The 102,555-nt window shown below is 39.5% G+C and overlaps 4 protein-coding genes across 5 annotated transcripts; all 4 read left to right on the top strand.

Moving 5' to 3' along the window:
- The first annotated feature begins 6,719 nt into the window (after nt 1-6,719).
- mob3c (MOB kinase activator 3C) lies at nt 6,720-18,815 on the top strand. The gene is made up of 4 exons (XM_066692235.1): nt 6,720-6,984; nt 11,252-11,894; nt 13,510-13,712; nt 17,635-18,815. Exons 2-4 carry the CDS (start codon nt 11,477-11,479, stop codon nt 17,662-17,664), a joined length of 651 nt encoding a protein of 216 aa, XP_066548332.1. The 5' UTR covers nt 6,720-6,984; nt 11,252-11,476; the 3' UTR covers nt 17,665-18,815.
- A 3,906-nt stretch (nt 18,816-22,721) lies between these two features.
- On the top strand, nt 22,722-34,018 carry mknk1 (MAPK interacting serine/threonine kinase 1). 2 transcript variants are annotated; one of them, XM_066691915.1, is made up of 14 exons: nt 22,722-22,821; nt 23,781-23,843; nt 24,717-24,819; nt 25,293-25,394; nt 25,647-25,744; nt 25,937-26,016; nt 26,539-26,612; nt 26,913-27,017; nt 27,307-27,362; nt 27,787-27,882; nt 28,117-28,311; nt 28,464-28,628; nt 29,170-29,213; nt 30,761-34,018. In XM_066691915.1, the coding sequence occupies exons 1-14, from the start codon at nt 22,771-22,773 to the stop codon at nt 30,990-30,992; spliced, it is 1,464 nt and encodes a 487-aa protein (XP_066548012.1). In that variant the 5' UTR covers nt 22,722-22,770; the 3' UTR covers nt 30,993-34,018. The 2 variants fall into 2 exon arrangements, with proteins under 2 accessions (XP_066548012.1, XP_066548011.1); XM_066691914.1 differs by having other exon boundaries at nt 25,272-25,394.
- A 4,175-nt stretch (nt 34,019-38,193) lies between these two features.
- Nucleotides 38,194-54,305, top strand: kncn (kinocilin). The gene is made up of 4 exons (XM_066692701.1): nt 38,194-38,353; nt 40,866-40,934; nt 47,004-47,069; nt 54,199-54,305. The coding sequence occupies exons 1-4, from the start codon at nt 38,206-38,208 to the stop codon at nt 54,303-54,305; spliced, it is 390 nt and encodes a 129-aa protein (XP_066548798.1). The 5' UTR covers nt 38,194-38,205.
- Nucleotides 54,306-65,142: 10,837 nt separating this feature from the next.
- On the top strand, nt 65,143-69,067 carry tmem275a (transmembrane protein 275a). The gene has a single exon (XM_066692489.1). It carries the CDS (start codon nt 65,215-65,217, stop codon nt 65,764-65,766), a length of 552 nt encoding a protein of 183 aa, XP_066548586.1. The 5' UTR covers nt 65,143-65,214; the 3' UTR covers nt 65,767-69,067.
- Nucleotides 69,068-102,555: the final 33,488 nt, after the last annotated feature.

The following is a 102,555-nucleotide window of genomic DNA, read 5'->3' as shown; positions in this document are numbered from 1 at the left end:
AGAAGCGCTAAGCATTGACTGCACACCGTTATACCAGACATCCTCTATGGAAACAAGATTACGGAGGCTAGTCGTGACATGCGAATGGTGTTGCGACATGCTGATGATGCTATTGATCTTTTTATTTTCTTGTTCAATATGTCGGTTCCAATTTTGTCAAACTGTGCATGCATGTGTAAAACAACACTAGCCACATACTCCATTATTATGGATGGCTCAGTGGGTAGCTTTGAGAAATAATGTATATCTTCAAAATCAATAAGAATGTCTTGGAAATAAAACCCTCGCTTGTGTAATGTTTGTTGACAGCCTACATTGCAATAGTCTTTGAGGGGATTGAGGGATAAAGTCAATCAGCAACATATCATCGATCTGAGCGTCTAGACTCTGCAACATAAGATGCATGATTGTTCAATATTATTATTACCTGTAGCCTACATATATACCGAATACTTTAATCTTAATCTTCCAATATCCATGGCATGCAATACAATCATATTAAGACTTGAATGATTAGAAAACAATCATAAAAACATAAAATAGATGTTAATAGGGATTGAAGCATGTTATTCTTCGGAACATAACTTTTTGTCTATTTGGGAATAAAACGTATACGACATTGATTTTGTGACACTGTTATTGGATGGATTATGTTCTATAATACTTAGATGGGGGGTTATATAAAGTGCTACACCTCTATATATACGCTCAGGACTGGGGACTCCAAATACATTATTAAATTAAAACATAGAAATTCATTTCAGCTCGTTTAATATTTGACTGTTCTTAAAAATAACTGACCCGGGATACTTTGCTACAACATTTGTAATGACTAGGTTTGAATCACAAATCACCTGGACATTCATTGAATGGGTGTGTTTTCCATGCCTGTGAATATGCTCAGAATAAACGCTGGGGAAACCTGAACATTTTAAAGCATGTTTAAGGCACAAGCTTTTAGGGGAAAAGTATGCATTCTCAAAACCGCATTACTCGCATTAATTACGTTTGCTTGGAAAGGACTGCTGATGGCGACAGTTTGAAACATCCGTTGCCAAGTTAATAACTAATTGATGCAATTAAGTCTGGCAGCTATATTACATCCCGTATTAATAAATGGTGCAACACATTTACACAATCTCCACCCTGCTGTATTGGTGTCTTTTTGCAGAAACGCCCCAAATTATATATTCATCAACGACTTAACTGCAAAGACAAATCATTTCCACAAAATGCCATTTACACCACTGAGAAGTCAATGCTCTTAATTAGTATAGGTTACCTGACATTTGCGACTCGTTTGTTCGGCTCGGCTCGGCTCGGCTCGGCTCGGTTACTGGGCTCTAAACATGCGCAGTCCTTTAGTACAGGCTGGCCTTTGCATGGAAACGTTTATTCACAGACACCCAATGAGGGATGGTTGTAAGTCAAAATTTCCACACCCAACATACCAACAATGGTCTGTGATGGAAATATCTGGCTAAGAATAGGAATTATATGGAAAAATGCATTAAAGAAAGTAGGAAAGTCGTGTTTTATTGTTTTAACACATAGTAATAACTTTCCTATGCTTGATCATAACAACATTGCTGAAAGGTCAATTTAGAAACTGATATTCTTGTGTGTATGTAGATTGTCAGATAAATAAAGTTATTTTTCATTTTGATATAGCAGTAGTGCATGTGAATGGAGTTTATTGTAATGATTGTTTTAATTCTGGTGTTATCTTGTACGCCTATAAATTGATTTATTTTTTTATGAGCTAAATAAGCTGATAACTTTGTCCATGGTGACTAACAAGGTTTACAACCATTACATATAAGTATTTTGCAATGCATACCCTAATATAGAACAATTCATTATAAAGTGCTTTAAATTCTCAGGGAATACCAAAGATAAAGTGGCACAGATGGAACAATAATCTGAGGTGTAGAAATTCGATTCACTATTCGATGTAAGTGAATGAAATCAGTCAATCCAGAGCAGTGGAATACTGTAGTTGTAGATTACGTACATGCTGTTCATTGGCACAGGTGTGAGTCAGAGAGCATACCGAGATAAGAGTGCAACAGCCATGGGGAGCAATTACATCCTGGAGTAAACTGCACCAGCCTTGCCATTGAGTATGAGGAACTGATTGTGACTCTCGGATATGTGTTCTGAATCATACATCTTATTGTGGAGCAGCAGGGCCTGAAGGTTGGGTTCATCAAAATGGGAGGGGTTAGGATGATACTGACAGAGGTGATTTAGCCTTTAAAAAATGTGGAAGATCTGCATGGGTTTCCCCCAGTGTCTCTCTCTTTGTGTGTGTGTCTGTGTGTGTCCAGGGGGGCTGTCCTTCACCACCCCCACCACTATCACTGGAGCCCGAGGGTGCGCCGCTCCACAGCCTCCACTAACCTGCTGCACAAGCCCCCACCTGACGTCTGACGTCCCCGACTACAGTGCACCCCCTCCCCCACCCTCTCAGGTACACGGCAAACTGCTGCTCAAAACCAATCAATCAGTCCGTCGATCATACAGGTGTAGATACATACAAACACACACATATAGATACACACAAACATGGTTGTGCCTGCATGTATGCATGCACACATACACGCACAGATGCATACACACTTGCAATACATATAGTGGGCAGTAGTGTGGAGTAGTGGTTAGGGCTCTGGACTCTGGAGCACAGGGCCCTGGGCTTGATCCCAGGTGGGGGCACTGCTGTTGTACCCCTGAGCAAGGTACCTTACCTCGATTGCTCCAGTAAATGCACAGCTGTATAAATGGGTAAAATGTAAAAAATAATATGATATATTGTAACAATTATAAGTCACCCTGGTTAAGGGTCAAGGATGATAATAAATGTGTATATACAGTTAGATCCATAAATATTTGGACAGAGACACAATTGTCATCCTTTTGGCTCTGTACCCCACCTCAATGGATTTTAAAGGAAATAATCAAGATGTGCTTTAAGTGTAGACCCTTTAATTTGAGGGTAGTTACATCCAAATTGGGTGAATGGTGTAGGAATTACACCCATTTTTATAGGTGGTCCCCCCAAAGTTTAGGGTCTCAAAAGTATTTGGACAAACTAACATAATCAATAATTAAATTGTGAGTTTCAATACTTGAGATAATTAATAATAATGAAGACAATAATTACATAGTGAACTACATTAAAAGTATTTATATCTGCAAAGGGTTTCAATGTTTGAATTAATAAAATACATCTGATGACAGTGATCTATTTGCCCAGCAAATGTGAGACCAGAAAACCATAATCCAGTCCATTCAAGAATGTGGTTGTGTGTTCTTGTGTGAGAACCTGCTTTACAAACATACTCAGGACAATGACTTTGAAAAGAAGAACACTGAAACATATATTTTTTGTTAAACAAGATTAAATACCAGGTGCAGAAATCTGGGCCGCCAGTTGGTCCCTCAGGCACACTTGGGTTAATTAAGGGAGAGTATCATGAATGTCTGTCACATACCACACACTTTGTTTGTGTCATATTATTATTGTCATCATTATCATTATTATCATTTGCAGTATTAAATGCATTTTCTTATAGAACACATTCTGTTTTTGCAGCCACACACTCCCCGCTCCTCTCCCCTCCTCTGAAGCTGGTTAGTATTGATAGGGGTCAGTGCTGTGATGGAGGGGGCTCTTCTCTGGGCTGCACCTCTCCTTCGCGATCTCAGCTGCTCCAGCACAGCCCTGGGGAGAGAGGGAGAGGGAGAGGGAGAGAGAGAGATAGGGAGAGATAGTGGGGTGGGCGGGTACAGATAAGAGGAAGGGCAGATAAGGATAGAGGGAGAGGAAGAGAGGAGGGTGTAAGATAGACAGACAGACAGGTCTGATAGAAACCCATATATATATAGACAGACAGACAAACTGCAATAGATAGCTACAGATATCTCAGACAAGGGCTAGGATGGACAGACAGAAAAAGACTGAAGGATGGAGAGACAGACACAGGGGCATAACATATGTCAAAATAGATAAGAGACAGAAGGAAAGAATCACAGACAGACACAGAGACAAAGCACACGCTTAAGATCAGCCATGGCATGGTAGGTGGCTTCCCTATATCTGCAGCTCTGGGCACAGGGTGGTGGGGGAACCCCTGGGGAGGAAATGCCAACTAAAGCTCCAACTAAATTCCAACTAATAATGCAGAAGAAATGAAACTCCCATATTTTGATACTCAGCCAACATCATCTGAAAAATAGCCAATTTTCTTTCCCCCCGAACATAGCAACACTAGTCGAAAATCAATCAATCGAGTAAACAGGAACAGGGAATAGCTCAACACAAACACGTCCAACTGCCATGACCAGAAGCAGGGCCGACGGGTAATTGGTAAAAGGCCAATGATAATTAACCTGCTGTAATACTAATACAGATACTGATATTGAAAGATACCCTTAAAGATATGATATGTTTGTAAAACGTTAAATGTGAAATATTGTGAAGTAGCAACGACAGACGAAGTGGAATCCTGTGGGGGCTTCAGTGTCAGGGTTTCCAGTACTATAATTGTGTAAATCTCAATCTCAGAGCTGATCCAGATCCACAGAGCCTTGCAGTGTAGGATTAGTGAGATTGTAATACCTTGTCTCACCTGCTAGTGTCAGTGCTTACCACACCAATTGTCCACATGGGCTTATTTTTCATTGAAATGAATGAATGGAGTTTCACTGAGTATAACAGACAGGAGCTCACCTAGTACAAAGCGCCCCTGTCTGATTCTTTCAGCAGCTCTTGCAAAACGGTTCTTTCAGAAATCAGCAAGTCATCTATTTATAGAATGAATTAACATCATGCTTTAGATAAACTGTACAGGTTTGTCAACAGAAGTGTTACTATCTCTTGTGAACATATTTGCTGTGGAATTGAACTGATTGAAATAATTGTTCTAAATGACACCAATTGAACGGATAAGGAAGCAACTTTAGCCCTAATTGACTTCCCTGAATTTGATAATAAAATGATCTGTGCACAGAGCGTCACAGTTATTTGTGTTTAACTGCAAAATAGCAAAACTGTATTACCACAGGGTTAATTGAATTGTTCTTCCAAAATGCCATCTAATTGGATGCATTTAAATTGTCCTCACAATTAGCAAGTTCACACATAATTTGAATGCAGTTTGGATGTAAATATAGCTTTAATGTTTTATAGCTGCACATTGTTTTAACTAAAACTGTTGTTGGGGCTTCTTGCACAGCGTGTTAAATCACGTTCAAAAGCAAAATAAATCAAATGAATTAAATACATGTGTGGGTGTGGGTGTAAAGTATATCCAATGCTTGTGGGGTAAATAGAAATAGTAAAAGAAAGAAAGTGGTCCAGAGCCAATCCTGATTATTGAGCGCCCCCTCGTGGCATTGTGTAAAATATTAACTAACCTGGAGTACTAATTTACAGTTGCTGTTTCTTGTGTTGGTTTGATGGTTTTGTTGTTGTTTACAAGCACTTAGGTTGGCGGTGGTTGCCAGTTCAGATGTCATTTCAGGGCATCGGGGTCATCAAACCTCTATCCGATTGCATCCAGAGCCAGTGGCCAGTGCAGTTTGTGGCAGAAATAACTTATTAAAAAAGAGAGAAAGTGAGGGATGGAACAAACCAATGAAATGAACAACAGAAACAATAGCAACATAGTTCTGGATTATTAAGCAGGCTGTTTGGTTATGTTCTTCACTATTCCATAGCAGGGGCTTAATGCACTTTGCAGCCTGTAACTGATACTGTGCAACATGAAGAACTGCATCCCGCACCTGGAACAGAGGAAAATAAAAGGTGGCAGAAAGTATGTGCTGTGAACTCTGATTGGTCTCCGTGGGTGAAAAAAGCACAATCTGTTTATATAAGAGTAACTTTCTGCAATCCAGTAATTCATGTTGCTCTAGCACTTGTGCTCGAATGACGGCTGGTGTATCAAATGGCAATAATTGGGATTTTGTACTAGGTGTGTGTTGATTTGGAAAATATTTGCAAAAATGTGGGAATTTGAATCTATAAACAGGGCAAATATCAAAACACAAGTTGTTGCTGACCCTCACTATCGGGAGTCTATGTATTTGATTCTCCAGGGATGCCATTTTTACAGCTATTTCTAGATGATCAATAGCTCAAGACCTTGAAGCAATGTTTGAAATTGTTGTGTTAGGGGAATAATTAGTTCAGTTTGCTAACAGGAGCTCAAGTGGGACAAAAAGCTGAAGATTGGTGGAGATAGACTAAATTATACTAGTATTGTAAGAAGATGAATGTGTATCAGAATATTCAAAAGTTTAGGAAACATGTTAATATATTCAGACTTGAATTAAGTAAAGACAACACTAGCAGTTTGTTGATTAACATTTTTTTCCTTTCTGGATACTTATAAATACTTGAGACAGTGATCTTTGTTTCTCAGACATTTTTTATGTCTTGCCTCCTCCGAGCCCCTAGAGCCTTAGGGTTTCTTGGTTGGGGGGGCGGGGGGTTATTTTTGTTCTAACCACACTTTTTATGTATTGCGTGACTGACACGGGTCACAGAAGAGACAGCCTGACTCCTGAAAGCGAGAAGCCGAGAGTTTCTTGGCATGGAAAACCGAAAGCAGAGAGATCGCAAAGAGGTTTTGGAGAAGGGCGGAGGAGAATGGGACTCCCCCCACCCCTATGCTAGTGTGGCCTCCTGTATCAGCTTACAGTACTTGCAAACACACACACAGCTGGGGCTGCAAGACAAAATCAGGATGTGACATCATTGACAGGAAAAAGGGCCAAACTTTTTTTTTTCTTCAGTTTCTCCTGCGAAGTGGAGTTGGTGACTCCTGCTTGCTTGTGTGGAGGGAGATTCCATTGCAGTTAGACAGCCCTAACACGTCCAGATCGTCTCAGTCTCAGGAGGACACAAACAGAGGGACAGTGGAAGTCTCTCAAGCCGCTCCCTGCATTCCGATCTGTCTCCTCTGGGATACTGGCCAGGTACAGCATGCAAGTTATCAAACAGTTTCATTTGAATTAGTTTATCTGTGTGTGACTTATACGTGATCTAGTTACTCACACTTACTAACCCTGCTTGATGTTTTGCTTTAGTTTCCAGATGCTGTGTCTCAGTATAGGGTTTAAATGGCAGTTTGTGTTTGTCAGACGTTTTTACAGGGGCTTCCACAGATATTTCTAGCTACGCTCACCCTGCAGAAACAAGCCTCCACCTTAAAGTGTTAAACCCCCTCACCTCAGAAAATGTAGAAGGTGCGCTCTGAGTAACAGAATTCTTGTGAGTCTTTCACCTCAATTTGTGCCTATTTTGGCTTGTTATTCCCAGGGTTTCAGAAATAAATATCTGAGATATTTTGGGCCGTGAAGTGCTTGTGGAGTCTTGAACCGTGAAAACAATACAGAAAGAAGTGTCATGGCATTGAGTAATAGAGGCCCTGAGTGGCTTAACCTCCACAGTCTGGCCAGTTTTATGACTCATTTGTTGCACAGTGAGATGGTCCCTGCGCCTGTCTGAGCACAATAGCTGCTGTGGCTATACAGGCATGCAAAACTACACGTCTGTAGGGAGGGACACACAGGTGGGAGACATTTGGATGGGGGACAGTTGCACAGACGTGAGTCGTGACAGTCTAGATCACAGAGGAGGACCAGTTTGATAAAATAATGTCATAAATACCAAGCGGCTTCCAGGATGATCATCCATTTCCTTGAACTGAGCTGCCTTTAAGAGGAAATGTTTTGCTTTCGTTTTGCTTTTCGCAGCTTCTGTTCAAGGAGTTATACATTAAAAGCAAAAGATTGTGAGTGGTGTTATTAACTGATTTTGGTGGCATGGGGGCTAATATGTCTATTCTGTAGAAATGAAGAATGCAAGATAAACACAGGAAGCAGTTCTGTGTGAAACAGGACATGGACCACATAGATGTGTATATATAGACGTGCCACTGTACAGGGCTCCTGAGTGGCTTGAAACACTGGTTTAGCCCTATAATCCAAACAGCTGTTGCATCTGGACTTCGTCATACCTGACTCTGACTGGGATTCCTGACCGAATGGTGTGGGCTGAGACCCACTGTGACTGGGAGGGCACAGATGACGAACAGTTCATGATTCTGAATGGGGGCGAGCTGAAAGATAAGCTGCAAGTAGACACCTGCCAACGCATATCAGATATCGCCTGTTCCTCCACAATGTGCTTAGCGTTCTTTAGCTCTGTGATAGTCCCTTATCTGTGCAACAGGTCTCTGCATTCTTGGTTATTGAATCAATGAATGCTGCGGCATGCCGTGCTCGAGCAGATTCAGCGTCCGGATAATCAATCCTGGGAAAGGTTCATCCACTTGAGAACAGGTCACTGCCGACTGATCTGCTTTTCAAATCTCAGCAGACGTGTTATTTTAAGTAAGAAAATCCCAATTCTCAGTGCCGAATCTTGTATCTAATCGCTGTTTGTGCTCTTCTGTGCACGTAGTTAGTTTTCCTTACGGACTCAGTGGCTCCCAAAGGTGTGTGACCGGTTTTAGGAAAATGTTTACAACAGGTTTATTATAATTGGAGCACATGATTCATCCCCTGTTTGGACGTTTGCATATTGTGTCCCTTAGTGTTAGGTTTATTCTAATTTGGGTGTACATGAGGTTTGGGTGTGTTTAATTGCTTGCGCTTTGAAAAGCTTAAAGTATGTTATTTGCAAACCATTTTCATAAGGTTACAATTACACACAACATATCCATATTTTGTGTCCTCTTTAGGGAGGCAGTTTTTTCATATTCAAAAGACACATGTGGTGACACTTTGTAGAAGCTAATTTAATAAACCAGCCCTACTGGATCTGTGAGCATGTAAAATATTATCTCAAAACCTTTTGAAATGCAAATTTAGAAACAAATCAGGCCAAGATTAATGTCTATGCACCACATAGACACCTTTTTCAAATTCTGAACCATTTTTAATATATATATATATATAATATATATATATATTTATATTTATACGCCTCAAAATTGGCTCTTTAAAACCACCCATCACTAACGCAGGAGGCTGGCACACATTGATGAATGAGGTTTTGTTTTTCTTGCTACACTGACACATTGCTATGGACTAACGTGTCTCTAAACGTGGGCATGTGGGTATAAAGCTGCTATAATTTTGATTTAATTTCAAGTCAGCATCAAAAACAGCAGGTTTTAATTTCCCCAGGGTTAGGTATGTTGTGTGGAATAGCAGGCTATATAGTGAGCTGTAGGGCCGCGTTATACTGATCATTTGATTCAGGGGCTGAAGTCTCGGGTTCAAGTGCCGGATGACTTTGAGAAACTCCACTGCTTTTGCTGTTGGCTGAGGATGTCCTCGGAAAGAGTTGAGAGGAGCTGAGTTTCCTACAGTATTTTCTCTGTTTGCTCCAAGTACATTTATCAATCTTGATGAGATTTTTTGGGGAAGTCACATTAGCTGTATTTTTAGTTGTTGGTTTTCACAACAACCCTTGTTACACTCACTATATAACGTGAAGCAGGCGTTAATGAAGTATCGATTTGCTTTGTTTTTTCACATCACCTTCCCTGGTAATGCTCACGGCCAGTGTACTGTCTATATAATATGTTTTATAGTAATATGTGTTTCCTGTTTGTCCATTATTTACCTTTTTATGTTTTAACTTTTACTACATCTTTGCTTTACTGTCATTTTACTTGACACGGACAGATCCCGGCTTTCAGATCCAAAGGTCGATCCCTGTTCAGAGCAGTTTTCAGTGCCATTGGACTATAGTTCAGCACTCTGTTTTACTGGTGCTTGACCTGGCCTGACATCATGATTTTTCATGATTAGCAGGTGAATCATCTTCAAAAGCTGGTGACTCACCTCTGAAGTGCAGTAGACACAAGACCCTTATTATTGAGACACACACTGTTATCAGTTATTAGTGGATTTGTCTAAGAGTTGACCTGAGATCAGAACATTTTATTAGTCTATGCAAAGTTAGGGACAAGACTTTAATTACAAGGGCAGCACCGTCAGTTTCTGAATCCGATCGAGTCTGTAACATTTTGTACATTTTTCAGAAAAAACATTCTATTCTCCTACCGTCTCTGAATTAGAGATGAACTACCGTCGAGTATTTTCTATAAGGCCCAATCCTGTGTAATGGAAGGAAGTGCGTACTCGGCTATAACTTATCTCGGGGCAGCAGATGTGCGCTGCTGTGACAAAAGTCTTTACACTGGGATCCTATCTGATGTGTTGGAATGAGAAAGAATGTAATTTGTTCCAGACTCCATCTGACATCTGAACCACATTGTGTAAACAAATATAATAACATATTTCACATCTTAAAGGAAAAGGCGCTGAAGAAAAGCAAAATAAACAACAACCTAAAGTCTGTGGGTGACAGGAAATGAGACGGGGCTTTACGTCAGGGTTGCAAAGACTGAAGTCCAAGATGTGTCTTCACTAGTTAATCTACTTCCTCTGTCCTCTGCACACTACCAAACAATCATCTTGGGGGAGGAAAGATTGCACAAAGCCATTGTTCTCCAGAGACTAATAATGAACATATAATCTAAATAGGAGGAAGAGCAGAGGGTCACACAGAATAGGACTGGCAACACAAGTAGATAAAATAACAATGCGGGCAGCAGGAGTGACTCTCCTGAGTACAGGGAAGTGTTGTCATGTTGTCAGATGGTTTCTTATATTAACACGGGGAATCCCGAAGGGGTACTACAACACTCATCACAGTTCTCATCGCAATTTGCTCCTCTGTTTGTACAGAAACATGTCCCCAGACCAGTTTTCTGCAGAATGATTAATATGCTTTTGTGCATCTGGGGGATGTGTAGTTCAAGCAGATTAGGAATGTGCCAATCAGCTGTTGTAAGAGAAAGCGGTCAATCAGCTGTTTTCGGACTGGAAACTGTCCTGAAACTGCCAGGGATACAAAAATGATTGTTTAAAAAGCATCCCTTTTAATCAATTATGTAAATATATTTTATTGTTGTATATATAATATATAACTGAGACCATACAATGAAACCATCTTAAGAATCAGCTGTGAAAATGCTTCCCTGGTTATTCTGAGCTTCCGAAAACAAATTATACTGATTGGCTGGTTTGGTTTCCCTGGTTTTAACCTGCAAACGTCATTTAGATGTTTGTGGAAGATGAAAAAGATACAAATATAACAACTTTTCTTTTTTAAATATATACTTGCCCTTGAATCACTACTTACTGTTCCTTTCCATTCCAACAGCAAAAGGCCACCCGATCCCACCTTCTGCTCCCAAACTGAGCTCTGCCTCTTGAGGAGAAACCGAGTCCTTCAGTGGTGCCTCCACAGAGGACTGCATTGTCCTGCACAACCTCAACAACCTTGTTTTGCTAAAGACAACCCCGCCATTCACAGGATCCTAAAGGTTTCCCTAACATCCACGAGAGCTCCCATCACCCCCTTCCCTCCCGGTTACAGGAAAACAAAATGGCCCTGTGTCTGGGACAAGTCTTCAGCAAAGACAAAACATTCCGGCCTCGGAAGCGCTTTGAGCCGGGGACCCAGCGGTTCGAGCTGTACAAGAAGGCCCAAGCCTCACTGAAGTCTGGGCTGGACCTGAGGAAGGTGGTCCAGCTGCCCGAGGGGGAGAACATCAATGACTGGATCGCGGTGCACGTGGTGGACTTCTTCAACCGCATCAACCTCATCTACGGCACGGTCAGTGAGTTCTGCACCGAGCGCTCCTGCCCCATCATGTCCGGTGGCCTGCGCTACGAGTACCGCTGGCAGGACGGCAACCTGTACAAGAAGCCCACCAAGCTGCCCGCCCTGCAGTACATGAACCTGATGATGGACTGGATCGAGACCCTCATCAACAACGAGAACATCTTCCCCACTCGAATAGGTGGGTGAGGAGCACAAAAATTTTGCTCGACACTTCTGTTGTGTATCAGGGTAGGGATGGGGGGGTTTTGTGGAGGTGGGGCAGCCTTGTATGTGCCTTTCACTTTGAGCTAGGTCTGGCAGTTAGGAAGCAAGTTAGAGGCGCCCTCTGCTGGGGATAAGCAGCGGTGCAGGTGAATTATACATTTCAAGAAAAAAGCACCAATACTCACCTAACAAGTGAGCATGTATTGAGTCTATTTTAAATGCTGGCAGCCTGAATTTGAATGCAAGTTCCCCTATCTCTTGGGTTCATATTATACTCCCAACATAATCACACAAATAAGAAGTGCCAGATAACACGCCAGAAGTAAATTGCTTTTAAAAGTCTCTTGCGTCAACAATACAAAATCATCAGTGACAGTCAAACAGTGTGACTTCTCTCACTCCACTGCAAAAACGGCAGACCGGAAAGTGAATTTGTGTGTATTTTCATTTTCAAGTGTCATTTTGCAAATATGTAATTCATATTTCTTTGCAGTTGCTTCCCTTCAATTATTGACTGTGTTTAAGAACATGTGTAGCTCCAGACAGAACATTATTTTATTCAAAGTGCTGTTCAGTGTTTGCATCCTCCTCACAGCCAGAGGAAACCAACGGGACGCTTGTAAACTGTAAACAGCGGGATTGAATGGCGCCGTCAGGGTAATGGTGTCAGAGATAACTCACTATGCTGTAACGCTAAGTTTGCAGTTTCATATTGGGTCCAAAAAAAAGGAAAAAAGAGCGCAAGAAAAGTTTGCCACAGTAAACGTATTCAGGCTAAAGAACAGAGGAGAGAAATACAGATGTATTGCAAAGCTGTTGGGCGGTGGGGAGTCTGTCTTGGCTAGCTGTGTCTCTTCCTGGCAGTAGAAAGTCCTGCTGCAGCCAGGATTACCCGGCACGGTTCACCCAGGGGTTAATTACACCATGACGCTGACATTTCAAACAAATCGTCTGGATGACAGGAGATGAAACCTTAATGCCAAACCATGGCGCTGCCTGTCACCTGGATTTCCCACACCCCAGCGCAGAGGCCGGAGACAGGCGATGGCTGGCATTTCGGGAGATAAAAACAATCGTGTATAAGCAACCTTGTGTGGAGAATGTATTTCCCAGTTGACCTCAGTGTTGGCTTATGGAGGATAAGGGATAGGGGGACAATGTGTCTAAAAAATTCAAACACAGGTCTTGATGAACCAGTGCAGAACTCCTAATCCAGTTTGTCCAAAAATGCCCTACTGAGAACACAGGCAGATCTCAGTGTATACCATTTGGGAGATTGCTGTAGGGTGTTTGTGAAGCTGTACAGGACACACCATGAAAGTACAGCTATAAGTAGAATGAAACCAGTTAAATTCATACAGGACTCAGATTCCTCATCCCTGCTTGCCTGTGTTTAATCAGCTGAGAGGTACTGTTTGCAAACTGTGATTATGTATGATTATGCATTTCAATTATCTCAAAAAAATGTATCAGACAATCTTCATGGGCGAGTTTTTGAATGAACTTCCTTTTATTTATTGATTTCAATACTTTGCTGAGGGTTTAGTGAATTTGAGTATATGCTGACAGGATGTCGTTCAATCCTTCAGGAGTCCCCTTCCCCAAGAACTTCCAGCAGGTGTGCAAGAAGATCCTGAGCCGACTCTTCCGCGTGTTCGTCCACGTCTACATCCACCACTTCGACCGCATCTGCAGCATGGGGGCCGAGGCGCACATCAACACCTGCTACAAACACTACTACTACTTCATCGTAGAGTTCAGCCTCATCGAGCACTCGGAACTCGAGCCCCTGGTGAGTGGGAATGGCGGGCGCACGGGCAGGGCAGTCTGGGCCCGTGGCTCTGAAACAACCTACGTTGAGAGATACACCGACTCAGTATGATATAACAAGCCGTTGCGATGCTCCTTATGCTCAGCAGCTCGGTTATGCTGATGAGGGCCGATGGGTGAAAGTAGGACATGGGTACGGGTGAGGTCATGTGCTGAACTGATCAAGAAAATAGGCTGTCTGAGATGCGATGATTTGAAATCTGACATGTGGGATTGAGGAGAGCGTTGAGAGCAGCGAGGCGTGCCGTACTGCACGCTTTGTTCACAGCAACGTGATTGTTGGGGTCAGGAGGGCACAAGGGCTTTGTCGGCGCAAGGGCTTTGATTTCCGCACTGTAACGAGCTCCTGGCCCATTTGTCCTGGAACGAGGGGCATTCGGGGGGTTTTGAGCAGAGGTGGGTGATCCCTCCTGTGATCGTGAGCTCAGGGAGAAATATTCAACATAAGGAAGGCAAAGAGAAGGTGCCTGATGAATTATTCAAAAACCTCTCTCCGGGGCTGATGATGCAATCCCAGTGTGATGCGGCTCTCTCGGACTCAGGCCAGTAGATTGTGCTGCTTTATTTACAAATTCAGATCAGGTGAACGTATATTGTGTTATTTTGCAATCATCAATATTGCATTATTACACCATAATTATTGTTCTGTATCATGTTTTACAGTTGTTGGGTATATCTTAAGACACTGGGGTTACATTTAGCTGCTTTTAGTAGTTATTCAGCCAAAACACTTTGACTGAACAACAGTCTTTCTATTATTTATTAATATTAATTTGTATGAGAAATACCATGCCCCAGAAATATTCAATAATTGAAATTAAATACTGTTATTAAATACTGTTCTGCACATCTGTATTTACTGCTGTTGTCAGTAACGTACATTTCTGGGGTAAGCCGTTCTTATATATTTTGAACAATGGGATGATGTTGTGTACAGTCTATTGAAACAGCAGCGAATACTACACAGCGCTATTTCATTTCATTATTATTGAAATATTTCTGGAGCGAGGCACCTTCATTGGCAAAACCCTTAGCACAGTCAGGGTGCTTCATTCTGAGAAAACCGTTTGCCCCAGAAATATACCATACAGACAATAAAATAAAAGTATTTATTTCAGGGGCACTGCGTTTTTGATTTCGATAACTCCTGTAAGCAACTGGAACTCACTTTAAAGCTGACGGTTCAATGTTCTGTCTTTTAATGTTAGTTCTCCACTTCCTGATCTCAAGTGTAAAACATGCAATGATACAAAACACTGATAATTATTGTGAAAAAATGCAGCGTTATCTCTGTGGTGCTTCCGTAGTTTAGCCTAAACATCTTGCATGTCAGGTGATAATATAATCTATGAGCAGTACAACTAAACAGTTTATGGTTTACAGATAACAACTTAGACATTGAACTTGTAATCGGCGTCTTCACACATTCTGCTCTGAAGGACCTTATTTGCATGTTTATGGCTTATATTTCTTTTGCATATAACTAAAAAACTAAATAAAAAAATCAGACTATTTTTAGTCTTGTCATGAGACCAGTCTCAAGTAAAATGAAAACGAGGCTTGGATGGCTGTTTCATTTATTTCAGTCAAAGCTGCGCTCACACACATCAAGACCACGGCCATTAGTGTGACAAAGCAGCTTGGAGATTGTCTTTCTCACAGGAAGATCAAGCGTGTAATTAGCCGGCACTGGCTGATGAATACTACTGCTCTGAAGGGTTTTATCAGACTTGTCACTGACGCATGGGTATGTAAAATGAAATGCTTCACAGCGTGTACCCTGTGTGTGCTGTACAATTTAAACTGCACAGTTGGGACTGCAATGTCAGAAGGTCAGGCTGGGGATTGCTGCATCTGCTCAACACTGTGATCTCTCTGTGGGTCTTTCCAGAGCTTTCTCAGTGTTCAGTGGGAGTTATATTTTAGATAACTGACAAGTGACTGTACCTGGAAACCATTGACACGAAACTACATAAGCATCTGGATTTCAACGTTTTCCCTCTTTCTTCATTGCTTAGTCCATATAAAGTCTTGCTTGTTCTCAGTGATTTTTTAGTGAGACAGTCTTCTCACACTGTTCCACACTTCTTAAGTCACTTTCCCAGACCTGTTCTCCTCTTTTGTTACGTTCTGGGAAGCTTTTGGAAGTCAATCAAACGGCAGAGTGACATCAGCGACTAAGCTGCTTAAATTGTCGGCAACATGTTGTAGATTGTAGGACACATAACAAACCATCTGGAAAGCCTTTTTTGCTATTAACGTGATATTTCTGTAGCACCTGTAGTACAGTGTACTATAGATAGCAAACAGCAGAACTGGACATTTTCTGGCCATAATCATATCCTGCATATTTCATGCCCTAGGCTGTCGTCATTATTATTAGAGGTCAGTGTCTCGTGTTTGGTGCATGGAGAAACTGTGCCGCCAAACAGACAGCTGGCCTTTTCTGCGGAGACTGTTTTAATTAAAGGAGTCTTTCGATAAAACCTTCCTGTAGATAAGGCCCCTTAACGCCTGTCCCTCACTCATTAATATTGGAGCCGCGTTCATTAACATGGAATTAATGTATTACTTCCTTGTCTCTCCCGCCCCCAGACAAAGAGCCGATTAAGCCATCGACTGAGTGAATCGGTGATTTGTAACGTGCGGGATTTTCTATTGTTAACCTTCATTCAACCAGGAGGTTCCTATTTAGATTACAGTTCTGTTCATTCAAAGTGACGTTTGTTACAAGCTTATTCTCGCAAAGTTGTTAAACACAAGTAATTGTAAAAGTGGGATAAAACAGACAGAGAAGGATGTACTTCTGAAGATTGAATGATATCACCTGGAGTGAGATTTGTTTTCCTGGTGGTCATTAGGAGGCTGTATTCATTTGTACAGTTAACCGTTTGTGGGTAAGAGGAGACATGGTTGATCAAACAGGTGATTTCAGTCTTCGTTTCAGACACGTATTGTAGACAATTGAACATGATGAAACTCCTCTGTACTGAAAATCCTCATCTGTCGCAAAGCCATGTATACAATGCCTATTATAACTTTATTATGTTTAGTTTAATCATCTTTTATAATTGCAATGTTGCCCACGCTGTAATAATCATCGTCTGCTCCAGCATTTTCGGCAATAAAGTCGCATCTTAGCGTCCTGCCAGCGTTATCAGAAGAGCTCTCTTGATTCAAGCATGTACACATCCCCGAGGACGGCGAAGCTGTATCGGAAACGATGCACCGTCACAAACTCCTCATTATTCCTCTAATCATGCAATTACAGTCACCCACATCATTAAATACTTCTTCTCAGTTTGATAATAATAGCAAACAATCTTGTCCGAGATCTCCAGGGATAATTGAACTCAAAATAAGATAAAAGAACACAGTCGAGAGGACTGTACGTTGGGGCTTGTTTGGAGATAATCAGTGGAGGAACAAAGACATCCTCTTGTAACAAAGCCTTTCATGCCAAAAGAGAGTGTTCGGAGGGTCAGTGAACTGCCCCATTGATGACAGGCTAGATTTGCTGTTTGTCTCTGATATGAGCAAGGATTATTGATTTATGCGTCTCGCACCAAGTCTAGTGTCACAGAGGAACTGAACTCAGGCTTGTTAAAGGTATCTCTACATTCTCTCAGTCTAAACTGATGACCCAACACTTCATAAACAACCACACTGATAAAAATAGGGAACACCTGCAATTCCTCTCCTCCCTGTCATTCAAATGTACATGATCATTTAAAATGTGGATGATTATTTGAACATTTTATTGTAAATATGGCCTAGCAAAGCGTACATGAAGTGGTATGATACAAATTATCTGATATATAGCAATGTGTGTATTATCAGTTATCAGACATATCTCACTGTATCTCCCTTTTTATTCTTTACAGAAAGACATGACTGAAAAAATCTGCAACTAACGCTCAGCAGGAAGCGCACTGCTCGCCCTCACATTTCAAATGGAGCATATTTGTTCTGCTGGAGATGATGGAACAACCGTCAGAATCCTGAGTTTATACTCCGGGACTGTGGGGGACTGATTTGTCGCCTGAAGAGATACTTGACTCTTGCATGGCTCCAGATCTTCCTGTGACAACCTTTCCAGACATATATTTGCTTACAGAGAAGGGACTTGCTCTGGAACCTCTGGTATTGCACCAATAGCCAGGGCTCTTGCATGCTCACTTACTTCCTCATCCGCCGAGATAGTCTAGTTGTCTGTACATCAGCCCTACTTCGTCTGAGCATGTTTTTTTATTTATTCACTTTTATCTTTGCATGGGTTTGATCTCTTCCTGGGATAAGTAGTGTTTTGTACATGTAGCTCCCTTTAGGGACCATTTGAGCCAGTTATAAAGGAACAATACAGGACAAACCAGGGTGATGACGTTGTCCTTCCTCTACGTGTCACAGAGCCACAGCTGGAACACAATTCACTGATGCAAATGCAATGAAATAAAATGCCTCCAAACCCGTAGCTTTTAATAACTACCTCAGGTAGAGAAGACTTGTAACCAGGCCCCTCTGTGACAATGAAGCCTGTACCACTTTGACGCAGGAACTGAAGTTTCTATTGGCAGCTGTGCTTATTATAATGTCCTCCCCTTGTGTTTCAGGGCAAACATATATAGAACTGACTTCAGTTTGGCAATAATGTCACTGGGCCACCTTACACACACAAACAATTCAACCAATGGATGACTTTCAATACTACCCTCTCTCTCTCGTATAAATTACACCAGCACATGTTTTCTGTAATTTATTAATGTTCTTCTGGGAACTTATATTACCCTCTAAGGGACTTGGTTATACAAAGATACAAATCCTAGTCTACATATCGGTAGTCTTTGTGGTCTGTTTCACATGTGGCACATTAAAAAAGCCCCCTCCAGTCAGTGTCTTCCAGCACCAAAGAGAGACACTTTTGAAACAACAGAAAGCTAACTGTAAATAGTTTGTTCTGATTTAAAACATAAAACACTTTAACGTTTTGCATTTGTTATCAGAAAATGTATTTTAAAAGATGTTTTTTTTTCCAATCAATAAAATTCATTTATGATATAAAAACAAACATTTGGTTGCAGGTTTCTGATTTGTGGGTGATTTACCCTGTTCATGTTTGCATTTCTCACTGTATTATGCCTTCAGTGAATATTGTGTTTACAGTTAATGTTAACCAGGTTGTATTTCCTTTGCTGTTGCTGACCCTCAAAGCACACTGAAACAGCCACTTTTCCTTTTAGTGTGGTTGGTGCAGAAGGCTTCACAGATTACTTTTCTTCTATTGTGATGTTTGTAGGTATATCATAAGGTTTTCTATGAACCATATTTCCTAGGACTGAACCTTGTCTAATTCCATCTCTGGCTGACTGTAGAGCATTTTATCTCATGTGTTCAAGCGTGTAAGCCTCGAAACCCATTTCCCAGGTCCACTGCACAAAGCTCTATTGAACTATTGCACTGCCAAAGTTTCATTCCTCTACTTCCACTGACATCTTTGTAAATATAACTGCAGTGGGTGAGTGAACAGAGTGATTCGTACAGTGTGGATCTACACAACTCCATAGGCTGCAAAAATATTGAATCTGCGACTGAATATAAAGGCCTTTTGTCTTTACATGTTTGCTGTAAGAAAACATCCACAAACAGAATTTTGACAAAAATTGTGATGGAAAAAAAAGAAAAGTGAAGAAGACAATGTTCCGGTCAAGTAAATAAATGAATTATTAGGTCACAGATATTTGGCACATTGCTTGATTTATTGTGCACAAGTGAGTTAGCAAACTGGATATCAGTGTAATATATAGATCTGTCATTGACAGTACTTTCAATCAGGACAATTAATGCAATAACGTGGCATTTATTAGTAGTAACAAGCATTTACATAGACATTGACATTGGTCTCACATTCAAGGGGGCCCTGCCCGCCATTACTTTTAGCAGCACTTGCATGCCTGACCAACTTCAGCTTTGGGCAGGGGACTGTGCAGCTGCCACTCCCCCTTGACACGGGAGCCAGGACGCAGGTGGATCCTGGGGAGGTGGTGGGGATTTCAAAAACACGACAGGGGACGCTGTTTTGTGTGAGTTTATGTACCATTTGTTCCTACTCATTTTCTGAAGCAGCCAATAGGCTTTTGCCCACTGAGTTCAATTAAGTGAGTTTCCTGCCTGAACCATTGCTTTGCTTAATTTATGGTCTACTCACTGTGGAGTGAGGAAAATTGATTATTTTGTATTTTCAAACTGCATTTGAAATGAAGCCTTTATTGACATGAAGCCATTGGTGACTGCTGCCCAGCTGTGTGGGATCACTGCAGTTTCCTCATCGCCTGTGACCTCACCTCTCTCCTCCAGACACCACATTATCCTACCCACATCACAGCTGCATTACAGTAACAAGTAACAAGTCAGGCTTCTCTGCTGAAGACATTGTAGAAATCTTTCTACTGCATGGGACTTAATATAATCACTGTGTCTCGCCAATGGGTAATAACATGAATTTTAACAGCCCATGTACTAAAGCAAAGTCTGCATTTTAAACCTATTCCTGACAAAAATGCATATGATATTCCATATAAAAGTGTATTTCAATGCACTGAATGTACCGGATTATAGTTTGCAATATCCCTTCGTCTTTTATGTGGTTAGATTCACCTAAATGTAGCTATTGTAAGATTTTAATTTTAATCTGCTCTCATTTTATATGATCCCTATTATACAGCATTGTGATTTGTTTGCATTCTGCATCTTAAACATATATGTTTTTTTCTTATTTTAAAATTTATTTTTCTGAACTAAAGCAAGAGTTGATCTCTGCATGCATGTAGGAAACAGAGGGTGTCAATTAGAGGAGTCACCTCTAACTGGAGTGAGGTTGTTAGTGGAGTTCCACAGGGATCAGTACTAGGGCCTTTGCTTTTTCTAATCTATATTAATGATCTGGACTCTGGGATAGTTAGCAAACTTGTCAAATTTGCAGATGATACTAAAATAGGTGGCTCAGCAGATACAATCTTGGCAGCACAGGCTATTCAGAGGGACTTAGATAATATTCAGTTGTGGGCCGACACCTGGCAAATGAAATTCAATGTGGACAAGTGCAAGGTAATACATGCAGGTAACAAAAATATCCACTATAATTACACTATGGGAGGTACAGATCTAGATGAAGTAACGCATGAGAAAGACCTAGGAGTCTATGTGGACTCTTCACTTTCTCCAAACAATGTGGGGAAGCAATAAAAAAGGCAAACAATATTACAATATTAGGGTATATTGTCAAAAGTGTAAAAGTGTAGTGTGCTTTGTCATTTCCTACAAAAGTGTAGTGCAGTAATGTTAAGACTGTACAATGCACTAGTTAGAGCTCATCTGGATACTGTGTACAGTTCTGGGCTCCACACTTCAAGAAGGATATGCTTTAGAGGCAGTTCAGAGGAGAGCAACCAGACTTATTCCAGGTCTGAAGGGAATGTCCTACTGAGAGACTGAGGAACTGAACCTTTTCACCCTGGAACAGAGGAGACTACGTGGGGACTTGATCCAAGTCTTCAAAATCATGAAAGGCATCGACCACATCAAACCAGAGGAGCTTTTCCAGATCAGCAGGGACACACGCACCCGGGGACACAAATGGAAATTGGGGTTCAAGGCATTCAAAACGGAAAACAGGAGACACTTCTTTACACACAGAGAGGCGTCACAATCTAGAATAAACTACCCAGCGATGTGGTTGAAGCTGAAAGTTTGGGAACATTTAAAAATAGTCTGGATAGGATCCTTGGATCACTTAGATATTAATGAACACCAAACGAGCACGATGGGTTGAATGGCCCCCTCTTGTTTGTAAACTTTCTTATGTTCTTATGTTCTTATGCAGCACAACTGAATAATCCCTCTATACATTTCTAATGTTATACATCATCAAAAGGAGAGCTTCCTCCTGAAACATTCCCTTTCGATGTTAGTACAGACTGTAGGAAATAATTCCCTCTGGAAATTGCTTAGAATTCTCAGTTTTCAACATTCTTTAAGTGGGACGTCTGTGCAGTCTTGAAAATGCATTAGATGTCTAACTTTAACATTAAGTACTTTTCCTTCTTCTTCTTTTTCCTTGGAAAATCATTTTGTGGATATGCCACAGTCCTGTGAACTGTTCCACAGAAGGTGAACACCCAGCCAACTTTACATACTTTACATAGTTTCTCATGGTGATGTGGGATCCATAGCGTTCCTGGACAAGAATAGACAAGCCAGTGAGCTTGTGTACAAAGTAGCTGATTTTTGCGGAGCTTATATATTCATACGGTTACGTCTGATCTGTCTTTCCCACCCTGTGGTTACTTACTTAATGGAAATACAAATCTCTATGATTTTGGAGGTTGTTAATAGATATTTGTTCACAACACAACAACACACACACACACACCCTAATGTCTCACCATGTGTATGTAGTGTGTGGGAGTATGTGTAAATGTATTTGTGTAAACGTACATATTAATTCAATCATTTCGTAAATAACCTCACCTGCTTTAATGACTAATTTTTCCCTGATTCATTACTCAGGAAGCAGACTGATGCGTACATTCTTGGTTGCATGTGGGAGGACACGTCTACAGGTTTGTTTGCATTTCTGCCCGTGAGATCTGTGAATAGGTCAGAGAATGTGGCAAGTGGTGTGGTCAGGTGTGTACCATTTGTAAAATAACACAAATAACACAATATCTCTATCACATCCCAAATTCCTATAATGTTGAATAAATAGTATATGTACCACCTGAACTTCCCTACAATATAATATTGGTTATAGTTTGTATTTATAAGCTCTTTAACAGGTCTATGACTAAACAACTCCTTCCTGTTCAATAGCTACTGCCCAGCTTCCAGGGTGTGTCGGCTGCCCTTCCCAATATGGCGGCGCACAATGGTCACGTCGTTTTCTGCGCATGCGAAGATGGCGTCCCAGTGCCAACGGGAGCGGGGACTGTGGAGTGGACTCGTATGTTGTTGATGTGGATTGGAAGATGGCGGAGGGACTGAAGGCGGAGTTAGGCTCATACGGACGCAGTTTTCAGGTTTGCGTAAAATTGAATTATGCAAATGAATTAGAAAAGTTCAAAAAGGACGATATGTTGTTTATATAGTCAACCATTTTTCATCATCCAGCGTCTAGCTATGCCTGTGCTTTCTAGTTGAGTTCATCAGTGTTGTGCCGCAATACATCACTATTCATATATAGTTGTATTCATTGTTCATGATATATATATATATATATATATATATATATATATATATATATATATATAATTACAACTAGTTTTATTCGTGTTATTTAAACTTTTTAGAGAGTCTTTGGATATCATCATTATTAATAATCATAATAATACAACTATGAAGGATCGCTCAGTAATACTCCTGGAGATAATATTAACATATGATGATGATGATGATGATGATGATGTATGGCTGTAACTACAATGCAACAGGCAGACTTCAAATGAATAACTGGGTCACTGATTCAACTCATCTAATAAAGGCCAGAACCGTGCATAAGCTTCCTCAGCACAAATATCGAACTCATTATAATAGTTGAATCATGCATTATGACTGAAGCAGCGGTGTGTGCTCATGTATGAATTGTGTGTATGTTTTATTCCGTGTTTTGTGCGTTGTATAGACTTGATCATTGGCTTCTCGGGACTTAATCCGAAGTCATGCAATCGTGGTTGCATCAGACCAATACTTCACATTTTCTTTTTTAGCTGTGTCTGTATTTTTCCTTTTCTGGGACCTACACAAATATAAACACCCCATATAAAAAGGGGTGTTGAGTGTATCCGAAAATGCAAGTGTCTGATCTTCTTTTCAAAGACAAATATATGAGATTGCACCATTCCTGCTGAACAGGGCGAGGTGACACGTTTGACTTGTTGCTCTGCTTCCACATGCGACCACAGAGGACCTGGACGCTGCATTTTTTACTTCCTCCCCGCAGCGTTTTTGATCTGCTGACGTCATGCTTTGTCATTTCCAGCTGGCAGAGATGGTGAGACAAAGTCAGATTGCAGAGCTGCAGGTGATCCAGTGCTCCTTCCAGGTAGACACCCTTCCTCTCTTCATGTCATGTAACAGCAGTTAGGAGCAGAAAAAAGATCCCACCCATATTGTAATATTCATTGTAGTTCTATGTTTGACACTATTATGTATCTGTCAGTCATTGACCCTTTCTCAATATCTGAAATTGGCAAACTGCTACCAAAGTATGCTAAAAGAAGCACTATGAATGGTGGGGAATTGAAATAATGCCATGTTAACCACACGCCTAAACCACTGTGAAGGGGTGGGCCCGCCCGCCCCGATTTGAATACACAAGAAAACGTTTGAAAAACCTCAAAACCACAGGCCTCTGTGAAGTGCGATCAGACAGAAACCGGTTTCCTTGAAATCTGTCGTTTAAAAAAGCATCGAAGACAAGACAGTCGAGAAGGAACGCATTTGAAGTTCAGAAATTGTAATTCGAATCTGAGGACAGTATTTATTTTGTAATGTAAGTATTTCTGATTTCATTAAAAAAAAAAAGTGTTTTTAATTTACATTTTTTGGATGCTATGGACAATAAAATCTTTAGAGTTCAAATTCAATTATTTATTTCAGGGCACTGTTAAATTACAAACTCTGTAGCTTGAGTACAAATTAAAATGAATGTATGTTACAAGTGTAGTAGGGAGATACTTGGTTTAAGATTTTGATATTTATTATAACTTTAAGTTCTGGAGTATCCCATTGTGACCTGTCTGAAAGTAATTAATCATTTTGAAAGTGGAAGTGAATCTGTCTCTGGGATTTTACCAAGCGCACTTCTGATGTTCCTCTTTCCCATGAATGTATTTCGGGACCACGTATGTGTGTGTCTCTTAGTATAACTTGCTATCTGCAGTGTCCTGATATTCAATGTGCTTCCCTCTTCTAGCTGCAGAGCAATTCCTTGGCCTCAGTCCCAGGGGGGGACAGCTGCATGGGGCAAACGCCCCCCACCCCAGAGGACCTGTCCTCTGGGACTCGCACTACATCAGGTAAACACAGTATCCCTTTTCCAAATTAGAAGTGTGTTTCAATGTGCACGTGCCGATTTCCTTTGATATGATTTGGAATAGTTTTTGATTTAAGGAAAGATTGAGGATTTTGTAGTCTATTACATTGTGATGATGTTGACACTAGAAAGTGTTGAATGTTACTCTTTTTTGATTTTTTTCCCCCTTGAAATATTAGACACTGCTCTGGTAAGGGAAGGTAAACTTTGGCGGTACACTAGGTAGGTTTTCTCTTGGATCAAATAGTTTTGATTCAGTGGGGATTGGCTTAGATGTATAAATCATTTGAGCAGTGATCATTCTTGTTCTTTTCTGGTTGGAGATTGGGACTTACTCTAAGTAGAAGAGCTTAGGCTTCTACACATGAAGGTATCTTGAGCTCCAGTGTACCTAAACACCACCCCATGGAGTATTTCTCATTCGCTGCTTTTCAGAACCCCTTTTTATTGTCGCAGAGATGGGAAGCAGTCAGCCGCTCAGCATTTCAGATGCAGGGAAACGAAAGAAGAAGAAGCGGAGAACGAGAGCCACGGATAGTTTCACTGGAAACTTTAATGGTATGGGAACTTAAACCTTTTATATGAAAACCACAGTGAGATTCAGAGTCACATCACATTAGTGGATCATCAGTGTTTTTTGTCAGAGCTGGGTTGTGCTTCAGCTGTGAACCTGAGTCCTTCAGAGAACCTGTGACTATACAGGCTTGACTCTTCGGATGAGTACTCTGCTATCTAAAGTACTGCAGGAGTTCAGTAATTGCGCTTTATAATGTTTCAACTTTAGGAGTCGTTCCTTCTTTGTTTTCCCAGACCTGTACAAGCTGACCGATGAGCTGCTGGGACAGGGAGCCTATGCTAAAGTGCAGGGCTGTGTCAGTCTGCAGAACGGGAGGGAGTTTGCAGCCAAAGTAAGGGTCCAGTTAAGATTATTTGCAAATTTTCTGTTAAATTTGTCTGTACTTTGTCTGTTATCTGAGAATAGCTGGAGATAAATGGGTTAACCCATATATTTGTTATTTAATAACATATCTGGAAGGCTTGCTTTGTTTTTTTTAGAATCTATATTGATATAAAACAATATTGTGTTTCCTGCCCCACAGATCATTGAGAAGAACGCAGGACACAGTCGAAGCCGGGTATTTCGGGAGGTGGAGACACTGTACCAGTGCCAGGGCACCAAGTATGGCTTAGTTTTAATTGGGGTAGAAAAAGGGTGTGGCTCTATACTTTAGCTGCAGTGCATTCTGCTTAATTGCAGATTGCATCGTCAGAATCTGTTGTTAATATCTTAATCTTCAGTCTGTTTTCATAACAGATTTAAATCTAAAAACTTAAACCCATTTTAGCATAACTGTGACTAAGCATTTATCATTCTTTGTCATGGTTAAGGGAGAGAATGGAAGATATCTACTAATTTTCAAAGTTTGTGTTCTACATGGATTTCTTCTGGTGAAAAATGATATTGCAATTGTTTCCCCCCTTATGCTTTAAAAAACATAAAAATTCTGTTTTCATTTTTCTTTATTTTTTAAATGCAATCAAACTTCCATTAATGCTACTCCATTTTGCCTCAGGCAGACTGATTTGCAGTTAAACACTAGTAAAGATGAATTACCCTGCTGTGCTTTGTGCCAGCATTACACATTTTTCACATGTTTGAAAGCCACAAAGCAATTTAAATGTATTTATTTATTTGTTTTAGGAATATTCTGGAGCTGATAGAATTTTTTGAAGATGAGACCCGGTTTTATTTGGTGTTCGAGAAGTTGAGAGGAGGTACAGAACAGCCTTTTTTTCAGAGGGACATTTTTTTATTTTGTTTTATACTTCTGGATAAAGATCTTGGGTGTTTAATTGATTACACTAGTAGAATAATATGGTAATATGTTGGTAATTGTAATTTTTGGCAGTGTGTTAATAATTTAAGAAAAATACAAATCAGTCTGTATTGAGTGATTAAGAAAACATTTCTATAAATGATTGATTTTGGGGATCCATTCTGAGTCTCTTGGAGGACATTGTGATGTAAGATGTACTGATTGGACTTAGCCTTTCTCTCTGGTTCATTGACTGTAGGCTCAATCCTGACGCACATTCAGAGTCGAAAGCACTTTGATGAAAGAGAAGCCAGCCGCGTGGTGAGGGACATCGCAACGGCCCTGGATTTTCTCCATACAAAAGGTAGGACTGGGACTAGTGTTGAGCCAGCAAAAAAACTAAAAAATAACAGATATTGAGCACTTTACAGCTGTAGATCTCTTTGTGATAAGAACCTGATGTATTTAAATTTGAGTGCATGTCCTTGTTCACAGCAATTCTTTAAGAGCTTTGGGACTTGCTGTTCTCTGTTGTCTCATTGATCTGGGTTACAGAACTGTGCAAAGGCTCGAGGGCGTGAAATATCTTTTGGGCTGTCTTGTTTTGTGTTTTAAACCTCTTTTCCACTGAAATTGAAACATTTATTTTGTAGGCATTGCCCACAGAGACCTGAAGCCTGAGAATATTCTGTGTGAATTCTCCGACCAGGTAAAAGGCTTGCTTTGCTTGGTTTTACATGGTGCTTTCCTTAGGCCATGAAATTTAATTCTGATGCCTGACAAAATGTCTGTTATGTTGACAAAACATACTCTGTCACTCCTGAATAATATATTATTTAAAACATCAGTCCCCCTGAGCCTTTTGAAAGTCCTGCTTATAATTCTGATTGCTAATATCGGATGTTATGGAAAATGCACATCAATATTATTGTTATTTAATTTAGGAGGAAGCAATCTATTTTTTATTTTATTATTGTCGATAAATATGTTCATTAATCCAGATCAAATGCAGCATCAGAGAGGAACTAGTTGTCTAGATTTAATTGAAGAAATTGTCCTTTGATATTTGAAATAAGAGTTGTTTAGAAGCTTAGTTTTGGCTAGAAATGCTTTTATCCTCTTGATGCCCCCAGGTATCTCCGGTGAAGATCTGTGACTTTGACCTGGGGAGTGGAGTAAAGCTGAGCAGCGCATGTACCCCTATAACTACCCCCGAACTGACCACCCCGGTGAGCCAGCCAACTAACAGCAGCTTTATACTGTATTATTCTGTGTCATACTTATTGTTTTTGTCAGCCTTTATTTATAGATATCAATTCACAAAAAAATATTGCATGACGGTTCCATTATTGAAACCGAACAGAGCACACTTACTTAGCATAGGAAGCTGAAATCAATGTATTCGTTTAGCAATTAAGTAATGTGTCGTCCAAAGCTAATGGTGCGACGGGTCTTTGTTTCAGTGTGGCTCGGCGGAGTACATGGCCCCCGAGGTGGTGGAGGTATTCACGGACGAGGCCTCTTTCTACGATAAGCGTTGTGACCTGTGGAGTCTGGGCGTCATCCTCTACATCCTGCTGAGCGGCTGCCCCCCCTTCACCGGCCACTGTGGCACCGACTGCGGTTGGGACCGGGGCGAGACGTGCCGCGCCTGCCAGGTCAGCCATGCGTCACAAAATCCACTACACCAGTCTGCCTTCTAAGGAGTTGTCTGTCCTTCTTTTCAATACAAATTGTGATTACAAGAGCATATTAGTTAGTGTTTTTAACATAAGAGGTGATGATGGCTTCTCTTGCTCTCTCTCTGTAGAACAACTTATTTGAGAGTATCCAGGAGGGGAAGTATGAGTTCCCGGAGAAAGACTGGGCTCACATTTCCCAGGGTGCCAAGGACCTCATTTCCAAGCTGCTTGTGCGAGATGCCAAACAGAGACTAAGTGCCACCCAGGTCTTGCAACACCCTTGGGTGCAGGGGGTGAGTGTACCTCAACTATTGCCAGATTTCTGTTGGTAAAAAGCAATGCATTGTTGGTAATTTAGGGTACAGTCAGACCTTGTTTTGTAGTATAATAGATACAATACCTTTTCTATGGATCGCTAAACTGTTGAAGTTCATTCCGTGGTTTCCAAATTGAATTGTCAATGTAATATGTTTTTTTCCGGAACATAGAAATGCTTGCTTCAGTAGGTTGCAGATATATTTAATATTATTCCTTGTGGCACCTTGGCCTTTTTAGGCAGCGACACGTTTTTAATAGCTCCATTACAGATTCTGTGATTGCTACCTGACACCCCGGTTATAAAGACCTGTTCATTGCATGTTACATAATGCACTTTCTAAAACAAGCTGCCTGGAAAATTATAGCTTTAAAATAAGTTGGACTTTTGTCAGGTCACCAATTACCCTCTTTAAGCTCCCTCTCTTCAGGTCTGCTCCCTGTTTACTTCGTTATCCACAGAGAAGGCCGTCTGTGCCCCCTGAGCTCTCTGATGGTCCGTGTCCTTTTTTCTTCCAGAATGCTCCTGAAAGAGGCCTCCCTACCCCACATGTACTGCAGAGGTGAGCTACCAAATTATCTTCTGCAATGAGATTACAAAGACCCCGGAGAGCGAGAAACAATGGCGTTTTGTATTAGCATTAAAAGGAAACATCGGCGCACAAATGCAGCCATGCAAGAATAATGTAATCGTTGAGAACATCAGTGTAATGTCATGTTTGCTTTCTGTCCCTGCACTCCAGCATGACTCATCACTTTTTAAAGCCAATTTAACACGTTTGGCTGTCTGCCGCTAATAAGCAGCTGTGTTCATTACGGTGCATCAGTGTCTGGATGTTGGAACTCGTTATGTTTTTCAGGCAAAAATGTACAGTCAAATTTGCAATATTTGGTAAACGATGCAACTATTTTTAATTGAATGCACATCAGAAATTAATTGAAAGCCCTTTGCTCTTTCAATTAACGTGTGATGTGTAGTTGATGAAAAATACAATAGTTGCACGCCATGGAGCAATAAACTAGATAAGACTTCAAGGTAAGATGTGGGAGTTCAAATTGAATGGCTGCGTTGTGTTAAGGTTTTACTTCCCAAGTAAATATTTTTTTCTTGCTCTTGCATTCAAGATGTTCAGTACAAGACGGTGTTAGACCAGTTGACACCCTTCCAGTATCAGCAGTATCTGGAAGTAAATCGCGGAAAATGAAAGGGCACAGAATAATTTGAGATAACAGTGTTAAAGATGCTGTTTAATGGCCTGCAAATGTCATTTTGACAGTTTTTGCTCTTTATATACATGGCCTTTGTCAGATGGAAGATGCTGCATTGAGGTGAACTGAGCTCTAGACTTTAATACAAAATCTAATTAACGAACAGCTGGATTTAAAAGGGCATTGCATTATATGTCTTTGTGTCATTGGTAATAAGTTTAATAGCTGTATCAAAAAGCACAGAAATATAACCTTTATTTGCAACTGCTTGATGGTGTAATAGATTATCAGGCAGATGCATTGGCAATGAACTCATGTTCCGAGAACATTCAGCCTAACTGTTCAATTAGGTTGGTTATTTAATTTCCGTTTGTAAGGAAATAATCTTATATGGTATAGAAAACTATCCCTATCATCCCTGTCATGTTTTACACCATACGAACACAAACATTAAACAAAGATCACTGCAAGGGTTTTCAAATACATTTTCCATTAAGCAAGACGCATGTTGTCAAAGACCGGCTCGTAAAATCTTTATTGATTTTAAAAGAAACTAAGAAGCATCTGTTTGACTTTTATTTGAATCTTTGTCATGATGAATGTGAAATAGAAATATACATTGCATAGTTGGCCTTTCTGTTCTTGTGCTTGTGTTTTCCTGCATAACCATTCAAACTTGATATTGGTCAGATTGTGTTTCCTACATTGACATGTGACTTGCTTTGTGATGGTTTCAGGTAACCATAAGGTAGTGAGTAATATGTCACCCTGGGTAAGGGGCGACTGCTGATCAATAAACAATACTAATCATATATACACACTTTTAAACAGTCTCGCTTAAATCTTTCACAATTAAAGACACGTGTTTGATGATGGTCTTTTTTTCCCACCTGCTCTACAGGAAAAGCAGCACCAAAGACCTCACCCAGTTTGCGGCGGATGCCATTGCCTTTAACCGCCAACTCTCCCAGCACGAAGAGGAACGCGAGGACCTGACCACCATCGTGTGCTCCATGAGGCTCTCTCCGCCCTCCAACTCCCGGCTGGCCAGACGCCGGGCCCAGACGCACGCCCTGCGAGCCGAGGACTTCCAATCGACCAGCGAGGTGTCGGGCGGAGGCGAAGCCACTTGATGCCCCTCACCGCCCCGCCTCGCCCCGCCACATCCGGGCTGGTTCTAGCCTAGCTGTTTGACGGCACTGTAACATGTTGTGCGAATGCTAGCGTTCACCTGGTTGTGCCGGCCAGTGGTAAGTCTATTGCAGGTCTTTATCTTCTCCTCACGGTATCTCTTGTGCATTTCAGCCCTGGTGATAAATGAGCTGAAACTTCCTCACCTGGGAAAATATATAAAACGTATGCTGTACGTACAGGGCAGTGAATCAACTCGGTATTGATACAAATGACTTTTAAAAGCTAAAGCAGCAGGCCAGAATCAGATTAAGTAGGCCGTCGTGCTGAAACGCAATTCAAGTTGCTGGTAACCGATCACTTACTGTATTATTATGTTTTTATTAGCAGAGTAACAGGCAGTGACAAGGCGTTCATTGTGCGTAATCTCTGGATCCCAGGAATGTCATGATCGCTTGCCTCTAACCTGCTTATTTTTATAAAACTGTGTGAATGCGATATTGTTCTGAAAACGAGCTGTGAATTGGGCAATTGTGCATTAATGGTAAGTGAGCATATAGCAATGAGAAATATGTAGCCTTGTACAGGGTTTGGGGTTTTACATTTGCAACTATTTAAAGACAATGAGACGTTTGCTGCTAATGTGGTGGAGAAGTCAGGTTTAGAATACTAGAAAATAATCAGATTGTGCTCTTAAAATCGGTTTTAGTGTTAACCACTCAGAGTTATAGCTCTTATTTTAGGAAAGTCATTTTAGGTTTTAAAAAGGAAGGTTTTCCTGTGCCCTAAAATGGTGAGTCCCAGATCTTAACTGTTTTTATTTTATTTTATAATTGTTTTATACAGGTTTATTGGATTTATTTATTTTTAACTTGACTTAAGAAAACCTTTTCAGCAGAAACATAACCAAAAACATCAAACCAAACAAACAAGCACTTTAATATTTTTATATATTCTTTGATGAGCCATTTTGCATTTTATCCTGATGTTTGAATGTAAGTAAATAAACATTCATCAGATATTTTAATGATTTCTGTTGGTATTCTTTGAAAGGGAAATGAATAAGTAAGCCAGTTGTACTTTAGGCGGCAGGCATTGTCTGTCTATTTAAAGTAATATCTTTAAACCTGCGAAGGATATTATACTGAAAGGACATATTATGTACTTTCACCAATGGACTGCAAGGTTTATTGCCAAAATCCTTTCATATCAGTGTTGGATAAATTGAGTTTCCTCCAATATATCTAGTGCTTCAGTATCCTTTGGGATAAAAACAAAACACAATGGACGTAAGTGTAAGTTGGTACAATTATGATTTGTATTCCAGTGTGCACAGAAGCCAATCATTGAAATAACATGCACAGTACCTCAGTATTGCACAAATTAAACTTTGGCTTCCTATTAAAAAGATGCTTTCCAACAGATTTGATTTTATCTACTTCAGTATTGTTTTTATATTTGCCTTATCACTTACCCAATATCGATTTTTGCATTGTTTTATATGTATGATACATGACTGCTTTCGGTGTAAAATATTAATATTTTGTTAGATATTCTTAACGTGAAATCGAATTGACTGTACATATTACTCCTGCTCTCTCTCTCAATATGTATATATTGTATGTGGGTCAAAGTTGTTCAAGACATTTTTGCAGGAAAGGAATTGTTCTTAGTTTCCAGTCTTTTATGTATATATTTTCAGGGTTTCTTTGCTATTCTTTTAAAGCACAACTCATCAGGGTTTACCATTTGCTCATAAACAATTCTCTGAAAACTGAGGCATTAAAAAGTTGTGGTGTTTTAAGTGTTTCCCCGTGTGTTAAAATATCTATTGTGTGTTCATCTGAAGCTTGTCAGTCAAGTACTGACCAAATCAGTGGCTGGTGTTGGTGAATTGTATCAGTACCTGCTGATACATTAGAAATAGAGTACATTTATCTAATGGGAAGAGGTAATGGATAACGTTGTTCTTCTTTTTTTGTTTCTTCCTTCCTTCCTTCCTTCCTTCCTTCTCAGGAAATTTGCCATTTTGTTTGAACAAATATGAAAACCTATTTGATAAGGAATTCTGACTGTTTTGCACAGTACTGGGAATATGTTTTAAGCTGAACAAATTGACTATAATAATATCTAAAATAAGCTATTTTGGAACTGTATAGTAACCTAATGTTTGCCTTTTAAAGTTAGCAATACATTTTGAGTACATAAGAGAGAATTTGTTCCTTTAGAGCAGGGATTTTCAAACTGGTCCTGGAGTATCCCCTGCCCTGCTGGTTTTTGTTCCAACCTAGGTCTTAATTATTTAATTGAATGGTATATTTATTTGTTAGGTCAATTAAGGATTCAATTAAGCAATTAAGACCTCGGTTGGAACAAAAACCAGCAGGGCAGGGGGAACTCCAGGACCGGTTTGAAAACCCCTGCTTTAGAGAGTACGTTCCTGAGTGCGTTACTATTTGTAGAGAAGCTGGGCTAAAATGTGTTTCTCATATTTCTGATTTCCTTTTTTGATGCTCTTTGTTTGAGATACAAAGAGTAAATTATCTTTCATCATATAATACACTGAACTTACATGTCCAGCGAATGAACTTGGCTGAACCTTCCCTGAACTTCAGATGTTTAAATGCATTCTGTATTGCTGGGACTTAGTGGGTGGTATTTATACGATTTGGGAGTATGATTTTCCCCTCTCAGAAGACTGTTGTGGTTTGAAGTGGCGATGTAGAATTCGATGGCTTTTATTAACGTTTTCAACTTCCATCTAGACGACGTTGTCATCATGATTTGTGAGAAAGATAAGGTTAGGCCCTTTTTTCTTTGCAAAGACTGATTTTGGTTCATGTGGATCCTTAACACAGAATACATTATGCCTAATGTGATGCATTTCTGAGATGTTTGTATGCCTCTGTGGAGCTCACATTAATGTTTCATTTGTTACGTTCTTGTGTGTAGGAATGAAAATGGATGCTCTCTTTGATTTCTGACTGATTGACCTTTTCTTTCTCTGTATTAAAACGTTTTAATGCAAGATGACTGGTATTTTTCTCATACCTTCGGTCCCATTCCTCGGCAGATTGATGTTGGTCATCTTAAGAAATTTAGTTAATGAAAAGTACTGAATTACACCAAAACACACTTCCAGAAATTATAATAAAGTATTTTTTGAAGTTTCATGTGAGATGGGTTTGCAAAGACTTACTAAATTGTTGTAAATGTTGTGTGTGTAAAGCGCCTTAAATGACTAGTTATGCAATTGACAAATGTGTGGACACAGAACACAGACTCAATTGGATAAAGAGCTGATGCTGATGATTAAAATTCAAACTAATTATAGGCAACCCTTTGTAATTGAGTAGCAATTGAGCTAGGAGTACTTCAAGGGGTTTAACATCTTCACTCTGCCAAGTGTGACATTCCACCGGTTTCAGATTAAAAAAAGATCTGATCATTGTTAGATAGGAGTAAAACCATTTATTAAATTGTTAATTTGCATGTAAATGGTCAGATTATTTCACATTATAGTTCAAAGGATGTGAATTACACTGGTCTCAGATACTACCTTTTATGTCTCACTTTTTCCTAAAGATTGTCTATGTGAAGAAGGTGTCAGGAGTGGTCCGTTATTCACTAGTGGGCGGTTCAATTCTATATGAATGCAATTACATTATAAGGTGTACAATGTCTGGTATAATGGTGTCAGCAAAATTAATAACTAGTCATAAGTGTAATGCTATGTAGTTTTATTTAACCTATTGGTGTTGTCAGTCCTGAACACAGTCTACAGAGAACAATTTGAGCATCGAGTTACAAAGGTAGCACATGTATTTCAGCCTATTGACTTCGTTTTTAGACGCCTCTGGTGTAAACGGCATTCAGCAGCATCTCCGCACAGTTGCCATGGATACTCCATCCCTATAGCAACTATGAGCTCTTCACAGCCTGCTGCAAATGCACAACTGAAGAAGCCTTCAAAAGCACTTGCTTGACCACATTCCTGTAAGTCACCTCTAGTCTTCCAGGGCCACAGGGTGCCAACGTCTCCCTTTCATCCTTGAGCTCCTTCGGGACTTTCGATACATTTTCTGTACTGAACCAATAAAGCACTGTTTCAAGATTTAAACTGGTGGTGAACAGGAGTGCATCCCTTCAATGGAACAAATTCTGAACTATACATGAAAACAAGATGAAATTCCCATTAGGTGAATGTGTTTAAATTAATCTAAATTGAATGCATTTTACATACATAATGCATATATGTAAATATATTTAAGTGTGTAGATATTTTAATATATTTGCATGTATAGATATACAGCTCTGGAAAAAATTAAGTGACCACTTAACATTGATTTCTGAATTTGGAGTGGTCTCTTAATTTTTGTCCAGAGCTCTAGATCTACATAGGTCTAATATATAAATATACATATACACACATGCATATAAATAAATATATAAATTCATATATACATGTGTAAATTTGAAAAATAACATGACTAAACATGCAGTTTTATATCAAATTGTTTTTATATATACACACACTTATACATACATGCAACTATATATAAATACATGTTTGTAATGTTTATGTTTATGTTTGCATTTATATATACACTGTATTGTTTGTTGTTTTTGTAAAATGTATATATATATATTTTTTGTAAAATATACGAGTGCAGCCGATTGTCATTGCTTGCGCCAAATTGAGCTGTTTGTAAATTTGCACAGGTGTAATTTACTGTGGACCACTGCTGTCTCTAGTCTCTCGGGTACAATTGCTAATCCGGTTCCGAGGCAACTGGAGAAGTTCCACTTAGATGAGAATGTACATATAGGATACCCCATCAAATTAGTCTGACTGGCTATGAACACGATCCCTGGTAATTCTTCCCCTCATTATATATGTGCTTTATCCTGGACTGTAATTCTATAACTCTATAGCAAAGTCTGGAACAATTAGATTGAATGGACATGTAATAGAAGGGAATAATAATGGAGGAATGTCACAATCAATCGATCAGTATCAATCAATGAATAATTAAAACAAACTTCATCATGAAATATTTTTCAAGTTGAGAGAGAAAGGTACCTTGATCTTATGAGCAGGATATTCTACTAAAAAATAAGATAAACTATATGTTATAAATGGGCTATAATATATAGCCAGTGAGTACTCGTAAAAGTTGATGTACTCCGCATATGCAGACAAAACATATTTATAATTGATATAAACATGAACTGGTATAAACAGTATTTATGGCATAACATTAACTTGGAGGCTATTGCTACATATTTCAGTCTCTGAAATCCTTAGGCATTCTTGCAGTATCTGAAGAATTAAAAATTGCTTGACAGAAAGTGGACCATCTTGCTTGAATGAGATTTGGTTTCTTGTCGAGACGTTTGGTTTCTCGATACACTCAATGCAGGAAAATATGTCAAACAGAGAGCGCTACTGTGAATTTTGAGATTAATAACTGGACAGAAAGTGATATCAAACTTAAAATGAACCTCTGGTAAGATTTATGCTTTTTGTCAACTTCTGGAAGAGGGCACGTTGCCATGGACACAGAGTCTGCAGAAGCTGGATTTGTGATGTTACACATCACCATTTCCGACAATGATCTAAATTAATTATAAGTGAAACATTTTTTATAATGTCTTTTTTCTTTTAGCTGTGTTTTTCACTGGTGACCCAGCGTGGTCACAGCTGACAGAAATAGACATTAGATGTTGACACTGATATGGGTGAAAGGTAACAGAGACAATTTTATCTATACTGACAAGCTTTCAGCAGTTTTATTACAGAAGTTTAATATTAAACGAAATATCCTTAAAGAATTAAGTCTGGGAATTTCTTTAGTGTTCCTCTTCATCAGTGTTTAAATATGAAGAGGGATTTTCAAACATGCAGGATTGTCCTGCCTCAACAAATGTCTTTAATTGAATGATTAGCCTCCAAAATATATGCAACATTGATGGTAATCTGCATTTTATTTAGATGACACTGATTTTGTGAATTCTCATTGATCTGGTAGAATATAGCAACAAAAGTTCCCAATTTATGGGGGGGAGATATGTGTTTTGTAGGTTAATGTGAGTATTGTAAAATATATTATGTTATAAATACTGTTTTCTATGGTCATTTATTCATTCCAGATCTGTATTTTAGGATAAATATTCTTGAAATGGAATGCTGAAATGATTAAACTGTGAAATGCATTGTTTAAAACACTTTTTTGAATGTTTTTAAATGGCGAACAAAGACTTATAACACAAATATAATCTGTCAAACAGAAGTGCTGAAAAAAGCTGTAGTGATCGTCTCCCCCTGAAACCATACAATTATGTTTTACGCTTTGTTTTCCCATAACCCATAACACCTGAGTAAGATACATCCTGATAAATGATCTTTCATTCTCCGCTGGCCGGAATCTGTTTCCATTAGCATATTTTCTAGTCTCTTTCAATCTCTGATCTTTGATCACTGAGAGGTGATTTTCTTAACACAGTAAATTGAAGTTGCCGTCTGCAATAATGCTCTGGCTGTTATTCCCTTGCTCTTGTTATTGAGAATTAGATTAAATGTCTCAATGAAAGCCCTTGCAGGTCAGCCTGTGCTTTGTGTTTGAACCAAGTGAGCACGGCGAAGCCTACAGGGCTGCAGAGAAGCATATGAAACATTTACTACATACTCCTTTTGACTGTCAGGTTACCACTGAGAGAGGGGGTTCTCAGCTCTGGGGTGGCTAGCACAAATCATCCCTGCCCACGGTAAAATAAAAGGATCTGCAGAAATCTTCTTTAAAGCAGATGTTCTTATACAATATTTGAGGGAGAAAACGTATTTTTCTTTCCTTTTCAACATTCAATTTGTCAAATTTAGTGCAAGGCCTTCTTTCTATCATAAACAAATAACTAATGTAACTGACGCATGGTAATGGTTGGCCAGTCCAAGATAGAATGCATTATTTTATGTTGTATGGCGGGATGGTTGGAATTTAAATAAACCTGTTAAAAAGGGGTTGAACAAATCAATAAATAAAGATGTGTCACGGAGGAGATGTGGGTAGAGATGCCAGGCTATTACACTGGCAGGGAAACACAATCCCGCTCTTTAATGTTTCACGAGCTTCCCGGAGGACCCGGTCTTATAGGCAGTGAAAGTGAGACGCAGTGGCAGAAGGCGCTTTTGCGGCGGGGCGAGCGGGGGTGTGGTGGATGAATGCGGCCAGCACTAGTGAGTTCCACTGCCTGCGGGTGGCCTGCGCCCTGGTCAGCATCGTGGCCGGCTGCATCATCATCTTGGTGTCCCGGGACTGTGGCGTCAATGCTGTCGGTGGCATCTTCGTGGGAGCGGGGGGCTTGGGTGAGTACTGAGAAGCTTTTGTGCTGAGTTATACTCTGATTTGATGAAAATAGTCCTTCTAGTAGTCGGTGACTGCTTTTTTATTTTATTATGATAACTGATTAAGATTGTCAATGCTGAAAATCCTACTGGGAGTTTTGTTTGTCTCCCCAGACTCCCCAAGAGCACAGAACGATAACAGATGTGTTTTATTACATGTCAAACAGCATAATTTCCAAGTGTTGCCCTCGAAGAAAGCTCTTGAACACGTGGCTTTGTTTTCAAGTGTTGGCTGTTTCGAAATATTGAGGGATAATTTGTTCCAGGCTCTTGGAACTGTGTGATTGAACGCTAACTGGCCTGCGTTGATTTTCCATCCAGGAACCTTAAGAGCACACCGATCATTTGATCTTGGAGTGAAATCCGAGGCCAGCGGTGACACTGAGCGCCGGTAATCTGAAGACTGGGCTCTCAGGCGTTTAGGGCTGAGAGTCAAAACATGACAGTTGACTTCTGTTCAGTGGAGAGGCCAGTCTTGTCAGAACTAAAGCCATCGTCATTCTATTAATGATTCAAGTGTATTTTTCCGCTGTCCTTAATTGGTTCATTTTAAACTGCCCCAGTGTTTTTACTAGTATCTTCCCTGTGATAATCAAACATAGTTCATAATCCAAAAAACAAAAACAGACCCTGGTCCAAACACAACATCTTTCAGCAATGTGTAAATATCTTTACACCATGGCAGATCCTAGTGAACTGCACTTTCTGATCTTCTAAACTGAGAATGCATTGATATATATGTTTACATTTGCATTGATGTTTTTTTACAAGCAGCTCAGTCACATACCGAGATCTTCAATTCTGAAGAAATCAGAAAAGGTCAACCATTCCCCATCCTTGTATGTTCTGTGCTCTTTTTAAAATTTGCAATTCAGCTGCAAACACTTTGATTACTTCAGGCCATCCTCTCGGCACCCATCTGGTGCTTGACCTGAAACCCACTCATGTATGTCATCAATGCTTCTCTCTGTAACGCCCCCCGGCCGATCTGGGAGGATGAGACCTCAGTGAACTTCTGGATGTGAGCCGTCTTAAATGCAATCTACAACCATTTAACCTCTGAAACTGTCTCAGGAGCACAAGCATCCCACAGAACCACAGACTGTTAAAACAACCAGGGAGATGGGCTTTACCATGTGGCCAACAGACATGAGAACATGTTTTCGTGTTGATCAAGGTGCTCAGCAGGAGACGAGAATTAATAAAGCTTATTTTTGCTAACATTTTATTATTACCACAGTAGTTTTCCCTCAAAGTGAATCTTGAATGTTAATATCTCATGTCGTTCAACCTGTATCTGTTTCATCACCTTGGTTTGTGGTTGCGGTGGAGTACATCTGATTATGTAGGCCCTTGTTGCCTGGCACCTGTGGTCATAGCTTCACATATTGTAACCTGGGGGGATTTGGGGAAATTGTCATTGTTACCAATGATGCTGACGCTGTGCAACCGTGACTCACTGACAATGCTGGGTCAAAGAGACTAAGCCAGAATAATCTCAGTGAGTAACATCACATCGGTGGTGGGTTATAACTCTAAAGCTCTCCATAATAACCCAGCATTAACCCTCGAGACCAGAGGGGAAGTACTTTTCACAAACAGTCTCCTCCTTTCACTCATTTTTGCCCATTTGTAAGGTCGGGTCCACGGCTTGGGTGTGTCAGAATATAAATAAATATAGGAAACAAACACTTGGCCTCAAACTAACTGAATGACCATTGCTAAAATAAGATAAAGGTTATTTAGGCATTTTGATTTGTTTAGAGGTGCATTCAGTGAAAATACAGACCAACTTGGTGAGCCACTTTATGCTGCTTTAATATTGTATGGGAGATTTTAACAGAATATGCACATCTTCCCAGTAAATCCATTATCATCTTTATCATCCATTATCAACAGACTGACTTTAATTATTGCACTTAAATAATTTTCAGTGAACTTGAACAGTTCTAGTGATAGTGTTGACAGATTCTATCAGTTAAGAAATTAATTTCATTCAATGAGTATCTGAGGCTTTGGAATTGAGTGGAAATATTTATTTGTACTCATCTTGAATAATACAATAGGTTACATTACCAATGTCAGTACTGATTAAAGAAAGGTTAGCTTGAAATTAAGAGAATATCCATTTTTCAAAGCCACTTGGAACCAGACATGTTTTAATATACATTTATTAAAGTACACTAAACGAATAGCAATTCTGTCAGGTCTTTGTGAACTATTTATATACAGTGTATGTATTTCATACTGTTAAGCAAGAATATGATTTATATCTATATATACCATGTTCAATGAGATTTTGATTTATCATTCAATTCATTATGTCATAAATCATAGGCTGTAGCCACAGTGCCCCAAAAATAGCTTTAACGATTCAATCATATGAAGTATGAAGTATATCAAGTTATGATGCATATAAAATTAGCAGAACTCTTCAGCTGCCAATAACCACATTTCTCTTTCTTTGTTCCAGGCTTAATTATCTCCTTATACCCATTCATAAAGGCTTGGCTCAACTTCAATCAAATCCTCCCCATGCTAGGTAAGACACTTGCCACAGTGTTTCTTGTGCGTATAGACTTCTCAAGGTGGATTGAGAGGTTAACGTTGTCTAAGTCTCCAGTGCCATTGATTAATCCACAAAGGAAAAGAAGAGTCCATAACAACATCTATACAGTTCAGCACACAGAGCTTATATGAGTTTCATAACCATGGTATTGTCCAATAACATGTACAACACAAAGAGCGTGAGCTTTGACCCTGGAATTCTCAGCGTCTTCAGAAAAACCGGTTGGGGGGGTGGGGGGAAATCAACTCATCAATATAATATAAAAACAGCCACATTGTAGTCTTATCTATGGAAGCGTATTGCTACCCCCTGCCATTTTTGGGGTGTATGTTGTTGCCACAAAAAACAAAAAGAATTGTAGTCCAAGACCATTTGTAGTTCTTATGGGTAACCTTGCGATACGACAAAACTGGATAGGAAGGATAGAAACTTAATAAATTGACTAACATACTACTTGTGTGAGACATTGTGAAACGCTCCTTCAGGATCCAGTGTGTGAAGAAGGCATCAGGTGGCTTGAGTTGCACCATTTTATACCCATGTAGCTTCCCGTGTTTACCTATTTCTGCCATCACAAACAATGCTACTTCAAGTAAAGCGGACATGTTTTTCTATTAAAACCCTTCTGAATGTTCTCCTACTGAGTCCGTTTATGTGGCTCAAACATTGTAATATTAGTTTATGCTGAAGACCAAGGTTAAAGTAAAGTAAAAGTGGACAATGTCTGACACACTTGCAATTCCTGTTTATCTAGTGAAATGGGGATCATATGGTATATGAGCACGTTGCAAGTGAATTAACCACTAATCAAAAATGTCAGTACAGTGTTAAGTCATGCTGTGAAACCAGGTTTTTCGGTGTAGCGGGTTTAATACTCTACTGTGCTGGAGTGGCCTAGCTGTGGTTCCTGTGGTGCGCAGTTTAAGTCCCGAGCTTTGAATTCTGGCTACACTTGCTATTAGCATTTTGTCTGGTACATGTTTCTTATTAGTATACTTTGTGGCAGCATTTGGTTTTTGTTTAATGACAACACAACACAATTAAATATATCAGGCTTTGAACTAAAGAGGCGTATTTCTAGAAAGATTCGCAGGAGCAGTATAGTTTCAGTTCCTATCCCGGTTCTGTTGTATTGCAAGGTTACCCATAAGAACTACAAATGGTCTTGGTAACCAACACGCACCCCAAAAAAAATAAAAATCCTCTGGCAGCAACACGCCCCCGAAATACTTTTTTTTTTTTTGTGTGGCAGCAATACACTTCTGTACTTATCAGATCACCAATTTATTACTTTTAAATAATTTTGAATGTTGCATTTTTTGTTTCACATCTCAGAAGAAGCTGTTGTTCTATGCCTGTTAATAATGCTTGTCCACTTCAGTAACACGCACGCACTCTCTCTCTCTCTCTCTCTCTCATCTTCTTTTGAAGGTGGTTTGATATGAGAGAGCCTCCCAGTAGGCCTTGCTGCACTAGCACATAAGAGGTCATCTTCATTTAAAAATAAATTTGCACACCTTGTGTTTCGATTAACTGAAGGTATTCCCATTTTGGATTACAGTGGCTCTCCAAAGTATTTACCACCTTGGACTTTTCAATGTTACAACATGAAATCAGAATGGAGTTAATCAGCAGTTTTTGCCACTGAGCAACACAGAAAATGTCCATAATGTAAAAGTGAAAAATATACTGTTTTATTGGTGTAGGTATTTTACATATCAGTGAAAAATATAATCTGCAAATTTTTCTAAATGAATTACAAATACAAACAGAAATTAATTGAATGCATAAGTAGCCACCCCCCTTTGCTATGACACACCTGGTTGAGCTGTGGTGAAACCAATTGTCTTTAGAAGATACGTAATTAGTCAATGTAGGTGTGTCACATGATTTCAGGTTCAATACACCTGTCTCTGGGAGGTCCCACAGTTGGTTAGTACAATTCCTAACAAAGGGAGGCCAGCAAGAGGCCTATGGCAACTCTAAAGGAGTTACAGTTTTCCACGGCTGAGCTGGGAAACACTGTGCATACTGCAGCAACAGTCCAGGTGCTTTACAAAAATGGCCTTTATGGGAGAGAAAAAATGTCAAAAAATGTCCAGTCAAAGCCCGGACCTCAATCCAATTGATAATATGTGGAAAGATTTAAAAAATGGTATTCATCAAAGGTCCCCATCCAACTTGATGGAGCTTGAGCAATTTTTCAAAGAAGAATGGGCAAACATGGCTGTGTCACTGTGTCCAGATGTGCAAAGCTGGTAGAGACTTATACACAGAGACTTATGGCTGTAATTGCTGCCAAAGGTGCCTTTACCAAATAATGACTGAAGGGGTGATTACTTATGCATTCAATTATTTTCTGTTTTGAATTTGTAATTAATTTAGAACAATTTGCAGATTATATTTTTCACTTTGACATGGACATTTTCAGTAACAAAAACTCCTGATTAAATCCATTCTGATGTCCTGTAAAATGTATTATGCCTTGAACTGCACTGTATTGTTGCACTTTGTATTGCTGTTATATTTTGTAAGTCACCCTGGACAAGGGCATCTGCTAATAAATAAATAATAATAATGTTGTAACACAATGAAATATGGAAAAGTCCAAGGGTGGCGAGTCCTTTTTAGAGCCACTGTATGTGAGAAATCTTAGCATGTTATATTGTTTATTTAATCTTAAAGCTAATATCATATTTGCTGCGTCCTATAAACCATGTACAAATAACATGAGATCGTAAAATATAAACAGTGTAGATGTCCTTGTTTTTAGTTAAGATAAAAACAACTAAATAGCATACAAGCCATAACTTACCATGTAAAAATGACTAATGTCATATAAAGTATAAGGCTAATAATGGAAGGTCTCTTATAATAATAATAATAATAATAATAATAATAATAACATCTGTCCATTCCCTCTTGTAGGCTTATGGCTTTCCAGGTTAATGGTCAGTCCAAGTGACTTTAATACTAACCGCTCCATTCCTCTAGAGTCTGAAGTGGTAAAAGACATTGCCACCATAACTTAAGGCAGGTCTAACCCAGTGTAATATAACTCGTATTACTTGTGCACTGGAGAATATTCATAAGAAGAAGAACATAAGAAAGTTTACAAACGAGAGGAGGCCATTCAACCCATTGTGCTTGTTTGGTGTCCATTAATAACTTCAACCACATCGCTGGGGAGTTGTTCAGATTGTGACAACTCTCTGTTCCAGGTCCCATCTGTCTGAAACAATTTAAGAACCCCTTTTAAAGAAATAACTGCAAAACGGCTTTGATCTATGTTATGTTCATCTCAGTAATCCATATGAGAGATCCAGCATGGCTGAAAATGTTAAATAAGTGTGTGGCTAATGACTAAGAGGAAGCTTTCTGGAAACACTAGAGGCGACAGGGCAAGACCACTCCCAGAATGGCATGGTTATAGTCGGGGGGTGATCCTTCCTGCAAACCCCAGAGAAACCCTCAGAGAAACCATCGACAAACCTGGTCCTCCCGGGAAGACTGTCCTGTCTTTCATCTGCAAATCTGAGTCAGTTTCCATAGCAACTATAATATATCTGCAGAAACATTTAATTCTGAGCATTTCTGGAGGGAGTCATTAGATATTCATCCTGGTGTTTTAGACTCTCTTCAGCATAAACCCAGAATCAGTTTATGTTCTTCCCGCACAGATACAAATGGGGATAATGAAATAGAATATGTGTACATTTATGTATGTTCATTTCATTTTGTAACTGTTGTAGATGATGTACAGTATTGTAAACCAAGGGCACTCACACAAACTCACAAAGAGAATAACAGGATAGATGAATTCACTGCACAAACTCTCCTGAGTTTTCTGGTTTCTGGCAGTCTATTAAGAAATATCAGTGATCATGCAATGTTAAAAACTGTTCAAACATCTTTGGCAAGTATATTATATTAAAAATATTAAAGTTTAGCCCTGGCATCCAAGTTATACTACAATGTCATGCCTTTAAATACAGCTCAGAAAAAGCTTAATAATATGGTTTAAAATGCTTTCCTGAAAGTTTATTTACATACCCAAGACTCCATATAAAAAGGCTCATTATTAATATGCAAACTAGCAGTGCTGAAGAGACATACATTGGGGCTTTGTAGCTTATTGTGAAGTACAATAGAACAATCAAATTTCCCTGTAATCCCCTCTGTAGAAATAATAGTAAGTATTCAGATGAAACCTGCAATGAGTGAATAAATCAATTCATTATACAATATTGGATTAACTATGTGTGCACTTTTGGCAGCCTTTTGTGTTGTTTTTATTTGCACATTGGCAAGGTTGGGGCTTTTCTTCATATATTGCCCATACAATCCACATGCTCTCTTGGTCCGCGTCATTAGAGACAGACAAATCAAAACTGCGACCCCCCAAGCAATTATGAATTCCGGTTCTTAATAGTGTTTGTCTTAGTTTAACTTAAACCAAGAAGTTTTATTAAATCCAGCATGGACAGAAGATTTGATACATCTGATTTGAAATGAAATCAAATATATATATATATATATATATATATATATATATATATATATATATATATATATATATATATATATATTTATACATAATAAACAAACAAATAAATCTACTCAATAAAGATAAGAAAAACATTGTTCTGTATGGCAGACATTACTATACATATTTGAATAATTATTACAGGGAATATAAGCAATTACTATAAGATTATATTACATTGTACCTTCCCTTTATGCCCCATCTGAGCACTTTTATCTTGACCCAGATTTGTCTTTACTTTACCCACTCAGATCCTTCAGAAATCTGCTTGATAGTGTGTTGGGATAATTTGAGTAATGGGACTCAAGTCTTCTCTAAAGATCTGAGGGGCTTGTGCTCATTGTACATGGTTCTTAAGACTCACTCAGCTGCAGTATCGCCTGAGAATACATATTTGATCCATTCTGTAGCTATTATACAACATAGACATACAACTATTGTCGGACCTTCTATTGTTTTACTGTGCTTTTCCCTTTAGCTCATACCTTGGACTTTACTATCTTATGTCTGCATGTGTTACCTCATTAAATTAGGATGTTTGCTAATTACATTTTGTATTAATTGTATTCACCTTTGTAATGCTTAAATAGTATTTTGTATTGACTGTATTACTTTTGTAATGCTTACTGTGTAAACTATAAGTTGCTCTGGATAAGGGTGCCTTGAAGAGCTTATTGCCCATAGTGCACTGATGATGATTACTCATTATTTTGACGGATACTCTCACATTTCTCTTCCCTATGCTACACAATTTTCTTGCATGCATTTTTAATCAAAAGATACACATCTTCACACTCTCTTAGCGAGGAAGCACTGAAATCCCAGGAGGTGGCTCTCATTCCCGTTTCATGTTTCAATTAATGCCGCCCGTTTGCATATCCCAGAATGACCACCGCAAGGCTAATTACAAGAGCCGGCGCTCCCCAGCGATCGCGCCTGAATTTCAATGAAGGCGTTAATGAGCCCAACGCACCACAGCAGACCAGAGGCACTCCAATTCACAGCACCAGCCGTCCCACAGGGGCTTGAACTGGACCCCTTCTCCCTGTGCACCCAGGCATCAGAACAACACAGTCCTGATACAAACATTTTTACTTTCATGCTGCAACATTTGTGTTACAATTTATTTTCCATTTATACCCCATATTTCACATTCTATAACACACAGAACAAATACCTGATTATCATTCAGTCATTCAAATATACTCGATGTATACATTTTCCTCTTCAGAAACGATAACTTTAGCTATAGAGCATCACCCCTCAAAAACTGAATACTTCCCATCCCTCCAAATAACTTATATTTGAGTTTGCTTAGGAAAACCACCCTTTTGGTAGATAAAAACACTGTATGTCATCTCTATTCATGCATCAATTTATATTCAGTCATATCGCTTTAAGGAAGTTGTCAGTTACCTGTAAAGCTCCATTTAAATTCTTGACGTGATCCCACCTAATTGCTGAGACCTACTGTATATATTTTGTTTTTCCTACAGGGAACTTCCGAATTCATCCAGCACCCAACAACATCCAGCAACCTGCCGAGACATTCCAACGAGAAGGTAAGTGGATCTGTCTGAAAGTAATGCATACCACACCAACCTGTCTCTCAGGGCCCTGTAAGTCGAAAGTCAAAGCAGTTTACTATGGTATGATCTAGTCTTTTCGCTCGTGTCACACAACCTCACGATCACTTTGTAAATCTTGTCTGAATAGCAGCGTTTTGGTCATTTTTTGTCCACTGTGTGCAACACAATTGATTGTGAATGTCAGGATCTTAGACCATGAGGTAAAATGACTGTCTGCTGTCCCAGAATATACAAGTTTGCAGTGTCAAATGAATCATTCAGCAAGGATAAGTAGAATTCAAAACCATGCTTTATTAGAATGAAATTTAATAAAGATATATTGAAACCTCCCAACTAACGCCAGGATGTTATTGAAAATCGAATCCAATTAGCATACATAGGGAGAGACGCTGCCAAATCATTACAGGACATTTCACACAATTATGCCCAACACTGCTGGGTAGCTTCAGGTAATGAAAGAGAGCCAAAGAGAGAGAGATTAATGAGCAGATAAACATTTACCATAAAAGTTATAAAGAAATCAAAGGGGAGTTGAATGTTAGTGGATGAAATGTAAGTCATTATAAAGGCCAGTTATAGAACTAGCATGCCATTCTTTCAACTGCCAAAACACCAGACTTATTTATTGGAAGGTTTTAATTATTTGAATTCTTCTGCCAAAAAAGAGAAACAAAAGAAATCACCTTGACAGATATATATTAAAAAATATTTTTTCTTTTTATGATTTATTAATTACGTATGTGAGTTCCATGACATCGTGTGCCTGAATTATTTGATGCAAACGTTGAAAATCTTATCTTGGATTATTCCTACATTCTTGATAAGAACAAACACGTATACATCTTTATGACAGCAATCTTTAGGGGTAATAAAGTCTTATCTGATGTCTGGAATATCTTAAACATGCAGTAAAATTAATGATATTGAAGTCAACTTCTGTAAGCTGAATCAAGTTTCCCTATAGAACAAAATATCGACTTTTCTCACAGAATATTAATGCTTTCCATGAGGGACTGGGAACTTTAGCTAGGCAAACTAAAAGCAGTGTATAAATGTATAGTAACGAAGCTTTTAGCACTGAATTATTAACTTAACATGTGAGAACAACTGATCTTGTGTTAATACATGTCACTTAATCATTCAAATAGGCCAATTACTGTCAGGTTATTCAAAATGTTAATACTCTGTACATATATTCATTCTCATAAATAATGTATAAATATTTGTATACACTAATCTCCAGTGTTATATCTCTTCCGGTTTCTGCTACTCTGTAACCCCAGACGTAGCTGTGTGGGAGCAGTAGTTTCTGTGCCCTGCAGCCAGTCAGACAGTTTGGTCTCCGGCTCCGGCTGATTGCGTAATTTGCTGCTTCTTGTCGCTCTCGATTCATCCCAGCTCAGTTGAAGCGCCGTAATGCTTTCTTGCTCAAGTGACAAACTTCATAATCACTGAGGGAGAGTGAACAATGAGTGATAATTAAGTCTGCGACAGACTGAGCAGATCAAATTAAAGTCCTGTAGTCAGTCAGTTGAGTTCCTCTAATATCAACTGAACTTGTTTAGAAAACTGCTTGGCAGAGGCAAAATGGAGACTTTCTAGAAGAAGACTGAAGGGTCTAGGAGCAGCTCCAGAGAGCCAAAGCGACTCTCTCGCCTTGTAATCTTCAAATTAAGTGCATGTAAATATCTCCAGCCTCCCACTGGCACGCCCTGGGAAAGACACTATGATTGAGTCTCTAATGTCTGACAGTATCCATTCAGTTGTCTTGACGTGCACCTATAATGAAACAAGTCAGCACTGACATGAATCCTTTCCTTGTGAAGTGACCGTGTTGTTTAGACGACCCTAATTGAACCATGGCTGAAACGGGAAAAACTGGCATCTACTAATATTAATCAACAAAATTAAGTATTAATGCTTGGTTATTATGTGTTTATGACTCAATTGTGTACTCTAAACTGCTTAATACACTTGCTTTCTCATAGCAGAGTTTTCACTTTATCAGCCTTTACACTTTTCTTTTCCTTTGGACACAAACTCCCAGAGGCCGACATGAAATAGGGGGAAGTGAAATGAATGCTCAAGTGTTTACTCAAGCTTATGATCAGTCAGGCTATTATTCCCCTGCAATTATTAACAGCTTTCCCATCACCCCCAACAACTGATTTCTCATCAGCCTTTACCAGCCATGTTGGCTCCAAATTACATTTGGATTATTTTGGTTTCTTTGTATTTAAATATATTTCCATATTTCCAGTCAGCTGCCTGGAGGCTCTGCTAATTAAGAATGCATCATACTTTTATATTACTAAGCTTCTGCAATTCCCAAGAGACACTTTAATGTAATTTTAATAAGTATGTGGATCTCCAGCTAAAACATCTGAAAATAGAGCCATTGCCTATTCCCACAGTGTGTCCTGTTTCACTAACAGCATATATATTTCCCATTAAAAGGAAACCGTAAGTGAGGCTGCACTAATATATATTTTAAACCTATTGGGGTTGATGCACATATTTAAAGTTACAGTGGGGGGAAAAAGTATTTGATCCCCTGCTGATTTTGTACGTTTGCCCACTGACAAAGAAATGATCAGTCTATAATTTTAATGGTAGGTGTATTTTAACAGTGAGAGACAGAATAACAACAAAACGCATTTCAAAAAAGTTATACATTGATTTGCATGTTAATGAGGGAAATAAGTATTTGACCCCTTCGACTTAGTACTTGGTGGCAAAACCCTTGTTGGCAATCACAGAGGTCAGACGTTTCTTGTAGTTGGCCACCAGGTTTGCACACATCTCAGGAGGGATTTTGTCCCACTCCTCTTTGCAGATCCTCTCCAAGTCATTAAGGCTTCGAGGCTGACGTTTGGCAACTCGAACCTTCAGCTCCCTCCACAGATTTTCTATGGGATTAAGGTCTGGACACTGGTAGGCCACTCCAGGACCTTAATGTGCTTCTTCTTGAGCCACTCCTTTGTTGCCTTGGCTGTGTGTTTTGGGTCATTGTCATGCTGGAATACCCATCCAGGACCCATTTTCAATGCCCTGGCTGAGGGAAGGAGGTTCTCACCCAAGATTTGACGGTACATGGCCCCGTCCATCGTCCCTTTGATGTGGTGCAGTTGTCCTGTCCCCTTAGCAGAAAAACACCCCCAAAGCATAATGTTTCCACCTCCATGTTTGACGGTGGGGATGGTGTTCTTGGGGTCATTCCTCCTCCTCCAAACACGGCGAGTTGAGTTGATGCCAAAGAGCTCGATTTTGGTCTCATCTGACCACAACACTTTCACCCAGTTCTCTGAATCATTCAGATGTTCATTGGCAAACTTCAGACGGGCCTGTACATGTGCTTTCTTGAGCAGGGGGACCTTGCGGGCGCTGCAGGATTTCAGTCCTTCACGGCGTAGTGTGTTACCAATTGTTTTCTTGGTGACTATGGTCCCAGCTGCCTTGAGATCATTAACAAGATCCTCCCATGTAGTTCTGGGCTGATTCCTCACCGTTCTCATGATCATTGAAACTCCACGAGGTGAGATCTTGCATGGAGCCCCAGACCGAGGGAGACTGACAGTTATTTTGTGTTTCTTCCATTTGCGAATAATCGCACCAACTGTTGTCACCTTCTCACCAAGCTGCTTGGCGATGGTCTTGTAGCCCATTCCAGCCTTGTGTAGGTCTACAATCTTGTCCCTGACATCCTTGGACAGCTCTTTGGTCTTGGCCATGGTGGAGAGTTTGGAATCTGATTGATTGATTGCTTCTGTGGACAGGTGTCTTTTATACAGGTAACGAGCTGAGATCCCTTTAAGAGAGTGCTCCTAATCTCAGCTCGTTACCTGTATAAAAGACACCTGGGAGCCAGAAATCTTGCTGATTGATAGGGGATCAAATACTTATTTCCCTCATTAACATGCAAATCAATTTATAAATTTTTTGAAATGCGTTTTTCTGGATTTTTTTGTTGTTATTCTGTCTCTCACTGTTAAAATACACCTACCATTAAAATTATAGACTGATCATTTCTTTGTCAGTGGGCAAACGTACAAAATCAGCAGGGGATCAAATACTTTTTTCCCTCACTGTATGTAACTAATCTAATGCCTTATAAGTCCCCAGTTTTTCTTTCTTGTAAATAAAAAAAGATTTGTGTTCAGCCCTATTATAGAAGTTATTCACGTGGAACAAAACACAGATCACAAAACCAAATGCCAAATAGGTATTTATCACAGTTCTCCAAAAAGCATTTGATTTTGAAGTGCACCGGCACAGAAACAAGTGCTGGGAGAACATATTGTGTGATTCCTCTGTATTATTTATTTATTTGTTGTTCTTTTTGCTAAGCAACTCAAGGCCATCTGAATCAGGAGCTTTCGAAGAGCAGGATGGGGGTGTTCCAAGACCCACAGGCTGCCGACTTATCACCAGAGGAAGGGTGAGGCTTCAGATCTTCCTAGTAGCTCCTCTCTAATCCCAGTAACCTCTGACATCCCAGGTCAACATCTCTCAGCTCTGACTTGAATTCACACCTGTCAGACCTTATGCAAGAGCTTGAAAGCCAAGAAGACAACCATTTCAAGTGCTTCTTGTTCTCAGCTATTTCTGTGCTCCTGCTAAACAGAAGACTGGGGTCACACAAATGTACATATAAGGTGCTACTGGATAAACTCTTGGTATAAAGAAATCAAACAAATATCCTAATGCTAAGACACATACTGCAGACTGTATTTCAGCACGAAAACAATCATGTGTTTTATTCACACTAACATAGGGTGGCATCAGATAAATTGCAATGGACTGTGAGGAAAACTGACAGGTTTTTTTACACCTATTTATGGCATTGGCTAAGCTGCAATGAGATCAAACAGCTGTTTCATCTTAGTCAGGTCATAATGCTTTGAAAAGGGTAACAATAATACAGACCAGCTGAAACATACCATTATTTCAAAATTATTATTCCTTAAAGGAAGATACAAATGGATTTATTCTCCAGTCATTTTTTCTGTCAATTTCATAAAACACTTTTCTCTTTTTGTGATGTTATAACCGCAGGAAATACAGAAAAACTGTGACAGAAATGGGATTCCCCACTCAGACAAGAAATAAACTCTCTGGCTCATGACAAGATGAGACCCTCGGAGACCCTTCTGCCAACCACGGCCGGTCACAGTCTCTATGAGTGGCAGATGAAAATGGGCTTTTTACACTGCAATTCATGAAATACCTAGCATACTTATTCTAAACCCAAAATGCATTTACAGTTTAAATTGAAATCAAAACCATCTATTCAGACTATAACAGCCTTGATAAACTAAAGCAGAATGTATACAGAATTAAGCTGTGGGGGGACCAAGTAAAAGCTGTCTGGCAGAGTGAAGATAATTGGATATGAGAGCAGAAAACATGATGGTCGTAATGGGTTTGGATCAGTTGTCCCAGCATTTAAAGGCCCGTGTCAACCAGGCTTTGTGGAAAGTTGACAGCAAGTGCCACACGCTTTCGGGAAACTTTCTCTCTCCAAATCACTTCCCTCATACCGACACCAACAGACGTCCCTAAATCCAGGGGGATGGATTTTGGATGGACAGTGAACAAACCGCTTACAATAGAAATCAAAATGTATTTTCACGGAAGTCACTGAGTTTGCTTAACCAGTTATATCTTGAAAGTGGAAATACATTACATACGGCAGACTAATGTATGACATGCCAGATGCACAGAACAAATCCCAGCTGTTTGCCCCTGACTGCAATAAGATCATAAAAATGTAATAAAGCACACAAAGGTTGGCCTGGTCTGATCGCCGGGCTCTTCCCTGCTCAGTCTTTTCATCTTCCCGGGAACAGCTGCTTCAGTTCACATTATCCTCCATTTCAAACATGGCTGGCAGTGCAGGACACGCAGTCCGTCTCTCATGGCATCATCCCTGTGACCTCCACTTACAGCTGAGCTCTGAGCGCACTGTTTACAAGGTCACGGGGCCCACGTTCTCTTTCTCACCATCTATCACACGGCTGACAGAAGCGATCAGTACAGTGTGCTGGTACATTAGCATATGTGCCTTCTCTTCCGCCCTGCCTGACATGTTGGATAATTCAGGCTTTTCTGGAGAGAGGCCTGGTGTGTACTGACAAGCAACAGTGTGCATAATTTCACCTCCGAAACAGAGCCGAGTACTGATCGTAAATGAGTTGTAATGGGTTCGTGCTGCCGGCGTCATCTGGGACTCATGATGCTTAAAGACTCACAGTGAAAAAAGCATTGAAGAAAAGATGAACAACAAGCCCATGCCAAAATTCACAAGGTTACTCCAAAGTAACAAATTAAAAGTAAATTCTCAAAGCTCTTGATTGATAAAGCTGAAAATAATAGATTGAAACTGCCTTTCAACAAAACAGCTGTGTGTATATATATATATATATATATATATATATATATTTTTTTTTTTTTATTATTATTATTTTTTTTAATCAAGCTTAGGCACCAATTTCCACTCTTTGAAAACAATCTGTTTATTCTGGACGTTATCTGTGCTGTGCAAAACACGTCAAAACATGTTATAATTCTCTTTGATAACAACAATCGTGAACCATATGGGTCAAACTGAATGGTACTAAAACAAGCTTGAAAAAAGGGAATTTACAACACTGAACAAAACACCATAAACAAGACGGCTGTTAATCTGGGAGCAGCTGTTAAATTGCTCCTCACACTTCATATTGAGGAGGAGGAAAAAAGAGAGAACGAAGCACTAAAGAGAAGGAAAGTGCTATCTGCAGCACATCAAGAGGAAACAATAGAGAAATAAAGGCCCGATGACTTTCACACTGCAATTTCTAGTAAAGGGAAATATTAGAGACAAATATCTAATTACCATAGCTCTTGCTCCTTTTATTAGACAATCACCGCACACTGGAAGTCTGCGAGTCATTAAAGACAAAGGTGACTTGCAAAGGGAATTGCTCTCCCCTTTAAAGCTAGTTTCAGGCTGCTTTCCTACACTGTTTGTCAAAGCTGCCCATTCAACAGCTTTCCCATTTGTTGCCGTGGTTACGAAAACTCCTCTCTCAGTCATGCCGCCATTCATTGTCCTCCCCAGAAAAAAAACGGTACAGCGCCCAGCCTGCTGCTAAAAGGAACTATACACGCTCGCTAATGCAAACACGCAGTGACTCGGCCAATGAGGATCTTTACAACAGCATGTAAACAATGTTATTGCTTTCTACACATTAATGCTTTTACGCCTAATCCATTTTTGATGGCTGAAAAAAAAGCTTTGGTTTTATTCTGAAAACATAAATACAAAATATCGGTCCTCATGAAATAAGCCTGATTTAGCATTTCAAATGAATGATAAAGATTCAAAATGTTACATGTGTTTACATTGCATGATATCTTAATATATTTTCTGTATTGTTTTTGCTTATTATATTTACACGTTTGTTTTTTTTTTGTTTTTTTTTTACTTTCAAACCATTAAATGCATATTCTGTTTCTATATTTATATTTTAAAATATATATTGATATTTATACTAGCCAGGATACATGTCTGTGTATGAACAGCATTGTATTGTATTTCAGTTGTACAAAGAATGTAAATGTTTCATAATGTTAATCCAATATGGCTTGATTTATGTTTTTCTCACAGGCCCTCATCGGACACACCAGATATCATCTCCAAAAGAAAGTTCAAGCAATCAACTTCCAATTTAGGGAACCCGTGATTCCTCGCTAAAACAGACTGCAACTCCTTAAAACAGTCGATAACTTCTTGTTAAAGATAATGACTTCTTAGAGAGCCCTAAGAGAGGAAGTGAGTTAAAGCAGATGCTTTTTTTTTTAGCCCATCAGTGAGTTCACCTATAACCCAACAAGTCCTTAAATAACTCAGTGTTTTCCCTGGCACTGCCACATTTCCACTCAGCTGGAAAACAAGCACTCTAGCGAGAGATCTGTAACCCACTTCTCAGGAGGAAGAGCTTGGCTTGTCAGCTTTCCTCCAGTCTCATTCTGGCCCTTCTCCCTATCGTCATTTTAGACAGCACTTATTGTACATCCACACATATTTCTGTGGACACAATCCCTCAAAGAAAACTATGAGTCAGTAAAAAATTTACCTTTTCAGATTAGATTAAATATTGAGTTAATAGTTGACAATGAGAGGAGAAATATAACCTCTTTTTCCACAGACTTTGTCACTGCCAGAACATTTAGGCATCCAAAGAAGGATTTGGCCAATGTTTCAGTGTATTTCCACTCACCTACTTATGTAATAATGTGAGTCATAAACAAGCAGACAAATGGCAAAGATTAAAGACCTCATTTTAAAATTACACAATTCCAGACACACCTTTGGAAGGAACTATCCGCACATCTTATGCAAATTGTTTTATTAATTTTGTCAAAATAAACTTAAGAATCTAAAAGAAGATATTAAACCATTTCTGTTCAGCCCCCCTTGATTTTGAATTTAAGAGAGAGAGAGAGGGGTGAGAGATAGTTGTGGGTAAACAGTTTGGGGTCTGGGGTTATAACAGAAACACTGGACGATGGTCAGAATGAACAAGGACAATTTTACTGAAAAGAAGTGCAACAATAATGCATTACATTGTGGCTTTAACATTGAGTTATTGCACAGCATTATACAAAGCAAACCAATCGGTGTTGATCATTTTTTTTATCAAAGCTTAGATCAAGGGTCTCGATGCCCTTCGTGAAGAAAATGGGTGCCAACAATAAAATCAGTGAGTTGCTTTGTGAATCACGCAGAATGACAGTGATTAACAGGTCTGGTTTTCCATGGTTCAATGTGCAGCCTTTGCACAAAGTGGTATTAACAATTGGAATCAGTTTTTCGTTCAAAATACTTCCTCTCCACAATATGTTGTGAAAATGAGGCTGAAGGACAGTGGCGGCTCCAGTGTACGTGTCTATGTGGAAAGTTCAAAAGCAGAAGAAACGATTCAGCCTTGCCTTGCACAGAAAATGAGTTTGTCGGGAATGTGAAGTGCCTCAGAAATCCGGCCACAAAGAAAATCTTATTTCAAGGACATTACGTCAAACTCACCTTCACCTTTGCTTTTTAGTGACAATGAATAGCAGTAAAAATTATATTTGAGTAAGAACTGACATCAGCTAATATTATACAGTCAGAGAAAATGTGTCTTTTAGAGAAGGGTTTAGGATTTATTGTGTTCTTCTTGGAGAAAAATGCCTGCAGAATGTAGTTCTGTCCATTAACTTGCTGCAAGCTTACTAGCTCTGCAAAGATGAACAGCACTGACAAGAAAAATAAGTAAATAAATGTCAGTGACTGAGCAGAAATACTTTTGCCTCCAGTTCACGAGGTCTGGAGTTTAAATCACACTTCAGTGAATATACCTCACTGATCAACCTCCCAAAACCATGAAGGTCAGAATATAGCAGGCAAGTTTTGTAGGTACATTATTTTAAACAAGTACAAACACACAACCAATCAACCAATTCATTCAATATTAATAATAATTATATAATATATATATATATATATATATATATATATATATATATATATATATATATATATATATATATATATATAGTGTGTGTGTGTGTGTGTGCAATTTTATATGGCTATTATCAGATAGATAAGCAGGTTAGTAAGTCATATATTTCCTATCTAAATTTAATTGTGAATATTTCCATTACAATTGTCAAAGAAGCTCTACAGACTAACATGCCAGGAAGTAAACAGAAATGAAGCAGCCTTACAATCAACACAAAGCCAGTGTCATCTTAACATGACCCTGAAGACACCATGCTGGCGCACCATTAGGATTATGATTTATCAGACTGCTACAGCCCACTCACTACTGAATAAGAAAGCAATGAATTACAATTCAGCAGACCACTCTGTGACAAGTTACCATAACAGAAAATTACACATCTCCACACTTGCCCATATGTTCTTAAGATCGGAGTTAAATTATACAATATATTAGGCTGTTCAATACATTGAGCAGCAGGAGGTGCTAATGTATATAATTTCCATCAGGCTTCCTTAAAACATCTTGATTCCTTTAAAAAGAAAAGACATATAACACCTTCTGTCCACCTTTAACATCTCAGTAGCGATCGTATTGAAGCTCCTGGTTAGATGGTTGGTGAATCACACTTTTCTCCGGTAAGTGTTGAGCAGAGTAATTCACCCTCCATCAGCATTTAAGAATGAAAAGAAGGAGAAAATATGAAAAAATATTAATTCCAAAAGGTGAGTTTTGTGTCTTTTTCAGGCTAAACTAGCTTGTTTACGGTCACCAACTTTGCATACATTAAATATATATTGGATAAATACATAAATAAAAAAAACATTACAATTGATAAGCAAGGGTGTTACCCTTTGCATTAAGTATATGGTATTCTGCTGTATCTTTGACAATGTGCAGTACAAGAAACCAAACCATGAGCAACTCGGCAGTCATTAAAACAATCAAGTGTGATTCCCAAGGCCAGTGTTTTCTAATGGGGCAATAAAAACAAAACCCAATAATACCAGCCAAAGAAAGAAAAAGAAAAAGAATTACAGGAGAAATATCACAAATGCATCTTCTCACATGGGCGAATTGTATTACTTGTTATCTGGCATTAACAGAATCCACCACATGAAAGGATCTCCTTTTGTCCTGAGAATGAAATGAGGACTGGGAGACAGTCTGAATATCAGCGGCCAGTCCTAGGAGGTTTGAAATAGACTCCCTCTGATTGAGGGCACTCGTGATGAATGAACTGTTGGAGCCTACAGCGGAACATCTAATAGGGTTTCTGTAACATAGTCTATCACCTCAAGTGGCTGTGCTCCACTGGGCAGGTCGGATTAGAGCGGTTTTGGTAATTGGTTGGGCATCTCTCTCTTGATTCTCACATTGGCGTCCAGAACTAATTTGTCTTATTGCAGTTTCAGTTAGATATACTCAATCACCTGCTGACAGTTTCCGGATTGAGTACAACCGTGCTTGCAAGTGAGAGATTGAACCAAGAGTCTGCTTTTTTCCAGCACCGGGAACTGTCCACTGTCTAATTGAACAGCACCGGGAGTTACGCGATATCTAATTCAGGGGTGTCAGACTGCGGTCCTGGGTCTTCTGGTTTTTGTCCCAACAAGAGATCCCCATTGCTTAAATAATGTCATTATTTACAGAGGTAGGCTTATATAAAACCTTTTTTTTATAGCCGACACCTTACAATTTGATGACACTTAACACAGACCACAGAACGTTTCAGACTCTGGAGAGAGAAGTGTTCAATTAATCCAGTTAATTGTTTAATTAGACCAATTAAGGAGCCAAGAGCTGGGCTGGAACCCAGCACTGGAGTCTGGCACCCTTGATCTAATTGAACATCACCGGGGTCTTCCCGCTATCCAATTGAACAGCACTGGGAGCTGTCCACTATCTAAATTAACTACTTGGCGCCTCCAGTGGATAGGATTAACTTCCATTCGCAAGCAGCGAAATAAGAGGTGGAGGGGAGACAGAGAGAGACTCAAGGGTCATATAAATGAATACAGTACAAAAACTGCCCGTGACGTTACAGTTAAGGGGCGTAAAGTAACACTTTTTAAAGCACAAAATCAGACCCAGAGAGACGGCGTCAGCTCACTGTTGAGGCTCCTTCTGCAGCAGCCAGGCAGGGGAGGGAGGTGATCACTGACATTAAAGGAGGGTGTCATTTTTAGCCTCCGTGTTTTGCTACATTAAATCTACTTCCATTATTGCCGAAACAGAAGTGACTGTGAACAAACTATGCGAAGAAACCCGTTTATAAAATCCACATTGCAGTCAGACCGTGAGGATTTGAAGGATTACTACCGCAGGTCCGCTGGGCTCTGTGGGTTTTTAAGGTGCCAAAGGGGCTGTGGTGAACCCTGGCATTGCCCGCACCGCCAAAACCAACCAGCAAACACACACACACACACACACACACACACACACACACACACAGCATCAAGGATTGACAGGCACAGGATCTGACCCAACGCCATGAATTCCTCTCCCGGTTTCTGCAAAGTTTACAGGACGACGTCTTGGCTTAATCTTGAGGCTGCAAAGAGTAGCACGGTTAGCTTTTCCAAGGGTTTGCTGGAAGCGCGTTTCTCCAACAAGATGGTATTTCAGTACCTTAAGATCCCTCTCTAACTCCGGGACAAGTCGGAATAAGGGAAGGAGGAGAGTCCATGTGGAAAAACACGTCTGGCGGCTCGCCTGTGCAGACTCCGCTCCCACGTTGGAAAAGGGTAAGGTGCATTTTGTGATGGGACGCGTTAACATCAGGAATCGGCATTTCAAATGATCAAAACCGTTATGATATATATGACATATAAATAAAAGCAGTTTAAGATTATATAAATACATACAAACAGACCATATTGCCGCAAAGCAACGCTATCTGCTTGCATACAACGCTAACATATGCATGCATTTGCTTCCAGCTGGAGGACGACAATCAAAACGCGACTGATAATATAGATAAAAGCAAAAAGCTAATATTTAGTAACTGAGTAATAATAAAAAATGAAAATAATTAAGAATTGGAATGTGTTCGATATCGATAATTCTGATTAATCTAGTCTATTAGTGCTTTTTCAATCCTGGAGGTATACATAGTTGCGACTTGAGTAGTTTTATGATTTATGATTGAGGACAAGAATCAAATGTCGCCTGTGTTTTTGCAGATGCTTAGTGTCAGATGTATACTGTACAATGACAGAATGCTCTCTCTTATTTATGTCTGCTAATAATTAAATGCATCATAATATCTCGGACAATTCCACGATTCCATTCAAGTGTCTTTAGCTAATCAATTTTAATTTAAAATACCCAATACACTGTATGTCATATGCTTTCAAAGAGAGCATCTTTCACCCTACAACTGTCACCATAGTGTCATTTCTAGCCCAGGAAGGAAAAGGAACAAGAATGACATTTAAAGGTTTCAAAAGTCCTAGTCCTTGAAGTCCTAGTGCCAAGGAGCCCCTTTGGATAGTGGTTTAGTGAGATTCGGAAAACCACAATACAATCAATGAAAACAGCTTGAAATGAACCAAGTTTTGATAAGCAGCAGCAGGCATTCATCAAAAGAATAAGTGAGTCTGGTAAGCCTGTTACAAATAACAGTTAAAAGACAGCCAGTCATATACTGCTGACATGTCTTGCTCTTTTTATATAACACCATATTAACTAGACTAGAACATGGTGGTGATAATAATAATAATAATAATAATAATAATAATAATAATAATAATAATAATAATAATAATTAAATCCCTCTTCAAAATTATGATTCCCTATCAAAACTGTATCAACAATCCAGCTAAACAAACAAATACAGTTGAGAGTACAGGGAAAAAATTACAATTAAATGAAATATTGGGTAGCTTAAAATGCAATGATAGATTAACAAGGTCAATTTGGTCTCAGAAAACACATTCATTAGATGATTGCCCTTCTCGGAGAGTGGGAGGCATTAGGAAATGTAAACACAGCATGAGCTGAATGACAAACAGTACTTAAGTGATATCCACATTGCTTTATCAAGTTCAATAATTACACTGTATTAATTATTTGCAGTATTTCAGGCTCCAGAGTGATTGTTCATTAGGCAAACGGTCTTGGTTGGTGTGTGGGAAATTAGATAATCTTGGCTACATGCAAGCATTTGCTTTCCCACATGCACATGATGATTGCATGAGTGTATTAGGTCGTTTTGCAAGGGTGAAGACATTAGTCGATTATAGTTTTGTGGATTTGAAAGATGGTTAAAGGAGGCCAACATTGCCATCTGAGTAAGAGGGGATGCACCTTGAGAATAATGAGTACTTTAGCAGACTGTCACCATGTGGTTTTGGAAGATTGCTGTGTGAAGGATGTTTCAATTGCGACAAGATGCACTGGCAAGTCAAGGCAATGCCAGGGACCGTCCCCTCCCCTAGACAGACAGGTCTGAGGGACACTAATGGCTCTTTATGTCTTTGGGGTATCCGTTAATGGACAGGTCGAGGTCACTGGTGTTGTGATTGACATCATCCAATTATGCACACCTTCCAGAGAACATGATCACTTATTGCTAGAGCACAATGACAGAATCTGCAGCATCAGGACATCCTTGTGTTTCTCCTGGCCAGCCTTACTACCCAACACAGCATCCTCTGAAAACATCTGAAGTAGGCTTTGATTATCATCCTCATCCGCCACCACTGACTTATTTCCTTTTCTTCCATGAGTGGATTAGGTTACCTCAGAGAATCAGACAGTGCTTAAATCAGTGAGGCGGTGCTGTACAGCCTCAATAGCTGCTGAATGGTATTAAAAAAAAACATGAAAAACAGCTTCTTATTCTTTTCGGACAATCTCCAGTGAAGAGACTTCAAAAATGATCAATATTTTCTCTGTTACACTATTTTTCTACAGTTTGAACACCCTTATTGCGTTAAAATGGTAATTTAGGTTTTATACCCCAAAATTTAAAATTCTGTATATAATTGGTCTTTTATCTGTCTGTTTCTAAGCAGGAAGAGAGGAAAAACATGCAGATTTCACACTGTCTTGCTATCTGATATGTTAAACAGTCTACAGCACAGCAAACATTGCAGGTTTTCTCATAACTTAGAACTACTGAGGCCACTTTTATTCTGGAATGGTATGGGTGTTAACTGCATAATCTATTGGATACAAATGGCAATCCGATTTGGTGCATTATTTGTGAATGGTCGTACATATTGCCAGAGAACAAATGAAAACCCCTTCAACTCATCAATCTAATTCATGTATTTCACAAAGCTATAAAGGAATGAAGCTGGTTCAGACCCTGTGCTGGATACTGAGCTGAAAACATCACTCAGTCGGCACCAAGAATTACTTATACATTCCTAATCCCAGATCCTTCATTCTCAGATGTTTTCAAGGACGGAAATGCACAATAATATCAAACAAATTTGCTGCACACATTTAGAGTCCCTCGTCATTCACTGTAATGTTTGAAGGTATTATTGCCCAATCATGGCACAACTTCATCTTCATGCATTTCATATGTTTTGTCTACGATTTGGGGATTCTCTGCAATCCGACTTAATCCTTAATGCCGAAGGGTTTCTATGTAAAGAATAAGCATAATGGAGATATACATATTTTTCACACTGTATAATATTCTACGGCTTGTGGCATCAAGAAAGTGATGACATTATCTGCCTCAAAAGGCATTCACTGGGCTAACGTGTCATGTTTAAACTCAGACAGCTACAGGGGCAGGGGAAATTACATTGGGCATTGGTATGTGCCAACAAGTGAAATTACTTGAATATGTATTATTTTGTTACAGTACTGCAATGTGCCTGACTGACAGAGCATATAATATTCAGATCTGAAAACAAGCGTCTAAAAAGCAAAATGTGTCCACTGAATGTTCAAAGTTGTATTAACTGAGGTATTGTATTAATTTCCACTTATCTCTCCTGAGCGATACCTGCTTCACTCATGGTATCCCAGCTGTGTCTTGCACAAATATCCTTTATCCTTATGTTTTCTCTCTCTCTCTCTCCATAATTCCCTCCATAATAAAAAACAAACCACTCAACCCTGTGCTTTTCAGTCCAATTCCATTCTAAGCTAAATGCATCAAACCAGATAACAGAAAAGAAGTAATGAAACACACAAACAAATCAGTACTGCACTGCTTTGTGAAACAGAAGCAAATATATCAATCAACTCCTGAAATGAGTTCGGTCTGAAAACTCTGTCGAAGACCAAACCTGAAAATGTCTCTATCTTTAATCTCTGCTGCGTTTGTTCCATTGTACTGTAAAGTATTGTTACTGCTGCATATCCCAAAGCATGTTCACATTTCTTCCACTGGTGGGGGGCTGTAAATTACCACAGCAGTTTTGCATAATGTTATCTTAGTGATCCAGCATCTGTGTACTTCTCTTCTAAAAGCCACCATACCAAAATAGCGCTGCACTGCTGGAAAAGGGCAGCTGTGATAAGCGCACAGCTCCGTAAGCATGATTAATTATCGCAAAGCACTACAAAATCACAAGTTCACGTACAAGTTCAGGAGTGATTTTGAAAATGGCAGTCATAACTGACAGCAAATCAATTAACCCCTGCCCTTCCCAGAACCCATTTACAATGATACAGCAGAGGTGCTGGGTCTTTTCGGTTTCTTCTTCTTCTCGGGGTGGGTTGATTTATGGTAGATTACTGATACTAGTTTCTGCTCATTATCCTCAGGGGTGTGGTTTTGCATTCAAGTAGTGCTGGTTGGGCAACCAATTAAGACAATTAGTTGCCCAATTAACCAATAGAGAGCTTAGGTTAAGTGTCTGGCCCTCCAAATGACTACAGCTGTGCAACGGGGTGCATCTTGATTATGATTGAGATAGAGAGATCGTGAATTAATGTGCTTTAACCCAGAGGAAGACTTGGCTTCAGATCTAGTTTGTGATTTAAAAAGCTTAACTTATAGAGGAAAAACATCTTTACAGATACAGAGGAATGCCTACACCCCTTTGAAGATCAAAATGGTCAATATTCTAAAATCACAGGGTCCAGAAAAGGGCACAGCTTTTTACTGAAGCATTTAATCGCTATGAATTTCCCATCTGTGATCCTGCCTCACCTGCGCCAGGCATCTCCGTAGGGGGCTGGGCATATTGTCTGGGTGGCTGAGCTATCAGTACTGCTGCCCAGGTAAAGCAGATTACGTCCTGGCAAAGCAGGGTGAAGAAAAAGGCAATCTCATTTCACCGACTCGAGCAATTTGTCTCCCTTCACTGGTTACCACCCAGAAGACTAAACACTTCTCTTAGGGAAACAACCAATTTAGCTACTTCTAAAAATAAATACAGGACACTGAAACTCAGAGGAACCTTAGAGGGTTATTTTTACAATAACAAATGGCAGCATATAACTTATGTATATACAGGAATATAATAGTGTCATTACCTCTGTCTAATCACAGGATGGAACTGTCACTCATGCACAGAATGCAGTTTCCGTATTATTTCAATTCAATAATAAAAAAATAAAAAAAACTTTGCTCATTATAAAGCTCGAATAAGCCTCATAAAACATGTTTATCATCTAAATATTTTTTTATAAGAAAGCAAAATCCCCAAATTCCAATAAATTCTGTATTTTCCATCTTCATTTGCCAAACACACAACACTTAAAACCTGCATTCTTCAGAGATATGGGCTCATAGTCATAAAACCTTAATATAAATTCATCAGATTTATTAAAATATGAAACACAAATACACAGTGGTATAACACTGAAAATTGAAGCATGAAATTGAATTTGCTAAGTTAAATCAACACTTCAGATTTGTTGCATCTTCCAGAGGTTTTGGGTTTTTTCATTAGGAAAGGGTATTTCTTCCATTTATCTACACAATATACTCCTCACTGTTAAAGTGATTTTTTTCATTTGTGAACAAAATGATGTACTAAAATACAAAACTGAAATAGCATTATAACTTGTTACCTCTTTGAACTAGGATGTATGTTTTGTATTTTATATTAAGTGTATTACTGCACTCTTGTAATGCTTGTGTAAACTGGATAATTCACCTCTTCATTTCGTTTTTACAAATCCATAGACTTACCTAAAGTGTGATTCAAAGCTTTAAACTCCTCAATTTGCATTCATGCACCATAAGTCTCATATCTCAGGGTCATGTTGTAAAAGTAAAATGTGATGTTGTCACTGACCTAAAGGAATCACTCTTTCTTAGCGTGTGCTCATTACATTTTGTGCATTTAAAGGACATTTCACATGTACGTTTTCTAAGATGACTGAATCGTATGTCTTTACCTGCATTGTAACAGTCCTCTGCACAACTTGAAAGATCACTAAAATAAAGTATCTGTCCTCTAATTATTTCTTAGTTCGGAAAAGAGTGATTGCATTAGGGCCATGACAACATCAGGTTTTACTGACTAATACCAGTTTTTCTACTATTGCCTTGTATTCTACCTTGTAACTCACACTGCACTTGTTCACAGATCTGCTCCTACTGTGAAGAGCTGATTTCCACCTGCATTTCCCTGAGTCAGCGATAGAGTATATACTGGAGTTGAAACATGATGTTCACTGATAAAAGTGCCACTACGGTGCCCAAGAAAGGGCAGAAGAAGAAGACGAGGCCACAGGGACTGCCCTCCCCGGCGCTGTGCTGTGCCTGCGGACTCTGCATCATGTTGGCAGGCATCAACATCACGCTCGTGGGCGCTTTTGCATTTGGGACTTTCATGCCCATGAACAACCCCCCCATCATCATTGGGCCCATCCTGCTAGTGGTGGCCTTCACCTTCTTCGGGGCCTGTTGCATCTGCAGCCGCCGGCCCCCGGCACAGGGCTCCCGCAAGCCCAAAGGGGGCAACAACCTGGGCCTCATCCGCGCTGGCAACACGGCCTTTGAGATCGAGACCAGCGAGCACACCCTGCAGGACACCACCGCGGTGCAGCTCAGCCCCACCAACTCCCCCTGCTCCTCACACAAGTCCAGCCCCACCCACGAAACCACACGCTCCTGCAAGCTCTTCACTATGGAGGCCAACGGCCCCACTGCCCGCTACTCCGCTGGAGGTGACGCCATCCAGCTCAACCTGCCCAGGGATTTGGCTACCACCTAGCACAGCGGGACACAGAACAGCACGGCAACGGGGCAGCGACCACCCAACAGGTGGCACATGTGAGCTTCAAAGGAAGGCACACCCATATCCTCAAGTAGAGCCAGACAATGTGGAGTGTCAGCAACACACAAAAACAAAAAAGGCAACAATTTTAGAGCACAATTCATTTCAATCTCAGTTCAAATGCAATGCAAGCACTTCACTTCTACCTGTGCAGAAGTAAAATGGCCAACCTAAAGAGATAATTCCTACACTTCAAAAATAAAAAAACTCCCACATGAGAAGACAATGACAATGCAGAAGCATAAACAGTTAAGGGGATTATCAGAGATTGCTATCTCATGCTCTCCTTGTGATTATTTAACCCTTAGGTGCTTCTATCCAGGCCAGCGGAGAAGCTTTGTTCATGCTGGTGTAGGCTACAGTACTCAGCACTTGATTTGTAAGGAGATTCACAACCAGAATATCACCGATCCTATGTGGGTTTGTGCCATCTCACCTTTGTAATGTCGGAGCCCTGTGAAACACTGCCATACAGACAGCATACTGGCGGCTCCAAGAAAAACAAGAAAAAAAACTGTAACAATATGGCACCCAATTAAAAGATTAAGACTGAGATTGTATAACAAAGAACTATTTTTTTACAGTGCGATAGATGATAGACCTTGAAGAACAGTATCAGTCACTTTATTTTGTTTTCCGTTTGTTTATTTATTGTTGTGTGTTCATGGTTTCAACATAATGCCTTTGGGGATCTAAGTATCATTTATTCTTCTCAAAACATAGTTAAATATATATTTGAATTGTATATATTGACCCGTATGCATTCTCCCTTTGAGTGCCTCTGAGTGCTGTCACTCAGTTCTGCATTTTCTCTTTTTTTCCTTGAGTGTACTGTGCTGATTAAGTGGAGATTAATTAGAAGGGGGAAAAAACAACCTTTGTAACCAGTGTTGGTTGTAAGGTTTTATGTGTGCCAAACCTTTGCTGTTTGTATTGCTTCTAAGGGCTGGGCATTCAGATTTCAGTGCCTATAGTATGATGTATTGTTGCAATCTGCTCTGTATAACTCCATGAAATGTAATACATTATTTTGAGCAGGCTATTGAAAAGACTATAAAGCTAAATGCTCTTGTCCCTTTAATATTCAGTGACTCCAGAGAGATATTAAAATGTCTTGTATTGAGACGGCAACAGGGCAACCATAAATTACAGATTTAAAGATGCCTATTCTCCAGAAGGATTCAGGGAGGTGTAACGTATGAAGCAGTGGTTGAACATGAAGGGGTGTAAATATACTTTTTGTTCCCTAATTTTGTATTGAATTTAGAATCATACCAAGCTACAAGGAATATTCTCACAGAAAAAAAAAATACTTTGTGACATCATCTCAGTGAGTCAGTCTTCAGAGATGCAACAAGAGCAGCAATTTGGCTTATAGGATATAACATATATTATAGAATATAACAGACTTAAACAGATCTGTCTCTAAATGCATATCTGTAGCATGAAAAAAATGTTAAAAGGGCAAGAAATATATATATTTTAAAGACATTAACAGGTAATGTTTAATGGGTAATAAAGCTGTCCAATGGTTACTCACCATAGCTGTCAGAGGAAAAGTAAACCAATAGAAGACCTTGGCTGGGATTAAATTCAAACTTTGACCCACCTGCTAATAGAAAACTACAGGACTGTACTCAGTTGCGGCTTCATTTTTAGTAAGATGCCACTTTCTTCTAATCAGAAATGTAACCGCTATGATGTACAGCTTTGTAGTTTGCTATTAGTGGGTGGGTCAGAGTTTTGATTTAATCCGGCCCCTTGTTTGTCCAATTTCAAGCCATTTTGCGCCTTGTCACTGCCACTTGAAACTGTGAACCGCAAAACAGAAATAATTGCACTGTTCAGGCAGAGTTTGAAAAAGACCTGCCTTTCAATCACATAAAGGAACGATCAAAATTCAAAATCTGATGCAAATGTAATTCCTTGTTAAAAGCTTTATCACATATACATATATATCACAAGTATCAATAGACATTAAGTTTATTTCATGTTAGTAACTATGTTGTATCAAAGGATAACAGTATTACTTTGTTCTGTGTTGCAGTGTGTTGACTGTGTAACATGATGTAGCAGACTTATCTCTGTTCATAGTTCATATAATTATACTGTAGTGTTATATGTAAATGTATAGAACAAGCCATCAAACAGATCTGCACACAAAATAAGAGTCCCAACATTAAAGATCTATGGACTACAGGATCAACATACCCATTTAATACTGCTTGTTAGATGTTTTATCATTTGGTATGCTTAAAAATACAACTTAGTAAACCAAACATGAATGTTGGTCATCCTAACAGATCATTTTGAAGGACCATTTGGCAGAACTTAATACTATTATTATTTTTCAAATTGTTCAATGATGGTAAATCTAAAATGTATTCCTGTATCAGATGCCTAATTGTACTGTAATTCAGTACTTCAAGTTGTGAAATCTTTCTCTTTACAACTTGCAATCAATGAGTCAATGAGAATACCGGACCTCCAGAGTCCTTCGGCTTGGGTTACTGCCTTACCAACGAAGGTCTCAGGACCAAACGTCTTAGGGCTATTTCAATTTTTTTGCAAGGTCTCTGCCAGTCGGAGGACCACAAATGCCTTCTTCTGACACACCTTTGAACATTCGGGCTAAAGTACACAGAATTTTTACAATATCTTTGGTATTCAAAATACGTCTTATTTTCCTGGTAAGTAACGTACTTTGTATGAGCTACGGTATGTTTTTTAAGACAATGTTATGACACAAAAATGCCTGTTTACCTTAAATGTGTGGGGAATTATTTCTGGACTTATTAACCTAAGAAATGATTGCGTCTTTACTGAATCAAGGAGTGTAAATGTTTTAGAAGAGCACTGTGGTCAAATCCTGGGCTTTTAGAATAAGAATAAAAATGTAAAATTCCCTATTTGTGTGGAATTGTGTATTGCTTGTATTCATCAGTTCAATGTATGCCTTGTTAGGCCTATTTCTGGTACTTTAATTAAGACAGGCATTCTTTTTAAATGTTATTGTACTAACCAGTTTAACATGTAATTGTTTATGAAAATATTTGTAACATTCGTGGGGACAGACACAATGGTCTGCCCCCTCATCAGCTTTGTATATAAAGTAATACACTAAGGGAGGGTCTCAATCCACCCCAAAATGGAACTGCAACTCAATATTTATTCTGCATTACTGGTATTCTTTGACGTTTTAATACTACTGTGATTCTTATTGCTTTTAAGCAAAGTGTTGTATAACAAAAAATAAAACATAAAAATGAATAATAAACGACATGTCTGTGTTGTGAACTATTAAACATGATGGCTCTGAAGTAAATGTTAGACTAATGCATTCATTTCATGTTCAGCCAATGACTCCAGTACGTCTTCCAAGCATCCAATGGTCGAGTGGAAACTGTGGGAGGTACAATGTTTCCAGAATTCAATTTGAAACATGATATAATTACATTATAGCCCATAGCCCTAATCTGGTAACTAACCCATGATGTAATGTATAGACTGAAACCTTCTTCCTTCTCTGCATATTAAGGAATTGAGCAGTACTTCCTGTATTCCAGCAGTCCCCAGTAAACAGATTATAAAAAATCTCAATAACAGTACAATAGATCTCCCGATAACAGTCCCGGGTAACTTGCAAATCACAGGGGTTGGTTTTGCCAGGCAAGCCAAGGTAATCCTGACCCACTTCTATTCCACACAGCGGAGCAATGCTTGGCCAGTTGTGGTCACAGTGGGTGAGTGACATATCCTTGGAATGAACCAAGTTCAGGATTTTTTTTGCAGGGGGAGGTACCAGTCGAGACACTGGGGAGAATTAAGTAAATCATAGTTAATGGGGATTGATATAAAATAAGGATTTTTAAAGCTATTTTCCTCCTGAGACAGCTAGGCTCTACATATAAAGCAGCAGCTTGGGTCAACAGCAAACCATTCTTGTTAAAACAAAGCAGGGAACTGGCTTTATCGCGTGATAGAGATGTTGTTGAACTGCTGGCTGTACTACAGTTTTAACCATCAAACAAAAGCTTATATTTGAGTTGGATCCGATGAATAAAGAATACATTAGTCTCAGAAAACACAAAAAACCTCTCCGGCGCTGTTTCTCGTCACACCCGTAAACAGAAAGCCCTGTTTGCTGATAAGTAGTCTTTTGTGTTGTCTGCCAAGAGGGCAAAATGCGTGACAGTGTGCTCACCTGTAAGGTGTGAAAGAAGGGCCTGAGGTAGTACAGAGAGACTCTCGCTAGCATTCACACTTTGCTCTGTCTGTATCTGTGAATATATTTGCACCTTGGGCAACTGTGGTAAGCAGACTGCTTCTGTTGAGATCTAGAAGGTGTAAGAAGGTTTAGACGCTTTTAAAAAATTGAAAAAAGCACCTAGAGCAGTCCTACGTACAAGCTGTGTTTAAAAATTACCTGATACAACCTGATAGAACAGACAAGGGAATTAAAAGTAAGATGATGTCCACAAAATCCACACCCAAACTAAAACTAATCTCAACATACCTATACTGTACATTTAGGGGTAAGTATTGACAGAGGGGACATCATAATGTTAGCTGTTAATATCATGTTTTTGTATGAAAGTAGTGAATAAGTTGATACCAAAATATATAGCTAAACCTAACTCCCAAACTTTGTTTTAGATATCCAAGTACAAACACAACAAACACACAGTAAAATGGGAATGTAACCTTAGTCCTAGCCCTAGCCAAATCCAAAGTCTGAACCAAGTCCGACCCATAAATATGAAAAATAATTCAAGCATAAGTCTAACTCTAATTGTCTAATTCCCCAAACCTATGCATGAAACAAACAAGATGCCAATAGCACAATAAAGCCAGTAACTTCTGAACAGAACTTTAGGTCACTCCTGCCAGTGCTGGAGGGCTTGGTTGAAAGGGTTACACAACATTACCATGTGGGTGGATAGTGGCTGCAAAAACAGCAGTTGTTTTTGGCTGCCTAGACTCTGTAAGTCTAGATTGGTAATTATTTTTCTCAGTTCCTTCAAGGCACCCCCTGCTTTCAGAGATCACCGTCTTAGCAGGAACAGGGAGAAGTTTGGCAACATCTAATCCGTGGCTTTATGTATGTGTCACTGCAGTCGGGTTCTGGGCCAGGCCTGCACACTTAATTCAGAGAACCTTCTAGCCTTTGAAAACGCATTTAAAGAGTTTCAGTAATACAGCACAAGCTGCTGCCATCCCAAAGGATGCCACCTGCACATTTTGAAGAAGTTATTAATGTCTCATCCAGTGGGACTCCTCTTACATTAGTATTCATGATTTCCAGTTAGACGTTTTACTCGGAAAGTTCTCTGATTATGCTTTAAAAAGACATTCACAAGTTATTCATTCTAACAATAGAACAAGGGTATATTAAAACAGACTCATCAGCTCAGGGGACGGGGAGGTGGGCACTACATTGAAGTCAAAATCTCCAGGTATTCGAAATTATGAAAAGTATGAAAAACATCAGGTGAGGACTGGATCTGGAATGGATCTCTTTTGAGGCATTAATGAAGATAAATCTAGAACGTAAATAACGTTGTTGTTGTTTTTTTTTTTTTTTTACACAACACCCACTAGTTCCTGCTTTTTTCCCCTCAACGAACATTTGACGATTAATGATATTACCCACAGTGCTTTGCATTTTATACACAACATCGAAACAGTGGTACCCCTCCATCCCCCGCTCATGCCTCGCCACTTGGTTTAAACAGAACTGTGAGTTGTGAAAGGAAATCGACAACAGAAGATTCTCTGAAAGCCTTTAAAAAGCACATATTACCCTCCTGTTAAAACTAAATAAAAAAACTACAGAATAGACCTTGATGATTTCAATGCCATATATTGCAAATGAAAGAAGGTTCGTGAAGTGAATTTTATTACTATTGAACTGTAAGCTGCTGTTCCTTGTCTGTGTTGATAGTTCACTGACAATGCTTTAAATTAAAGAATATTTTTGAAGTTGAATTAAACCGCAAGCCAAAGAATTGAAAAGGTTAATTTAACAGAAGTCCTTCATGAGATTATTTTTACTCCTTTTTGTTGAAACAGGAGCAGAATTCTTCATAGTGCTAGGTTGATTATACAAGAATATAAAATGTAAAGTAAGAGACTAATGGTTTCCACAAAGGTTATTTGATACAAATGAAAGTTTTAAGGGATTATTGATATAATTCTGGCATTTAAATGGACTATTATCTCAGTAAATGTAAGAAATGCCAAATAACCTTCATTTTTTCAAACCTAAATGCCCCAGTTTTAAGATGGTAAATCAAGACTAGATGAATAAAAAGGTTTCAAAGCAAATATATAAAAATCAGTGTACTATCTTAGGTCCACTGCCACTGCCTTCAGAAGTGCCACAAAGTGTAATGAAAAAGTCTCTGTTATCTCAAGCCTCTACTATAAAACATCTTAACTAGAAGTGTAGACCTCTAATCTTTTTAACTGAAAAAGTTCCAAGAGATCATTAATGTCCAGCAAAATGTTAGAAAAGGATCATTAAAGAAATACTTTATGCACTTCACACACACAAATCCACAGGCTTGTCATATTCAGCTTCCTAAACCTGACGCATGCTTCAATGATATACTGAACTGGTGTCACAATTGCAGGCATCCAGTCTGAGCTGATCTTTGGTATCTTTAGGTTGTAACGAAGAGTGGGCTATCAGGAACATCTTCACACCTTTATGCAATATTGTTTGTTCCTCTACGATCAGTGTCAGTCATATTTGGGATGCTGGGCATTCATTCTTATCCCATATCTGCTAAGACAGATTCAGGTTATACTCAAGAGGTCATCATTTATTTTCTCCTAGACACCCGATGTGGAAAATAAATAACGATAAAGAGTTATAATGGTTTATCATCATCATCATCTTTTTTTAATTATGATTATTATTACAGTGATTGTTAAGAAAACTCTCCAGAGCATTAGTCCTGCTGTTTACTCACCCTGTCAGAGGCGAGTTCAATTAATCAACGCTAACACCTTATCTGGAGTCCCAGAAGTTGAGTTAGTACCTAATTGCAGACAAGGAAATAAACAGGGAGCAAATTAGTGTAACCAGGCAACCTCTGGCTCTGCTACCAGAGTTTGCTTGATGTCAACACATGGCAAACTGCTAGGGAGCTCTGAGCTCTCTAAACACAGCGTCTGCTTAACGCCAATTCACCACCATGGATAAAACGCTGTGGTAAATCAGCCCATTAGCTAAAGAGTGATACTGTCATTAATGAGGTACATCACATCTTCAGTTTTATAGCTCTGGCACATCATTGCAGAGATGAGTGTTGGTAAACAACAACGATCCTACAGAGCATTAGTAAAGTTTTGATAAAGACTGAAGAAAACCCTAGAACAGAGCTGGACATTTGTATATTACTGTAGTCCAATTGTTGCAGTAAGCTATAGTACAACAGCAAAAGCACATCTATGTCATTTGGAGAACAATGCCTTCAAGATTACAGTTTAGGCTAAATATATATTGTGAACTGACACCCACGAGGCAGAAACAGAATTAAGGTGAACACAATATAAGTGTTATATAAGTAAATAAACTAAATCACCAGCACATTCGGCTGAAACAATGGATGGAGTCAACATGGGTCTGGAGGAATCTAGTACCATTCTTCCACAAGGAATTCTTCAGTTCACGCCGGTCTGATGGAGGTGGAAACTACTGTTACAGGCTCCTCTCTACACAGTCCCATGAATGTCTGTGGGGACTGAGGTCTGGTGTTTCAGAGGGCCATGGAAGATGAGTAACTTTGTCCTTGTGCTCCTCAAACCACCCCTTGACAACATGAGCCCTGTGGACTGGAGCATTGTCATCCTCAAAGACACCCCGACCAGCACAGAAGAAATGCTGCATCATGGACACAGATGATCATTTAGGACGGTAACGTATAGCACTGCATCCACTTTTTCCCAGGCTGATATCACCTTTGAGACAGTTCCTCGTGACACGCTAGCAATTTCTGCAGCCTTTCTCTGGGAAGAGATTTGCATATTTCACAAACCAGTCACGTATGTGTGGTGGCCACATACATTGCATACATGTTGTATGCCCCTTGTACCCTAGATTTTATTTATGTTTTGTCTACTATCTGTAAAAATATACTATATATAAACCCATACATACATATATACACTATCTGATTCAAGTACATTTATAACAAAAAATACACAGTGTCTCAATATTAAATGCAAATAGTGTCAAACAAATGTCAAACAATGCTATGCAAATAAAACACCTGTTGCTGTAGAGCAGCGTCCTTCAGGGCTGACGAGACAATCGTGCCAACATGCAGGCGGAAACGCTCAGCTGTAGGTCCGGTGTTATAGGAGATTTCTGTTCATTTCACTTTCTTATCAAATAGGCCTGCATGTGAAATGAAGCATGATTACAGTTACTGTACCCCTCAAGAGCTGACAGTGAGCTGTGCATTGCGTTACGGTGTCACCTAGTGGTCATTGTGGTACAATTCATGGTCAGTGAGATACAAAACATTTATTTTCAGTGTTGGAGTGCTATTTTCTACCTGTCTACCTGTCTACCTGTCTTCTCGAGCTGAAGTGGGAAAAGAATGGACCCGAGTCCATTTAAAATCTTAGGAGCATCAAGACAATTATAAAAATCAGTGTTAGTATAACCACTTTGTAAAAATACCAAGTTATTTTGATTAAAAAAGTAGCCTGTGACCCTTAAAGAACTTTGAATGTAATGGACACCATAATGAAATCAGATAACTGTTGCTCTTCACAATAATTTCACAACAGTCTGTTGTACAGAGCTATCAAGATTCAGTGCATAGAAATGGGAGCTATTGTTGATTCATTTCATTTCAAAATGTATTTACAAACTAATATAAACCGAGTCTTGTTTGTTTCCCTTTTGCCAAAGTTAACAGTATTTTTGTTTTGTTTTACCTGAAAAATGATTTATTGTTTCCCCAATCATAAACTGTTTCTAGGTTTGTATGTAAGATATGGAAATATCCTAGTTATCAGATTTCATTCCTGAAAAAAGTTATTGGGAAATTAAATGAAGCAACAATCGCCTGAATCTCATCAAATAATAGACAAATCTGAACCATTACACCTTCAAACTGTACATGCCATTGAAAATGAACACACACATGATTAAGGCAAAATAATACAACACTCAGAGCCTTTAGTTATGTTTCTAAATGACAGGCAACAGTGCATCAAGACATGCATCTGTATTGTGCTGCCAGTTAAGGAGTATTTCTTCTGAGACGTGTCTTGAGCTGCAAGAGAAATACTCACCACAAGAGGGAGATAAAGTTTTGTAATGGAGAAACCGCCGTGCCCCTGATTCGGCTCAATCTCAGCGGCCCGAGCAGAGCTGATGTTCCACTGGGACACCGCACGGGGACGGGAGTGAGACGGCACTGAGACCTGGCTGCTCCAGAGCTGCCATACTGCCTGAGAAAAGTGGGGAAGAAAGTTGGCGTTTGGCTGCAGGACATGGTACTCTAGAGATATGACTGCTATAGGTGTCACACCAGTTCAGAGATTATTAATCAATAAGGTATGAATTTAATGTATGGTTATTAACTGTCATTACCAACTCCTTTTAATGCTGCACAGATTTTCCAAGTGTCCAATTATCAAACACACACACACACACATATATATATAAATGTATGTATGCATGTATGTATATATATTTGTATGTGTGCATGGGAGTGGGCCATTTCTGGGACACAGATTCTTAAATAGCTCAGTGATGTGGTGACATGCATGAAGAACATCACTCAACAGACAGTAGTTTCTTCAGGCATTGTTGGAGCACTTTAGTCAGATGTTTGTCACTTTTTCACATTCAAAAATGAACTGCACACACCTTTCCTGTACTAGGTCATTATTAATCACTAACTCACTGACTAATGATTACTGATTAGTCATGGGAGACCACCGACCACACTATTGAGGCCCAGTAAAGCAGGACAACTGAGGGCAATATCTGGATGTGGATCACCTTGAGAAGCCTTTATCTCCAACTACAACTGTTCAAATTGAGACATCTCAGCTTTATCAATATAGTGCTAGCTATGCAAGAGCTATCCTCGGGGAATGTATTCCCATTCTCGCTGTAATGTGCTAAGACAGTCGAAAGGCAAGGTTGACTTGGTGTCTTTGATGCGCTGTACAATTAGGCTGCTTGTGTGCCGAAATAGAAGGCACGTTACCTTTCCCCAGCATATTTTCTGGGACTGAACGCCCCTGACAGCGGGACCGATGTAATTGTTTGCATAGTTTTTTCCAGGACACCGAACTGTGTGATGTCACTTTTTTCCATCTGCACCAAATGTGTGGTTATTGTCCTTTCATTACAATAGATTGTGCGTTTCCGTGGCTGAGAAATATTGTTTGCCACAATTAATATTTATTTCCAGGAGGTTTGCAGGCGGTATGCAAATGTTTATGCACACATGCACAGAGCTTACTGTAGGAGATGATGTCAAAGCCCCTCATTTACATTTTACACCACTGTAATGAACAGTCATAGTGCAGAATTAAACGATTAGAAGTATTATTCCTGCCTGAAGAGCTCGAGCACTCAGAATTGAATGTCATCATTTTTAATGCATCAGCCTATTTCCATATTTATTTTAAAGTATGTTTCTGTTTAATTCAAAAGAACAATGCCTGTGTACAGCAGGGCATTGCGATGCTATCCAACATTATTTCTAAAAACAAATCCATGTCAAGGTTTGCATCTTTTTAGAAAATGAGAAATAAATGAAAGGTGTTTCTGTCTGAGTTACGGACTTCACATCAAGGAAGCCCAGTCTTTGGACCATTTTCAGATTTCTTCCCATCATTGATAACACAAAGTTAGTAAAAGATTTTACTGGACTGGAACCGAACAGAGTTTCTTATAATCTATGAGTAGCTTTATGGACCTGTTACATAAGAAACAGAAGAAAAAGAAACACTCTTTTAATCTATTATCCAGTGTAATAAAATGCAAAAAATTGAAAAGGAAATCACTAGCTATTCTGGGACTTGGTCTTGATGAAAATGACAAGGGGTCAGGGGGTGAGATTGAAGAGCACACTCCCCCCCAGGCTACGGTCTGGTCAGACTCGCAGTATCTGGTCATCAGCTGGAACAGACAGGCAGGGGTGCTTTCCAAGAGAGGTCGAGGCCCTTTCGAACGCACGGGCCGAAGTCACACCTCCTGCACAGTTCAATACTGTCTGCTAGATAACATCTCGATGAGTATCGGACACTAAGGGGAAAATCAAAGAGAATCAGTCCCTTCTTCGAGACTATTGAGACATCAGTGGCTTCCAAAGAATAATCTGCACAGATAACTCTTTGACCAATTTTAATCTGCTTCTAAAGATTCATCACATTCTTCTAATTGTGAGAGACAATCCTTAATGACGGGCGAGCATAGGAATACTGAAAAGGAAAAGCAGCGAGCGTGGGAACTGTTTTGAGAGATGGTTTTGTTTGCTTTCTTGCCTGTACCAATTCTCCAAATGCTAACTTCTTTAGTTAGGTGGGGGTGGAGGGGTGGGAAAGAGCTTTGGTTGCACTTTAGAGCAATGACAGTTAAGATATATACAGTGGGCACTGACACCGCTATTGAAAAGACAAAAGACGCCTCTGTCTTGTCACAATAATCCTAATCTGTTTTATGACGAGAACTACATTAAAAAGAAGAGGGATGAAAAAAAAACTATGCCTGGGTATGATAAATGTAGAAACGGCTGACAAAGCCTGCTCCGACATTCATTTCTAATGGCCTGATTGCTCAATTAATTCCACGTCTCGTTTTTAGCCCCCCTTTTTAATGTGAAAATAGTCATATTTCGTCCCAGATTAGTATAGATACAGACTGACAGTATGCGCTGCTCAAGGTATTTGGGAGACATAATTCATTCATAAAGCCGCAATGCACTCATCTATCATCAGATTTTTTTTTTGCCACTTCTCGCTCTCCCCTCTCTCAGCTCCTGGCTCTTGGGGGGGGGGGGGTTGCTGGGTTGGGAGGGTTGGGGGGGGGGGTCAGTCTCTCGGTTGCTGATGTATTAGCTGGCATATGCAAGCTATGAATTATCAAGTGAAAGGAGTCAATTATCCACTCTAAAAATGAGTGCCTGGGTTCCTGTAGCCTGGGGGGCCATTCTCGTATTTACGAAATGATTTCCCGGGAAGTGGAAAAGAAGGAGCAAGGGAGAACAGGAGGGAACGAAAGAGAAAAAAAGAAAAAAAAGCCCCCACCTCCCCTTCCCTAAACACTAGCATTGCTGCCACACACTCCTTCTCTCCTGTCTCCCTGCTAACCAGAGCAAAAGGAACATTTTGAACTTTTAATGCAATAATCCATTTTTATACACACCTACTTTTATGACTGATTCGGCTGAGCTAGAATAGCGTTGCCTTGACTGGCAGCCATTTTGCCTCGTCCCGAGTCTCTCCTTGGCCTTCCATCAAATCAAAATGGGCCCCCGATTGACTGCAGCCCTTAATAGAGTGGAAGGCAAATGGAATATTGGAATAGGTTTTCACTTTTTTTTTTTCTGCTCGAGTCCCTAGCCACCTTGCCTTGTCATTTTCTTTAGCCATTGATTTTTTTTTTAACCTTTTTTTTCTCCAAGAGAGAGAGAAGGGGTGGGGGAAGGAGAGCGAAAGAGAGAGGGCAGCCAACCAATAGTTCTGGCCTATAAGCAGGCAAGACCCCTAGATGCACATCACCAGAGCCCAGCACTGACTGACATAACTGACACTTAGGGAAATGAGGTCATTAGATGGAATTACAGGGGGTTTTGATAGCTCAGTAATGGGTTTTAATGATGGAATTTAACATACAGCCCCACCAGGGACAAGCTTGATACACAGTCCGACAGGTCGTTTAATAAAAAAAAAAAGAGTCCTTCTCCTCTGTGCTGGAGAAAAGGGGACTTTGCAGGAAGCGCTAAAAATAAAATACACTTTCCACTGATCCTGTATTACATATGAAATGAAATAATGTTTTTGGAGTGGATGAATGACCTGATTTTATTTTTTATCCTCCATCCTCTTAACATTAGGAAGGCTTTTCTTGAAAATAAAATAATAACGGTAAAAAAAAAGTTTGCATATGTGTTTGTGCACATCTACAGTATATATATATATATATATATATGTATATATATATATATATATGTATATATTTATATATATATATACGCTGGAAACTATTTAAACCTCGAAACTGTGCTGATTGTAAGTATACACTCTTGGAGGTTGCTTTGCAATAAATAAATTCAAACACAGTTAGTTACTGGAGTGAATGTCTAAACCAGCATATTTTAGGGGCGTATTCTCTACCTACTAGCTTAGGCAATGTTCAAATCAACATATTCTTCATATTTTAACTAGGTTTTAACCCGTGTAATATTTCCAAGGCATAAACAAAAGCCTTTTGTAGTTCGGGTAGCCATCCTTGATCAATCTACAAGCCTCAAAGAGCCAGTGCATTGATGTTTGTAAGCTGTCTGATCTTCACAGAAATGATGCTAAGCTGGTTTAGGTTCAGGGGATATTGTGGGTGCAAGTTCTAGTGGTACTGGAGCCCATGCATATTCGCACATGTGAGATATGACACCCTGAACTGTAACAGAGACACAACAGCCCAGTTTAAGGATATGTTTCCAGTATTCCTCATAAATGGGAAGCAAAGTTAGTGATTATTTAACCATGTAAAATGGTTAGAAGTAGAAAATGGGGTGAGATGTCATATCAGCAGTACATTAGGCAAGTATTTTTTCTTAATGAGGGACTACTGTTGCATTTGGCACTCAAAACACTTTTGGTGTGGTTGATCGTGAAATCATATGATTCATCTTGGTTGTTTTGTTTAAAAGCAAACTTGATATTTTTATTGTCAGATTTAGAGCAGGAAAAAAGCTACAGCTGATTTACAAAGGAAGAAAGTTGGTGGCAAAGCAGAGGGCAGCTATTGTCTACCTTCACCAGGATATGTGACTGTATCTTGCTTGCGCTACCAATCACATGCATTATCATTCATATACTGAGAAAATCTCTCTGTAAAATATGAAGGAGATTTTCCCCCTTCTGTGTTTTGGAGACTGAATTATGGCTCCTGCACCCAGCAGCTTAGAAAGACGAAATCCTCACGAGCGACCACATTCTGGCTCTGTGATGTGGAGGATTTATTACACCGTAGATGAGAAAGGCTAACAATACAAATCAAGTCATAAAAACCATAAAGATAGTCTTTCTCTGACTTTTTCCACCGCAAGGCAACTAAAACTCTGCAATGTGGAAAATTACTCTAGAGGATAGGAGGGAAATGTAGCTAACCACTGGCTTGCATTGCAGGACAACGTAGCGCTCAATTTAATTTATTCACCTCGGACATTCGGGGGCTTGTTCCGTCCTTGTTCGGAAATAGCTGGGGAGATGGAGCCGGCTGGCTTGTGGAAACTGTTCTTCTTCAGGTGGGATTGAGAATGATGACCCATGGCCTTCAAGCTGTTTGAGGTCAACGGCTGTTAATGAGAAAGGAAAGGGCTGACTGTCACATTGAATATGACTATTTCATATTACAGAAACAAACACACACACACACACACACACACACACCTGTCTGGAGAAGATATCAAAACAAAACAATAATTTGTAACTTTAGCACTTTTTGTTTTGCTATGCAAGGAACGTTTAGATTAGATAAGGGGATAAGGAAAATGTTTGTATTTTAACTTAATTGTTCATCGATTTCTTTCATGTTCAAGTTCTAACAAAAACATCTTCTTGTACATGAATCTGTTTATATATATATATAGCTATATGATCTCAAAGTATATATACGGTTGAATATATGGTTTACATTTGGGTTCTGCGCTGACTGTCTACATATTGTCTGCTGAAATGCTCAGGGATTTATTATCTGATCTTATTTAAAAACTGAGAATACGGCAGCCTGAAGCCATGGTTTAAAGAACGAATATGAATATGCAAAAAGCCTCTTTATTTTTTGTTTTGTTATTGCATTACCGCCTTCCTCTGTCAGGTACTAACCACTGATCTCTGACCTTGTCCTTCCTTCAGTGCTCTTCCCTTGGGGATTGGGATGGTTAACAAACACAATGGTCAATTATCTGTCAGGTAAGATACACTGCATTAGACATTTATTGCTTAAAACACTACAGGGCAAATCCAGCGTTGATCTTAGATAATGATCATGCAGCCGTTGAACACGATGATAAAGTAATTCTTGGGAAACATTGAACTCTAGCATCCTGATGCCTGATTATCTTCTCTTCTACAATGCAAACTATCTGTCTCATGTACAAATGTAAAAGCGAGTAAATATGAAGTTGATATAAACGTGAGCCAGTTGAATTATTTTGCATTTCAGAGATCAATGTAAATTCAGCATTTTTAACACAGACAAGTTTTAATTTGGGTTAAGCTAACCTACAGTGTGGCTAAAACAAGGACAAACACAAACAACATTCTACTTTAGTTTGCTCTAAAAAAAACACAGGACCAGACATGTGAAACGAAGCGAATTCTGACCTACAATAATTTCAAACATATGTGATCAGGTGGCTTGTCATCTGATCCACTAGGCCCATAGCTAACAATGATTCCCAGTTATTAAACTTTAGGAAGCAGCCAGGCAGCAGGGTTTATCCAGGTGTATAGTGATCACTACAGCAGCTGCAGTGGTAGCAACCCATCTCCCTGGAAATACAGTATTATTAAAGACTATGGCCAGAGACCGAATCTGCAGACTTTGTATTGTAGCCCAGACTTGAGTCTCTAGCAGAAGCACCAGTTCGCACAGTCACAGATGTATTGTGAGCTTTGGACACACATGTTCTGATTTTGCATGTACATACACTGATTGATCTTTCATCATTGATGTAGATAATTATGAGATAATTAAGGAAATGTACACAACAAAGTCCAGAGCTTGGATGAATTGAAGGAATTGCATTTTGAGGAGTCCTGTGCCACTGTATTAACCAATCTCAGAATTCTCCTGGATCCATTCTCACAGAAAAAAAAAATGCTATTCTTATAGAGAGGGGAGGAGAAAAATGCCCCCACCCCCTTCAATATACATGTGGAATAACAGATTGGATTTATTTGTGATTATATTCCCCCCCTCTGTTTTTGTCTAAACATAAAGCCATCATTCAGCTAAGCGGCCGACTGTGGGAGAGTTTTTGTACAGGCCCTCCTATTCAGTAGGTGTACACGATTGTGGTGTGTGTTTAAATGACAGGTAAATTGCAGGTTAAGTGGAGAACGCAGTCTTTTAACAAGAGACTACAGGCTTCCGCAAATCCCTCCTAGTCTCTAATCTGAATACAAAAGCGGAGGAGGATTAAATTTGACCCCTGAATACAGTGTTTGTTCGAATCGAGGGCCTGATTAGCCGAGATGAGAGGAGAAGGTTTACATTTCCTATTGTGCTCGAATGCTGCAGGTAAAACAACAGCCAACAAAAGAGGCTGTTTAGCACTAATTTCTTCAGGACAAAAGACCCCAGCACCACAGGCTTTCTTTAGCTGCGTGGGCTCAGGAAGACGGGAACAGTGCAGGCATAAAAAACAAAAAAAATGGACTGTTTATTTAATTGCAGATGAAATACCATAACACAGCGCTATTAGCTCCAGCTGCTGATGCAAACAAATCCTCCTTTATTTAGCAGCAGAAGAAAGAAAGCCGAGCTATGTACCGGCTGCAACGTGAGGAGAAGGGGTTTAGCTGTCAACATTTAGAGGCTTAAAGTCAAACCTATCCTCGCTAAGGAGGTAGACTCAGGGTGTTAGGCAGCCGAGTGACTTTCATGTAGTGTGTGTGCAGCTAAAGATGAGGGGAAATTGTCTATCTTTATGGGATAATAAAAAAAATGTACTAATTGATTTTTAGAAGTTTCCATTACATCTTCTGGTGCCAGCAGATTTTGTACAAAGACCAGACATTAAATCCAGTGGCTACCATGCAGTCCACATTGTAATATCAAGAAGATACCTACCCATCAAAGCCATCATTAGCCCTAACAATAAACAAGGGCCACCAAATAATACCAAAATGTTTCACCATTTCCAATCAGCAGCATCCTCTGAGTCTAAACACCACCCTCCATTCACCCAAACAGAAATCTCTGTTTACTAGGGATCCTCCTAACCCTGTCCAGGCCCAACTGGAAGCCTAACAAGTGCAAACACTAAATAACAGCCGTCTGGTCAATGAGGAGAAGCATACATTGATTTTACAATTTCCAAAACCTGTTTTTGAACCTACTGGGAAACCAATAGCAGGATAAATCGATATATTTTTTAAATAAAAAGTTTCACAATGTTCCTTCAAAGTATTATTCTCCTGGGTTTCTCCAAGTAGAGTCCTGGACTATTTATCTTGTCCTCTTATTACCGCAGAGTCCTGGACAGTCCGAGAGCTTACAATAATTATGGCTGCTTTCCAAGTGTAGGTGGCAGTCGAAAGGGGGGACATTAGATGACCAAACAGGACTTTGTGGCCTTTACCTGTTGTGTGTTTTATGGTGCGGAGTACACTACCACCCAGCCCTCATCACCAAATCATTACAGCGTCTCCCAGCTTGTAAAGAACAGGGCTAGGGGCGGCAGGTGGCCGGCTCTTTCTATCAAAGAGAAGAGGAAGATTGAGTGTTGGGGGGGGGGGCAGCCGTGAGCTGTAGACCCACACACAATAACCCACTGTGGGGCTCCCAGCTAAAAGGGACTGGGACTGTGAGGCTTATCGCACAGATCCACTGCTAAGCTGTCAACCGCGCTGCTGTAATGGCTTGTTTAGCAGTAAAGCTGGGGCTGGGGCCGCTGAGAGCCATATTTCAGTGGGTATCGATCAGCCCTGGCCGCCAGTCCTCACTCCCTGTCCCTGATCCTGTTTGCAGCCCTGTAAAGTAATAACTGTACTCGTGTCAGGGAGGTAATTATCATTGATCTAGCGCACGGTGACAAATTTTTCAGTCACGCCGCTTGATTCATACCCGGTGTTCGGCTCAAAGTGCTGCCGAGGTAACGAAGCCCAATTTTGTAGCAACCCTGTAGGCAATACCTCAGTGTTAACCCTTTTGGCAGCCAGCACTAAAGAGTGTCGACCGGAGGATCTTCACTCGCACCCGGCCTTGAAACCCTCTGCCAAATATAACCACGGAGAAAAGTATATAGATCATCCGTTATAGATCATCTTCTATTGGCCCCACTCACAACGACTAGTTTTCCACTAGTTCCACCGAAAAGAAAAAAAACTATTGGTGCGAATAGATGTTTCATTATAATGAAGAACCTGTTCTAGGGCACACATGGAAATGAACGGCTTCTCATGATAAATCCCTTGTTTAGCGGTTTTGTATGTGCAGCTGTGAAATGAGGCATGTACAGTAATTAAAAAAAAAAAAAACTCAATTTTGTTATATTTGTGACAGTTATTAGTACAAAGTGATAGAGATTAGGCAGCACTTTACCATATATATTCCAATATTGTTCTGCATTACAGACACGGCTGTGCGGTTCATATGTTATTGTCTTGCCAACCATAAAACACTTGGAGCTTTTATTCCTGGAAATGTACAAATAAACTGGCACAGATCTGAGGTTTAAGTCGAATTTTTATATAGCACAAGACATGAAACTCATGTATAAATCCCTGTTTGTGAAGTATACATACATGGCCTTCAGGTTTGCTCCTGCACACGTTAAACGTTCTACCTAGTCATTTACACGGATAAAAAGAAAATCATTCTCATTGACTACAAATAACTTGGGTTACCTTTAACGCTGATTCAAGTTAGTTGTCCGGGACCTCGATACATCAACAAAACCTTCAGCCCAATGCCATTTTCAGATGTATTAATTAATATGTATAATTTAATTTAAGTGTATAATAAATAATTTGTGCTTATTGAATGTATGCGGCCAAAGTGGCAATAGAAACTGTCTTCTCTGTGGAGGCAACCTGCAGGTTTCTGTTTTTTTAAATCTCAACAACTGAGTTTTATACTACCTAATAAAGCCTGCAATAACAACCAAAAAAACATGGCAGGTCAAAACTAATTAGAATGACTGGGAAAGCGAGCAGCAGATTGTAACATTTATCAAGAGGAGAATAGACCACCTCTGCAACGGATGTAGCCATGTCTGCAGGTTCTACAGGTAGAACAACACCAGCAGTGATTTCCTCAGGAGAGAGAGGGCGCTCAAAAAGGACCTGCTAAAGATGACAAAACACTGTGGTGAATCCCAGTCATAACCAGTAACAGCATTTTGCAATCATTTGCAAAAGTAATTACTAAAATTACAAAATTGGGGTTGTAATTTAATCATGCATGCTACTAAAAATAACCCTTTCAAAGCCAATGTTTCAGAAGAGTCAAGTTAAATAGTTAAATCAGTTCGTGTAACTAATCAATCACTCACAAGATTATGCTGATCTTAATCAGGTTCACTGAGCACTGATCGGGGGTAACAGTTATTTAATATACAATTACAATAGATAAAAGAGTATATTGTGCTCTAACTTATTTCCTTTTTCATTTCTAAATATCTATGCAAAGTACTCAGTATACATGTGGGAAACACTTTTATCAGTGGATTTACTAGTAAATAATATTAACACGAAAATTGAAAATGTATACAAATTGCGGATTGAATTGTGAGATTTAGATTTGCATTGCATTATATTTTTGTGCCATGTGGTAGGACATGAAAAACCACAGTGAAGAACCTTTGTATGTACAGTTCTGATCTTTATCAAACAATTGCCCCTTCAATTACAATGACCCTAGGTTCCTCCGAATCCCTAGTTTCCTCCAAAAAGGTGCCCAGGTTAAATCTTTAGTCCCTGGGGACTGTTACCTCACATCTACCACATCCACTGGAAGAGCAGGAGAGTTTTTAGCTACTTCCTCTCTCGCTTGATCTTCCTCTCTGCTCTCTGGCTCTGTACCCCTCCACCCTCCACTCCGCCGGCCACCCCCCTCTCTCTCCGAGGCCGTTGTCTGAGCACTGATAGATGACTGATTGCAAGAGCAGGCAGGAAGATTTATTACTGTTTATCCAGCACTCGGCGGTCACCTGCGGCTGAGTCCAATCTGAGCTGCCTGGGCCCAGCATGCCGTGAACCAAGGGGGGGGAGTATTTCATCCCCTCCTCCCTTCAGCACTCTGCAGATATCAATATATAGCACACCCTGCCTCATCTACACATGGTCTGTTAACACACTGAACCCTTATCTGATATGCGCTGCTCTCATGTAGCAAGCCCACTTAGTCTTGAACCGGACACCTTGATCCTCTTGACATATTAAAACCCACACTGCTTATAGTCGCATCGTACAGATTAATGATGCCGTGTGCAAGAGCTCTTTAAAAGGGGCTTTCTAGTTATGCAGCATCAGATACAGACGACTCCTGATGCCGGGCAACACAGCAGCCGTCGCAAATAGAGGGCAAAGGATTAAAATGCCTGTATCTGCAATCCAGGAGAATAAAAAAAAAGTTGTATAGTGGGTAAATAGAAAAAGGGTTCATAAACATTATCTACATATAGTCTGAATGTAATGGTTATGGACAGCATCTCCTCCAGTAATTGAGTCAATGCAATCTTTATTATGTACACCTCATAGAAATAAAGTTACTGTGAGACAGATTCAACCGGGTATCTTTTTCTGGACTCTAGTTGTCTATTGAGATTCTGTTTTATGTATATTCATTTCTACAGCAATGTGTGATTGGGGGTCTCATGAAAGGTGGAAGTATAATCTGATTAATACAGGAGAAGAAAAAAACAAGACTTCCATTTTGATAGAATTTCTCAATATTGGAGATTGTCTTTAACTTGGTTAGAATCAGCAGTGGTAAGCGACATAGGTCTGCAATTACAATTGCATTTCATTCATTTTGGACAGCTGTAATCAACAACAATTGCATGCCATACCTTTTTATTCAGTTCAACCTGATTTAATTTAATGCTGCAAACCACTTAAATATGTTTTGGTTCTCAATCAAGCAAGCTACTGGATCTCCATATTTTTTTCTGTCACTCAGGATATTTTGAACTAATGTTTACAATTATACTGGGAGTGTCAGCTTTTTTTTGAAGGAATCACTTGTGCAGTACATGGTGATTTATTTTAAGTCAATGAGTATTCATTGTAAGTTTCAGAAACCTGCTTCAGCAAATAAAACAGCAGGAAATAAGAATTAATTACTTCTCTAATACAGTTTTACATTTATTGGAGGAACAGAAATGTAATTTTAGCTTTAGCAGATAATTATCACCCAGTCAGGTAAAATTAACTAAGTGGTAGGGTATTACAGGCATACTGCCTTATAGCTACAGCAGGAGGCTTTATTATTGGGATTACAGCGTAACATTTTAAACAAATAATTGAAAGCTAAGCATCTACATACCCCTCTTACTTAACTGGCACTATCTAGAGCTTTGCAAACCTCTCTTGCACTCTGTCAAACTTAAACGATTACTGTTGATCTGGAAGGACATTTCCCCTACCAAGAAGTGTAATGTTTGGATTTGAGAATATTAATACTTTAACTTTTTTATGGTGTCATATGAAAGTGTTTTTTTTTTTTAATGATTGCCTATGAACATTGAAAAATGTGGGACAAATGGCCTGGACAAAAGTTAGCAAGTTTGTCCTCTCTCTACATTTTAATATATAAACAAAATGTGTAAAAAGCCAATTATGAACAAATATTGTAATTTAATGATGAATGTTATATATATATATATATATTTATTAGCATTTATATCTCACTCCATAATATTTGATTTTAATAAAAAATGTAAATATCTGTTCTTAATGCAACAGAAAAATTTAGGCACTGACAGAAATTAATACACCCTCATTTCCTCAGGGGATTTTGATTACAGAGAGAGCAGGGTGTGCAAACCAGCAGGCAGCAGGGACATGCGCTGGTGTGTGCGATCGAGACGGTGAAGGAAGAGTGTCTGCTCATCAGTGGAGTGCGGTTTAGTGTCAGTGTGCGCGCTCACCAGCCAGCGTGTCTTTCTCTGCCCTTTCCCTTCTAAATCTGAAAGCTGAAGCTGCTACATCCCCTTTATAACCTTCTGGAGGTTCTGAGGCTATGCTTGGCATGAGAAAGAAAAAAAAAAGTGAAGCAGGCAATCATTTTTCTCTTTGTGAGCGCTGGAGCAGGGAGACGTGTCACCTGCTGATGAAACCCCATTTCCTCTGATTAAGTCCTCCAAAAATATTCCATTTATCAGTGCCAGGTCCGTGAGTACAGCCACTTGCAAGCAGCCAACTGTGTCTGTTGACTATGTAGTACGCCAATTTACATTGGCCACTGACAACATCATCTAGTGCTAATGTCCTTCTCCCTCTGTTTCTCTCTCTCTCGCCTGTATTCTCCGCGCACACGGCCACCGCACACACCCCAGCCTATTTTTCTTTGATTTGCCCTCATTGCAAGGTTGGCTAGCGTGGTTTCTAAAAAAAAAAAAAAAAAACGAAAAAAAAACGGTGTCTCTATCATAGTCATTTTCAATGTCATAAATTTCAATTTCAATCTCTTCCTTTTTTATCCTCCCCCCTCAACCCACCACCTTAAAAACTCTCTCTCCCTCCCTCCTGTACACCTATTACCTATTACCTAGGCCTGTGCTTTTCCAGGCTTACAAATAGAATGCAATTTCTTCTGGACGCCTCGCAAATGAAACCCCGAATGAAAGATCATTAATATTTCGTTTAAAAAAATAAAATTACTTTCTCTGTTTTTTTTTTCCTCTTTTCTTTTCTCATCTCATCATCAGGCTCTCTCACCTTTGTGGCGGCTCTCTCTGTTCCCTTTGCATATTTGTTTCTTTTTCTGCCAAAGCAGCACCCCCCACCCCCCGCCCCCCTCCCCAACATGTACACAAGCTAACTCCCTTCCCTGTTCAGTCCCCGCTAAAAGGTCTTTAAAATTTAAATGATGACAGCAGTGGAATAGGTCTGTCGGATTTCACAGAGAACAAGACAAAGTGACAACATTAACGCGGCGACAAACCTAACGCTGGCCTGTTCTGCGAATGATGCACGGAAGAAAAAAAAAAACTAAAGAGAAAATAAATAAGCGGAATTGACGGGGGTAATGTGGTCTCTTTCTCTCACTCCAGCACAATCTATTTGAATAAAGAGGAGCACTCAACCCTAACCCTTCTACCAATGGCTTTCGGATCTATTATCCATTGTTTTATATTTGGCACAAACAAGGCCTAGTCCTCAGTCAGTTCAAGGGAAAAATAACTTTGTGGACCGAACTTCAGTTTGGTGTGTCAACCTTTCTGTCCGTGAAGCAAGACTTAGATTTTACACGTGAATTCTTTCTTTTTCTGTTTGCAAAGCATGTTGCATATGTAACTGAGTTTCCAAGAAAGGAAACAATCCTGAATTTGATCAAATATTAATTAAATCACTTCAATCACTATGCTGTACTTTTCTGCCTTATAAATCATTAGCAAGGAAATTAAACTCGTTTCAAATACCAAACTGTTTTCTAAGGGAAACATTATATACGCACACACACACACACATATATATATATATATATATATATATATATATATATATATATATATATATATATATATAATTTAATACAGAAGAACACACATATATATATATATATATATATATATAATTTACAGATCAATGATGGATGGTTTGTAGTGATGGGAATGGGACTAAGGGGAGAATTGAGCCCAGCAGAAGGCAACAGTAATGGATGTGATTTTATTGTACGTTTTATTGCCCCTTTGCTCTTTGTATACAAGATTTTTTACTCCCTTTACAAGCATATTTTGTACGATTTCCTATCAGAAAACAGACCGTTCTCCAGTCCCGGGGAAGCCTGGAGCTGCCGCTATGCCAGTACTGCAGAGTCACTGTGCTGTCAGCTAGTCTGTGCTTAAGAATGTCACACACAGAGAAACCAGTTAGAGAAGAGAGGGGGGGTGATGGAGATAAAAAAAGAAAAAAATTAAAACAAAGAGAGAGAGAGAGAGAGAGAGAGAGAGAGAGAGAGAGAAAGAAAATGGTCATAAAATTTAATTTGGAAATCAATCAGAAGACATTAGCCTAAGGGAAGGGGTTGGCGGGCTCCTGCCGATGCTGTTTTCTCCCTGCTAACTGGTCCTCTCAGCTGGCACTCTGTGTAGTCACTGCTCACCCAAGCGTGCCACTCAGCGCAGTGTCTCGCAGTTCACTCCATAAGGAAACTTTACCCATTTGGCTCGCAGAACTGTTAATTTGCATGCTATTAGCATCTCATTAGCATTGCTGCAACCTTCTTCTATTTTTTTTTCTTTAACTCCTTTTTTCTTGGGGGGGGACGGATGACTGTACCTGTCCCTTGGCTGTGCTGCCCAGTGTGTTCTCAGGGTTAAGCGCAGAAAGCCTCTTGTCTAGTGAGTTCTCGCCTTGGGGTCCAGCCACAAACTTTCTAGCCCGAAGGTCTTTGAGATGCACCCCATTTCCTCCTGTACACCTACACAGGTGCATGATTGAACACTTTGTTATCGTCATGTAATCATCTCATAGGACAGCAGGCTTGGACAATGAATAATATAGAAGCCTTTCTGCGGAAGGATGATGTACAGCCGCTTAATAAATGGGTAAATTGTCAATTTAAGGTCAACCATCACCACACAGTAGCTAATGCCAGCTTAGCGTGGGGGACCTGTCCTTCATTAGCATAGAATGGAAACAACGCGGTGAAAACGACTGTTCACGATTTATGAGAATCTTGTCCACAAAAACCCACGGTTCGTTAATACCCTGCTTTGTAGTGGCCATGTTAGCTTTTTCAAACAGTTAAAAACAATGTCTCCCTAGCACTCAGTTTCAAATCTGTAGAGGAAGTGTGAAATCACTACGCTGAAGGAAAGCAGAAAAATTTCTAGCCACAAGAATGACAGTGGTACATAAAAGACAATGCCGCACCTCGAAGGCTGATGGACTATTTGATGGCATCCTGACCAGATAGCTTACAGAACAAATTAAGAAAGATGGGGATACTGGCCTAGCTTCTCTAAGGTGTATCCTAGCACTCTTGTCCAAGATGTCTAATCAGGCAACGCTGGTGCCCTTTCACCACACACACCTCTATGAATTGCCCCAGACCTACACACTTGCTCTGAAACAAAGACACAAAACTTGCCCAAGGCCTTCCTCAGCCACATTGCCAGTGATCAAGATAAACATGGGTGTGAATGGTGGCGAATGGAAAGTTATTCAGCCTGATACTTAAGTGTTTAAAGTTAATTATCCCCAAAATACAAATTCCTTCTTCTATGTACAGTGAGGGAAAAAAGTATTTGATCCCCTGCTGATTTTGTACGTTTGCCCACTGACAAAGAAATGATCAGTCTATAATTTTAATGGTAGGTGTATTTTAACAGTGAGAGACAGAATAACAAAAAAATCCAGAAAAATGCATTTAAAAAAAGTTATACATTGATTTGCATGTTAATGAGGGAAATAAGTATTTGATCAATCAGCAAGATTTCTGGCTCCCAGGTGTCTTTTATACAGGTAACGAGCTGAGATTAGGAGCACTCTCTTAAAGGGAGTGCTCCTAATCTCAGCTCGTTACCTGTATAAAAGACACCTGTCCACAGAAGCAATCAATCAATCAGATCCCAAACTCTCCACCATAGCCAAGACCAAAGAGCTGTCCAAGGATGTCAGGGACAAGATTGTAGACCTACACAAGGCTGGAATGGGCTACAAGACCATCGCCAAGCAGCTTGGTGAGAAGGTGACAACAGATGGTGCGATTATTCACAAATGGAAGAAACACAAAACAACTGTCAGTCTCCCTCGGTCTGGGGCTCCATGCAAGATCTCAACTCGTGGAGTTTCAATGATCATGAGAATGGTGAGGAATCAGCCCAGAACTACACGGGAGGATCTTGTTAATGATTTCAAGGCAGCTGGGACCATAGTCACCAAGAAAACAATTGGTAACGCACTACACCGTGAAGGACTGAAATCCTGCAGCGCCCGCAAGGTCCCCCTGCTCAAGAAAGCAGGCCCGTCTGAAGTTTGCCAATGAACATCTGAATGATTCAGAGGAGAACTGGGTGAAAGTGTTGTGGTCAGATGAGACCAAAATCGAGCTCTTTGGCATCAACTCAACTCGCCGTGTTTGGAGGAGGAGGAATGACCCCAAGAACACCATCCCCACCGTCAAACATGGAGGTGGAAACATTATGCTTTGGGGGTGTTTTTCTGCTAAGGGGACAGGACAACTGCACCGCATCAAAGGGACGATGGACGGGGCCATGTACCGTCAAATCTTGGGCGAGAACCTCCTTCCCTCAGCCAGGGCATTGAAAATGGGTCGTGGATGGGTATTCCAGCATGACAATGACCCAAAACACACAGCCAAGGCAACAAAGGAGTGGCTCAAGAAGCACATTAAGGTCCTGGAGTGGCCTAGCCAGTCTCCAGACCTTAATCCCATAGAAAATCTGTGGAGGGAGCTGAAGGTTCGAGTTGCAAACGTCAGCCTCGAAACCTTAATGACTTGGAGAGGATCTGCAAAGAGGAGTGGGACAAAATCCCTCCTGAGATGTGTACAAACCTGGTGGCCAACTACAAGAAACGTCTGACCTCTGTGATTGCCAACAAGGGTTTTGCCACCAAGTACTAAGTCGAAGGGGTCAAATACTTATTTCCCTCATTAACATGCAAATCAATGTATAACTGCATTTTTCTGGATTTTTTTGTTGTTATTCTGTCTCTCACTGTTAAAATACACCTACCATTAAAATTATAGACTGATCATTTCTTTGTCAGTGGGCAAACGTACAAAATCAGCAGGGGATCAAATACTTTTTTCCCTCACTGTATGTTGTGTGGTTGTATATTCATTCCACATTATGACCAGGTGGAAGTGGTTTCAGAACTGGCTTTGCTCTCAGAAAAAATCTAATCAGAATTGCCACATACGTACACTCAAAATATTAAAAAATATTTCAGCTGAACCTCTGTAAGTCAGTGATCTCAATCTATGGTTACAGCAATTGAAAAGAACCCCGGTCTTTTACGGGGCCTCAGTGAGAACAGAGGAGAAAATCGCTGCTACTGAGCGGAATTTATTAGGTCACACACTGTGAGATAATAATGATTTTATGTTGTAATTCTAACTTATCACCTTTCCCCCAAAAACAATCACCTCCAAAATTATATACATCGTCTCAGAGCACTCGCACTTCATATAGAAATGCATTTCATGCGATCAAATGTTTTCGAGATTGGCTGCCATCAAATGTGTTGCAAAAGGAGACTAGGATACTAAATCTCGAGTCAATGACCTTAAACACAGCAAGCGTGTGATCTGAAATGTATAACGAAACACCATGCCAACAACAACAACAGCAGAAAGAGAGTTTGCATTTGAATTACATGCATGCAAAGGAAAAAAATACGTATTTGTTTAATATACATGACTATACATTTCCACAGACATAAAAAAGTTGTCTCGCTATTATCTATTTACTTATGAGAGGTATAAAAGATAAATCGACATTGGCGGCAATGCAATAAAATACAGTTTGGAGTGTGCCCCCTTTTTAAAAAAAAAATCCATTAAAAAGCAGTGCCTTGGTAGGTATACAATCTGCATGGTTCAGAGGGGAAGGAATTTTCAATCTTCTTTCTATCATTTTCAATATCATTAATCCAAACCACTCCATTCTCCACGCTTGCCAGCCCGAGCCCCAGAGAGAGGGAGGAGAGAGAGGGAGAAAAGGAGAGAGAAAGGGAGAGAAAGAGAGGAAGAAGAAAGACTCTTCAAAAGGTGGCACATATTATTCATCTTTCACTGTCCCCAACTTGAAAATGAATAGAGCGAAAAATAAAGGAGTCCTGATATAATATTAGTAGTCTGTTATCACCTCAAATCAATCTGCGCCCCCCCCAACACACACACACACACACACACACACATTTTCTTCTTTCACTACCCCCTTTCCATAATCATCTCCTGACAGGAGGCAGGATGGCTCGATGACTCAACTCGATCACCTGTGACAGTTTTGATTTGATGTCACTTTCCCCATCCATGCTATTTGTTTTAACAGTTAAGAGGTAATTGTGTGACATTAGCATGGAGAAGACTTGCTTTGTCTCCGCGTTCGCTCGACCAGGGACGGCGCAGGATGTACGCCTGTTATAAATGGCCCCTATTTCCCAAACCGCTCTGTTCTTTTGTAAAACTTCTGTCGCCGCGGGGAGAGAGGAGGGAGGGCTGGCTTTTCCCAGCGGACAGGCAGCGGAAAGCGGAGCGCTCCACCTCTGGGTTCACTGGCTCTATTCCAGCCTAGGTCAGCAGCTAGCTGATACCATCTGATGGAGGCGCTGGGAGATGTTGTGCATATGTGTCTGTCTCCTTGGATGCAGCAGGGAGGTGAAATGAATTGTTGAAGTCTCCAGCAATGTGGCACACAGGTGGGATGTGTGCCGCTGAGTGACAGGGCTTCCTTTTTCATCCTCATCCTAAATAAGTGGATCTATAAATAAGCAAGCGCCCCATATAATGAGATCAAATTTCTCCAGAAACACTGTTTACTTAAAAGGCACTCCAAGCACAGAGACGACGCATCAATTTACAGGGCGCAAATGGAACCCACCGCTGCGATTTCTGAATTCCCCCATTTACGAACACAACACGGTTTAATAAGCTGAGTTGTCAGAAAGCCAAATATATTGTAAGTATAGACTGTAATTTACAACTACAGCCCGTCCCAAATGTTGGTGTGTTATGCTGTGTGTTTATATTATGGGGAAGATGGGGGTTGTCCCATTTCTTGCCCGAGTAAAATTACAGACAGTACAAATACATAAGGGACGTTATACCAAATTATAAATGTAATTCATTATTTTAAATCAAAATAAAACCAAAATCAAGACCCAGCTATTTTAAAAACACAAGAGTGTAGATTTAATAAAAAAAGGGAAAATAAAAAACTAAATTAAATCCTCTGTACCACAATAACCCTGTAATAGTTAACACAAGAATAGCTAACCAGGTGGTCATACCTCATTCCCCTTCTCACCAAGGCTGCATCCCATTAACATTGCAAAAAGAAATTTAAAGAAGTAAACTTGCTGCAGATTTGTATTGGATAATCCACTGAAAGCTAATCAGTGGCCAAAATGATCGGGCGTCTCCTTCCTCGATAATGAGGGCTCATTTTGACGCTTAGCCTGCCTGGGGTAGCACATCCCTGGCCACGCAAACCTATTAGCTGCCTTTAACAATTGATGATGTTCAATAACCTGATTAGCCTGTGCCCCCTCGGCCGCATCATTTAGAAGGAGCAGGATGTCCCTCAGCCATTAACCGGAGCGCATGGAGTGTGAACAAACATCTCTAATTAGAGCCTCTTAAAGACTCTTAATTAGCAGATATAATTAGCCACAAAGAGTAAATCTTTTCTCTCTAAATTTGTTTCAAGTCCTAATTTGTCTCCTATAGATTACCAGGCCTCTGTCCAGGCACATCTGTCAGTTCGTGTTTGTTTTTTCGGCTGTAAAGGCAGTGGTGGGCTGTCAGCGGTGATTAGGCCGCGATTGATCGGACCCTGGGAAAGGTGTGCTAGTGTAGGAATGCAGCTTTCTCTGTCACCCAGTTGAAAGAGGGTCTTTTTTCTCTGCTTAATCATGGAAATAAATGGAAATTATTAGCAAGAGTAGGAAGTTATTAGTAATCATAAACACTACCAATCAATACACAGATCAGCCAGACCTGGTTCTGAAAGTGTAACAAAGTCAATTTTGCGCAGTGAGATTGGCCACTATGACACTTGCAAATGGGTAGGCCAAAATAAACTATGCATCATCTGGTGTAAGCATCTCTTACAGTTTGTCCTGAACCCTTTTAACATGCATGTTGGAAAACGCAGCTGTGGGACTTGCTTATGTGAGGTCTGAATCCTAAATCCCAGTAAAAGGGCACTGGTTGAACTGTCCCCCTAAGATTAGACTTCAAAGTTTCTGCTTTCAAGGCCTGGGATTTCCACCTGCGCCTCACAAAACAACATTACAGAGAGTTTCAGACTTCTGTTCAATTCTTAACAACTTAATATCACTAATTATGTACCAACTCAGTCACAATTATCAGCTTTCCCAGGTCTTTAGTTCAGGTGACTGATTAAGGACAGTGATTGCAGTATGAGGTCCTCTAGAAGTGGAAGTTGGGCAGCTCCCATATATATCCTTTTACTTAAAACTGGATCACCAGAGCTGACAGGAAACCACGCATAACGCACAACACCTCCTGCACTGTGCCTGCATGTTGACACAAGTCTCACATCGTTTCCCTATACCCTCCTTTAGAGGCAGAACGTTCAAAGGATTCAAATTAAAATCTGGATTGTATCAGCTAATGGTTTACAAATCTCAGAACTTCGATTGGAAATTGACAGAGAGAGAGAAAAAAAATATTTTTCTCAGAGGTTCATTCATTCATTAGCTGGTGGATTGCCTCACTTCCCAGGCTGGGAATGCAAGTAAGAGTATTTCTGTCTTGAGGAAGAAAACAAACAAACAAACAAAAAAACACTTCTAAATCGAGGCACGCCAACCTCAAACTGAATGAGAGCTTTCCCCAGCCACTTCACTCTGAAAACACAAGACCTGTAACTTAAGGTTGAAGGCCACTAACCTGTAGGGGTCTCTGCTCTTTCTTTCATGGCTCTCACACTACCTCCGCCAGCCACTGTGGTGCATTGGCCTTTTGTCTCTGCAGGGAGAAAAGGCTGTATCCCCTAGTGCTGGGCTGATCCATTTGTTTGTTATCTCAATCCTGGATTTAGAGAGATACAAAGCTGATTAGGCAACAAAGCATATGGTAAGATAAAGGACACTTAGGTAATGGGTTTAGACAGCCTCTTTAGCACGCTAAACTCATCCTCTTTCTCTCTGCTCTAAATACGTTTGTTATTCTCCTCTCCGCAAACTGCTCTGGAGGGGAGCGGAAATAAATAAATAAAGGAAAATAAAGAAGGGGCTTTGGATGATATTCTGGCAAGAGACTTAACAGTCTGTAAAACAACTGCAATAAAGTGATGCTCACAGCACAGTACTGCCAGAGGTGTTTGGCTTTGGAGCTGCAGTTTAGTTACTGTAGGAGCCTGGAACCGACCAGCAAAATGACACACGGGTGTTACATTCTGACTGGAGGTAAAGTGCAGTGCAGGGAAACTTTACAGACACTCCCCCCAGCCGACAAGGGCAAAATCACAAGGCAGCAAGGACAGCATTTAACAGCCTGGGTTGTGTGTGTGTGTGGGGGGGGGGGTTACAATGAATATGCTCATGTAACAAAAAAAATAAATAATCCTGTACCTGTGTGTACTAGTCAATTTACTGGCTTCTTGATTGGTATTTGCTTATCTTGTGTTTTAGGTCAAAGTATGTTTACAATTTAACCCTAAGGCATACATAAATAAATACAAACATAAATACATACATTCTTATGTTCTTATTGATTAATAAACTGTGATTGAACACATATGTAATAATATGCATCATGGTGTTGAATCATGCAATATTAATTTAAGTAATACAACTGACTTAAATTAATACAATTTTACCACTTTTTAGTTTTTTCCTGAATCACCTTGAGAATCTTTGCTGCCAATGGCACAGAAGAGAATTAAGCATCACTGTGACAATTATTCAATATGGTCAGTATAGATGGGGTAAAGAAAACATATTTATGCTTTATTGATGTTATTGTGTATGAAAATAAACCTAAAGAAAAGTGCTTACTTAGCACAGATAAAGTGATAAATCACAAGAAAGTGGTGTGGATTAGGGGTGGAGGCGATTAAAGGAGAGATGGGGGTGCGGGAGTCTAGGATGGCTGGAGAGGGGAATATTAATCCCCGCTTAGTGCACACAGGACCCCACAAATGGCTCAAGCAAACAGAGCTTAGACAGGGCCAAGCTTGGAGAAAGTCCTAAATCTTCACATTAGCTCCCTGCGTTTCTTCAGCTGAACCTATAAGCTGTTTTTCTAAAGGATAGCACAAACAAACCTTCCCCCCCTCCCCAGTCCTGCACCCCCTCCCTCACACTCTCACAAAATCGGCAAGGATTTGGGAATCCAGATTGCTGAGAATTTATAAATCCAAGGACCAAGTGGATAGAAGAAGATTAGACTGGTCCTTAAGAGGCCCTTCTTAAAGTGACAGTGTGCCACTGGATTGTGTTTTTCTTTTCTGAAATGCCCTACTTAGGTGTCTGTTAAAGAGGGAAAGCTGGGGTATAGTGGGATTGGAAAGAGGGGGCCAAGCTTTTGATCACTCAGAGAAATCCTTTACAAAACACTCATGTGTGTGCATTGGATGAGCATGGGGGGGGGTATGGAGTAGAACAGTTTTCATTCATGTATATATATAAATACACACACACATATACATGTATGGATATTAAGTATTTTTTATCACCTTCCAATGAGCACCCTTGATAAAAAGTCAATACAAGTGTAACAAAAGATCTAGCATGAAACAGAAGAGCCACTAACACTTCTGGGTCTTGCAGTTTTTCCTTGTATTATGAAGGGTGGGCTGCAGACACCCATAGTGATATTAACACCATGAGTTCAAATATACCGTGGAATATTTATGCAAGCCCACAATTTGGATGGTGCTCATTCTAATATGGCAGGACTCGGTATAGGCTATATGTATATACTTTGACTCTATTGTATATTTATACACTGTCTGCAAACTCTCATACATCATGAATCTGTCTGCAGTATGTTAATCAAACATTACATTAGTTTGCAAATGTAGACACTATTATACAGTTATTAAATATTCGCATTGAGAAAAATACCACAAAGAAGAGATTCAAACGATAGTAATAAAAGAATCTGCTTAGCCCCCGCGATCTAATTAAGAAGATCTGTTCTGAGCACTTACAAAAATATCAGATTTTTAAAAACGCTTCACAGATACACAAATATTATGAATAATCAAATATTCGGGTTATGAACGAATGCAAATTGAATTTCTATTACGAGCGGAGAGAAGTCATGGCTCATTTCATTTATTCCTTAATGAAATTTGTATTTTAAAAGATGGGAAAGAGCACAGCACTCGATAGCTTGCTATAAAACACATTGTGGCATTATGGGCAGATGTGATTTTCCTTGTGTGTGCGTTGCAGAATCAGTTTTAAGTGGTGGAAATTGTTTATTATTTATTGTGGCTGGCACCTTTTTACATAGCACACTCTGTAGCAGACTGAAAAAAAGGTAAAAAAGGTGTCCGCATGAATTTTGATGATGAGGACACTTTTGAAATTTTATATATATATATATATATATATATATATATATATATACACACACACACACTGTATATGTAGAGGATTAGGAGGCCAAACCAAAAATAATTATTTTATATTTTAAAATAAATGAGGGGAATTGTCAGGTTTTACAAGACTTTCAAAATTGGGACTAATGGGGCCAGAACAGATTTCAAGTAAAGCACTCTCTACGTAAAACTGTAATAAACACAACTAAATTCATTGTAACGACATCCCAAAGCCTATTTATGAGAATACATTTCATTGCTGTTGTATGAAACTTCTTAAATAACTGACATATCATTCATAAGACATTTTCATAATTAGTTGGCGTTTACCCTTCCTGAAAAAGAGAAAAAAGGAATGGAAAATAAATGTAGTTTTCTGAGTTTAAGTACTTCTATATTCTTCATTTCCTCAAGTGAGGAAATTCCATCTTTGGAGTGACAGAATGAAATATGTTTAACAGAAACAGAAGTGTACCGGTCGTTAAAGCAGTCTGAGGTGTACCAATATCATTTACAGGCTAATGTTAACGAGATAATGTGCAATTGACCAGCACCAAATAAATAATTCACACTCTGGCACAACTGTGAAAAGTATTTAAATGTTATTGATAAACTAATCTAGAGAGGTATATTAGGTATTCAGTCACTCAGACCCAGTATTGATCACAAGCCTAAACCAAAACAGCAGAGAGTTGGAGAAAAACTAAATGTAGCAAGAGAGAGAGCTATGGAAAATGAGAATTGATATAAATAGAATAATTTCAATTCATTTTAAAGGAAGTCGATTGAAGACTTGCTATATGAGGAGAAAGTTCACAGGAGAAAATCTTATTTAAGACTTCAGTATGTTTCTTTCACTTGTATATTGGGAAAAAGAAAACTAATGTCAGACCGGGATGAAATCAGAAATGTGAAGCACACAATAACAGAAACCTACACACCTGTACTCATCGTACCAGTAGCAGGTTATCCGTCTGTGCTTCTTTCTGCTGCCTACAAATATAACCAGAATCATTTTGTATCAGCATCAGTTTGTAGTTTGCTGTTAGCAGATGGGTCAACGATTTGATTCAACACCAGACGTCGTCGAAATTTTCAAAAGCAATGGGAGATGCCTGCTTATTCACTGCTGGAAATAGTTCACTTCGACAAAAATCATCAGCTCTAGCACGACCCATGAGCACCGGGCCACCTCCACGCTGGTCCCCACCACAGAGATCACAGATTTCCAGTAGCATTTTGTGTCCACCTGGCCTAGGTCTAACACTTCTGCGCAGTCACTCAGTGGACTGCAGAAGCTGGACCCCAGGGTTACACCACCATCTACACAGTATTTTAATCCATCTGAAATCCATTAACAGTGGGAAAGCTGGTGTCTCCGAGTGTAGACCATTTGTTTGGATCAGGAATGGACCCACAGATCTGTATAATTAATCAACAAGTACAACGAAAGGGCATGTAAGCAAAATATATACATTTGCCAGACCACATTATGTTAAATATATACTTTTTTTTCTGCTCTCTCTCTCAAAAAAATAGGTCAGCAGAAACAGGAATTGAATCACTTTCAAAATCATCATCATCATCATATTATCTATTATTATTATTATTATTATTATCATCATCATCATCATCATCAATAATACTATTAATTGGAATTATGTATATTTAAAATCGCATTGTACTTCTAGGAACTGCAAATGTATCAGTGAAACGTGGAAGTAAAAAAGGGGGGATAAGGCCGGTGCGGTTGAGCGTGTCCTGCGGGCTGAGCCGGGACCCGGCGGCGCGGAGCTGGAGACGCTTCCTCATCGCCTGCGGTGATCATGAGGGCTGCAAACTTACGGCACATCCTCCCTATGGAGTTTCATTAACTTGACCACATGTCCCAAAGTGAGGATATTAAAAAAGAATACATAAATAAAAATCCCTGTACCACTCCGCCAGCTTAAATGTCTACCTAGGGAAGCATATCAAGTGGGCAGCCTAGTCCACGATCAGCAGAGAAAATAATTCCCTCACGTTTAATAGCAGATGGGATGGAGTTAAATGTGTGTACCTGCATTATTCGCCCTCAGCTCTCTGTGTACAACCTGTGCAGGTCATTTAAATACAATGTTTTTAAGACTATCTGAGCCTTGTCAAGGTTATTTAATTTGGCTTTCGCTATGTGAAAATACAACATATGAATAATCGTATTTTACATAATGTAATGGTTGCTTTCTTTCCTTTTTTAGGACGAGAGCATATACACCTTTGCAGAGGTTTTCATTAGTATGTGATCCCAATCATTTAATAAATTAGATTTCCAGTGCAATACAGTGCAATTCTTAATTAGGCTTCAATAATATATAGAACACACAGAGTTTTGTGTATTCTGTAAATATTTTAAATGCAATTAAGAGTCATCTTTCAATTTCAGAATATGTGCCGCGTGCTTCATTGCGTTTTTACGTTGGTAATTAAAATTCACGAAACTGTCAGATAATATTAACCCTTCGGTGTGCAATTACTTTTTCTGGGAGAATTACTGAAATTGCATGCATGATTGGTAATAAGAAACAGCTTTAAATATATTGTTATTGTAATGTTAAATTAAACTATGGATTTATTTTAGCTCTACTATTTAGACATTGTAAAATAAAAAATAAAAAAAATAAAAAGAAATCCAGTCTTGTTTTTGATTTTTAGACTTTACATTTGCTTTCCACATATTGTACGAATTTTATCATTGTGTATTATTTTCTGATTTTCTTGTTTTCCCTGCCCTCCACTTTTGAAAGCTGTTCCTGTAAGTACCAAACAAACAAAACATGTTTGCAAAAAGTATATGAACATGCACCATATGAGAATATTAATAGTTTTAAATTGAGTGGGAATGTCTCTGCCTTATGGTTTTCAAAAAACAAACAGAAAAACAGGTCTCACCAGTATCAAAAAAATGATCTGGAAATCTGTTTGTGTTTTGGGATTAAACAGATTTAAAAGATATTAAAAACAAATGATATCTGATCTTACATCAGAGGAGCAGAAATCATGTAAATCTTCATACCAACAGGTTAAGAAATGTTACTGTTTAATTATAAAACCAGTGTCCGTGTTTTTTTGTTCCAGCTAAACTCCTAATTACTTCATTGAAACCTTAAATTAACTAATCATTTGCTTAATAAGACCTTTCTAATTGTTTTCCAATGGCAATAAGATTTAAAATTAGGTATAAACCTGCATTTGTAGTCTAATACTTGGATGCTGATAAGCAGGTTTGTGTAACCCAGAACTACATAAAGAATCTGGAACA

The sequence above is a fragment of the Amia ocellicauda genome, chromosome 19, assembly GCF_036373705.1.
Source record: "Amia ocellicauda isolate fAmiCal2 chromosome 19, fAmiCal2.hap1, whole genome shotgun sequence".
NCBI lineage: Eukaryota > Metazoa > Chordata > Actinopteri > Amiiformes > Amiidae > Amia > Amia ocellicauda.
This window is presented reverse-complemented; position numbering and strand designations above follow the sequence as displayed.

Excerpts from the sequence above, each read along its gene's own strand:
- mob3c (XM_066692235.1), top strand. The coding sequence starts at position 11,477 with ATGGCCCTGTGTCTGGGACAAGTCTTCAGCAAAGACAAAACATTCCGG. Across the intron at positions 11,895-13,509 it reads CATCTTCCCCACTCGAATAG|GAGTCCCCTTCCCCAAGAAC; the intron begins GTGGGTGAGGAG and ends TCAATCCTTCAG. Across the intron at positions 13,713-17,634 it reads ACTCGGAACTCGAGCCCCTG|AAAGACATGACTGAAAAAAT; the intron begins GTGAGTGGGAAT and ends TATTCTTTACAG.
- mknk1 (XM_066691914.1), top strand. The coding sequence starts at position 22,771 with ATGGCGGAGGGACTGAAGGCGGAGTTAGGCTCATACGGACGCAGTTTT. Across the intron at positions 23,844-24,716 it reads TGATCCAGTGCTCCTTCCAG|CTGCAGAGCAATTCCTTGGC; the intron begins GTAGACACCCTT and ends TCCCTCTTCTAG. Across the intron at positions 25,395-25,646 it reads TTTCACTGGAAACTTTAATG|ACCTGTACAAGCTGACCGAT; the intron begins GTATGGGAACTT and ends TTGTTTTCCCAG.
- kncn (XM_066692701.1), top strand. The coding sequence starts at position 38,206 with ATGAATGCGGCCAGCACTAGTGAGTTCCACTGCCTGCGGGTGGCCTGC. Across the intron at positions 38,354-40,865 it reads CGTGGGAGCGGGGGGCTTGG|GCTTAATTATCTCCTTATAC; the intron begins GTGAGTACTGAG and ends TCTTTGTTCCAG. Across the intron at positions 47,070-54,198 it reads CGAGACATTCCAACGAGAAG|AAAAAAAACGGTACAGCGCC; the intron begins GTAAGTGGATCT and ends TGTCCTCCCCAG.
- tmem275a (XM_066692489.1), top strand. The coding sequence starts at position 65,215 with ATGATGTTCACTGATAAAAGTGCCACTACGGTGCCCAAGAAAGGGCAG.